The sequence below is a fragment of the Staurois parvus genome, unplaced genomic scaffold (genome assembly GCF_062004578.1).
Source record: "Staurois parvus isolate SC_StPar_1 unplaced genomic scaffold, SC_StPar_1.0 ptg000934l, whole genome shotgun sequence".
NCBI lineage: Eukaryota > Metazoa > Chordata > Amphibia > Anura > Ranidae > Staurois > Staurois parvus.
The window spans coordinates 2,862-147,040 of NW_028318730.1; the positions used below are offsets into that span (position 1 = coordinate 2,862).

General features: G+C 42.8%; 1 protein-coding gene across 2 annotated transcripts; it reads right to left on the bottom strand.

Moving 5' to 3' along the window:
- Positions 1-10,078: 10,078 nt before the first annotated feature.
- On the bottom strand, positions 10,079-109,812 carry SLC26A2 (solute carrier family 26 member 2). Of its 2 annotated transcripts, XM_089656750.1 has the most exons (4): positions 109,677-109,812; positions 100,111-100,310; positions 68,278-68,872; positions 10,079-19,149 (listed from the first exon to the last, which is right to left on the bottom strand). In XM_089656750.1, the coding sequence occupies exons 3-4, from the start codon at positions 68,857-68,859 to the stop codon at positions 17,626-17,628; spliced, it is 2,106 nt and encodes a 701-aa protein (XP_089512876.1). In that variant the 5' UTR covers positions 68,860-68,872; positions 100,111-100,310; positions 109,677-109,812; the 3' UTR covers positions 10,079-17,625. The 2 variants fall into 2 exon arrangements, with proteins under 2 accessions (XP_089512876.1, XP_089512877.1); XM_089656751.1 differs by lacking the exon at positions 100,111-100,310 and having other exon boundaries at positions 109,677-109,771.
- Between the last annotated feature and the right edge of the window lie 34,367 nt (positions 109,813-144,179).

A 144,179-nucleotide genomic window follows, 5' to 3' on the forward strand; every position in this document is an offset into this window, starting at 1 on the left:
AATGATGGTCCATGAGAATTTTGGTTTGTGCCAAAAAATTAGGCCTGTCAAAAGCATGACATTGCTTCTGTGCGGTAAGGAAGCACACCTACAGCCATTGCACCTAATGCAGCTTGATTTAGGCTAAATTTACACATACTGTGGTGACAGGTGTTTACTGCCATGAATAATACTCACCATGCCTCTTATCAAATTCATTGGGGTGTCTATTTTCCAAAAAGGGGTCATTTGGGGGGATGTTTGTACTATTTTAAATATGTGTATATCACCTAACCCCAAAAACCCCTTAAAAAGTCACGCTTTCTCCCCAGAAAGCAACACATATTATAACCTTCTTGAAAAATATATAAACAAATTCAAATAAATGAATATAAAATAAAATCCAAACACTTAAATATCTAAATAAAAAATATATAATATAAAAAATATAAAATATAAAATATATAAAAAATATAAATAAAAAAGTCCAATGCAAAGTGTCCCAAATGTCCCAATATAACCAAAAATAGTGTCAAATAGAAATGGTGTCCAAAAAAATTGTCCAAATATCCAAATTTAATTCATCCAGTCAGAAGAAATTCCCTTCCATCCCGTAATACCTCGAAAAAACAAATTCAAAAGTCTAGTGCATTACCTTAATACATAATATATTCTCTCCGTGCAAACACAAAAACAAAAAAATGTGCAAACACTATATATGTGTATCTCTTCCGTGCACATGTGAATAAACTGTGACCACTCAGTGAAAACTGCAACACTGTGTTCCACCAGCACCAATAGTATTAGATGCTATTACCCTCTGTATCCATATACCAGCATCCAAATGAGATCTTCCAAATGCTCCAATGAAAATATTCCAAGGTCCTCCTCTGCTGCCACTTCCACCAATGTCTCCTCTATACGAGTATATGAGTATAGAGGAGACATTGGTGGAAGTGGCAGCAGAGGAGGACCTTGGAATATTTTCATTGGAGCATTTGGAAGATCTCATTTGGATGCTGGTATATGGATACAGAGGGTAATAGCATCTAATACTATTGGTGCTGGTGGAACACAGTGTTGCAGTTTTCACTGAGTGGTCACAGTTTATTCACATGTGCACGGAAGAGATACACATATATAGTGTTTGCACATTTTTTTGTTTTTGTGTTTGCACGGAGAGAATATATTATGTATTAAGGTAATGCACTAGATTTTTGAATTTGTTTTTTCGAGGTATTACGGGATGGAAGGGAATTTCTTCTGACTGGATGAATTAAATTTGGATATTTGGACAATTTTTTTGGACACCATTTCTATTTGACACTATTTTTGGTTATATTGGGACATTTTGGGACACTTTGCATTGGACTTTTTTATTTATATTTTTTATATATTTTATATTTTATATTTTTTATATTATATATTTTTTATTTAGATATTTAAGTGTTTGGATTTTATTTTATATTCATTTATTTGAATTTGTTTATATATTTTTCAAGAAGGTTATAATATTGATGTTTGTACTATACTGGCTTCTCAGGGCCTTCAAAACTGTGATAGGCAGTAAGGAAGTGACATGAGGAAATATTCCCTTTGAAAGTGTGAAGGTTGTCATTGGATTTTGGGGACCTGTATGTGGCTAGGCTGCCAAAAAGACTCTCACATGTGGTATCCTCAGTGGCAGAATGTGTTTTGGGGTGTTATTCCACATATACCAATGGCAGAAAGTAGAAAATATAATTTATTTTCAAAATTGTCTGTCTTTTTTCATTTATATCACAAAAAATAAAAAACCCAGCGATGATAATATAAAACCAAAAGAAAGCTCTATTTGTGCCTGGTCAGGAAGCGGGGGAAAACCTTCCAGGGCTGAAATGGTTAATGGCACCCATTTAAATGCAAGTAGCAGTAGCGGGTATTGTCAAGCATTTTCTGCCCAACAAAACGTGCACAAAATGCACAAAAATATGTGTACTGCTATCCCCCTGGGGCCACTGATTTTAACTGGTTCTCCCCCATACAGAACAGAGACTACCAGCCACCCAAGCAACATTCCATTCACTCCAGCTTCATTAAACAGTCCAGGGGTTACATTTTTGTGACTTATTGCTGATAGATCTTCAGGAAAAATAACAGGAGATATGTTGGGGCATGGGATTCTCCAAAATGATAAGCAATAGGCTGTGAGAGGACAATCTTCTCCTTAAGCAACTGGGAATATTAGACCGTCTAAAGCCTCACAGCTAGGGACCATAAGGCCTGCACCACTGCACAGCTATTGGTACCCAGTGCAATCTCAGGAACATTGCACAGTACAGGAGGGAACTCTTCCATAAGTTCACAGTTCAGGATACTGGTGGGGGTTGGGAATGTACAGTATCTGAGACCCTATAACAGCAGTCTCAGTCCAAGCTACTTCTGACACTTATAACCTAAAAGCACAAAGTCACCAGGAATCAATTCAGAGTCATTACTCACAAGTCCCAGACAGCTGCCACCTTCCAGCCTCCTGTGGACACAATCCAGTAAGTAAGACAGTTTTCGCTAAGATCTTACAGGACAGCAACACAGTCCACGGGCTGCATCAGGGGCAATTGCCCCAGAGGAACTACCATCTCTTTAGTGCTTCGGACTACTTACTGGGCACAACGCCCCAGAGATTGGCTAGGCCCTGATCAGTATTCAGACTAATTATGTGAAAAACCCTTCCCTAAGCTCTAGACGTTTCTTCTAGAGGCAGGTGGAAGCAAACTCCCAGCCTGTGAAACCCTGGACAGACCAAACCAAACAATCACTATTCCCTTGATTACAGAAGGAAACAAAACCAAAATTTACTTAGCATCCTACACTAGCAGGGTGTTACACATACAACGCCAAATGCATTTAATTAAAACATTGGTAATCAAGCTTCTTTGGCATGTCTGTCATATGACAAGCAGTCTATTCAAGTCAATGGGCTGTCGTTCCAAAAATGTGTGACACAAAACATATCGTGTCACTACAATCATATGTGAACATAGCTTAATTGTTATGGAAACAATTTATAAAAGGAGATTTGAAATGTTAGTATTTACTAATATGACACAGAAACACCTTAAAGTGGAACTACTCTGTGCCTGAGCACCACAAACCAAAAGCGCTATTTAATTTATTTTTAATATTCAAAGCAAACTCACCCATCCATGTCTCCATTTTTTATTTTGCTGAGAAATCACTTTGATAAACACCCCTAGCATTCCTGGCCGTGGCCATCTTGAGTATGGGCAAATGATTCATGTAGCATTTACTTCCTAGAATTTATCTGCCCTTAGCTCATGCATGCAGAGAGAAGAGTATGCTTATCTGCGAACACCCCTCCTCTCCTGAAGACACTGGGGATGTATGATTTAATTAGCCTAGGCATAACTAACAAAATGTAAAAAACATTTTAAAGCAAATAAATATATTATGCCTTCCTTTCTATTGCTAATTTACCTACTAATACTAGCAGCATAAGGATTCAAAATAATCATTGTTGATTGAGAGAGTGAAGTTCCACTTTAAACAAACTCATTGAACTTCTAAACTGCTCATAAACTGATAGACAGTCTTGTCAAATTCTTTGTTTTCTAACAACAGATTTGTTTTCATACAACAATTGCATTTGTCATCGTATTGTAGAAAGGAAATCTAGAAATATAAGTAAATCGGCAAGATTAATACAAGAATTTTATACTAATTCAAGAGTATATTAAAACATATGACTAATCAGAATTTTTGTTTGATTTTATTATTTAAAAATAGTTGACATTTAACGGCGGCCACACACACATTTTTTTATCCGATCTATGTGTGAATAGATCAAAATCTATTATCAAATCTGCAGCAGATCAAATAGCTATACCTTCCCTTAACAAAACATAAATAAACTGAACTAATTGGCCAGAGTAAAATATTAGCGATCATTTTGCATCAATCAGCATATTCATGAATATGATTGTATTTCGATTGATCCGATCAAGAGATTACATGGTGGAAACAGAAATAATTTATCAAGCATAAGAGATGTGTGGCACCACATCCTACTGGTATATAGACCACACACACAAAAAAAAAAAAGGACAAAAAAGGGACTTTACAGTGCCAAACATAACCAGTCTTTATTCAATGACATACTTAAAATTGTAATAAAATTATATAAAAACATTACAAATAGATTTCTGCATGTAAGTACCTCATAAAATGTTAGACCTGCTAGGTCCTCCAGTGCATACATATATATATATATATATATAATCTGAAATATCATACACATAAATATTACGGTATATAATGAACTTTGGAGGACACTATGCAGAATAATAGTCAATAGTCCCCTGAAGAAGCAACTGTATGTCGAAACGCATTGGGTTTTTTTACTATTATTCTGAATAGTGTCCTCCAAAGGTAATCAAGTGCTGTATTATTTATGAGTATGATATTTCAAATTATATATATATATATATATATATATATATATACACACACTAGAGGACCAAGCAGGTCTAACATTTTATAGAATTTTACTAGGGCTTGTGCCTACCTTCTCTAAGGTTATGTTTGGTTTGATTATGTCCTTTTCTTGTCCTTTTTTTGTGTGTGTTTTAGGAAACAGAGATAACTTTTACTATCTTCTCTGAACTATTGATCAAAATCCACTTCCCTGTGTGTGGCATGTCAATCGAATAGTTTGTTGACTATCGATTGATTTTTCCTATGACATGTTAACACATTTTGAACAGCACAGGGAAGCTTTAATACAATAGGGGGCAATGTACTCACACTGTAGCACATCACAAAGCCCATACACATGGTGGTGGATTGCAACTGAAAAATGGTGCATCCCTTATTGGCTGCATTCTGGTGCATTGGCAGCCCTTATATTCTACCACAATGCAGAGTAGCACAGTGAATAATTCATGTTAATGCAAATTTGTTAATGCAGCACTAAAGGGAAAAAGGGTTCAAATATAGTTCTACTGGTAACAAAATATTTGAAATGCTAAATCTATGACTAACAACAATTTTCAGGTACCACATTCCGTAATCTGTATAATAAACAAAGAAAAGGAGAAAGTCTTGGACAATCTAGGCACCAATCAACAACACAGTTGAAATAAAAAAGTTTGGTAGTTTTATTAACAACGTTAAAAAAGATTGTATATATAACACACATATGGACCAATCTACATTTTTTTCTCATCACTTATTGACTGGAGTAGTTGAGTCCCATCTGGCAAAATATCTTCAGATGGAGACTTCAGACCTTGAGACCTCAACGCGTTTCAGCTCTTAAAGAGCCTTTATCAAGAGGAAAAGATATGGTTTGAAACATAAGTGCATATGGATAAATACCACATATACCTTGCATGTAAAAGTATGGTCATTAAAGTCATAAAGGCTATAGGAAAGACCTTGCTGTATTAGTTAATAATCTATGCTTAATGAGTAGGGTTTATGATAATATCATAGTGTTATCATTAGGTTTTTGTGCTTCTCCAGACCATGCCAATGGGTTTACCCTTTATGTACTCCTGGGGACCTTGTTAAGCAGTCAGCCTTTGGTGCATGCAGTACTGTTATTACTACAGATATGTTGGGATCATCTAGGCGATCCAGACAGAACCACATTTTGATACCTGAAATTTGGCAGGTAATTAGTATGATTTTATATATTTCTATTAAATCTTAGAATCCCTGGTCTATTATTGGGGCTTAAATGATCATTATTTTTTTCCTACCAGGCCTTCTGTTTTTTCATGTCATGTTAAGGGGTTCATCCTCCTTGCACTTCACCTGATTCCATTGGAGGGTCTTCATATAGGACATGCATTTCTCTACTGACTGACTACTCTCTGACTTTATGGCCATACATTTATATGCAAGGTTTATCCATATGCACTTATGTTTCAGACCATATCTTTTCCTCCTATGAAGCTGAAAGAGCTGAAGCGCATTGAGGTCTCTAGTCTCCATCTGAATATATTTTGCCAGATGGGACTCAACTAATCCAGTCAATAAGTGATGAGAAAAAAATGTAGATTGGTCCATAAATGTGTTATATATATACAATCTTTTAATGTTGTTAATAAAAATACCAAACTTTTTTATTTCAACTGTGTTGTTGATTGGAGCCTAGAAAATCCCAACCTTTTTCGTTTTCTTTGTTTATTCTACTCATGACAACCCTCTTTTTTTCTCCAATTTTGTTGAAGGTTGCTGTTACCTGCACTCCCCCCTCCCCACTATGATGGACAGCCTAAATAGAAGTGCAAAAGGTAGGAAACAGCAGCAAAGCTTCAACATCAGACAGAGCCAACGCTTTGCTTGTCAGAACTTCATACCTTCACTTTTTTTTCTTTTTAGATGACAGACTCTTGTTAACATATGGTGGCTTGATAGTTTCCTGATGGTCTTTACATTGATTATGGTGTTCAGTAAAACATTCTGAGTAGAAATAGATTTTTGTGCGGATCCGCAGCGGCACCACCCGCACAGATGTGAACCAGGGGTAAAGCAGTAGTAAACCAAAAGCAAACATTTATTATACTTCAGCTTACCAATTCTTAGATGTGATGGCTGTATTAGTTTTCTTTTTTTAAGTTTTCTTTCTTCTATTATCATTTGATGATCCAGCCAGCAAGTCTATTGTTTTTCAAAAGCTCAAGCTTTCCAGCACAACGTATCAGCTTACATGGATAAGACAAACAGTGGCAGGGGTGGTTAAAATGATCAGCTTTTATCTTTTATCCCAAAAGCAAAAAAAAACCTTTTCTGTAACTGATTATAAAATCTGAGCTGAAGTTTGGCTTCAGTTAGTGTTTTTAAATGTGCTAATACATTTAACACTTCCCTCCCTCAGACTGAGAATGTTGCTGTCTGCTCTACCTCCTGTGCTCTATCACCTTGTGTTGTATCTTGTTACAGGATGTGTGTTACTGGCCAGATCACCAGGTGAAAACGGGGGAAAAAGACAAAAGAAAACTGATAAAGCTGGCACATCTAATGACTGGTAAGCTGCAAAATATTCAATTTTTGGTTTTGGGTTTATTACCGCTTGAATATTCGGTGCTAAAAGAAGTCTCTAAAAACACTAAAATGTCATCACAGGGTGTTCAATTAACTCTCAGTAAATACTAGGCTGCTTACTATGTATTTAGAGGGTTTTATTCCTGGGTCTTTCTTGAGGAAACCCAATTTATGGTCTCAGCACCCTTGTTTATGTAATGAATTCATTATGCACTGATGTCATTTGGATGTGCATTAGTTTATTTTTACATTTGACTAATTTTGTTCCAGTAAAAACATCCTTATTGCACTATTAGTAGCTCCTAAATACCCACATGTTGTTAATGTTGCATTTCATAACTTTCTCCCATCCCCCTTCTCTTTCATATGAGATTTTCTCAGGTGATGTGACATTTATTTAGTTGATTTATGTATGACATACTGACTAATTAGATGCTACCTGGGGACAATGTATCTATGTTTATGCAAATACTTTGACTTGCCTGTACCTCTGACCGCATTAAGGTGTCTTTGTTTAATTTCGTTTTCTCAATATCTAGACATTATTTCTTGTCTGTGTCCTTTTTTTTGTAATAAGTGATCCTTCTGTTGCTCTTTTATATTCTATTGTTTAATAAAGACCAATTAAATATAACTTTGTTCTAGTAACTCCTGCAAAAGTTGGAATAAAGTGTGTGCATAATTCAAAAATAGAATACATCAATTTAAAACAGAACTTCATCCTGTAAATACTCTTTTTTCACAGTATTTCTCCACAATTATAGTTTTTTTTTTTCTTAGGGGAGCTATTTCTTGTTTTTGAATTTTTTTCAATAGCCCCACCTCCCACAATTCTGGCCTAGGGAAAAATGAGGTGTCCTGTTCCAGAAGGTTCCTGGGACACTCCATCACATATTCCAGGAGGGTTTGGGAGCCCATACACAGAGCAGTGGGGCTGCGGAGTGTGGAGTTTTGCGTGGAATGTGTCAGATTTGGATTTTTGTTTCTCCACTTTTTTGTGTCATACCAATACAAACAAAAGAAATAAATATGAGAATGCCTAAACATTTGTAATGCAACAATTTTCTGGGCTGAGTGGTGAATTATCTCACAGATATGCAAGGGTGCCAATATTTTTGGCCATGACTACTTCTTAACTCTTACTTAAACAATTGCCTTCTATATTTCTCAATTCTAAAACTCCCTTAGTATGACAAGTAACTGCACTTAAAACAATGGGGGGTGTGTATTCCAACGCACCAAAAGCCACTGAGAGAACAAAAGACCTCACATTTATTAGAATTTTTGTAATAGGATATCAATAAATTTATTGATACCCCCTCATTGTTGTAATTTTTTGCCTGAACTCTCACCTCCAAGGTACTACATATTGTTGAGACAGGAGAGATAGTGACATATCCCTCCCTTGGTCGCTTGATAAACTCCCTTGGCTTTAAGTACCATCTCTATGCTGATCATACACAAATCTATCTTTCTACTCTTGACCTCACCCCTTCAGTCTCCTCTCGCATTACTAACCTACTAAGTGACATACAGTATCAGCATGGATGTCACTCCACTTTCTCAAACTAAATCTTTCCAAAACGGAGCTCATACTATTCCCTCCAGCCCGTGCCCCCTCCCCTGACTGCTCCATCAACATCAATAATATAATCATCAGTCCCTCCCCTCATGCCAGGGTACTAGGTGTAATCCTGGACTCCCATCTGTCCTTTCAGCCCCAAATCCAATCACTGTCCAAATCTTGTAGCCTTCACTTCCGCAACATCTCCAAGATATGCCCATTTTTAACCTCTGAAACTGCTAAGCAACTTATTCACTCCCTTGTTATCTCTCACCTTGACTATTGTAACTCCCTCCTCATTGACCTACCTCATCACAGGCTATCTCCTCTTCAGTCTTCATGAATGCTGCTGCCAGACTCATCCACCTTACTAACCATTTCATATCTGCCATCCCTCTCTGTCAGTTGTTCCACTGGCTCCCCATAGCCCAACAAATAAAAGTTAAAACATTAACAATAACATATAAAGCCATTTATAACTCTGCCCCAAATTACATCACCAATCTTGTCTCCAAATATCACCCAAACCATGCTCCTTCCACAACCTCCTACTCTTTAGCTCCCTTGTATCCTCCTCCAAAGCTCGTCTCCAGGACTTCTCCAGAACCTCCCCCATTCTCTGGGACTCTCTACCCCAGTCTATCTGACTATGGCCTACTCTGCCCACTTTTAGGTGATCTTTGAAAAGCTATCTCTCAGTTCATCCCCACAGTTATTACCTTTTTTACCACCAACCCCTCCCTCTTAGATTGTAAGCTCCAAGGAGTAGGGCCCTCCTAACCCTCTTGTATTGAACTGTATAGTTGCTGTATTGTCTCCCTTTATATTGTAAAGTGCTGAGCAAACTGTTGGCGCTGTATAATATAATCCTGTAATAATAATTATAATAATATATAATATCCACTAGCTCTTGAATGGAAGGTTATTAAAGTTCATGTCCCCCACCGTAATAGTATTAAAATGAACACACACTCATATCCCATTATTTACTAAAATCCTAATAACTGTGAGGTCTTTTGTTCTCCAAGTCACTTTTGGTGCGTGAGAATACCCACCTACATTTCTTGTTTTAAGTGCACCTATGTAACTCCACAGGAGACATGTCAAGCTGGTGTTCTAACGGGTGTACGCTCCCCTCTCTCCTTCCCTGTGGGCCACAGTGGTTTAAGGATTAAAAAAAAATGAATGTGCTCTTAGCTGTTCTCTGTAATTTATCTGTAATTAAATATGATACATATTCACTTTCCTGGAATGTGAAGGAAGTAGCTGCAGCCTTCAGTAGACATAATGTGGCCCACATTAGACAGTGTGACCACCTTAAAGATTTTACCCTTTTAATTCAGCACACTATTGCATCTGAGTTTGACATGCCTGCTTTACAGCATCTAATAAAACTGAAATATTAGCTTTGGATGAATTGACTTTGTAAAGACTTCAGTTCTTTAATATCCCATAATAAAAAGAAATTCATACACCAAAACGATATACATATAACATCTTTTATTCCTTTAAAGGCACGCATGAAATGACAACTGTAATAAAACAAAAATTTATTGCAGTGCTACACATCAAAACAAGTAATTCTGCATGTAACATGTAAGCTATAAGAAAACATATAATTTACAAAACTAAATTTTTTGTCCTAAAAAAATATATAATGATAATATAGCTTGGCTGTTAGTCTGAACAAATGCATCTGAATCTTGCTGTCTAGAGTTATATTTGTGGAAAATATTATTTGTATTGCTATAGTTTATCATGACTGAAATACAATTGACAAGCTCACAGTCACTGACCTAGTTATAAAAAAAAAAACAATACTAAATCAAATTTATCTGTGTTAAATATAGATAGCACAATCAATTTCAGAGGAGCTTTTACATAATAATTTACCATTTCATCAAACTATTTCAATATTGTAGCCTTATACAAATCTATGAATAATATAAAATATTTATTCCATAAAAAGTTTTGTTAAACTTATTAAAACGCTGGTGTCCTGGATGTCACATTGATCCGATGGCTTCCATACTTTCTGAGTTACTGACCCAAAATAATTATGCTATAACACATTCTGCATGCTTTTTATAGGTGAGCAAATCAGAAATTATTGAAGCCAAAGAAAACCAAAGAACTGGTATTTTATAAAAGGAATTCAGCAAAGGCAGCTTATGTATGAATACATGTAAATTCTCAGAGGTACAATTTCTAGTTCTCAGGGACACTGTATAGCAAATTTGTTTATGTAAAGGTTCATATAATCACACTGAATTCAGTCGGCATGTTTGAATTCCACATTAAGGCACTTGCACAAGTAAACCCTTAAAAAAGGAAACATGTTATTTCATATATTTAACTTAGGTACCTGAATCTGTTTTGACATTAGTCTCCTTTCATTCCCTGTGTAGAAGCATTCAGATTAGGAGAGGGAGGGGCAGTACTAGAAGCCAATCAGGCTCTCCTCCACATGTGCTAACAGCAAACATGCAATAGGGAGAGAGAGCAGAATGAGCAGAGGTGATGACTTATCAGGATGCATCCTGGACAGGTCTCCTTGGAGCTAAAGCTCTTCCCCTCCCCTTTGTCATGTATGGTGGTGAATGGCCTCAGGTCAATTTGTCTCCTAATAAGCAACCTTATATTTATATAACCAGGGGCGGACTGACCATTCGAGCACTCGGGCACTGCCCGAGGGCCCGGGGTCAGTAGGGGTCCCATGAGATGCCCCTGGTACCTTTCATTGGCTTTGTCATAGGCTTTTTTGGGTGTGGGTGAGGACACAGGGGCCCCATGATCCCCTATTGCCCGGGGGCCCCATGAGTTGTCAGTCCGCCCCTGATATTAACTATACAGGTATAATCATTATAGCCTGGCCGGCCTCCTGGAAAATGTTCCACATAGGCACCACACATTTGTTTTAAAGTAGACCTTTTTTGAAAATGTTGATTTGAAGCTATATTAACATTCTTACTGGAATTGAAAATAGATAGGCTGAAATACCTACCTTTGTACCTGCAGCTTCAGGATCCTTACAGTGCTGGTCAAAAACTAAAAGTCTAGGTACCTGATCATATGCTTTCTGTTAAAGAGGTGAATTAGAGTTAAAACTGGCTGATACATCCCTTAAGCAGAAATCAAGAGACCACATTCATAGGCCTGCAGACGTAGTCAGCATTGAAGGGCAACTGTAAGTGTTTTCTCCATTAAAGTAAGGTATTTAGCCCTTTTGATCTACTTTTACATTTTTTCTTTTTGTTTTACATTCTCTGTAACCCAAAGTCACCAGATCAGGTTAGTTTTTTGGGTCTAATTTGCCATTTTATGGTCCACATTATGTCACAAGCATTCCATCTCTTCTTGCGGTTTGATTCAGGTCCTGAGCCTGATGAAGTACAGAGAGAAAACGCCACTTTTTCTTGTATTACAATGATTGTACATACTGTTAACTGATGATTTTCCGATACAGAAATGTAATCGCCAAGTACGCTGCTACAGTATGCGTATACAAATCTAAAGCTGGACATACACTGGTAGATTTTTTTTTCATCCGGCCTGCAGAATGAACCAAAAAATAATCTAACCGGTGCCTCCATCTGTGCAATACAGCGCAGATGGATGAACCTCCTGCTGTTCTTATTGTATTCTGGTTGTCAAAATACCCAAATGGCGACTGAATGTTATTGGATGTAGCTGATGTTCGGCCAACAACTTTCAACCTGACTTCTTTGATGGGGTCACCCACTAAGTGAATATATATAGTGTATGGCCAGCTCTTGTGGTCCTTCAGTTCTCAAAACTGCAAGGCTTTGTATCAGTAGCCCTTACAAGTTAACAATTTTACCAAAAAGGGAGTCATTTTTATTTATTCAAGCATTGTTTGATACATTCTGCTTGAAAGAATGTGTGTGTAGATAGAGACTACAGTTTTTATAAATTTAGCATAGCCAATTGGAGATCTGCCTGCTTTCACAATGTAAAGTGTACATGCATGAATTTAATAACAATGTATAGCATTTTAGAATTGGGTATTCAAGGAAAAACATTATCTTGAGTAGAAAGCAATTTAAAGTGAATATGTGCTATGCCCTTGCAGGGCAGGTTGACTCTAATGTTGGTCCCACCAGCTACTTATACTACACCACATTCTCCCCCAACCTCACTGGGTTCGGCTGTGGGGAGTTAACAGAAATGCCCAGTATAGGTATGAAGAGCATGTGACTAACTCTCTTTTCTGTCACATGACATCACTGGTGCATGTTGGTTGGTCACTCAGACAGACACCCATGCTGCCACACAGAGGAGGTGAGACAGTTCTCATTCCTCTGCAAGCTCACTGCTTGAGCTTACAAAGGGCTTACTCTCATTTTCCTGGAAATCAAATGGAGCAGCTAAGGGGGTGAAAAGAAAGGAAATATAACCTGCTGCTGGAGCTGGCAAATTAAACCAAAGTGGGTCATCCCAGTCATCTCTGTCTCTTAGGTAGAAGGGTGATCCCATTTAATTGGAAGAAGCAACAGTCATCTGTAGATATTAGAAAACACTAAGTGCTCATCAGTTGAATATGTATGTTAATTGGTGATTTCTGTCTTGGCTCTGAGATGTATAACCATGGAGTGAGGCATGAGTTCCAAATGGTCATATGTGTCTCATTTAGTTGAACTATAACAGTTCATTAGGACTGGATAATATAGTCCTAAATCTAATGGCAGACTACAAAAATTCTCAAGTCAATTGTTTAAAAAGTTGTTAATTCTCATTTACTAATAAAAAAACCATACAGATTAATTATTTAAATGTACAATGTGCTGAATGAGTTTGATTGTGGCAAGCTATCTACTGTTTGTAGTAGGGTTGCACTAATACCGATATCGGTATTAGTGTCGATACTCTGCATTTGCACGAGTATCGTAGTTGTGCAACTCACCGATACCAAAAACTGATATCTTAAGGTTTGCTTCTTTCAGCTGTCACTGGGATTCCAGCATTCATCGGTTGTTAAGGACTTGGGCCGCCCCATCCTTAACAACCGATAACATTTCAGCTGTCAGCCTCCTCTTCCTTTCCTTTCCTGCCTCCTTCTCCCCTTCCGCCAGGGCCAGCGCCAGTGCCAGAAAAAGGCATCACAGACAGGGTGCTACAATGGGGAGAGGGCCAGTAAAGTCTCCAGATATACCTTGCTGTCACAGTGACTGTGCAAGGCTCCCTGCTGTCACACACCCGGCTGGAGGGTGAGCCAGGTACAAGAAAAAACAAAACCTGGAGAAGGAGGAGGAGGCAGATCCTGTGTGTGGACAACTGATGTGGACAGCAGTGATACCCCCTTCCCTCTAACCTGCATGACCTGCTTCTAGAACTCTGAGCGGGTAATCCATATAGTGTAATGCTGGGACATCACTGTCCACTGATTTACACCAATTAGGGATGGAGATCCCTTCCTGACTCCTGGCGAGAAGTGATCAGCACACTGGATGGGGGGGGGGGTCCTCATAAGATTACACATAGCCTGCACTGCACATATGTCATCAAACAGCACATTTTTACACATCTATGTAACAACTTTCATGTGCCCTGCACTTTGATGCTTCTATATCCTCCTCTGAAAATCCTGGCTCATTCATTACCTTAAAGAAGAATTCCGGAAAAAAAAAATGTTTTCCCATGCAGTGGGGCTGTGCCTGCAATAGGTATTGGTAATTGGTATCGCTGAGTACTTTAAAAAAAGTATTGGTACTCATACTCAGTGTTAAAAATGGTATTGGTTCATCACTAGTTTGTAGTTTATGAATAGGATTTTGTTTCCGTACCTGTAGACATACAAATGATGTTGGGATGGTGTTACACAGTATGAGTAGTCTCTGTATTTATATGTTTAATTAAGAAGTTTACCACCTTTCTATTATCACTTTTTTCACACCATAGAACAGTGTACTGTACATTACGCTAAATTCAGAAAAGTTCACAAACCAGAATAAGGATACCTATTTTGAAAAAGGGACAGTTATTTTAGGATAAACTGGAACTAACCCCTCCTATCATTTACAACCAAGAAAGCTGCCATCTTAAAGCGGAACTATACTCACTTTATCTCTAGGTGTTCCGCAGCTCCCCACCAGCCTCTGTCATCTTTGGCTTAATCAGATTCTTGGTTTTGATCTTCAGCCATGCTCTCCAGTATGGCCACAATGACGTCACTCCCGCACATGCACAGGAGTTCATTCATCTCGCCATCGCCGAAATTTGTACATTGAGCTGTGAGTGCGCAACTCGAGTGTAGCGGACATGTAGGCGAGTTAGTAACTTTTTTGCAGGAGAGACATGTCTCTTCTGCATTAAAAATCCTGCCTGTTTGCCAAATGATTTTTCTAGGTTAAAGTTCCACTTTAACTTTTGCTTGACCTGCAGTTGCCATGATGTAGCACATGTGATCTACTATGACACCAGCCATTTGTTGAATTGACAGTTCAGTTAAAAGCTAGCATAAGCACTCTGGCAACTGTCAGTTACTGTTCAAGGTATGCCTTGAAAGTAACTGTTTTGACAAACAGATAAACCAGTTGGCTTAGTTCAATGATTTTTTTTTTAAATTACAGATGGTTAAAGTAGTTCTAAATCCAAAAAGTTTTTTTACCTTAATGCATTCCCTGCATGAAGGGGAAGAGAGGGGAGAAGAGATCCAGTGCTGTGCATGGTTGCATCTATTCTCCCCTCTATTCCTCTTCACGTAAGGACTCGGCAGCAGTAGGAGCCATTGTCTCCTGCTTCTGTCAATCAAATGCAGTGAGGACGATGCGGGGAGTAGGGCTAAGTGTGTGCATGAAGCACGACTCCATAGACACACACACAGCTTTGGAGCGAGCATGTACGCAAGAGGCTTGCTATGGAGGTACACGAAGAAAGGAGGAGCCAAGATCACTCATGAGGGACCTTAGAATAGGAGGTTGGGGCCACTCTGTGCAACAGCATTGCACAGAGCAAGTGAGTATAACATGTTTATTATTTTAATAAAATACAAATTTTACCTTAAGTAACATTTAAATATACAAGTTCTATCTTTGTATTAAACTTTTTGAATTGAGCCCATCGACTTTTATCCCCATGACATATATAAATAATTTAAATTAATGGAAAATAAAATAAGTGCATATAAAATAATATCTTAACGAATATATACCTTGAACAGTCCTGAGTAAACAGTCATAGCAAAATGGTGATGCATTACTTACGGGAATTTATCAAAATTTGAGTAGCCAGAATATGAAACAGATATTCTTGGCAACCAGTCAGATTCTTTTATTTTTGAGCCTCAACTGAACAAGCTGAAGATTGATGCTGATTGGTTGCCAAGTACATCTCCTGATTCTGTCTGCGTCAGTTTGGTAAATCCCCCCGCTGAATATTTCACCCACACACTGGCATAATATCACAAATTTGTAGTCCAAAACTAGCCACAAAACCATGAAATAACAGGGTTGATCTGCTAAAAGTAAATAGGAATTTTCACTGTGCAAGGGCATTTTCACTTTACAAGAGAATCCTCCCTTAATTTAGTGAATGAGGTGAATCTATGCTGCCTTCCATCATCCAATCCTGTGCAAGCAAACATTTTTTGCAAAGTGAATTTTCATCACAATCCCGTAGTGAACAGCCTATTTGCCTTTAGTAAATGAGCCATTTTTTTAAGTGTTACTAAAGCCAGAACCCTGCATTCACTATATCTGGTCTCCCACAGTACACAGAACATGGAAGTGCAATTATTTTAGTAAATATAAACTGCTAAATACCTTTTCCCATCAGCAGTTAGAGCAGTCTTGTGACTTCTACCAGTGTCCAGCAGAGCACATGTTAAAGCTTGTAGGAGGTGTTTTCATTCTGCCTTAGGAAGATGCAGGACCCCTGACCTCTGTCTGGACAGTGCTGATTGGCTCTATGCTGATCACATGCACTCTACCAAGAAAAAAAAAAACCTCTCTAGCAATACACGCCAAAATGAGCCTCTGCAGTGTGACTCCACATCATATGTCTTATCAGGAGATAAGAGGGGGACACTAGAAGAAAGGGAGGATTAGAGAAGTCAGGATCAAACAGCGTTTTTACACAATGCACAGGATTACCCTCTTAGGCTCCACAGTGAGTATAACAAGCATGCTTTACTGCATATACAGACTGATTTTACTGTTGTGGGTTTAGTAACACTTTAAAGACTAAATAACTAAACAATCTGTAATTTGTTCTCCCAAATGTGCATTAGCTTGTAAATTAATTGACAATAATGCCCATGTCTTGTAAGTGACATACATCCTAAAGGATCAGACAATGCAGAATGCTTGTCATATCAAGGAATGTATGCATAATGTGTTTTAGGTTCTACAGCTATGTCTTTGACCTCATGTGATCCAATGACATGCAATAAATACATTCCTATATGGTTGCTAAGAGTAGTGACTTCTGATTATGTTTTTTTAGTAGGGGTTTCTGGATGTCTGCAAAATGTGTAACAAACATGAGCAGAGGCCTCTAGATGCCTCATCAGTGGTGAAAGCAGGACTTGAAGATCAGAACTCAGGTGCATGTATAAGTCCTTCAACTGCCCACTGAGCGGCTGATCTCCACTGATGTACCATAGCTAAGTATGACAAGGTGCTGTTAAACATACCCAGATGACAAAGAATGAGCTGTAATTATAGTGGAACTCTAGCCAGTTATTGTTTCTTAATTTGTACAATATGAGGTAGGGTATAGCCTCTGTCCCAGTTGTAATTGCTGTCTGTGTTCCACTTTAATTTATATACTGTGAAATTAATTTAAAAAAAAAAGTGGTAGAAAGTCATGGTTGGAATTTCTTTGTTAATTATTTTTGTTGAGAACAGCAATGCTTGTTATTCTTTGTAGAAAAAAAACATATATAACACATCCAGTTTAAATGTGATTGTGCTTTGCCTTAGTTTGTGTGTGTGCTGTATTCACTGCCCACTTTTGTAGTGCATAATTGAACATACAGCACCCCCTGCTGGAACTTTAATGTAGATGTGCAATTAAACAGTAGACCCGTTGACACAAGCATCTATTTGCTCCTGTGCATATAGTGCAAACTGCACAGCCTGATGGATGCTATAAAATACCATGGTACTTTCTTCCTTTTTAAAATAGTCACCATTCCTAAGTGAATTCCTCACAGACATATTGCATTGGGCCAGTAAAACACGAACTCCGATGCCATTATAATCTTTTAAGACCTCTTTCAAGGTAGTTAGACCTGCTGTGTCTATAAACTGAATTGCACTGCAATCAATAACTAGGGAATGCAGGGGCATTTGCTCCTGGTAGAGATGAAAAAAAGTTTCCACCTCAGCAGGGCTGTTTCCCAAAATGTCTTCCTGCTTCTTTAGCTTCTCTTTCTTCTTTGCTGCTTTCTTTTCTGCTGAAGCCACCAAAACCGGGTCCACTCCAACATGTTTATACAGTGTTGATTTAAAAGATTGTTTGTTCACATAATACAAAGGGGCTTCAAATCGAAACACTTGGATACCTTTGGTTTTGTTGAGATCCTTGTAGACAGTCATAGACTCATAAACTTCAGAAGCTTCCACCCTACCTAACAAAGATGATGCAGGTGTTTGAGATCTTACAATGACGCAAATCATAGAAAATGCAATGCCAATCAAAAGTCCAAGCTCAGTGCTAATTACTGCAGATGAAAACATGGTAACGAACCAGATGACCGTGTCCACTTTATTTACTTTCCACATCTTGGGCAAATCTAAAAATTTACCGAGGGCACCTCTTAAATTCACTATGGTTATAACCCCCAAAACGCATTTCTGAAGTGAATAGAAAAGAGGAGCTATTACCAAGAGCACAAGCAGAATAACCAGAGAGGTCATGATTCCTGAGACTTGAGTTTTGCAGCCAGTAGACTCTTTAACTAGTGTTTTTGCAAGGGCAGCACTTGTGGTAAAGCAATGGAAAAATGATGGGATGATATTGCAGAATCCAATAGCATACATTTCCTGATTGGCTTTCACCTCATACCCATGTTTCTTAGCAAACATCTCAGAGAGGGAGACTGTGATTGCAAATCCTATTATTGCAATGGACAAAGCCCCTAATGCAACACTGGGTATAAGGTGCCATTCTGGTGGCTTTGGCATTAGAAATCCAGTAGGGATCTCCCCTGCAATGCTTGAGCCATAGTTTTCTTTTAGATGACCAAAGTGAGAGGCAAGAGTCGCCCCAACAATGACAAAGAGTTCAACAGGGATTGGAGCCTTGAGCCTGGATTTACAGCATTCATTAAGTTCTTTGGTTGGGATTAGAACTAAAAGGCACAAAATGCTAGTAACAAGATCACAAATGTTGGTCAGGTGAATGTTCTGGAAGATATAAATCCAAGTATAGATAGAGGAGCCGATTCCATTGGCACGTGGTATAGTTAAGCCTAAAAGATATTTTACTTGAGATGTAAGGATTGTGAATGATGCACCTGTTGCAAATCCACTAAGCAAAGAATCCGACAGGTACACGGAAACAAATCCCACTTGAAAGATTCCCATTAGTACCTGAAATTTAGAAAAAGGCACATTATTAATAATCAGAATTCAGAGTAATAACAACATTGATGGAGTGTTATTAATATTTATCAGATATAAGCAAAAAACTGCAATCATAATTATGCCATTGAACAGCTTATATTATTGATTTTCTGCCCAACAGTGAATTTCATCTTTGCATATTGACAACATTCATTATAACAGGAAAGTATGACTACTTTGGGCTCTTGGAAGAATAAATGAGCATGGGAGAGCTTTCATTTATGAAACATATGTTTTAGCAGAAAGCTTTTTTTGGGATCCAGGACTTTCAAGTCTTGTTAATAAAATTAAAAAAGAAAGAAAGAAAAACAATGGGAGAAGAAAAATCAGCAGCTTAAAGGAAAAACACAGTGTATTTCTGGTAAGCACATTTTGTGCTATTATTTCACAGGATTCAAAGCTATCAAATCCTGGAAGCTGGGAAAACAGCAGACCAAGCACAGTTTCTGCTAGCTATGCTTAGTCAGAGTACATGGGAGACATTAACCTCCCTAGCGGTCTGATTATGTTCATATTTCTGTGCTCAAAGTGGTACATTTTTTTGCATGAAATTATGTATTTTTTTATTGTAGGCCTGTAAATTTTAGGAATAACTCACTGAAATGTGTCCGAACAAGAGTCTAGTAAACATCCTGGGTATGTTAAAATTTTAAACACGAAATCATAAATTATAATTTAATAAATAATTATAAAAAATAATAATATAATAATAATACATTTAATGAAATAATAGAATCAAACCAAAAACACTGAAATTTGAAATATAGTGCCAAGTTTGCACATCACTGAGCAAAGTCGCAAAATCGTTTTCAGTGTCTGATGATGAATTTCCCCACAAATCATTATCACTCAATTCTGCAAGTGGTTCTCATTTACTATCACTGTTCTCTAGCTGGTCTAAACCCGCTTTTGACCTAAAGCAATGCTTTTTGGACGCCATGGACATTTCTCAGTTTCCAGGCAGAAAGAACAGTAAAAATGCAGGCAGGGCACAGGACAAAGCACTCGGGACAAAATGTGTGTGAAATGCTTTGATACAGTAAATTTTTACTATGTGATTTTAGTGAATTTAGTGAATGTCACTTTTACAACTTTCAAATTTCCCGCCAGTTCCGTCTCCCGTATGTCCCGACGTCGCAGGTAACGGAACCCAGAACACAGATGCCGGCATCCGCCGGAGGACATTGCAGGGGACACTGCAGGAGGGACATCACGGGAGCGCAGGACAAGGTAAGCGAAGAAGAGATCCGGGAGCAGCGCTGCAGGTATTCCCGAGTGTAGCTCGGGGTTACTGCTTGTGGTGCTGAAACTTTACCCCGAGCTACATTTGGGAATACTGCTAGGGAGGTTAAATTGATTCTAAAGGTTGCCTTTTTTTCTAAATAACAAGCATTTCATATTTACCTGCTCTGTGTATTGGTTTTGTGCAGAGCAGCCCCAATCTTCTTTTTTTGGGGGTCCCCCACCAGCAGTCCTAGCTCCTTTTCTCTGCTGAATGCCCCCAATAGAAAGCCTCTTGCTATGGGGGCACTCAAGCAGGGCCAAGCTCCTGTGAATGGACAGCTTGGCCCTGCCCCCGCTCTCTCCCGACTAGGTTACTGGCTGTGATTGGCAGCAGCAGGAGCCAATGGTTCCCACTGTTGTGTGAGCCAATGAGGAGAGAGACACTCCGGAAAGCTGCTGCTCTCATGCAAATCACTGAATCGAGGTGGGGCTCAGGTAAGTAAAAGAGGGGGGTGGAGGGAGCTGCACCCAGAAGGTTTTTTTACCTTAATGCATAGAATGCATTAAGGTATAACAACGTTCTGCCTATAGAACCACTTTAAGGATTTAAGAGACTCTTGGTGTCTCCTTAAAGAAAACCTGTCACCTGTGATATGCTACCACACAGGGGGCTTGTTAACCCTTTTATAATAGCAATGAGGTTGGTAAAAAAAAAAGTTTACAAAAATTAACAATTAAAAGTTAAAAATAGAAGACCCAAAAATTTTTTAAAAGCCACACCCCCCCATGTGAACACAAATGCAGAGTGTACTTTGGGCGCTGCACACAACAAAGTGAGAATTATAATTGCAGGGTGATAATTTATGGTTAACTCTAAATTGATGAGCAATAAAGGTTAAAGTGCTGCCTATGAACAATTTTGAGTATTGTAACTTCAAGCAATCTTGAGATTTAGTATATTATGTACCTACTTACTTGACAAAAATTTAAATTATATTGCGTTTGTGTGCATTAAAATTAATTTTGGTGTATTTTTATTAAAAATATTGATTAAATGAACATTAGCACAAATATTGAACATAAAAAATACAATTGCCATAATCTCATCCTAAGGGTCCTCTGCTTTAAGAAAATATATAAAGGGATATTTATCAAGCATATTAGTGGCATGATTAGTCGCATATCAGACTGTGTTGCCTTCAGCAAACTTTCTGCAACAAGTTTATAGAGCTGTGTATTTGTTTCCTTGGGCAGCGAAGTGCAACTGTGTGCAAAGTTTAAAAACAGATTAATTACTAATAATATCACAAAATTTCACTCCTAACAAATGTATAATTAAGAAGTGGTCAGGGCCAGGTTTAATGCAGTCACAGTTGCAGACTTAAGAGCAGGGGTGTCAACCCTTTGAAGAGCGAGGGCCACTTAAGTGATTTGGTAACCAGTTTGCCACAATGAAATAAAATGGTTCAGAATTTAGATTTTTTTAATTTTGAATAGCATAATGAACATTTTCCTCCTGCATCTGCTGAATGCCTGCGGAGGGAAGAGGAGAAAAAGCTGGCTTTCAGCAGTTGGCCTTTTCAGGGTTAGAAAGTGATTCAACTGCAGATCACTTTTCAGAGCAGTGGCAAGGGCTGTTGCATGTGTATACTCACCTTGCCTGTGTTTCCTCGATTCTCTTTCCTGCATCACACCTGACACTGAGATGAGCAGTGTGGGGACCAGGGGGAGAGGTGAAGTCATTTACTCAGTCATGTGCCAGTTGCAGGGGAGAAGGTTACATACTCCCCCATACCCAGAAGTGCCTACTAGTGTCACTGGCTGTGACAGATGAAGAAGCAGCAAGGAAACATTGGTAAGGTAAGTGTAAGGGGGTAAGGGGAAGCCCTTAAAGAGACACTATCACTTTACCCTCATGGATAAGGTGACCTGCATATAGATATCCCAAAAATACTTTTGCAATAGGTGATATGTTTTTTACATAAAGAAATGAAACCTCTCAAGTATACAAAGTATGTGCCACTGTATCGGATGTGGGTGTGTTATTATGTTTGGAAATTCTTGGAAATTAAATTAAATTGTCATGTGTATACCTCTTATATCCTCTAATCCAGGGGTCTCCAAACTTTCGAAGCAAAGGGCTAGTTTACTGTTCTTCAGGCTTTTGGGGGCCAGACTGTGGCCAACGAGAGTAGAAAGTGTCTCATCATCATTATGCCATCATTGATTGTAATGGGAGAATAGTGCCCCATTCTTGATATTAACCTCCCTGGCGGTATTCCCGAGTGTAGCTCGGGGTAAAGTTTCAGTACCACAAGCAGTAACCCCAAGCTACACTCGGGCTTACCATGCGGCACTGCTCTGCGATCCCTCGATCACTTACCTTCTCCTGCGTTCCCGCAATGTCCCTCCTGCAGTGTCCCTGGCAATGTAATCCGTCAGATGCCGGCATCTGTCTTCTGGGTTCCATCCCCTGCGAGCGTCGGGACGTACGGGGGACGGAACGGCGGGAAATTTGAAAATGACCAAAAGTGACATTCACTAAAATCACTAAAATCACATAGTAAAACATTACTGTACCAAACCATCTCACGTACATTTTGTCCCTACTGCTTTGTCCTGTGCCCTGCCTGCATTTTTACTGTTCTTTCTGCCTGGAAACTGAGAAACGTCCATGGTGTCCAAAAAGCGTCCCTTTAGGTCAAAAGCAGTTTTAGACCAGCTAGAGAACAGCGATAGTAAATTAGAACTACTTGCAGAATTGAGTGATAATGATTCGTGGGGAAATTTGTCATCAGACACTGAAAACGATTTTGTGACTTTGCTCAGTGATGTGCGAACTTGGCGCTATATTTCAAATTTCAGTGTTTTTGGTTTGATTATATTATTGAATTAAATTTATTATTATTATATTATTATTTTTTATGATTATTTATTAAATTATAATTTATGATTTCGTGTTTCAAATTTTATCATACCCGGGATGTTTACTAGACTCTTGTTCAGACAGATTTCAGTGAGTTATTCCTAAAAATTACAGGCCTACAATAAAAAAATACATATTTCCATGCAAAAAAATGTACCGCTTTGAGCACAGAAATACTGACATAATCATACCGCTAGAGAGGTTAATACCATGAATAGTGCCCCATTGATGGTATCAATAGGGGGGAATAGGTCCCCAAGGGCCAGATAAGGGCAAGCAAAGGGCCACATCCGGCCCCCGGGCCGCAATTTGGAGACCACTGCTCTAATCCATTATGTGAACCTCATTTTTTCCCTTGATGTTATGTTATGCCCCTTTTGTGCATAACAAAGTACTGTCTTTGTAACTATTCAAACTGTAGGTTGCCTGGTAATTATTACTACATTAAATCCAGATTGAAATTCTGAAAAACAGCGTAGGTGGACTGTTGGGTTGTTTTGACTAAAATGGTCTAATTAGGAAGTAATTAACACTAAATATGTTTTCCTATTATGTGGGGCAGAGACAAGAGTTGATGAATATTCTCACTAAAACAAACTATCTGTAAATACAAAAAGCATTGCTGAATTAATTAGACATGGGTCCTAAATCTCTAGCCAGCCAATTGCTTTTTTTTTTTTATTATAATCTCTTTCCTGGGGTGGCCTCCTACAATGCTCCTCATAGAAAAGAAGCCATTTCAAAATTCCCAATATTATTGGTGCTTAAATTAATGTTTCATTATAAAAGCTGTAGGCCTTTTTAGATTAAACTAGAAGAGCAATATACATGCAAATAATAGAGAAGTTTTCCCAAAGTATATTGTGCCCCATGGGTTTAAATGGAGTATTCCAGATACAAGATAACTGAGGCCAGAAGCTGCAGCGTTGATTAAATGATTTGCAGGCTATATATAGAATAACAAAGTAACTTAGCCAGATTACAGTATTAGCAATGCAAAACTGTCTTGTTCTTTACTTGATCCTATATGAAACAAGGCTGTCTTGTCTAAAAGTGATCTTCATACAATAGATCAGTCATAAAATAGACAATAAAAACAGCCTAGCTGAATAGATAAACAAAATCTAGATTGTATATTCAGTACTATATATTTGCAATGGAAACTAAAAATAACAATAAAAAAACAAATTGTTTAAATTGCACCTATTGCACAGTAAAATACTGATCATCGCACACTATTTACACAACTAATTAGAAAAAAAAAGTGTGAAAAATAAAACTGGATCAAAAGGGAAGTTTGCTTTTGTTGGGCTTGGTCTGCTCAATGTTTTTGTGCTTAGCACATGAGTCAAATGGTGCTGAGTTTATAGATTTTGTCTGTATGGAGTTTTAGGTTATCATCAGGGCTGGGACAAGGGGTGGACAGGCGGTATGGCTGCCCTGGGGTCCCTTTGAGGTGGGGGAGAGGGTCCCTTTGAGGCGCCACATGGAGAGTTCCTACCTACAAACTGTCAGGAGTAGGGGTTGCAGCTTCACTACTACTCCAGTCAGCTTAGCATTGGAGGAGACAAGCCACATATGGAGAGGGGAAGAGAGTATTGGAGGAGACAGGCCACATCTGGAGAGAAGAGAGCATTGGTGGAGACAAGCCACCTCTGGAGAGGAGAAGGAGCTACTCCCTCCTGCCACTGCAGCTCTTCTGAATCAGGACTGTCAGATCGGGACTGTGCAGTGTTTGTTTACCCGTCCCCATCTCCTCCCAGCAAAGAATGTGGGTAGCGGGTGGGACATCTGTCCCCTCTGGGTACTTGTCAAAACTATTAAGTCCGCTTCCCCTAGGCTCCTCCTGAAGTCTAACGTCAAGATGTCAAGAAGGACATCTGATAGACATCTTCCATGCTGTATCTGAGGTCTGTGTGTTTGTGGAAGGGGAGAGTTGCACTGGGGACATAATGGTGTGGGGGGGGGGGGGGGGATGTAACAAACACTTGTGTGTGCTGGGGATGAAACAATTTGAGCTAGGAATTGGGGATTTGTACTGGGAGAGAGAGATTTGGGGGGATTTGTGGGAGGAGAGGAGTTGTGCTCAGAGGGGCAATTTGAGGGATAGAGGATTTGTGCTAGTAGGCGAGGATTTGAGCTGAGACAGGGGATGGGAGCAAAGATCTGTGTTGAGTTGAGGATTTATGGGGGGGATTTATGGTTTTGTATAAGAAGAGGGGGAATTTTTTTTGGAAGGAGGGGAATTTTGGCTTGCAAAGGTAATTTATGCTTAGGGGGTATCAGTGCAAATTAGTGCTCAGGGAGGGGATTTTTGCTGACACATAATGTTCATACATCTTGGGGGGGGGGGGTTACACCCTTTGGTATCTTTGCACTGGTTATCATTATCATCTGTTTCCTACTGCAGTCCAAAATATACAGCTAGGATAAAAGGCTTAACCTCTTCACGCCAGCCGCACACAAATGTGCGGCCTCCCGTCACCGAGCAGCCGCACATTGGCGTTCTATTAAAAAAGGACATATGTGCCGAAAACGTGCGCCCTGCGCGTTCCCAGCACACATGTCCGGTACTCACGGAAAGGTCCTGGTCTCCTCTTTCTATCAGGACCTTTCCTGATCATGTCACCGCCGTGACGACGTATCCTGGCGGTCACATGACCCCTAAACCCTGCCCCGCCCGTCCCGCCTCCCAGCTTCTGAAACTCTTGAAGGGCCGAGAGGCGCCGGCGTGAAGGGGTTAAATTCAAATATGCCATGGAATCTATAAATGTCCTTGGGACATTAGAATTTAAAGTTTATTGATTTTAACTTTACTTAATACAAATTCTTTCTTGGTGAAAATATTTAAATGAGAGGTGGATGAACAATACAAGTACTGTATGTCAAAAACCTATTTAAATCAATGGACTGTGTGACATTAATTTATTTATTCCAGGTTACATTACTTATATAGTGCCATCAATTTACGTAGCACTTTACATATACAGTATATTATACATTCACATCAGTCCCTGCCCTCAAGGAGCTTACAATCTAAGGTCCATACTGCCAATTTAGACAGGAGCCAATTAACCTACCAGCATACCTTTGGAATATGGGAGAAGACACAGGACGAACATGCAAACTCCAGGCAGGAAGTGCTGTGGTTGGGAATCAAACCAGCGACCCCAAGTGCTGTCAGGTAGAAGTGATAACCACTTAGCCACTGTGCTGTGCTTGGGAGCATCATTACTGTTATAAAATGCTGGATTTCAGTGTCATACTCTGAGGCCCCTTTCACGCAGCTGTTCTGATTAGGTTTGACTTTCAATTTTTTCTGTCCATTTATACCTGCCTACCTCTGATCTGATACAGTCTGCTAAAAAGAAAAAAGAAAGGGATCTATCCCCATCTAGGGGCATTCGATCATAGGACAGTCAGGAGTAAGCAGACAGCAGAATCCTCTGGGCTCTGTCCATGTCTGCTCTGCATAAACTGAGCAGACAAGGACCTGTCATCCACCCGCTCTGCTCTGATCATCAGGACATCAATGGACAGATCCTCTATTAATCCAAACAGAGTCTGTGCTCTTGTTTATATATTTAAAAGGATAGTTGGCCTTTAGTGACTTTTGCCAAAAACATCCCTAAGCATTACTGCACCCTCAGTACAGTAACATTTTTTAAAATAATTCTCACTTTTTCAGCAGCTCATTTCATTGCTCTCCCCTCTCTGTCCTGCAGATGGCAGGATGTACTGAGCTTTTGATGTATTTATGGGGTCATGCATTCAATGTTCAGCATGTAAACAGAGCAGCTGAAGATGCTGTAATGTTTGATGATGTTTTTGGCAAAAGTCAGTAAAGGGTAACTAACCAATTAACGCAAAGTTAAACATATGGTTTAGGGTAATTTTAAAAAATAATCAGAAAATGCATGGGGGAGTGGTACGTGGTATTAGAGCGTGTGATAATATCTCTCTCCCTGTTGCATAGCAAGGAGATTTTGTGGTTCTCTAGCTCCAGTTCCTATGACCTAACCCTAGCTTCAGACCACTTGGCCACTAGCAGCTCTGAATTGTGGGTGCTGATCACTCACTTAGGTCGGGTTAGGGTCCCGGCAAACAGCTGCCAGATACTGGAAGTTCTCCTAGTTACTATATAGTAGAGAGGTATGTTTTTGATGACTTTAATATACCTCTCCAAAATTTATCTAACTGTTTACAGCAAACTAGTCATAAAACTAGACTCCTACGGGAAAGTTGCCACACCCTATAATATTGAGATGTGAACAAAATATGCATGTCATTTATAGTTGTTAGTTCATTGCTATTCTGTTTTGAAAATAAACATATTTAGAAAAAAAGCAGGGTACTGCTGTAAAAAGAAGCACTGACAGGTCTTGTTGGGTTGATATTCCTACACACTGCAATCTGCGAGCTCTTTAGCTTTAGACTTCCAGTTTTACAGAATGCCAGAGACCACTTCCAATAAACTCGCTCCAGCCTCCCTCACATTCTTAATGGCCCATTTCTATGATAGGCTGATTCACTGGCCAATAGTGTTAGGAAAGAAGGGGCAGTCAAATTTCGACACTACCAGAAAGTGTCAGAACTTTGCTCATCAGAATGGGCAGAATTCATTTATTCACAAAGTTACTTTAAGAGTCTAATTTGCATGTGATGCCTGTAATAGAATGCAAAATGTTAGTGTAGAATGAAAGTAAGTGGTTGCAAAGGCTGAAAGTTTTGCATTCTATTCATGAAGGTAAAAAACCTTTGGTGTGCAGCTCCCCCCCCCCCCCCCCAATACATACCTGAACCCTATTTCAATCCAATGATGTGCACAAGAGCAGCATCTCTCCCGGATATCTCCCTTCTCATTGGCTGAGACACAGCGGCGGGTTAAACAGAAGTGGCTCAGGAGCAAGAACGAATGAGTTCCCCCAGAACAAGCAGCTTGATTTGGGGGCATTCAGCAGGAGCAATGGTGGGGGACCTGAGAAAAGGAGGATCAGGGTTGCTGTCTGTGTCCTTCCTCTATTCAAAGAGGCGTAGACTCATGCGGGTGAAACAGAAATGTGCCACTACACAAAGCATTAAATAAGCAGTTTAGCTTTATCCACTAGTTCACAGAAAGAATGTTGTTAAAGGGAAAAGAAAGCAGACAAGGTCAACTATACTAATAAGGAAATGAAAGCTGAATTTAATGTATTCACACGCTTGGAGATTAAGGAGGGGAATCAACTGTGAGATTCCATGGAACTCTGGAGTTCAGCGGTACCTTGAGGAGACACCAATGACAGATTGATCATCTGCTTACACTGGCCATTAATATAAGGGGTAACCTATATGATAACTATGCAAGGAGTCACTTCCACATTGACCATCAATGTAAGGGATCACTTCTAGGATGACCACCAATGTAGAGTGTCCCTTTTATGCTGGCCACCAGTACAAGGGGTCCCCTCTATGCTGACCACCAGTATAAGGGGTCCCCTCTACACTGACCACCAGTGTAAGGGGTCACTTCTACACTGGAAACTAGTGTATATAAAAATGTGTTTATTTTCCTAATTATTAAAGCAGAACTTCACTCTTTCAATCAACATTATTATTTGTAATCCTTACACTGCTAGCATTAGCAAATAGACAGAAAACTATATTATATTTACCGTATTTTTCACTCCATAAGACGCACTTTTTTCCCCCAAAAAAGGGGGGGAAAATGTTAGTGCGTCTTATGGAGCGAATATGGAGCGGCCAGTCCGGTATTTCCACCGCCGCTGTGTCAGAATACCGGGCCGGCCGCTCAGCTCTGCAGCGGGACCTTATGGAGATGACTGCTGACCTTTGGGGAGGTAGGGAGCGGGTACCTGAATTTGACAGGTACCCGCTCTTACTTCCACAGAGTTGTTCTTTGACCTTACCTGTTCCTCTATCCAGCGGCGCGCTGTCTTCCCGGCTTCTGTAGTGTCGGCGCTGGGCTTGACAGCCGGGTGCCAAGTGCGCATTCACTTTTTGTGAATGGTAAGGCGGTACCTGGGACACATGACAGATCCCAGAAGCCACCGGACCAATCACAAAGCACAAGTGCTTCTCACTCATGCGCACTGGGCACCTGGCTGTCATGCCGAGCGCCGACACTACAGAAGCCGGGAAGACAGCGCGCGGCTGGATAGAGGAACAGGTAAGATCAAAGGCAAGATCAAAGATCAAATTCAGGTACCCACCCCCCCCTCCCCAAAGGTCAGCAGTCATCTCCTGTACTGTCCGCAGTCTCTGGTCATCTCCTGTACTGTCTGCAGTCTCTGGTCATCTCCTGTACTGTCCGCAGTCTCTGGTCATCCCTGTGCTGCCCGCAATCTCTGGTCATCCCTGTGCTGTCTGCAGTCTCTGGTCATCTCCTGTACTGTCCGCAGTCTCTGGTCATCCCTGTACTGTCCGCAATCTCTGGTCATCTCCTGTACTGTCCGCAGTCTCTGGTCATCCCTGTGCTGTCCGCAGTCTCTGGTCATCCCTGTGCTGTCCAGAGTCTCTGGTCATCCCTGTGCTGTCCGCAGTCTCTGGTCATCCCTGTGCTGTCCACAGTCTCTGGTCATCTCCTGTACTATGTCTGCAGTCCATTAGTTCAGAATTTTTTTTTTCTGTTTTCTGCCTCTAAAACCTAGGTGCGTCTTATGGTCAGGTGCATCTTATGGAGCGAAAAATACGGTACTTGTTTTAAACTTTTAAAAAAAAAATTCAGTTACTTTCTGGTTTCCATGCCTAGGCAAATGATGCCATACATCCCGGGAGTCTTCAGGAGGGGAGGAGGGGCTTTCTCTGCTAAGGCAGATGGATTGCAGATTCCAAGAAGTAAATTATTCTGCCCTTACTTAACAAGGCTGCAGCCAGAAATGCTAGAGGGGTCTTTTTCAAAGTGATTTCTCAGCAAAATAAAGCATGGAGACATGGATGGATGGGGTTTGCCTTGAATAATAAAAACAAATGAAATAGTGTTTTTGGTGTGTGCTGCTTAGAGATGCAGTGTAGTTCCTCTTTAAGTAACCCCCCACTCTTTAATGTTTTATACAAAACTCTCCACAGCCATGCTACAACATAGTTGCCATGTGCCTGAAAACTGTTTCCAGGGTTCCTCCATGGAAAAACATTGAGTAAGGTTGGTCTATAGTATATTTCTATAAATCAACTATGCAAACATTTTGTATCATTAAACCTGAACTCCAGGAAATTTTATATTTACAGTGGTCTGGCTTGGAACAATATACGTCTATCTATCACATAATTGATGGGCCACTGGGAAAGCTAAAAGTCAGTGTAAAAGATGGTACTACTACAGTTTTGGTCATGATCCTCTGTGTGCTACTTGGATTCTGTGCAAGTAGTTTCCCTCTGCACACAGAACACAGGAACCATAACATTCTACAAATGTGGATGGAAATCAAGACCAGCCTAGAAACCTCTGTGAAGACTGGTTGTAAAACATCTACACAATAAAATAGTAGAGGGGGTAATTGCTGTAGGTGATCTATTAAGGTGGGATCCTGGAAAAAAGGATCACGCTGGTTGCAGGACCAGGTAACTATTGAACAAGCTGAAGTTAGAAGCTGATGGGTTACTGTGCACAGTTGCACCAGATTCTTTGTGCACCAGTTTTAGTAAATCTACCCCTATGAGTTAAATTAAACACTGCCTTGTGAGAAAGCTTAAAAAGGACCTAAATTAATTTTATTTTCTGCTTCAAAGTATACATATCATATAGCTAACGTAAACGTTAGCTTTTGGTGTGAAAATATATCCCTGCATTTCCCCTTATTTTTATCTTCCAAAACACTTTGCAAAAAACAGCAAGCGAACGTTAAGTCTTCACCATCTGGGAACCAAAACTAGTATTCAGTATGTAATGCAGGCCATAGATGGGTCGAAAATCGGCCGATTTTTCGGCCGAAAATAAAATCGGCCGATTTTCGGATCGTTAGTGGGCTATTTGTTCGGCCGTTTTTCGGGATTTTGGCCGGTTTTTTTTTTTGGTAAAGTTGGAAAAATCGGCCGATTTTCACGGCAATAGTGGGCTAATTTTACCGATAAAAAATCTGTGCATGAGCAGTGACCTGCAAGAGGAAGACAAAAAGAAGAAAAAGAAGAAGAGGAAGAGGATGAAGAAGAGGATGAAGAGGATGAAGAAGAAGAAGAAGAAGAGGATGAGGAAGAAGAAGAAGAAGAGGATGAGGATGAAGAAGGAGAAGAAGAAGAGGATGAGGATGAATAATAATAAGAAGAGGATGAAGAAGAAGAAGAAGAAGAGGATGAGGATGAAGAAGAAGAAGAAGAGGATGGGGATGAAGAAGAAGAAGAAGAAGAAGAGGATGAGGATGAAGAAGAAGAAGAGGATGAGGAAGAAGAAGAAGATGAGGATGAAGAAGAAGAAGAAGAAGAGGATGAGGATGATGAAGAAGAAGAGGATGAGGAAGAAGAAGAAGAAGAAGATGAGGATGAAGAAGAAGAAGAAGAAGAGGATGAGGATGATGAAGAAGAAGAGGATGAGGATGAAGAAGAAGAAGAGGATGAGGATGAAGAAGAAGAAGAGGATGAGGATGAAGAAGAAGAAGAAGAGGATGAGGATGAAAAATAATAATAAGAAGAAGTAGGATGAAAATAAGAGGAATTCCAGTCCAGTAAAAAGTGTCTCTGCAGAGAGCTCCGCTATTTCTTTGACAGTTCTCTGACAGTTCCTTGACATTTACAGCGGTTGCAACATTGTATCTATTTGTTTCCGAATAAAAACATCTGTATCCTAAATGGAAACAAATAGATACAATGTTGCAACCGCTGTAAATGTCAAGGAACTGTCAGAGAACTGTCAGAAATAGCAGAGCTCTCTGCAGGGACACTTTTTGCCGGCTCTAGACGGGATGAAAATCGGCCGATTTTTTTTACCATTGATGGTAACGTCGGCCGCTTGAACGACCGATTTTTCGTTTTTTAAAAGAAAAATCTGCTGTTTTTCTCCCCATCTATGGCCTGCATAAGTCAGGAAATTACTCCTTCCATGACAGGCAGGTGTGTCCTTTTGCAATGAAGTCCATTTATAGGAAATCTGTCACACTACAAAACACCTGTGGGGTAAGGCTCTAATGTAAGCTGACAAAGCTCTGCTGGAAGCTGTTACTTTTATGCTTTTTAGTATGCTACAGTATATGATACATATTCAGATTGGAACTATGGCCTGCCAGTGAAGTCCACCTAACACAACTGGTCAACAACCAGCACTGGACACCAATGCTGCACTGCTCCTGAATTCAGAGCAAAGTTGTCACTATGTCTCTGTGAGACACAAATGAAGGAGCATTTGGCTCAGTCAGTAAATTATGTTTTTTGTTTACTTTATGAGGCTTGTTCATCATGTAATGTAGTAACTGGATTTGGTACTTGTTTAGACTGTCATACTGGAACCTTTAGTTGTACTTTAACCATTTCACTTTTCTTCAGACTGGTACCTATAATGGGAGGAAGTCCTGACATTGCAGACAGTGCACTTGCACTGAAGATTGTGAGGTTCCTATTAAACGAATCATCATGACCATTATGGACATCCATATGTAAGCTCTGCAAAAGGGCCAGTTTTTGAGTTCCTACTTGTAATTCTGTGGCAGATGGACAGTAATGATATCCACTGCCATTCCTGATGGAAACTGCTGTCTCTTGAAAGACATGCAACTGGGGTCAACATTTCTCCCACCAACCAGCCAGCAATGCAGAATGCAAAAGTAAGTTAAAGAACAGATGCAATCTTTTTGACCGTGTTTTTGTTACTTACTACTGGAAGTAAAACCACATAAAGAGAGAGTGCATCAGCCTTGTGCAGCACCTTTAGCACCACTTTATTTAAAAAAATACAAGAAAATACTCACAAAAGTGTTAAAATAACAGGCATGTAATCATTCATCACATCCCGTGGACAGGACCTCCTCCCATCTCCATCCTCAAATTGATCAGTGGAAATACCCCTTTAGCAAAATGAAGCAGATGCACATTAGCTGATGTGTTTTGAGGGACACGCCCTCTTCCTTACAGCTAAATTTCAGTTATATCCAGCACTGAAAAATCCTACATAGTTCTTGTTATTTATGGGAAGCTGGTGAGCTGTGTATGCCGTAATGAACCTTGTCTGTACTGTGCTGGAAGATTTCTTTATCAGCTGTAAACAAGATTGAACACTACCTGATCTAACAAAGGGTTAAAGATTTAGAAACTGGACTTCTTGCAATGAGTATGTTAATGTCCTAAGCCTTTCTATTGGGATTCTTACATTGTTCAGAAATGCTTGCAGTGACCCCGGAGCCTTCTAAAGAACATCTAAACCAGAAGAAATATTATTTTAGGTATGCTATGTGAGTGAGAAGACATAAAAAAAATAACGGGCAGCACAGTGGCTAAACGGTTAACACTTCCGCCTGGCAGTACTAGGGTCATTGGTTCAAATCCTAACCACGGCACCACCTGCCTGGAGTTTGCATGTTCTCCCTGTGCCTGCGTGGGTTTCCTCCGGGTACTCTGGTTTCTTACCACACTCCAAAGACATGCTGGTAGGTTAATTGGATCATGTCTAAATTGGCCCTAGTATGTGTATGTATGAATGTGAGTTAGGGACCTTAGATTGTACACCCCTTGAGGGTCAGGGACTGATGTGAATGTCCAATATATATGTAAAGCGCTGCGTAAATTGACAGCGCTATATAAGTACCTGAAATAAATAATGGGGTTTTCTCAAATTTGACCGCCAAAGTGGAAATACACATAAAAATGTAGCTATGGTCAAAATGTAAAATCATATATTCATTTCCACAATAGACTGGTGTATGGCTCTCAGTATTATTAAAGGCAAGTTTCTGCATTTTCTGTCTTGCTTCAGAGATTGTTGGCCTCTCACTTCTTGATTAATAACTTTCTACTGGGAAGCTCCCATATAGCTCCCAGTTTGTTCCCCTGTAACTCAATGAGATCTGAATTTAGTTTTCTCTGCAGTTCAGAAACCTCATTTTAAACCAGTTAGAGACATTCCTTTCTCTACTCTCACTTTCATGGTGCTATTCCTAGTAGCCATCCAAACAGCAATGAAAGCGTCTGAGCTGGCGGCCTTATCTTGCATTAAATTATTTTTGTTTTTGCATAGGAAGAAGGTGGTGTTGAGGCTTAAGGTGATGACATGCCTGAGTCCTGTGTGGTCATAAAAAACATTGAATTTTACTGCTGTGATGTGATCACTTTAATAAACATTTGGACTTTATCTTGAAGATCAATGGTGTGTTGGTGATATATACTTTGACTTATGGTGTTACCAGCCACTAGCTGGTAGTTGCTACACAACCTGTTTACTTCTTGCCTACTCCAGGAATGTGTGCAATGGGAATATTAAAAAAAACAGTTTATATTGCTGTTTCTGGGCAATTTAAAATATTAAAATGATAAAAAATTGTAAATCTGCAAATAGTAATAAAAACACAAAATAATAGTAGTGGGGTGGTAGGAAAATGGTTGGGCAGGGACCAGTCTTTGGCTCTCAACACTATCAAAGGTCAGGTTTCTGCCCTTTCTATCTTGTTTGAGAGACTGTTGCCCTCTCACTCCATGATTAATACTTAACCTGGTTCTCTCTACACTTTTAAAACTACCCTTTGAACCTATTAGACATAATCTTCTCTCTGATCTCACCTACAATGTGGCATTCCTTCTAGCCATCACCTCACCAAGGTGATTGTTAAAGCTGGTGGCTTTGTTTAACTGTCTGGTTTTGCATAGGGTCAAGGTGATGTTGAAGCTTAGGACTTCATTCTTGCTTAACATGGTACCCAATTTCCATTACCATCCCTACCTGTGTGTGCTTGACCAAGGTAGGGTTGGCCTTACAAGGAAAAACAATTAAAATGTAAATAAAATATATGAAAAAAGTTGTAAATGTTTAAAAAAATAAAATGTATAGAAAATAGTGTATATACCTGTCTTAAACAGAACACAACAAAATGACAGTAGATGATCCAGTCTGCCTTTCTGCCTATTAAACCCTGATTTTGGGAAGGTCACGCAGCCTATGGCTATGGGATTTCTCCCCTCCATTTTTTGCTGCCTGTATGCTTTCCCACTAGAGATATATATCTCCAGTGCCCTGACTATAATAAATATATATGATAAAAACAAGAATTGTGGATTGGAATCTGCCACCCTGGGGCTACCCAAGCCAGAAACTTCCCCCAGATTATATGGGAAGGGTTGCAGCACAAGGATCTTGGGCAAAGTGGAGTTTAGATCTCTAGATCTGGTTATAGTGTAGTTTTTTATGCAGCTTCATATAACTGTTGATGCCCACTGCCATATGGAGCTGAACTGTCCATTCACTATACAAGCTCATTTTCTCTCTTCTCATGTGAACCTTGACCCTCACTGCAGTCTACTAGGTACCAACTACAGCCCCATTCTGCTATCAATCAAGAGATTAATGGGGGATTTACTAAAACTGGAGCAGTCAAAATCTTGTGCAGCTGTGCATGATAGCCAATCAGTTTCTAACTTCAGCTTCTTCAAATAATCTTAGGCAGCAAAACCTGGAAGCTGATTGGTTTCACTGCAGAGCTGCACCAGATTTTACACTTTTTTAGTAAATCTGCCCCCAAGTGTTTCAGTGTTTCTTGCAGCAGCATCCAGATGTACTTTTAGAAGGCTCATGGGTGAACCAACTGCGGAAGGCTCTGAAACATGCAAATCAAAGCAAGTCTTTAAGGCACCTTTCACACTGATGGTCTGATCAGGTCCGCCTGTCAGTTTTTCAGGCAGACCCTATAGGATGCTCCATAGCTCTCTATGGAGCGGCGGGTGTCAGATGACAGGACATGTGTCCGCTGACACCCGCCGGTATCCGATCCTGTACGCTAAAAACAGACAGATGGGGATCATTCCGGATTGGATGAGTCAGGTGTAAACGAACAGGTGGTCCGTTTCCTTCCAAACACCCCATAGAAAACGGCAGGCTGTGTCTGTGTCCACTCTGCAGCAGCGGAGTGGACACAGACCTGTCATCGATCTGCTCAACAGGGATCAGCGGAGAGATTCCCCGCTGAGCAAGCAAATAAGCTGACCAGTCTGCCCTGTCTGAAAAGGGCCTAAGAATTAGCACATCAGCAACTCACTGAAAGTGTTTATGTATTTCCTACAGTTTATTTAAACCAATTATTTTTACAATTTACAAGACATGTTCACTGATTTCTTCTCTTGTGATTGCTGATTAGAAATGCTGTAGCATGTATTAGCACCAGGGGGCAGCCAAACCACAGGTAAAAATCCCAGAGACATTACACTGAGGGCAGACAGACAGATATCAGACAGATTTAGGAAAGATCTTAGGTATAAATTATATTTCCATTAACATTAACAGTCTCTCCTTCTGCAAAGATCAGAATTTAATGGGTTTGGAGATTCAAGTGTTTTGTGTATGATATTCGACTAGATAGAAAAATAAAAATACAAAAAATGTGCATTTCACAGAAAATGGATTAATTTAAGAAAGATCTTTCTTATGGACTACCTTTCTTAAGCAAAAAAACAACCGGGTTAAAAATTTGCAAAAGCAATTACCCAAACTTTGAGATCATGTGACAGCATAGCTTGTCGCAAAATAAAAAAAAAGCATACAAAACATTCAATAAATTAGTCATATGCTGGAAATCCCTAACTTCTGGTAGACTGGAACCTGAGGGCCTGTTGAAATTTTTACGCTGAATACCACATAATAAAAGACCTACAAGTAGAGATGAGCAAAGTATTCAAAAATTCGATTCGGCTGATTTGGCGAATTCGCGGAATAAATTCGATTCGAGTCGAATATATTCGCTGCGAATTTAACTTATAAAAAGGGTGTTTCTAGGCTTCAGAGAGCCTTTATATTAGTGCAGAACACTGTACCTTTAATTTAAATGCCCTTGGAGTCTGCTGGGGAAGAGAAATAACACTGTCAGTCAGTATGACATGCAGATGAGTGCCGTCGATCTTAGAATCACCGCACACTTCACTCATTTGGGCAGTCACGGGGCCAAAACCAGAGTGTGGAGCCACAGTGTGGCGGTGGAGGCAGCAGCAATGGGAGGCCATACAGCACCCTATGACAAAATGGAACCCACCAGCAGTGTGAGGAGACCTGAAAGTGGCACATGGCAGAGTGTGGCGAGGGAGACAGCAGCAATGGGAGGCCATACAGGGACCCATGAGACACTCTGGACCTGGCAGCAGCATGAGGAGGCGGAACGGGGGCCCATGGCAGATTACGGGCCTGGCAGCAGCAATGGGAGGCCCGTAATCTGCCAGCACCCTATGACAAAATGGAACCCACCAGCAGTGTGAGGAGACATGAAAGTGGCACATGGCACAGTGTGGCGATGGAGACAGCAGCAATGGGAGGCCGTACAGGGACCCATGAGACACTCTGGACCTGGCAGCAGCATGAGGAGGCGGTACGGGGGCCCATGGCAGATTACGGGCCTGGCAGCAGCATGAGGAGGCGGTACGGGGGCCCATGGCAGATTACGGGCCTGGCAGCAGCAATGGGAGGCCCGTAATCTGCCAGCACCCTATGACAAAATGGTACCCACCAGCAGTGTGAGGAGACCTGAAAGTGGCACATGGCACAGTGTGGCGATGGAGACAGCAGCAATGGGAGGCCGTACAGGGACCCATGAGACACTCTGGACCTGGCAGCAGCATGAGGAGGCGGTACGGGGGCCCATGGCAGATTACGGGCCTGGCAGCAGCAATGGGAGGCCCGTAATCTGCCAGCACCGTATGACAAAATGGAACCCACCAGCAGTGTGAGGAGACCTGAAAGTGGCACATGGCACAGTGTGGCGATGGAGACAGCAGCAATGGGAGGCCGTACAGGGACCCATGAGACACTCTGGACCTGGCAGCAGCATGAGGAGGCGGTACGGGGGCCCATGGCAGATTACGGGCCTGGCAGCAGCATGAGGAGGCGGTACGGGGGCACATGGCAGATTACGGGCCTGGCAGCAGCAATGGGAGGCCCGTAATCTGCCAGCACCCTATGACAAAATGGAACCCACCAGCAGTGTGAGGAGACCTGAAAGTGGCACATGGCACAGTGTGGCGCTGGAGACAGCAGCAATGGGAGGCCGTACAGGGACCCATGACAGATTACGGGCCTGGCAGCAGCATGAGGAGGCGGTACAGGGGCCCATGGCAGATTACGGGCCTGGCAGCAGCAATGGGAGGCCCGTAATCTGCCAGCACCCTATGACAAAATGGAACCCACCAGCAGTGTGAGGAGACCTGAAAGTGGCACATGGCACAGTGTTGCGATGGAGACAGCAGCAATGGGAGGCCGTACAGGGACCCATGAGACACTCTGGACCTGGCAGAAGCATGAGGAGGCGGTACGGGGGCCCATGGCAGATTACGGGCCTGGCAGCAGCAATGGGAGGCCCGTAATCTGCCAGCACCCTATGACAAAATGGAACCCACCAGCAGTGTGAGGAGACCTGAAAGTGGCACATGGCACAGTGTGGCGATGGAGACAGCAGCAATGGGAGGCCGTACAGGGACCCATGAGACACTCTGGACCTGGCAGCAGCATGAGGAGGCGGTACGGGGGCCCATGGCAGATTACGGGCCTGGCAGCAGCAATGGGAGGCCCGTAATCTGCCAGCACCCTATGACAAAATGGAACCCACCAGCAGTGTGAGGAGACCTGAAAGTGGCACATGGCACAGTGTGGCGATGGAGACAGCAGCAATGGGAGGCCGTACAGGGACCCATGAGACACTCTGGACCTGGCAGCAGCATGAGGAGGCGGTACGGGGGCCCATGGCAGATTACGGGCCTGGCAGCAGCATGAGGAGGCGGTACGAGGGCCCATGGCAGATTACGGGCCTGGCAGCAGCAATGGGAGGCCCATAATCTGCCAGCACCCTATGACAAAATGGAACCCACCAGCAGTGTGAGGAGACCTGAAAGTGGCACATGGCACAGTGTGGCGATGGAGACAGCAGCAATGGGAGGCCGTACAGGGACCCATGACAGATTACGGGCCTTGCAGCAGCATGAGGAGGCGGTACAGGGGCCCATGGCAGATTACGGGCCTGGCAGCAGCAATGGGAGGCCCGTAATCTGCCAGCACCCTATGACAAAATGGAACCCACCAGCAGTGTGAGGAGACCTGAAAGTGGCACATGGCACAGTGTTGCGATGGAGACAGCAGCAATGGGAGGCCGTACAGGGACCCATGAGACACTCTGGACCTGGCAGCAGCATGAGGAGGCGGTACGGGGGCCCATGGCAGATTACGGGCCTGGCAGCAGCAATGGGAGGCCCGTAATCTGCCAGCACCCTATGACAAAATGGAACCCACCAGCAGTGTGAGGAGACCTGAAAGTGGCACATGGCACAGTGTGGCGATGGAGACAGCAGCAATGGGAGGCCGTACAGGGACCCATGAGACACTCTGGACCTGGCAGCAGCATGAGGAGGCGGTACGGGGGCCCATGGCAGATTACGGGCCTGGCAGCAGCAATGGGAGGCCCGTAATCTGCCAGCACCCTATGACAAAATGGAACCCACCAGCAGTGTGAGGAGACCTGAAAGTGGCACATGGCAGAGTGTGGCGATGGAGACAGCAGCAATGGGAGGCCGTACAGGGAACCATGAGAGACTCTGGACCTGGCAGCAGCATGAGGAGGTGGTACGGGGGCCCATGGCAGATTACGGGCCTGGCAGCAGCAATGGGAGGCCCGTAATCTGCCAGCACCCTATGACAAAATGGAACCCACCAGCAGTGTGAGGAGACCTGAAAGTGGCACATGGCACAGTGTGGCGATGGAGACAGCAGCAATGGGAGGCCGTACAGGGACCCATGAGACACTCTGGACCTGGCAGCAGCATGAGGAGGCGGTACGGGGGCCCATGGCAGATTACGGGCCTGGCAGCAGCAATGGGAGGCCCGTAATCTGCCAGCACCCTATGACAAAATGGAACCCACCAGCAGTGTGAGGAGACCTGAAAGTGGCACATGGCACAGTGTGGCGATGGAGACAGCAGCAATGGGAGGCCGTACAGGGACCCATGAGACACTCTGGACCTGGCAGCAGCATGAGGAGGCGGTACGGGGGCCCATGGCAGATTACGGGCCTGGCAGCAGCAATGGGAGGCCCGTAATCTGCCAGTACCCTATGACAAAATGGAACCCACCAGCAGTGTGAGGAGACCTGAAAGTGGCACATGGCACAGTGTGGCGATGGAGACAGCAGCAATGGGAGGCCGTACAGGGACACATGAGACACTCTGGACCTGGCAGCAGCATGAGGAGGCGGTACGGGGGCCCATGGCAGATTACGGGCCTGGCAGCAGCAATGGGAGGCCCGTAATCTGCCAGCACCCTATGACAAAATGGAACCCACCAGCAGTGTGAGGAGACCTGAAAGTGGCACATGGCAGAGTGTGGCGATGGAGACAGCAGCAATGGCAGGCCGTACAGGGACCCATGAGACACTCTGGACCTGGCAGCAGCATGAGGAGGCGGTACAGGGGCCCATGGTAGATTACGGGCCTGGCAGCAGCAATGGGAGGCCCGTAATCTGCCAGCACCCTATGACAAAATGGAACCCACCAGCAGTGTGAGGAGACCTGAAAGTGGCACATGGCACAGTGTTGCGATGGAGACAGCAGCAATGGGAGGCCGTACAGGGACCCATGAGACACTCTGGACCTGGCAGCAGCATGAGGAGGCGGTACGGGGGCCCATGGCAGATTACGGGCCTGGCAGCAGCAATGGGAGGCCCGTAATCTGCCAGCACCCTATGACAAAATGGAACCCACCAGCAGTATGAGGAGACCTGAAAGTGGCACATGGCACAGTGTGGCGATGGAGACAGCAGCAATGGGAGGCCGTACAGGGACCCATGAGACACTCTGGACCTGGCAGCAGCATGAGGAGGCGGTACGGGGGCCCATGGCAGATTACGGGCCTGGCAGCAGCAATGGGAGGCCCGTAATCTGCCAGCACCCTATGACAAAATGGAACCCACCAGCAGTGTGAGGAGACCTGAAAGTGGCACATGGCACAGTGTTGCGATGGAGACAGCAGCAATGGGAGGCCGTACAGGGACACATGAGACACTCTGGACCTGGCAGCAGCATGAGGAGGCGGTACGGGGGCCCATGGCAGATTACGGGCCTGGCAGCAGCAATGGGAGGCCCGTAATCTGCCAGCACCCTATGACAAAATGGAACCCACCAGCAGTGTGAGGAGACCTGAAAGTGGCACATGGCACAGTGTGGCGATGGAGACAGCAGCAATGGGAGGCCGTAAAGGGACACATGAGACACTCTGGACCTGGCAGCAGCATGAGGAGGCGGTACGGGGGCCCATGGCAGATTACGGGCCTGGCAGCAGCAATGGGAGGCCCGTAATCTGCCAGCACCCTATGACAAAATGGAACCCACCAGCAGTGTGAGGAGACCTGAAAGTGGCACATGGCAGAGTGTGGCGATGGAGACAGCAGCAATGGGAGGCCGTTCAGGGACACATGAGACACTCTGGACCTGGCAGCAGCATGAGGAGGCGGTACGGGGGCCCATGGTAGATTACGGGCCTGGCAGCAGCAATGGGAGGCCCGTAATCTGCCAGCACCCTATGACAAAATGGAACCCACCAGCAGTGTGAGGAGACCTGAAAGTGGCACATGGCACAGTGTTGCGATGGAGACAGCAGCAATGGGAGGCCGTACAGGGACCCATGAGACACTCTGGACCTGGCAGCAGCATGAGGAGGCGGTACGGGGGCCCATGGCAGATTACGAGCCTGGCAGCAGCATGAGGAGTCGGTACGGGGGCCCATGGCAGATTACGGGCCTGGCAGCAGCAATGGGAGGCCCGTAATCTGCCAGCACCCTATGACAAAATGGAACACACCAGCAGTGTGAGGAGACCTGAAAGTGGCACATGGCACCGTGTGGTGATGGAGACAGCAGCAATGGGAGGCCGTACAGGGACCCATGACAGATTACGGGCCTGGCAGCAGCATGAGGAGGCGGTACAGGGGCCCATGGCAGATTACGGGCCTGGCAGCAGCAATGGGAGGCCCGTAATCTGCCAGCACCCTATGACAAAATGGAACCCACCAGCAGTGTGAGGAGACCTGAAAGTGGCACATGGCACAGTGTGGCGATGGAGACAGCAGCAATGGGAGGCCGTAAAGGGACACATGAGACACTCTGGACCTGGCAGCAGCATGAGGAGGCGGTACGGGGGCCCATGGCAGATTACGGGCCTGGCAGCAGCAATGGGAGGCCCGTAATCTGCCAGCACCCTATGACAAAATGGAACCCACCAGCAGTGTGAGGAGACCTGAAAGTGGCACATGGCAGAGTGTGGCGATGGAGACAGCAGCAATGGGAGGCCGTTCAGGGACACATGAGACACTCTGGACCTGGCAGCAGCATGAGGAGGCGGTACGGGGGCCCATGGTAGATTACGGGCCTGGCAGCAGCAATGGGAGGCCCGTAATCTGCCAGCACCCTATGACAAAATGGAACCCACCAGCAGTGTGAGGAGACCTGAAAGTGGCACATGGCACAGTGTTGCGATGGAGACAGCAGCAATGGGAGGCCGTACAGGGACCCATGAGACACTCTGGACCTGGCAGCAGCATGAGGAGGCGGTACGGGGGCCCATGGCAGATTACGAGCCTGGCAGCAGCATGAGGAGTCGGTACGGGGGCCCATGGCAGATTACGGGCCTGGCAGCAGCAATGGGAGGCCCGTAATCTGCCAGCACCCTATGACAAAATGGAACACACCAGCAGTGTGAGGAGACCTGAAAGTGGCACATGGCACCGTGTGGTGATGGAGACAGCAGCAATGGGAGGCCGTACAGGGACCCATGACAGATTACGGGCCTGGCAGCAGCATGAGGAGGCGGTACAGGGGCCCATGGCAGATTACGGGCCTGGCAGCAGCAATGGGAGGCCCGTAATCTGCCAGCACCCTATGACAAAATGGAACCCACCAGCAGTGTGAGGAGACCTGAAAGTGGCACATGGCACAGTGTGGCGATGGAGACAGCAGCAATGGGAGGCCGTACAGGGACCCATGAGACACTCTGGACCTGGCAGCAGCAAGAGGAGGCGGTACAGGGGCCCATGGCAGAGTGGCGAAGCGTAAGCAGCTTAAATTGAAGGCCATACAGAGGCCTATGTTAAAAATAATAACATGTTTGGGGCATGATTCATGGCGGATTTAGTCAGTTGTGTCAGGAACTGGTGGTTTGAAATCCAGACTAATCCACGCCTGATTCATTTTCACAAACGTGAGTCTCTCCACACTTTGGGTGGACAGTCGTGTCCTCCGCGGAGTTACAATACCTCCTGCCGCACTAAACACGCGCTCCGATGCCACGCTACTGGCCGGGCATGACAGCCTTTCAAGGGCAAATTCAGCTAGTTGGGGCCAAAGGTCAAGTTTCGTTGCCCAGTAGTCAAGGGGATTGTCTACCTCGGTTGGCAGGGTGCTGTCCAAGTAGGCCCAAGCCTGTTGTTTGAGGTCCTGCTCCAGGTCCACCTGATTCTGCTGCTGCTGCGGCTGGTTAGTAGTTTCCTCACTGCGCTGGTGAAGAAAGCTACTCATCATCGACTGCAGACTGAGGCAGCCGCTGCTGGTGGAGCTGCCACTGCTCCTACCACCCCACCCCTCCCCTGCTGCCATGGCAGCGGAACGCGAGCGCACAGGGCCCACAGTGTCTGAGGATGGACGTTGGCGCAGAAAGGCAGAGACCAACTGACTACATAGGTGGTTTTTATAGTACGTTATTTTGGCCTCCCTCTCAGCAGGTGTGAAAAAGGCCACCATTTTTGAACGGTAGCGAGGGTCCAACAAGGTGGACAGCCAAAAGTCATCCCTCTGTCTGATGGTTATTATTCGGCTGTCGCTACGCAAGCAACCGAGCATGCTATGGGCCATTTGTGCCAAAGAATGCGAGGGACTCCCTGCCTCCATCTCCACAGCATACTGCCACGGTGCGTCTGGGTCCTCTGTCTCCTCCTCCTCCTCTACCAGATGCTCCTGCTCCTCCACTCCTGTCCGCTGAGTGGAAAAACCACCCATTTCACTCAATAATTCCTGAGCACCAATGTCCTCCTCTACCTCCTCCTCTTCTTCCTGTCCTGCCCCCACAGGGGTCATGTGGCGTTGAGATCTGTGCGCCACGTCTACCGCACCCTGACCAGCCATTGTTAACAGCATTTGTTCCAGGACGTGCAACAGAGGAATGACGTCGTTCATCCCATAGTCCTGCCGACTCACGAATAGCGTGGCCTCCTCAAAGGGCCTGAGCAAGCGGCAGGTGTCACGCATGAGCTGCCAATGGCTGACATCTAAGTTACACAGGGGAGTACCTTTATCCGCTTGTAACATCAGGAAATCGGTGATGGCCTTTCGCTGTTCGTAAAGGCGGTTAACATATGTAGGGTTGAATTCCACCTTGTTGCAACGTCACAGCATGAGGAGTCGGTACGGGGGCCCATGGCAGATTACGGGCCTGGCAGCAGCAATGGGAGGCCCGTAATCTGCCAGCACCCTATGACAAAATGGAACCCACCAGCAGTGTGAGGAGACCTGAAAGTGGCACATGGCACAGTGTGGCGATGGAGACAGCAGCAATGGGAGGCCGTACAGGGACTCATGACAGATTACGGGCCTGGCAGCAGCATGAGGAGGCGGTACAGGGGCCCATGACAGATTACGGGCCTGGCAGCAGCAATGGGAGGCCCGTAATCTGCCAGCACCCTATGACAAAATGGAACCCACCAGCAGTGTGAGGAGACCTGAAAGTGGCACATGGCAGAGTGTGGCGATGGAGACAGCAGCAATGGGAGGCCGTACAGGGACCCATGACACACTCTGGACCTGGCAGCAGCATGAGGAGGCGGTACGGGGGCCCATGGCAGATTACGGGCCTGGCAGCAGCAATGGGAGGCCCGTAATCTGCCAGCACCCTATGACAAAATGGAACCCACCAGCAGTGTGAGGAGACCTGAAAGTGGCACATGGCAGAGTGTGGCGATGGAGACAGCAGCAATGGGAGGCCGTATAGGGACCCATGACACACTCTGGACCTGGCAGCAGCATGAGGAGGCGGTACGGGGGCCCATGGCAGATTACGGGCCTGGCAGCAGCAATGGGAGGCCCGTAATCTGCCAGCACCCTATGACAAAATGGAACCCACCAGCAGTGTGAGGAGACCTGAAAGTGGCACATGGCACAGTGTGGCGATGGAGACAGCAGCAATGGGAGGCCATACAGGGACCCATGAGACACTCTGGACCTGGCAGCAGCATGAGGAGGCGGTACGGGGGCCCATGGCAGATTACGGGCCTGGCAGCAGCAATGGGAGGCCCGTAATCTGCCAGCACCCTATGACAAAATGGAACCCACCAGCAGTGTGAGGAGACCTGAAAGTGGCACATGGCACAGTGTGGCGATGGAGACAGCAGCAATGGGAGGCCGTACAGGGACCCATGAGACACTCTGGACCTGACAGCAGCATGAAGAGGCGGTACGGGGGCCCATGGCAGATTACGGGCCTGGCAGCAGCAATGGGAGGCCCGTAATCTGCCAGCACCCTATGACAAAATGGAACCCACCAGCAGTGTGAGGAGACCTGAAAGTGGCACATGGCAGAGTGTGGCGATGGAGACAGCAGTAATGGGAGGCCGTACAGGGACCCATGAGAGACTCTGGACCTGGCAGCAGCATGAGGAGGCGGTACAGGGGCCCATGACAGATTACGGGCCTGGCAGCAGCATGAGGAGTCGGTACGGGGGCCCATGGCAGATTACGGGTCTGGCAGCAGCAATGGGAGGCCCGTAATCTGCCAGCACCCTATGACAAAATGGAACCCACCAGCAGTGTGAGGAGACCTGAAAGTGGCACATGGCACAGTGTGGCGATGGAGACAGCAGCAATGGGAGGCCGTACAGGGACCCATGAGACACTCTGGACCTGGCAGCAGCATGAGGAGGCGGTACGGGGGCCCATGGCAGATTACGGGCCTGGCAGCAGCAATGGGAGGCCCGTAATCTGCCAGCACCCTATGACAAAATGGAACCCACCAGCAGTGTGAGGAGACCTGAAAGTGGCACATGGCAGAGTGTGGCGATGGAGACAGCAGCAATGGGAGGCCGTACAGGGACCCATGAGACACTCTGAACCTGGCAGCAGCATGAGGAGGCGGTACGGGGGCCCATGGCAGATTACGGGCCTGGCAGCAGCAATGGGAGGCCCGTAATCTGCCAGCACCCTATGACAAAATGGAACCCACCAGCAGTGTGAGGAGACCTGAAAGTGGCACATGGCAGAGTGTGGCGATGGAGACAGCAGCAATGGGAGGCCGTACAGGGACCCATGAGACACTCTGGACCTGGCAGCAGCATGAGGAGGCGGTACGGGGGCCCATGGCAGATTACGGGCCTGGCAGCAGCAATGGGAGGCCCGTAATCTGCCAGCACCCTATGACAAAATGGAACCCACCAGCAGTGTGAGGAGACCTGAAAGTGGCACATGGCACAGTGTGGCGATGGAGACAGCAGCAATGGGAGGACGTACAGGGACCCATGAGACACTTTGGACCTGGCAGCAGCATGAGGAGGCGGTACGGGGGCCCATGGCAGATTACGGGCCTGGCAGCAGCAATGGGAGGCCCGTAATCTGCCAGCACCCTATGACAAAATGGAACCCACCAGCAGTGTGAGGAGACCTGAAAGTGGCACATGGCAGAGTGTGGCGATGGAGACATGGGCCCCCTGGCCACGCTTGACTTTCTGGCCACATAGTCGACATACGGCTACGTTTACTTCCTCGGGCGGCTTGACGAAAAATTGCCATACCGCCGAGTAGGAAACTTTGCCCCCGCTACTTCTCACTGGCTGACTCCTACTTCCTCCGTGCACACCGGCACCACTACTGGCCGTGGTGGTAGGCTGCAGTGGAGCTGGTGCTCTACTCCGTGGCCGTTTGCCTCCACTGACACTGCTGCGACCCTGCTGCCTCCTGGGCAACCCACCGACTGTTTTGCTCGCTGCCAAGCTGGCACCCTCTTCTCCTGATGATGTGGAAGCAATAGCCTGATGACGACGAGGCTGCCAAGTGCGATCAGCCTCATCATCATCAATTAGGGTCTCCGCCTCACTACTAGCCCCCTCGGCTGCGTGTGGGTTAGGAGACAGACCTGTCTCTAGACCGGCTACCGAGCCACTCTCCTCGCCACTACTTCTTCACCTGGCTGCTGAAGAGGCGGATGTCTCCCCCCGTTCCTGACCACCCTCTGTTAGCTCTTACTCACTGTACAGTGGGGCTGAGCCCACAGCATGCGATACTTCGCTTGGTGAGGGAACACCAAAGGACAGAGGCAGGTAGAGGACACGTGATTTCAGTGGGCTTGCTCCCGGGCCATGCCAACTAACGGTTGTGTCTGACGTACCCACCGACCGTTGGCTGTAGGTGTCAGAGGTGACCTGGGAAGAGGAAGACGACCGAGCCAACCAATCGATGACGGCAGGGTTGTCGGTGGAGACACGACCGCTGGATGACACCGGGAGCACTGGCCTCTGGCTGCGACTAGTGCTGCCTCGACCCCTTCCTCTGCTGCCACGTCTGCTCGCTCCTGAAACATTGCCTCCTCTGCCACTCCTCTGCGTGTTGTCTGACATACTCTTTAATTCAACGATTCTGTGTCCCTGAGTAATGATTCTGTGTCCCTCAGTAACAATTCTGTGTCTGTCCCTGAGTAACAATTCTGTGTCCCTCAGTAACAATTCTGTGTCCCTCAGTAACAATTCTGTGTCTGTCCCTGAGTAACAATTCTGTGTCCCTCAGTAACAATTCTGTGTCCCTCAGTAACAATTCTGTGTCTGTCCCTGAGTAACAATTCTGTGTCCCTGAGTAACAGTTCTGTGTCCCTGAGTAACAATTCTGTGTCCCTCAGTAACAGTTCTGTGTCCCTGAGTAACAGTTCTGTGTCCCTGAGTAACAATTCTGTGTCCCTCAGTAACAATTCTGTGTCCCTCAGTAACAATTCTGTGTCCCTCAGTAACAATTCTGTGTCTGTCCCTGAGTAACAATTCTGTGTCCCTCAGTAACAATTCTGTGTCCCTCAGTAACAATTCTGTGTCTGTCCCTGAGTAACAATTCTGTGTCCCTCAGTAACAATTCTGTGTCCCTCAGTAACAATTGTGTGTCTGTCCCTGAGTAACAATTCTGTGTCCCTGAGTAACAGTTCTGTGTCCCTGAGTAACAATTCTGTGTCAATGAGTAACAATTCTGTGTCCCTCAGTAACAATTCTGTGTCCCTCAGTAACAATTCTGTGTCTGTCCCTGAGTAACAATTCTGTGTCCCTCAGTAACAATTCTGTGTCCCTCAGTAACAATTCTGTGTCCCTCAGTAACAATTCTGTGTCTGTCCCTGAGTAACAATTCTGTGTCCCCGAGTAACAGTTCTGTGTCCCTGAGTAACAATTCTGTGTCCCTGAGTAACAATTCTGTGTCCCTGAGTAACAATTCTGTGTCCCTCAGTAACAATTCTGTGTCCCTCAGTAACAATTCTGTGTCTGTCCCTGAGTAACAATTCTGTGTCCCTCAGTAACAATTCTGTGTCCCTCAGTAACAATTTTGTGTCTGTCCCTGAGTAACAATTCTGTGTCCCTCAGTAACAATTCTGTGTCCCTCAGTAACAATTCTGTGTCTGTCCCTGAGTAACAATTCTGTGTCCCTGAGTAACAGTTCTGTGTCCCTGAGTAACAATTCTGTGTCCCTCAGTAACAATTCTGTGTCTGTCCCTGAGTAACAATTCTGTGTCCCTCAGTAACAATTCTGTGTCTGTCCCTGAGTAACAATTCTGTGTCCCTCAGTAACAATTCTGTGTCCCTCAGTAACAATTCTGTGTCTGTCCCTGAGTAACAATTCTGTGTCCCTGAGTAACAGTTCTGTGTCCCTGAGTAACAATTCTGTGTCCCTGAGTAACAATTCTGTGTCCCTCAGTAACAATTCTGTGTCCCTCAGTAACAATTCTGTGTCTGTCCCTGAGTAACAATTCTGTGTCCCTCAGTAACAATTCTGTGTCCCTCAGTAACAATTCTGTGTCTGTCCCTGAGTAACAATTCTGTGTCCCTGAGTAACAGTTCTGTGTCCCTGAGTAACAATTCTGTGTCCCTGAGTAACAATTCTGTGTCCCTCAGTAACAATTCTGTGTCCCTCAGTAACAATTCTGTGTCCCTCAGTAACAATTCTGTGTCTGTCCCTGAGTAACAATTCTGTGTCCCTCAGTAACAATTCTGTGTCCCTCAGTAACAATTCTATGTCTGTCCCTGAGTAACAATTCTGTGTCCCTCAGTAACAATTCTGTGTCCCTCAGTAACAATTCTGTGTCTGTCCCTGAGTAACAATTCTGTGTCCCTGAGTAACAGTTCTGTGTCCCTGAGTAACAATTCTGTGTCCCTCAGTAACAATTCTGTGTCCCTCAGTAACAATTCTGTGTCTGTCCCTGAGTAACAATTCTGTGTCCCTCAGTAACAATTCTGTGTCCCTCAGTAACAAGTCTGTGTCCCTCAGTAACAATTCTGTGTCTGTCCCTGAGTAACAATTCTGTGTCCCTCAGTAACAATTCTGTGTCTGTCCCTGAGTAACAATTCTGTGTCCCTGAGTAACAGTTCTGTGTCCCTGAGTAACAATTCTGTGTCCCTGAGTAACAGTTCTGTGTCCCTGAGTAACAATTCTGTGTCCCTGAGTAACAATTCTGTGTCCCTCAGTAACAATTCTGTGTCCCTCAGTAACAATTCTGTGTCTGTCCCTGAGTAACAATTCTGTGTCCCTCAGTAACAATTGTGTCCCTCAGTAACAATTCTGTGTCTGTCCCTGAGTAACAATTCTGTGTCCCTGAGTAACAGTTCTGTGTCCCTGAGTAACAGTTCTGTGTCTGTCCCTGAGTAACAATTCTGTGTCCCTCAGTAACAATTCTGTGTCCCTCAGTAACAATTCTGTGTTTGTCCCTGAGAAATAAGTCTGTGTCCCTGAGTAACAGTTCTGTGTCCCTGAGTAACAGTTCTGTGTCCATGAGTAACAGTTCTGTGTCCCTGTGTAACAATTCTGTGTCCCTCAGTAACAATTCTGTGTCCCTCAGTAACAATTCTGTGCCCTCAGTAACAATTCTTTGTCTGTCCCTGAGTAACAATTCTGTGTCCCTCAGTAACAATTCTGTGTCCCTCAGTAACAATTCTGTGTCTGTCCCTGAGTAACAATTCTGTGTCCCTGAGTAACAATTCTGTGTCCCTCAGTAACAATTCTGTGTCCCTGAGTAACAATTCTGTGTCTGTCCCTGAGTAACAATTCTGTGTCCCTGAGTAACAGTTCTGTGTCCCTGAGTAACAATTCTGTGTCCCTCAGTAACAATTCTGTGTCTGTCCCTGAGTAACAATTCTGTGTCCCTCAGTAACAATTCTGTGTTCCTCAGTAACAATTCTGTGTCCCTCAGTAACAATTCTGTGTCTGTCCCTGAGTAACAATTCTGTGTCCCTCAGTAACAATTCTGTGTCCCTCAGTAACAATTCTGTGTCCCTCAGTAACAATTCTGTGTCTGTCCCTGAGTAACAATTCTGTGTCCCTGAGTAACAGTTCTGTGTCCCTGAGTAACAATTCTGTGTCCCTGAGTAACAATTCTGTGTCCCTCAGTAACAATTCTGTGTCCCTCAGTAACAATTCTGTGTCCCTTAGTAACAATTCTGTGTCTGTCCCTGAGTAACAATTCTGTGTCCCTCAGTAACAATTCTGTGTCCCTCAGTAACAATTCTGTGTCTGTCCCTGAGTAACAATTCTGTGTCCCTGAGTAACAGTTCTGTGTCCCTGAGTAAAAATTCTGTGTCCCTGAGTAACAGTTCTGTGTCCCTGAGTAACAATTCTGTGTCCCTGAGTAACAATTCTGTGTCCCTCAGTAACAATTCTGTGTCCCTCAGTAACAATTCTGTGTCTGTCCCTGAGTAACAATTCTGTGTCCCTCAGTAACAATTCTGTGTCCCTCAGTAACAATTCTGTGTCTGTCCCTGAGTAACAATTCTGTGTCCCTGAGTAACAGTTCTGTGTCCCTGAGTAACAATTCTGTGTCCCTGAGTAACAATTCTGTGTCCCTCAGTAACAATTCTGTGTCCCTCAGTAACAATTCTGTGTCTGTCCCTGAGTAACAATTCTGTGTCCCTGAGTAACAATTCTGTGTCTGTCCCTGAGTAACAATTCTGTGTCCCTGAGTAATAGTTCTGTGTCCCTGAGTAACAATTCTGTGTCCCTGAGTAACAGTTCTGTGTCCCTGAGTAACAATTCTGTGTCCCTCAGTAACAATTCTGTGTCTGTCCCTGAGTAACAATTCTGTGTCCCTCAGTAACAATTCTGTGTCCCTCAGTAACAATTCTGTGTCTGTCCCTGAGTAACAATTCTGTGTCCTTGAGTAACAGTTCTGTGTCCCTGAGTAACAATTCTGTGTCCCTGAGTAAAAGTTCTGTGTCCCAGAGTAACAATTCTGTGTCCCTGAGTAACAATTCTGTGTCCCTGAGTAACAATTCTGTGTCCCTCAGTAACAATTCTGTGTCCCTCAGTAACAATTCTGTGTCTGTCCCTCAGTAACAATTCTGTGTCCCTCAGTAACAATTCTGTGTCCCTCAGTAACAATTCTGTGTCCCTCAGTAACAATTCTGTGTTTGTCCCTGAGAAATAATTCTGTGTCCCTGAGTAACAGTTCTGTGTCCCTGAGTAACAGTTCTGTGTCCATGAGTAACAGTTCTGTGTCCCTGAGTAACAATTCTGTGTCCCTCAGTAACAATTCTGTGTCCCTCAGTAACAATTTTGTGTCTGTCCCTGAGTAACAATTCTGTGTCCCTCAGTAACAATTCTGTGTCCCTCAGTAACAATTCTGTGTCTGTCCCTGAGTAACAATTCTGTGTCCCTGAGTAACAGTTCTGTGTCCCTGAGTAACAATTCTGTGTCCCTCAGTAACAATTCTGTGTCTGTCCCTGAGTAACAATTCTGTGTCCCTCAGTAACAATTCTGTGTCCCTCAGTAACAATTCTGTGTCTGTCCCTGAGTAACAATTCTGTGTCCCTCAGTAACAATTCTGTGTCCCTCAGTAACAATTCTGTGTCTGTCCCTGAGTAACAATTCTGTGTCCCTGAGTAACAGTTCTGTGTCCCTGAGTAACAATTCTGTGTCCCTGAGTAACAATTCTGTGTCCCTCAGTAACAATTCTGTGTCCCTCAGTAACAATTCTGTGTCTGTCCCTGAGTAACAATTCTGTGTCCCTCAGTAACAATTCTGTGTCCCTCAGTAACAATTCTGTGTCTGTCCCTGAGTAACAATTCTGTGTCCCTGAGTAACAGTTCTGTGTCCCTGAGTAACAATTCTGTGTCCCTGAGTAACAATTCTGTGTCCCTCAGTAACAATTCTGTGTCCCTCAGTAACAATTCTGTGTCCCTCAGTAACAATTCTGTGTCTGTCCCTGAGTAACAATTCTGTGTCCCTCAGTAACAATTCTGTGTCCCTCAGTAACAATTCTATGTCTGTCCCTGAGTAACAATTCTGTGTCCCTCAGTAACAATTCTGTGTCCCTCAGTAACAATTCTGTGTCTGTCCCTGAGTAACAATTCTGTGTCCCTGAGTAACAGTTCTGTGTCCCTGAGTAACAATTCTGTGTCCCTCAGTAACAATTCTGTGTCCCTCAGTAACAATTCTGTGTCTGTCCCTGAGTAACAATTCTGTGTCCCTCAGTAACAATTCTGTGTCCCTCAGTAACAAGTCTGTGTCCCTCAGTAACAATTCTGTGTCTGTCCCTGAGTAACAATTCTGTGTCCCTCAGTAACAATTCTGTGTCTGTCCCTGAGTAACAATTCTGTGTCCCTGAGTAACAGTTCTGTGTCCCTGAGTAACAATTCTGTGTCCCTGAGTAACAGTTCTGTGTCCCTGAGTAACAATTCTGTGTCCCTGAGTAACAATTCTGTGTCCCTCAGTAACAATTCTGTGTCCCTCAGTAACAATTCTGTGTCTGTCCCTGAGTAACAATTCTGTGTCCCTCAGTAACAATTGTGTCCCTCAGTAACAATTCTGTGTCTGTCCCTGAGTAACAATTCTGTGTCCCTGAGTAACAGTTCTGTGTCCCTGAGTAACAGTTCTGTGTCTGTCCCTGAGTAACAATTCTGTGTCCCTCAGTAACAATTCTGTGTCCCTCAGTAACAATTCTGTGTTTGTCCCTGAGAAATAAGTCTGTGTCCCTGAGTAACAGTTCTGTGTCCCTGAGTAACAGTTCTGTGTCCATGAGTAACAGTTCTGTGTCCCTGTGTAACAATTCTGTGTCCCTCAGTAACAATTCTGTGTCCCTCAGTAACAATTCTGTGCCCTCAGTAACAATTCTTTGTCTGTCCCTGAGTAACAATTCTGTGTCCCTCAGTAACAATTCTGTGTCCCTCAGTAACAATTCTGTGTCTGTCCCTGAGTAACAATTCTGTGTCCCTGAGTAACAATTCTGTGTCCCTCAGTAACAATTCTGTGTCCCTGAGTAACAATTCTGTGTCTGTCCCTGAGTAACAATTCTGTGTCCCTGAGTAACAGTTCTGTGTCCCTGAGTAACAATTCTGTGTCCCTCAGTAACAATTCTGTGTCTGTCCCTGAGTAACAATTCTGTGTCCCTCAGTAACAATTCTGTGTTCCTCAGTAACAATTCTGTGTCCCTCAGTAACAATTCTGTGTCTGTCCCTGAGTAACAATTCTGTGTCCCTCAGTAACAATTCTGTGTCCCTCAGTAACAATTCTGTGTCCCTCAGTAACAATTCTGTGTCTGTCCCTGAGTAACAATTCTGTGTCCCTGAGTAACAGTTCTGTGTCCCTGAGTAACAATTCTGTGTCCCTGAGTAACAATTCTGTGTCCCTCAGTAACAATTCTGTGTCCCTCAGTAACAATTCTGTGTCCCTTAGTAACAATTCTGTGTCTGTCCCTGAGTAACAATTCTGTGTCCCTCAGTAACAATTCTGTGTCCCTCAGTAACAATTCTGTGTCTGTCCCTGAGTAACAATTCTGTGTCCCTGAGTAACAGTTCTGTGTCCCTGAGTAAAAATTCTGTGTCCCTGAGTAACAGTTCTGTGTCCCTGAGTAACAATTCTGTGTCCCTGAGTAACAATTCTGTGTCCCTCAGTAACAATTCTGTGTCCCTCAGTAACAATTCTGTGTCTGTCCCTGAGTAACAATTCTGTGTCCCTCAGTAACAATTCTGTGTCCCTCAGTAACAATTCTGTGTCTGTCCCTGAGTAACAATTCTGTGTCCCTGAGTAACAGTTCTGTGTCCCTGAGTAACAATTCTGTGTCCCTGAGTAACAATTCTGTGTCCCTCAGTAACAATTCTGTGTCCCTCAGTAACAATTCTGTGTCTGTCCCTGAGTAACAATTCTGTGTCCCTGAGTAACAATTCTGTGTCTGTCCCTGAGTAACAATTCTGTGTCCCTGAGTAATAGTTCTGTGTCCCTGAGTAACAATTCTGTGTCCCTGAGTAACAGTTCTGTGTCCCTGAGTAACAATTCTGTGTCCCTCAGTAACAATTCTGTGTCTGTCCCTGAGTAACAATTCTGTGTCCCTCAGTAACAATTCTGTGTCCCTCAGTAACAATTCTGTGTCTGTCCCTGAGTAACAATTCTGTGTCCTTGAGTAACAGTTCTGTGTCCCTGAGTAACAATTCTGTGTCCCTGAGTAAAAGTTCTGTGTCCCAGAGTAACAATTCTGTGTCCCTGAGTAACAATTCTGTGTCCCTGAGTAACAATTCTGTGTCCCTCAGTAACAATTCTGTGTCCCTCAGTAACAATTCTGTGTCTGTCCCTCAGTAACAATTCTGTGTCCCTCAGTAACAATTCTGTGTCCCTCAGTAACAATTCTGTGTCCCTCAGTAACAATTCTGTGTTTGTCCCTGAGAAATAATTCTGTGTCCCTGAGTAACAGTTCTGTGTCCCTGAGTAACAGTTCTGTGTCCATGAGTAACAGTTCTGTGTCCCTGAGTAACAATTCTGTGTCCCTGAGTAACAATTCTGTGTCCCTCAGTAACAATTCTGTGTCTATCCCTGAGTAACAATTCTGTGTCCCTGAGTAACAGTTCTGTGTCCCTGAGTAACAATTCTGTGTCCCTCAGTAACAATTCTGTGTCCCTCAGTAACAATTCTGTGTCTGTCCCTGAGTAACAATTCTGTGTCCCTCAGTAACAATTCTGTGTTCCTCAGTAACAATTCTGTGTCCCTCAGTAACAATTCTGTGTCTATCCCTGAGTAACAATTCTGTGTCCCTCAGTAACAATTCTGTGTCCCTCAGTAACAATTCTGTGTCCCTCAGTAACAATTCTGTGTCTGTCCCTGAGTAACAATTCTGTGTCCCTCAGTAACAATTCTGTGTCCCTCAGTAACAATTCTGTGTCCCTTAGTAACAATTCTGTGTCTGTCCCTGAGTAACAATTCTGTGTCCCTCAGTAACAATTCTGTGTCCCTCAGTAACAATTCTGTGTCTGTCCCTGAGTAACAATTCTGTGTCCCTGAGTAATAGTTCTGTGTCCCTGAGTAACAATTCTGTGTCCCTGAGTAACAGTTCTGTGTCCCTGAGTAACAATTCTGTGTCCCTCAGTAACAATTCTGTGTCCCTCAGTAACAATTCTGTGTCTATCCCTGAGTAACAATTCTGTGTCCCTCAGTAACAATTCTGTGTCCCTTAGTAACAATTCTGTGTCTGTCCCTGAGTAACAATTCTGTGTCCCTGAGTAACAATTCTGTGTCCCTGAGTAACAGTTCTGTGTCCCTGAGTAACAATTCTGTGTCCCTGAGTAACAATTCTGTGTCCCTCAGTAACAATTCTGTGTCTGTCCCTGAGTAACAATTCTGTGTCCCTCAGTAACAATTCTGTGTCCCTCAGTAACAATTCTGTGTCTGTCCCTGAGTAACAATTCTGTGTCCCTCAGTAACAATTCTGTGTCCCTCAGTAACAATTCTGTGTCCCTTAGTAACAATTCTGTGTCTGTCCCTGAGTAACAATTCTGTGTCCCTCAGTAACAATTCTGTGTCCCTCAGTAACAATTCTGTGTCTGTCCCTGAGTAACAATTCTGTGTCCCTGAGTAATAGTTCTGTGTCCCTGAGTAACAATTCTGTGTCCCTGAGTAACAGTTCTGTGTCCCTGAGTAACAATTCTGTGTCCCTCAGTAACAATTCTGTGTCCCTCAGTAACAATTCTGTGTCTATCCCTGAGTAACAATTCTGTGTCCCTCAGTAACAATTCTGTGTCCCTTAGTAACAATTCTGTGTCTGTCCCTGAGTAACAATTCTGTGTCCCTGAGTAACAATTCTGTGTCCCTGAGTAACAGTTCTGTGTCCCTGAGTAACAATTCTGTGTCCCTGAGTAACAATTCTGTGTCCCTCAGTAACAATTCTGTGTCCCTCAGTAACAATTCTGTGTCTATCCCTGAGTAACAATTCTGTGTCCCTCAGTAACAATTCTGTGTCCCTCAGTAACAATTCTGTGTCCCTCAGTAACAATTCTGTGTCTGTCCCTGAGTAACAATTCTGTGTCCCTCAGTAACAATTCTGTGTCCCTCAGTAACAATTCTGTGTCCCTTAGTAACAATTCTGTGTCTGTCCCTGAGTAACAATTCTGTGTCCCTCAGTAACAATTCTGTGTCCCTCAGTAACAATTCTGTGTCTGTCCCTGAGTAACAATTCTGTGTCCCTGAGTAATAGTTCTGTGTCCCTGAGTAACAATTCTGTGTCCCTGAGTAACAGTTCTGTGTCCCTGAGTAACAATTCTGTGTCCCTCAGTAACAATTCTGTGTCCCTCAGTAACAATTCTGTGTCTATCCCTGAGTAACAATTATGTGTCCCTCAGTAACAATTCTGTGTCCCTTAGTAACAATTCTGTGTCTGTCCCTGAGTAACAATTCTGTGTCCCTGAGTAACAATTCTGTGTCCCTGAGTAACAGTTCTGTGTCCCTGAGTAACAATTCTGTGTCCCTGAGTAACAATTCTGTGTCCCTCAGTAACAATTCTGTGTCTGTCCCTGAGTAACAATTCTGTGTCCCTCAGTAACAATTCTGTGTCCCTCAGTAACAATTCTGTGTCTGTCCCTGAGTAACAATTCTGTGTCCCTGAGTAACAATTCTGTGTCCCTCAGTAACAATTCTGTGTCCCTCAGTAACAATTCTGTGTCTGTCCCTGAGTAACAATTCTGTGTCCCTCAGTAACAATTCTGTGTCCCTCAGTAACAATTTTGTGTCTGTCCCTGAGTAACAATTCTGTGTCCCTCAGTAACAATTCTGTGTCCCTCAGTAACAATTCTGTGTCTGTCCCTGAGTAACAATTCTGTGTCCCTGAGTAACAGTTCTGTGTCCCTGAGTAACAATTCTGTGTCCCTCAGTAACAATTCTGTGTCTGTCCCTGAGTAACAATTCTGTGTCCCTCAGTAACAATTCTGTGTCCCTCAGTAACAATTCTGTGTCCCTCAGTAACAATTCTGTGTCTGTCCCTGAGTAACAATTCTGTGTCCCTCAGTAACAATTCTGTGTCCCTCAGTAACAATTCTGTGTCTGTCCCTGAGTAACAATTCTGTGTCCCTCAGTAACAATTCTGTGTCCCTTAGTAACAATTCTGTGTCTGTCCCTGAGTAACAATTCTGTGTCCCTGAGTAACAGTTCTGTGTCCCTGAGTAACAATTCTGTGTCCCTGAGTAACAGTTCTGTGTCCCTGAGTAACAATTCTGTGTCCCTGAGTAACAATTCTGTGTCCCTCAGTAACAATTCTGTGTCTGTCCCTGAGTAACAATTCTGTGTCCCTCAGTAACAATTCTGTGTCCCTCAGTAACAATTCTGTGTCTGTCCCTGAGTAACAATTCTGTGTCCCTGAGTAACAATTCTGTGTCCCTCAGTAACAATTCTGTGTCCCTCAGTAACAATTCTGTGTCTGTCCCTGAGTAACAATTCTGTGTCCCTCAGTAACACTTCTGTGTCCCTCAGTAACAATTTTGTGTCTGTCCCTGAGTAACAATTCTGTGTCCCTCAGTAACAATTCTGTGTCCCTCAGTAACAATTCTGTGTCTGTCCCTGAGTAACAATTCTGTGTCCCTGAGTAACAGTTCTGTGTCCCTCAGTAACAATTCTGTGTCCCTCAGTAACAATTCTGTGTCTGTCCCTGAGTAACAATTCTGTGTCCCTCAGTAACAATTCTGTGTCCCTCAGTAACAATTCTGTGTCTGTCCCTGAGTAACAATTCTGTGTCCCTCAGTAACAATTCTGTGTCCCTCAGTAACAATTCTGTGTCTGTCCCTGAGTAACAATTCTGTGTCCCTGAGTAACAGTTCTGTGTCCCTGAGTAACAATTCTGTGTCCCTGAGTAACAATTCTGTGTCCCTCAGTAACAATTCTGTGTCCCTCAGTAACAATTCTGTGTCTGTCCCTGAGTAACAATTCTGTGTCCCTCAGTAACAATTCTGTGTCTGTCCCTGAGTAACAATTCTGTGTCCCTGAGTAATAGTTCTGTGTCCCTGAGTAACAATTCTGTGTCCCTGAGTAACAGTTCTGTGTCCCTGAGTAACAATTCTGTGTCCCTCAGTAACAATTCTGTGTCCCTCAGTAACAATTCTGTGTCTGTCCCTGAGTAACAATTCTGTGTCCCTCAGTAACAATTCTGTGTCCCTCAGTAACAATTCTGTGTCTGTCCCTGAGTAACAATTCTGTGTCCCTGAGTAACAGTTCTGTGTCCCTGAGTAACAATTCTGTGTCCCTGAGTAAAAGTTCTGTGTCCCTGAGTAACAATTCTGTGTCCCTGAGTAACAATTCTGTGTCCCTGAGTAACAATTCTGTGTCCCTCAGTAACAATTCTGTGTCCCTCAGTAACAATTCTGTGTCTGTCCCTCAGTAACAATTCTGTGTCCCTCAGTAACAATTCTGTGTCCCTCAGTAACAATTCTGTGTCCCTCAGTAACAATTCTGTGTTTGTCCCTGAGAAATAATTCTGTGTCCCTGAGTAACAGTTCTGTGTCCCTGAGTAACAGTTCTGTGTCCATGAGTAACAGTTCTGTGTCCCTGAGTAACAATTCTGTGTCCCTGAGTAACAATTCTGTGTCCCTCAGTAACAATTCTGTGTCCCTCAGTAACAATTCTGTGTCTATCCCTGAGTAACAATTCTGTGTCCCTGAGTAACAGTTCTGTGTCCCTGAGTAACAATTCTGTGTCCCTCAGTAACAATTCTGTGTCTGTCCCTGAGTAACAATTCTGTGTCCCTCAGTAACAATTCTGTGTTCCTCAGTAACAATTCTGTGTCCCTCAGTAACAATTCTGTGTCTATCCCTGAGTAACAATTCTGTGTCCCTCAGTAACAATTCTGTGTCCCTCAGTAACAATTCTGTGTCCCTCAGTAACAATTCTGTGTCTGTCCCTGAGTAACAATTCTGTGTCCCTCAGTAACAATTCTGTGTCCCTCAGTAACAATTCTGTGTCCCTTAGTAACAATTCTGTGTCTGTCCCTGAGTAACAATTCTGTGTCCCTCAGTAACAATTCTGTGTCCCTCAGTAACAATTCTGTGTCTGTCCCTGAGTAACAATTCTGTGTCCCTGAGTAATAGTTCTGTGTCCCTGAGTAACAATTCTGTGTCCCTGAGTAACAGTTCTGTGTCCCTGAGTAACAATTCTGTGTCCCTCAGTAACAATTCTGTGTCCCTCAGTAACAATTCTGTGTCTATCCCTGAGTAACAATTCTGTGTCCCTCAGTAACAATTCTGTGTCCCTTAGTAACAATTCTGTGTCTGTCCCTGAGTAACAATTCTGTGTCCCTGAGTAACAGTTCTGTGTCCCTGAGTAACAATTCTGTGTCCCTGAGTAACAGTTCTGTGTCCCTGAGTAACAATTCTGTGTCCCTGAGTAACAATTCTGTGTCCCTCAGTAACAATTCTGTGTCTGTCCCTGAGTAACAATTCTGTGTCCCTCAGTAACAATTCTGTGTCCCTCAGTAACAATTCTGTGTCTGTCCCTGAGTAACAATTCTGTGTCCCTGAGTAACAATTCTGTGTCCCTCAGTAACAATTCTGTGTCCCTCAGTAACAATTCTGTGTCTGTCCCTGAGTAACAATTCTGTGTCCCTCAGTAACAATTCTGTGTCCCTCAGTAACAATTTTGTGTCTGTCCCTGAGTAACAATTCTGTGTCCCTCAGTAACAATTCTGTGTCCCTCAGTAACAATTCTGTGTCTGTCCCTGAGTAACAATTCTGTGTCCCTGAGTAACAGTTCTGTGTCCCTGAGTAACAATTCTGTGTCCCTCAGTAACAATTCTGTGTCTGTCCCTGAGTAACAATTCTGTGTCCCTCAGTAACAATTCTGTGTCCCTCAGTAACAATTCTGTGTCTGTCCCTGAGTAACAATTCTGTGTCCCTCAGTAACAATTCTGTGTCCCTCAGTAACAATTCTGTGTCTGTCCCTGAGTAACAATTCTGTGTCCCTGAGTAACAGTTCTGTGTCCCTGAGTAACAATTCTGTGTCCCTGAGTAACAATTCTGTGTCCCTCAGTAACAATTCTGTGTCCCTCAGTAACAATTCTGTGTCCCTCAGTAACAATTCTATGTCTGTCCCTGAGTAACAATTCTGTGTCCCTCAGTAACAATTCTGTGTCCCTCAGTAACAATTCTGTGTCTGTCCCTGAGTAACAATTCTGTGTCCCTGAGTAACAGTTCTGTGTCCCTGAGTAACAGTTCTGTGTCCCTGAGTAACAATTCTGTGTCCCTCAGTAACAATTCTGTGTCCCTCAGTAACAATTCTGTGTCTGTCCCTGAGTAACAATTCTGTGTCCCTCAGTAACAATTCTGTGTCCCTCAGTAACAATTCTGTGTCCCTCAGTAACAATTCTGTGTCTGTCCCTGAGTAACAATTCTGTGTCCCTCAGTAACAATTCTGTGTCTGTCCCTGAGTAACAATTCTGTGTCCCTGAGTAACAGTTCTGTGTCCCTGAGTAACAATTCTGTGTCCCTGAGTAACAGTTCTGTGTCCCTGAGTAACAATTCTGTGTCCCTGAGTAACAATTCTGTGTCCCTCAGTAACAATTCTGTGTCCCTCAGTAACAATTCTGTGTCTGTCCCTGAGTAACAATTCTGTGTCCCTCAGTAACAATTGTGTCCCTCAGTAACAATTCTGTGTCTGTCCCTGAGTAACAATTCTGTGTCCCTGAGTAACAGTTCTGTGTCCCTGAGTAACAGTTCTGTGTCTGTCCCTGAGTAACAATTCTGTGTCCCTCAGTAACAATTCTGTGTCCCTCAGTAACAATTCTGTGTTTGTCCCTGAGAAATAATTCTGTGTCCCTGAGTAACAGTTCTGTGTCCCTGAGTAACAGTTCTGTGTCCATGAGTAACAGTTCTGTGTCCCTGTGTAACAATTCTGTGTCCCTCAGTAACAATTCTGTGTCCCTCAGTAACAATTCTGTGTCCCTCAGTAACAATTCTGTGTCCCTCAGTAACAATTCTTTGTCTGTCCCTGAGTAACAATTCTGTGTCCCTCAGTAACAATTCTGTGTCTGTCCCTGAGTAACAATTCTGTGTCCCTGAGTAACAATTCTGTGTCCCTCAGTAACAATTCTGTGTCCCTGAGTAACAATTCTGTGTCTGTCCCTGAGTAACAATTCTGTGTCCCTGAGTAACAGTTCTGTGTCCCTGAGTAACAGTTCTGTGTCCCTGAGTAACAATTCTGTGTCCCTCAGTAACAATTCTGTGTCCCTCAGTAACAATTCTGTGTCTGTCCCTGAGTAACAATTCTGTGTCCCTCAGTAACAATTCTGTGTTCCTCAGTAACAATTCTGTGTCCCTCAGTAACAATTCTGTGTCTGTCCCTCAGTAACAATTCTGTGTCCCTCAGTAACAATTCTGTGTCCCTCAGTAACAATTCTGTGTCCCTCAGTAACAATTCTGTGTCTGTCCCTGAGTAACAATTCTGTGTCCCTGAGTAACAGTTCTGTGTCCCTGAGTAACAATTCTGTGTCCCTGAGTAACAATTCTGTGTCCCTCAGTAACAATTCTGTGTCCCTCAGTAACAATTCTGTGTCCCTTAGTAACAATTCTGTGTCTGTCCCTGAGTAACAATTCTGTGTCCCTCAGTAACAATTCTGTGTCCCTTAGTAACAATTCTGTGTCTGTCCCTGAGTAACAATTCTGTGTCCCTCAGTAACAATTCTGTGTCTGTCCCTGAGTAACAATTCTGTGTCCCTGAGTAACAGTTCTGTGTCCCTGAGTAAAAATTCTGTGTCCCTGAGTAACAGTTCTGTGTCCCTGAGTAACAATTCTGTGTCCCTGAGTAACAATTCTGTGTCCCTCAGTAACAATTCTGTGTCCCTCAGTAACAATTCTGTGTCTGTCCCTGAGTAACAATTCTGTGTCCCTCAGTAACAATTCTGTGTCCCTCAGTAACAATTCTGTGTCTGTCCCTGAGTAACAATTCTGTGTCCCTGAGTAACAGTTCTGTGTCCCTGAGAAACAATTCTGTGTCCCTGAGTAACAATTCTGTGTCCCTCAGTAACAATTCTGTGTCCCTCAGTAACAATTCTGTGTCTGTCCCTGAGTAACAATTCTGTGTCCCTGAGTAACAATTCTGTGTCTGTCCCTGAGTAACAATTCTGTGTCCCTGAGTAATAGTTCTGTGTCCCTGAGTAACAATTCTGTGTCCCTGAGTAACAGTTCTGTGTCCCTGAGTAACAATTCTGTGTCCCTCAGTAACAATTCTGTGTCCCTCAGTAACAATTCTGTGTCTGTCCCTGAGTAACAATTCTGTGTCCCTCAGTAACAATTCTGTGTCCCTCAGTAACAATTCTGTGTCTGTCCCTCAGTAACAATTCTGTGTCCCTGAGTAACAGTTCTGTGTCCCTGAGTAACAATTCTGTGTCCCTGAGTAAAAGTTCTGTGTCCCTGAGTAACAATTCTGTGTCCCTGAGTAACAATTCTGTGTCCCTCAGTAACAATTCTGTGTCCCTCAGTAACAATTCTGTGTCTGTCCCTGAGTAACAATTCTGTGTCCCTCAGTAACAATTCTGTGTCCCTCAGTAACAATTCTGTGTCCCTCAGTAACAATTCTGTGTTTGTCCCTGAGAAATAATTCTGTGTCCCTGAGTAACAGTTCTGTGTCCCTGAGTAACAGTTCTGTGTCCATGAGTAACAGTTCTGTGTCCCTGAGTAACAATTCTGTGTCCCTGAGTAACAATTCTGTGTCCCTCAGTAACAATTCTGTGTCTGTCCCTGAGTAACAATTCTGTGTCCCTCAGTAACAATTCTGTGTCTGTCCCTGAGTAACAATTCTGTGTCCCTGAGTAACAGTTCTGTGTCCCTGAGTAACAATTCTGTGTCCCTCAGTAACAATTCTGTGTCCCTCAGTAACAATTCTGTGTCCCTCAGTAACAATTCTGTGTCTGTCCCTGAGTAACAATTCTGTGTCCCTCAGTAACAATTCTGTGTTCCTCAGTAACAATTCTGTGTCCCTCAGTAACAATTCTGTGTCTGTCGCTGAGTAACAATTCTGTGTCCCTCAGTAACAATTCTGTGTCCCTCAGTAACAATTCTGTGTCCCTCAGTAACAATTCTGTGTCTGTCCCTGAGTAACAATTCTGTGTCCCTCAGTAACAATTCTGTGTCCCTCAGTAACAATTCTGTGTCCCTTAGTAACAATTCTGTGTCTGTCCCTGAGTAACAATTCTGTGTCCCTCAGTAACAATTCTGTGTCCCTCAGTAACAATTCTGTGTCTGTCCCTGAGTAACAATTCTGTGTCCCTGAGTAATAGTTCTGTGTCCCTGAGTAACAATTCTGTGTCCCTGAGTAACAGTTCTGTGTCCCTGAGTAACAATTCTGTGTCCCTGAGTAACAATTCTGTGTCCCTCAGTAACAATTCTGTGTCTATCCCTGAGTAACAATTCTGTGTCCCTCAGTAACAATTCTGTGTCCCTCAGTAACAATTCTGTGTCTGTCCCTGAGTAACAATTCTGTGTCCCTGAGTAACAGTTCTGTGTCCCTGAGTAACAATTCTGTGTCCCTGAGTAACAGTTCTGTGTCCCTGAGTAACAATTCTGTGTCCCTGAGTAACAATTCTGTGTCCCTCAGTAACAATTCTGTGTCTCTCCCTGAGTAACAATTCTGTGTCCCTCAGTAACAATTCTGTGTCTGTCCCTGAGTAACAATTCTGTGTCCCTGAGTAACAGTTCTGTGTCCCTGAGTAACAATTCTGTGTCCCTGAGTAACAATTCTGTGTCCCTGAGTAACAATTCTGTGTCCCTCAGTAACAATTCTGTGTCCCTCAGTAACAATTCTGTGTCTGTCCCTGAGTAACAATTCTGTGTCCCTCAGTAACAATTCTGTGTCCCTGAGTAACAATTCTGTGTCCCTCAGTAACAATTCTGTGTCCCTCAGTAACAATTCTGTGTCCCTCAGTAACAATTCTGTGTCTGTCCCTCAGTAACAATTCTGTGTCCCTCAGTAACAGTTCTGTGTCCCTCAGTAACAATTCTGTGTCCCTCAGTAACAATTCTGTGTCTGTCCCTGAGTAACAATTCTGTGTCCCTGAGTAACAGTTCTGTGTCCCTGAGTAACAATTCTGTGTCCCTTAATAACAATTCTGTGTCCCTGAGTAACAGTTCTGTGTCCCTGAGTAACAATTCTGTGTCCCTGAATAACAATTCTGTGTCCCTGAGTAACAATTCTGTGTCCCTCAGTAACAATTCTGTGTCCCTCAGTAACAATTCTGTGTCCCTCAGTAACAATTCTGTGTCTGTCCCTGAGTAACAATTCTGTGTCCCTGAGTAACAGTTCTGTGTCCCTGAGTAACAATTCTGTGTCCCTGAGTAACAGTTCTGTGTCCCTGAGTAACAATTCTGTGTCCCTGAGTAACAATTCTGTGTACCCTGAGTAACAATTCTGTGTCCCTCAGTAACAATTCTGTGTCCCTCAGTAACAATTCTGTGTCTGTCCCTGAGTAACAATTCTGTGTCCCTGAGTAACAGTTCTGTGTCCCTGAGTAACAATTCTGTGTCCCTGAGTAACAATTCTGTGTCCCTAAAGTCTCTTTGGCCCTAACTCTGTCCCTAATACAGAGAGGTCTGTCTCTGTTGAATGACCGGAGGCTAATGGAGAATTCTAAGATGGGCGCAATTTATAGCTCGACCATTACACAGTGCTGGCTGGCTGGCTGCTGATTGGCTAATGCGATCACATGTCATGAATGAATGCATTATGGGTCAGCGCGCCTTGTCTGCGCGCCTTCCCAGAGATCCCCGCTCCGTCGCCACACATGTCGCCGCCATTTTTGGAAAATTTCGATTCGCGCATCCAATGTCTGCTAATTTTTGGATTCGGCGCGAATCGAATTTTTCCTAATCTTCGAAACGAATTCCACTTCGCCAAGTTTGAATCGCTCATCTCTACCTACAAGTTATAAAGTATGGTTTCAGGGTGTTAACAATATATACAAGAAGCATGTCTGTTATTGCTTGTTATAGAAACCCGTTCCATATTGATGTAGGCAAGAGACTCTGGACACATACTGCTTCGTTCTATGGTACATGGCAGTGCATGTGCCCAGGGACGGACTGACAACTCATGGGGCTCCTGGGCAATAGGGGATCATGGGGCCCCTTTGTCCTCACCCACACCCAAAAAAGCCTATGAAAAAGCCAATGAAAGGTACCAGGGGCTCCTCATGGGGCCCCCTACTGACCCTGGGCCCTCGGGCAGTGCCCTAGTGCTGGAATGGTCAGTCCGCCCCTGCATGTGCCAGGCAGCAGGGAAGAAATGTAGGGCTGTGTGTGATCCTCACTGAAGCAAGGCCTAAGATGGCTGCTTACCATATGTCTGCATTTGGGACTTTACTTAAAGTAGTTCTAAAGCATAAATATTTTTTAACTCAATGCATTCCCTGCGTTTAAGTATAAAAAATGTAGGTATGAGTATCACCTCCTTACCCTCTTTTTACTTACCCCTCACTTGGTCCAGCACTGTGCCGGTCTGTAGTGGCTCTCTCCTCTATCCCTGTTCTCACAGGCTTTGTGAGGCAGCGGGAGTTAAATCCTGTGACAAAGGATGGTGCTGAGCAACACTGGCTGTGTCTATGGATGCAGGCAGCACAGCTTGGGGTCAAGCCTGCAGGTGTGCCACAATAGGAATCGGCTTCTGAGAAGAGGAAGAGCTAGGTGCACCCCAGAAGATCAGGGCTGCTCTGTGCAATTCTGTTGCACATAGCAGGTAAGTATATCATGCTTATTATTTAAAAAAATAAATCACTTTAAAGTTTACTTTTTTTTAATAAAATCCAGCTCCCCTATGTACTAATACACCGTTAATGTACCTCCGTTGCAAACAAATACACGCTCTCTGATCTGGAGAGCAAGGCCTTATCTTAGCTTATGGTAAATTTCTTAGAAAGCTTTTTCAATTCTTGGAATGTAGACAGAGGACAGAGGAGCCAGTAGGACCCCGGAAGTAGATTACCAACTGATCTCATTAGCACACACATTTGCCTGGCTACTCCAGCATCTCTACAGATGGGCTCAGGCCGAGTGATTGGATAGATGCTGTGTTCTCCTATTACATAGTTTTGGTAAATTAAAGGAGATTGTACAGAGATTATACAGTCAGATAGTATAGCGTATGGCCACCCTTTATACACCTAAAATGACCAAGTTGTGCTTTCAGTGTAATTAATTGGTAAAGGCACATCAAACACAGAAACAAGCACACGTTTTGCAACATGAAAAAAGGGGTGACAAAGCAGTAAAAAATGTGCAACACGCTTCACGCCAAAAGTGTCCCATGAGCTACTTTGCCACGTGCAGAGTAGCCCATTGAAATCAATGGTCTGCCCTACATGTGTCACTGGAAAAACGAGCAAAAAAACATGCACTCCCTCTACCCTAGGTGTGAATGGAACCTGAATGTGAAATTGGTGCGTTTACACATGAGGTTCTATTCACATCTGTGTGTTTATGAATGCATGGAAATATGCACAGAAAATGAGTGCTTTGCCATGCGTTTCAGAAACACGCTGCAAATGTGCCATTACATGTTAAAGGCACCCCGAGTGCAGCGAACACACCAAAAACTGCAGTAACGCACCATGCTCCGCTCCAAAAAAAGTTCTGGAGCATTTCTGGGGCGATTGTTGCATGTAGCGCAGCCCGTTCAAGTGAATGGGCTGCCCTATGTGTGACAAGTGGAAACGCTCCAAAACGCCCAAAAAAACACATGCAGGAATGTGAGTCTTCACTACGCGGAGATATGAATGGGGCCTAACAACTCCTCTGTCCACTCCTTCCTATGTACTTGTATAAAGATGGCCATACACTATGCAATTTGATTGTACAATCTCTGTACAATTTTCTTTAGATTTACCAGAACTATGGAACAGGAGAACACACCTGAACAATCCATTCAATCTGTATCAAATCAGACAGGCCCTTGTACTACATAGCTGATGGGAGGAAGGTAGTATTGTAATGAAGGAGGCATGGTCCAGAGTGGTGAACCCACCCTATCACACCCTCTTCTGTGATATAACAAGGTGAAGGCTTCTAGGAAGTGGCCTACAGATAGTGAATGCTGAGAGACTATCGACAGGAAATGATGCTATCTTAAAATCCGATCAAAATCCCACAGAAACTGACAAAAAATTAAATGTCCTGTGGATGAGTTACGTGAGAGAAAAGCGCATTGGGATGGCTGGGCCAGAAATGGCACTGGAAAACGCTTCTATGTATTATGAAAAGTAAAATTCTGTCCGAAAAGGTGAACTTATCCTTTAAGCTACACTTATCCTACAAACCATTTTTGCTTTGGGGAAATAAAAACATTTTCCTTCCCATGCCTTACCTGATAGACTCCAGCCATAAATGTTACTGTAGCTCCTACTCTAATCGCATAACAGCTTTTATCACATGTCATCGTTGAAGTCTGATTGATATTAAGTGTCTCATTTCCTACTTCAAGTTTGTCATACCCTGCGACTTGCAATTCCCGATCCACAACTTCACCCACCATCAAACACAGTACTCCAAATATTCCAACGTGAACATGTTTAGAGGTTCCCATCAAGAAATAAATAATGCAGGCAAAGAATGAGGTGTAAAGGCCATAGATGGGCTCCTGATTAGCCAGAAGAGAATAGGCAATAGATTGCGGAACCAGCAGAATGCCCACTATCAGTCCAGACATGGCATCTCCCAGTAGGTATTCTTTTAGTTTGTATTTGGGCAGCCATTTCAGCACAGGCAGGAAACTGAAGAGAGTGTCTTTGGCTTCATCGGGTGTACAGCTACATGTCTGCTTAATCTTTTTGGCTACATGTTTTTGTAAAGGAATTGTTTTCTTCTCCTTTTCTTCCAGGAGTATAGACCCCGGAGGATGTGGGCTTCTGTGAATGGCTTGGATGTTGTCATTGACTTCACTATTCATCTTGAATTATATCCTAAAATGGTAAAATAAGCCATGAATTACTATAAAACTAGAAATGATATCCTGCAAATGCTCAGTAATAGTCATATAGACAGCATACAGTATAGACTGCAAACAGCATATAATATGCTCTATAATATAATTTAATGTTTCCTTGCTTTCCATGCTTTATGTGCTTGATGCTTATTACAGTAATTACTGTCAGACAGATGAACTTTATTTAATCTACTTCCTTCCTATCTCCAGCCAGCAGGAAATATTATGGATGAAGCCACATACTGATCTTCTGTAGCCAAAGAAACCTTAATAAATAATCCTACTCTGCCAAATGAGATATAATCTGTGCATTTAGCTAGAGAAAGTTAAGCACCCAGCACAAATCATCCCTTCTCCGTGACAATTTTAAGGACATTCCCCAGAATGGGGCAAATGTACCAAAGGCTTGTGAAAAGAACTTCTGCCCTACCATGCTTGAAGCGTTGAAAAACATCTTCATCTGTGATTAGGACAGATCATAATATTCACATTTCTTTTCACAATTGTGCATTATTCTGCAGTAAAACATTTGTATTTAGCTAGAGCAGGCATGTCCAAAGTCCGGCCCGCGGGCCATTTACGGCCCAGGGTCGGTTTAATACGGCCTTCCAACAGCCCTCCCTGCTCTGTGTAATGTGGCCCTCCCATGGTCCTCCCTTCTATGGCAGACAGTCTTCTGCTTGAGAGCAGAGGGCAGTGCGCATGCCTGACTGTGGCGCGTTCTCCCTGGTCTGTGTAAATGCGGCTGTCGCACGGCCCTCCCTTCTGTGGCAGACAGTCTTCTGCTTGAGAGCAGTGCGCATGCGTGACTGCGCCGCGCTGGGAGCGACAGAGGGCGGTGACATCAGGGCTGGGCTTCCAGCGTGAAGTGTGTTTCTCTTCCCCTCCCGGCTGCCGAGCAGAGACTTCAGCTCCAGCTACCTTTTTCACCCTTCACATTAGTGCAGGTAAGTTTTTTTTAAAATTTATTTTCAATACATTGTGAAAACTCAGCTGTCAGTTGATCTTAATGTTATGAAATGAAAAGTATGTCGTTTGCAATTGACTTGGCATAAAATAATTTATTTGCATTTAATTGTAATGGTTCAAAGAATGTTCGGAAAAATGTTCGGCCCTCCACCATGTTCACTTCATCCAACCTGGCCCTCTTTGAAAAAAGTTTAGACACCCCTGAGCTAGAGGAAATTCAGCACCCGTAAAAATCACCCATTCTCTGTGACAATTTTAAGGACATTCCCCAGAATGGGGCAAATATACCCAAAGGTTTGTGAAAAGAACTTCAGCTCTTTCATACTTGAAGCGTTGAAAAACATCTTCATCTGTGATTAGGATAGATCATAATATTCACATTTCTTTTCACAATTGTGCATTATCCTGCAGTAAAACATTTGTATTTGATGGTCTTTGTTATTATTCTGAATGTCAATAATGAAGCAAACTTCATGAAGCAAAGCTAAAATGATATTCCAGACATGGATCTCCACTGTGTAAATGAAAAAGTATTATGAACAATGTTGGCAATCATGACATGACATATGAATGAGATCCAATTTGTTGGAAATGTTATGTTTCTCTTTTTTATATGTAGGTTCAACATCACTAAGTCAGCATTGAGGGATCATCTGATAAAAGCTATACAATCCGTGACAAATTTTCCCTGCTTTTTTTGTTTATATTTTGGCAGACTTGTCACTTTCAGTGTATCTGATATGACAGAGGAGCAAGTGAGGGGACTTCCACACTTCCTGTCTTTTGGAAATGGGTCAAAACCACTCTGCTTCCTCTCACTCTGATAATATGTCGCACATAACATCAAGTAAGGGAGAATCTTTCCACTTCCCGTCTATTTAACAGGTAAAGGAAATAGGCATAAGTTTCCCTACTTTCTATTTAACAACATGTCAAACAAAACAGAAAGAATGGGGAAAACTCTCTCAACAAGGGCGCAGACGGCAATAATTTAGCAAAATCGGTTTGGAATAGGACTTTTAAGGCACAGATATCAATACACAAATTATAAACATCATACAAATTTTATTCAACAAACCTCTTTAAAATCATATAAAAACAAGATAAGCCTACAGCATCTAGTATTCCCAGGTGGCCTCCCATCCAAGTACTAACCAACTGTCCCAACCTGATCAGCCTCCAAGATCAGGCGCATTCAGGGTGATGTGGCCAATCTTGTCTGATCTTGAATGCTAATCAGGGTTGGGTCTGTTTGTACTTAGATGGGAGACTACATGGGAATACCAGGTGCTGTAGGCTTATCTTGTTTTATGTGGTTTTAATGAGATTTCTTGAATAATATTTGTATGATTATCATAATTTTTGTGTTGCTATATGTGCCTTAAAAATCCCATTCCAAACCGATTTTGCTAAATGCTTCCAATTGAAGACGTGACACGGTTTATCTTGGGGGTCAAAATATTCAATGCAATTATACACAGACAGCAATATTAACAGATTTTCCAGAAGAGTAAAAAATGTTTAGATCACCTGTTTGCATTTTATTGTTGTGCCACCATGAGGGAAATTTCTCCCCAGTTCTTGTCCCTCAGAACAGGAAGAAAAATCATTTCTATTGGTAAGCAGAGCATTTTAAAATAGCTCTAACCCTATCCACTGTATTTAAAACTAAAAAAAGCAAATACTTTGAGGGGAATTGCATTTTAGCCTGGGTTCAGACATATGCGGTGCAGTATATTGCATGTGATTTGCACAGAAACCGCACCGTATTTCTGTGCAAATCACATGCGAATTGTGTGCGGTGCAATTGGAGCCCTACATTTTGTATGGCTCTAATCGCACCGCATCCACACCAAAACCACACCCCGAAATTGGTCCACAAAATGCGGTGCAATGTGCAGAATCAGATCGCATAGGTGTGAATACTCATGCAATCCGATTCTAGTGCGGACCAAAAAAAGGGTCCTGCACGGACCCTTTTTTTTGGTCCGCACTAGAATCGGATCGCATGGGTATCCACACCTATGCGATCTGATTCTACACATTGCACTGCATTTTGTGGACCAATTTCAGGGTGTTGTTAACTTAACATACACACCCGCAGCAGTTCGCATGAACAGAGTGCGATTGTGATGCGGTGCGGAATTCGCACAAAAACGCTTCGTATTCCACACAGCATCAGTGTGAACCCAGGCTTAATGTGAAAGAAGAATCTCCCAATTCCTTCATTCTTTTAAGAAACACTTTTCATTCATGTATTGTTAGCTTTTTACTGTGTAGAAATCTTAGTTACCATTGATAAGCAAGGACAAACAATCATTTTATCAAGTGAAATGTCTAATGCAAGAGATTAGACTGTGGCGTTAAGCTCTACTGAGCTAAAACAATGAATTGGTATAATAAACTTTGTAAAAGCTCTTTTGTTTTGTCACACATTTATGCATGTTTGTTTTCACGCTCTAAAATGATGTAATCATTTTCAACTTATTGCTATATTGCTTTTAAACATTGAATATTTACAAAAGCGAAGTGTGTTTCAGGGTTTAACCACTTGCTCTCCTGAGGATTTAGCCCCCTTCCTGACAAAGCCATTTTTTGCATTACGGCGCTGTATTACTTTAGCTGACAATTGTACAGTTATACAACACTGCATCCAAATGAAATGTACGTCCTTTTTTTTCCCACAAATTGAGTTTTCTTTGGAGGAATTTGATCGCATGTACGTCTTAAATCTTTTGCGCTATAGGAAAAAAAAAGACCAACAATTTTGAGAAAAAAACAGTATTTTTGACTCTTTGCTATTAAACATGTTAAAAAATTTTAAAAATCAAACTTCGGCATCAATTTAGGCCAAAATGTATTCTGCTACATGTCTTTGCTATAAAAAAATTCCCAATACGTGTAAATTAATTGGTTTACGTGAAAGTAATAGTGTTTACAATATATACTGAGATTTTTTTATTTTTACTAGTAATGGCGGCGATCAGCGAATTATAGCGAATTATATACATTCTGACACTTGGGAGAACTGACTTGGTGTCACTGACATTCCCAGTGACACCAATACACTGATCAGTGCTAATAAAAAGCACTGACACTGTACTAATGGCACTGGGCAGGAAGGGGTAAACATGTGAGACAATCAAAGGGATAATTGTGTGCTGTTTTACTATGGGGGCTGTGTGTGTTTCACTGTAAACACACTGCTTTGTATGGCTCTGCTAACTGACACTGGGGGAACTAACTGCCATTAAAATTACCAGTCACATTAATAAAGTGATTAGTGATAATACTATACACTGTCACTGTACTTATGACACTGGGTGGGAAGGGGTTAACATCTAGGGCGCTCAAGGGGTTAAATGTGTGCCTAACAATGATTTCTATGTGTAAAGTGTGCTGCTTTTTACTAATGATCTCTTAGTTTTTCATCCCTGCTTTGCAGAGATTAGAAACAGAGAGATCATTCCCTCTGTAGAGAGTTCTGTGTTGATTGTCAACACAGATCACTGGGCTGTGATTTTACACAGCCAATCAACAGGTCTCGGCCATGATGAATTGGCCAGGAATTGCTGACAGGCTGCCGCTGTGTACAATCATGTGCACCCCCTCAAAAAGTGATCCAAAATACCAGTGTACAGTACAGGGCACACAGCGTTTATCCAACCCTTGTGTATTATGCTTAAATATAATATCTATGCTTAATCAGTTCCGCACTGCCCTATAGCAGAAATACTGCTACAGGGTGGCACGGGTACGCAAAATCACATATATAGTTCCAGGTAGGGGCACCCTGCCCGCACCGCTATTCGCAGCCTTGGCTGTCAATAATTGGGTCCCGGCCGGGGATCTCCGACAGGGGAGGGACCTGTATGTAAACAAAACAGTTCTCTCCCCTGTCAGCTCCAGCACACTGCTTTGTATGGCTCTGCATAGCAGAGCCATACAAAGCAGTGTGCTTACAGTAAAACACAGACACTGCCCAAATAGTGAAACAGCACACAGTTAACCCTTTGATTGCCCCACATGTTAACCTATTTATTAACATATTTATAGCACAAAAAGTTAAAAACGCACTGGCGATCACATCCCATCGAATGAAAGCTCCAATTACGGGGGAAAAAAGACGTAAATTTAATTTGGGTGCAGCATTGCATGACCGCACAATTGTCAGGCTACGTTCACACTAGCCTTGTTTACAAGTGGCAGACAGGCGTTTGGGAAGCGCTTTTACTGCTTCCCAAACGCCTGTGAAAATTCTGCACATTGCAGTACATGGTGCTGTTCATACGGGAGCATTAGCGTCACGTTGCGTCGCAGCAAAACGGAAGCCTCTAGTCGAGTCAGGAGGAGTTGAAGCCTCCTATTCAAGTCTATGGTGCTGCTGCGCCTGGCGGGCGTTTGCAGTGCGGTTGTGACGCGGTTGCGGGGCATTTGCGGAGCGTTAACACCATTCAAACTTCATTAAAGGCGTTTGTGGGGCGTTTTTAACGCTTTGAAAATGCCTAGCAACTGCCGCTAAACCGCGCATGCGTTGTTTGAGGAGAGTTTGCGGAGCATTAAAAAACGCCGGACCAACGCTTGTCAAACACTATAGGGGCGTTTGACAAGAGTTGGAAAAACAGTCAAGTGTGAATGAGCCCTCAAAGTAACACAGCGCCGTATGACAAAAAATGGTCTGGTCAGGTAGGGGGATAAATCCTCTGGAGTGCAAGTGGTTAAAATATTTACAGCTGCCGAGAATACCACATCATATCCAAGTAACCTGATTGGTAATAAATGAAATCTAGGAAGTCAGCAACAACAAATAATAGCTAGGAAATAATCCATCATAAGCAAAACATTGGCACACAGCTCTAACTAGAACACAATTGTAATTGTCAATAAAGCACCTAATCCCATGAATCACTTGAATTATTATTATTAAATGTTAAACACAACCCAAAATGTAAATATCTTTTTTGGGTGGGTATGTGTCATTCAAAACATCCACCAGAATCCAGCAGATTATTATGAAGAACTATTAGAAGTATTATGTATAACCAAGTTTTTTATTATTATTATTATTTCAGTGTTTTTTTCCAAAAGATATGTTTGGATAAATAGTATCATCACACTTTTATTATAGCAGTCACAGTGGACCATTCATGGTGAATTTGTTAAATCCACATTAAAACACAGTTTCCTTGTTCTTGCCTCACACACAGCACAAGTTACCTGCAGTGAACTCTCACCACATGCCAAGGCCTGAAAAGAGAAAAATCTACCAGTATCCCTAATTGCATGTGTTAGGGGAGGGAAATAATCTGTCAATATTTGCTAATATCGATAACCATTGTTCAAGGCCACTTGTGACAGATACATGTGTGCACACAAAGCACACAGACAAATACTTTGAAGTAGAACATTAAAGTATAACTCCATTCAAAACTTTTTATTTTATTAGATAGTGTTGGAGGGACATTTGTCATCAACAATCATTTTTTTGCTGCAAGATTATGACTGCTGAGGAGCGTAGGCTTAACGCCAGAAACCCATATCGACCAATAACCTTGCCCTGTAAACGACATTCAGATAGATTAGGTTGGAAAGGGCAAGGCAACAGCTTTATTTAAATTTCCAACATAAATAATGAACCAGTGCCAGTCACAGTTGTACCGTGAGCACTCTTGAACCTTAACTTGACCTAGTCTAAAAGGCCTGTCGTTACCATAAGTCCCAGACATACATTGGATTGATCAAACTTCCACTCAAGCCAATCAAAAGAAACATTTAGCACTGGCAAGGTCAAAACCATCGAGGAAGCTGTGACAACTGACCTGAACAAAAACAATGAGGCAGGCGGGCAACTTTTCTTAACAGCTTTCCGACCACCCAAAGCAGATATACTGCTACAGGGTGGAATGGGGGCGCAAAATCACGTATATATATGATTTTGCATTTCTGGGCAGGGGGCACGTGCAAGCTGCACACACACTACCTGTGCTGCCATTCATGTGCTCGGCTGTCAATCACCGGCTTCCAACTGGTGATTACTAACTGTCACCTGGTGATCACCGAGTATTACCGTCGGGGGAGAGACCTGTATGTAAACAATACAGTTCTCTACCCTGTCAGCTTCTGCACACTGTTTTGTATGGTTCTGCATAGGAGAGCCATACAAAGCAGTGTGCTTACAGTGGAAAGCACACACATGGCCTCATAGTAAAACACACACAGCACACAGTTGACACTTTGATCGCCCCAGATGTTAACCCCTTCCTGCCCAGTGCCATTAGTACAGTGTCAGTGCTTTTTATACATACGTGATTTTGTATTTACGAGTAGGGGGCGTGCGAGGGGCACGCCTGCTCTACCCGCGCCGGCGTTTGCGGCTGCGGCTGTCAACCACTGGGTCTCGGCCAGTGCTTACTCGCCGGCGCCCAGTGATTCATGAGCATCTCCGATAGGGAGAACTATATGTAAACAATACAGTTCTTCTCACTGTCAGCTCGTGCACACTGCTTTGGATGGCTGTGCACATCGAAAAGCAGTGAGTGATTTTGTGCACCTGTGCCGCCCTGTAGAAGTACTTCTGCTATAGGGTGGGCAAGAAGCCATTAAAGTGTTACTAAACCCGCAACAGTAAAATCAGTCTGTATATGCAATAAATCTTTCTTGTTATACTCACTGTGGAGCCTAAGAGATTAATCCTCTGCATTGTGTAAAACTGCTGTTTGATCCGGACTTCTCTGATCCTCCCTTTCTTCTAGTGTCCTCCAGTTATCTACCGATAAGACATATACATGTGGAGTCCCTCTGCACATGCTCAGTTTAGTGTATATTGCTAGAGAGGTTTTTTTTTTTTTCTTGGGTGAGTGCATGTGATCAGCACAGGGCCAATCATCACTGTTCAGGCAGAGATCAGGGGTTCTGCATTCGCCTAGAGCAAAATAAAACCTCCTACAAGCTTTAACCAGTGCTTGGCTGGACACTGATAGAAGTCACAAGACTGCTCTAACTGCTGGTGAGAAAAGGTATTTAGCAGTTTATATTTACTAAAATAATTGCATTTCCATGTTGTGTGTACTGTGGGGGACCAGATATAGTGAATGTGGGGTCCGGGGTTTAGTAACACTGTAACTTGTCTTGCACCAGCCCCATACATTATTTTGTAGGTGAAATGAGAACTATACTCACAGCATAGACTTTCATTTTACAACATCAACATTGTAATAGCAATACAAATAATAGTTATTTTGACAATCCAATATATGCTTACTTGAAAAATCTTCTTTCATGTTGTGTGTGTGTTTCCTGTTTGTTGGCCTCTCTTTCCACAACTTCCTGGATTCCCTGCATGCTTTGCACCTTCTCCTCTGCTGTATACTTTAAAATTCTAAGGACTACATATCCCATGGTACCTTGCTGCCTGCAAGCTCTGATTCCTGTATTGAATCCGCCGCCTCAGCACCTCTGTAGTTCAGAAGGCAGATTCTGTGAAATTTGTGACAAAGCAGTGCCTACTAACAGGGCATAGTGAATATGTGTCACAGAACTTAAGGTGTTAGTTCACTTATACAAGAAACCCACCTATGCAGATAAGGGGTGTCTGTGAATAATAACAAGCTGTGTCTCTGACTAAATTTGAATAATGTTATTGGTGTAGGCCATTTATGTACCTCCTTTATGTACCTGACTGGAATACCCCCAGGACGCTGCTAGGACATTGGTAAGTAAGGCCTACTCATTACTGCTCACCTCCACCATCACAGGAGGGAGCTCTTTCTCTGAATCACACGCTCTCTCTCTCCCCTGATGCAGTAGCTCTGAGCTTAGCACCTGAGAGCTCACTCCTGTGATGGTGGTGATGAACAGTAATAACTAGGCCTCACCTAGCAACGCCCTGGAAGTTTTCCAGTCAGGCTTCAGAAGGTATGTAAATGGCCTACACCTATAGCAAGGGCCTTATTCAATTTTAGTCAGAGTTGCACAGTTTGTTTTGATCTACGCACACCCCTTATCTGCATAGGCAGCTTTTTGGTAAAGGTTAACTATCCCTTTAAGGAAGTAAATGTGTGGGGATGTTTACAAAATAACTTTACAAACTTCAAGGTTGTCCAGAGTAATAGGAGTGGGCTGGAAATAACTGAAATACAATGTTGAAATGAAGATATGATTTTACATTTTGACAATAGATATGTTTAGAAAATTTAGAATGTGAGCTTCTTTTGGGGAACAGGGGCTATACTCTGTAAATGTTGCAATACATAAATAAAGGAAATGTAGGCAAATACTTAAATTTGAATTTCATTCCAATGATATATAGCTAGACTCTGTAACATCTAAAGGAGCGAAACAAAAACGAGAAGCGCACAAACCTTGCGCATTACCTCAGTAAACAAAAATTTATTAATAAGAAAGGTACTCACAAACAGCGAATAAAATCAGGCATGTAAGTCCTCACAGGGACCTGGAATCCTGGAAGGATTTGAGGCCATGGGGAAGGGCCGAGATAAAACAAAACTATGCAGCTCTAGAAGGTTCTGGGGAGAGAGCGTGATACCAGAGGAGAGAAAAGACGTGTGGACCTAGAGTTCTGAGTTTGTGGGACCCTCCTACCCTTCCAGCAAGGCCTATCCCTCTGAACTGGGAGTCTCCGATAACTCCAGGTGGAACCACCAGTCATTTGGGAAATCTCCCGTTAGACACCTTAGACCCACATTCTGCCAGTCACCCCAGACAAATATTCAACCGGACATTTTAGTCAAGTCTCTTGCCAGACACCTCAGACCAGCATTCTGCCAGTCACCTTAGACAACAGAGCTTTGGCCGGTCACTTCAGACATTCAGCCAGTCAACTCAAACATCACCAGCCTCAACTTTGGATATCCTTATCTCACCTATCCTAGTTTCACCTGCTAAACAAAAAAGTTATTTACAAATTGAAGCTTTCGCCATCTTGAAGTCTTCGCCATCAGTATACCACCTGGAAAGGGCCCCAACTAAGCTAGCAAAAGTAATCATTCTTTCTTGCCTTATCATACTGATATTTGTCTCACCATTTATAATGTTGGGGTTTGCTCTATTTCTAACAACAAAGCCCTGCAAAAAAATTTTGGGCTTATGAGGACCATCTTGAAGTCTAAAGGACAGCCTAGCCTCATTTTAATCACAATTTTTATTTTTTTGCTGCCTTGGCTATACTCTTGGTAGTCTTGTCGTAGCTCAAATAACTTTGATATGTGGTGAAATCTGTACCCAGACACCTTTAGGGTTACTCTCCAAAGTCAAGATTGTTATATGACAAAATTGTATTGTAGCTGTGTGTTATCCACCTCCACCCAGTACCTCACTCACTGCTCATGAGATTGCAAATCATTTCAAAAACAAGATTGACGCAATTTGTAGGGGCATCGCCACTGCACAGACATCCATCCCACTTAGCATAGCTTATACTAAACCTCCCTCAACACTTTCCTCTTTTGACCTTGCTACTCCTGAAGAGGTCACTAAGGTTTTCTCAGAAGCCCGTCTCACTATCTGCCCCCTGGATCCTGTCCCCTCACAACTACTCTGGTCACCCTCTTCTTCCATCCTATGCTCCCTTACTCACATCTTCAATCTTTCCCTCTCTACTGATGCCTTCCCCTCCCCTCTAAAGCATGCACACATCACTCCCATACTTAAAAAGCCCTCTCTAGACCCCACCAACATGAACAACTTAAGACCCATCTCCCTGCTGCCATTTACCTCTAAACTCCTAGAACGTTTAGTCTACAGTCGCCTGAGCTCCCACCTCACCGACAACAACCTTCTTGACCCTTTACAGTCTGGCTTTCGCTCACTCCACTCCACTGCAACTGCCCTACTAAAACTCACTAATGATCTACTAACAGCTAAAACCAATGGCCACTACTCCATACTCTTACTATTTGACCTCTCTGCGGCTTTTGATACGTTTGACCATCCCCTCCTCCTCAAAAAACTCCACTCTCTTGGCCTCAGAGACTCTGCTCTCTCCTGGTTCTCCTCCTACCTATCGCAGTGCTCCTTCAGAGTTACCTATAACTCTGCCTCCTCCTCTTCACTCCCTCTTTCTGTAGGGGTCCCTCAAGGTTCTTCTCCATCTACACCTCCTCCCTTGGTCACTTGATAAACTCCCATGGCTTTAAGTACCATCTCTATGCTGATGACACACAAATCTATCTTTCTACCCCTCACCTCACCCCTTCAGTCTCCTCTTGCATCACTAACCTACTAAGCAACATATCGGCATGGATGTCATTCCACTTCCTCAAACTGAATCTTTCCAAAACTGAGCTCTTAGTATTCCCCCCAGCCCATGCCCCCTTCCCTGACTTCTCCATCAAGATCAATAACACAATCATCATTCCCTCCCCTCATGCCAGGGTACTAGGTGTAATCCTAGACTCCCATCTGTCCTTTCACCCCCAAATCCAATCACTGTCCAAATCTTGTAGACTTCATCTCCACAACATCTCCAAGATACGCCCGTCCCTAACCTTGAAAACCACTAAGCAACTTATTCACCCCCTTGTTATATCTCGCCTTGACTATTGTAACTCCCTCCTCAATGGCCTACCGAATCGCAGGCTATCCCCTCTTCAGTCTATCATGAATGCTGCTGCCAGACTTATCCATCTTACTAACCGTTCTTTATCTGCCACCCCTTCTGCCAATCCCTCCACTGGCTTCCCATTGCCCAACAGATAAAATTCAAAACATTAACAATAAGGTATAAAGCCATTTATAACTCTGCCCCAAATTACATCAACGATCTTGTCTCTAAATATCACCCAAACTGTACTCTCCACTCCTCACAAGACCTCTTGCTCTCTAGCTCCCTTGTTTCCTCCTCCCATGCTCGTCTCCAGGACTTTTCCAGAGCTTCCCCCATCCTCTGGAACTTTCTAGCCCAATTTATCAGACTATCGCCTACTCTGCTCACTTTTAGGCGATCTCTGAAAACCTATCTCTTCAGGGAAGCCTATCCTGCCCTCAGCTAATAATGGAATCTTCTACTCTTCCAACCAGTCCATCCCCCAGTTACTACCTTTTATACCACTAGCCCCTCCCTCCTAGATTGTAAGCTCCAAGGAGCAGGGCCCTCCTTTCCCTCTTGCATTGAACTGTTTTGTTGCTGTATTGTCTCCTGTTATATTGTAAAGCGCTGAGCAAACTGTTGGCGCTATATAAATCCTGTATAATAGTAATATGTTATAAGTTAATTGGTGCAAACCTGTACATTTATATGATTATTGAGCAAAGTTGAATTCATAGTACACTCTGGGGGTTATTTACTAAACCTGCAGAGTGCAAAATATAGTGCAACTCTGCACAGAATCCAACCAGCTTCCACGTTTTATTGTCAAAGCTTAATTGAACAAGCTGAAGTTAGAAGCTGATTTACTACCATACACAGCTGTACCAGATTTTGAACTCTTCAGTTTTAGAAAATCTCACCCTCTAGGTCAGTTTAACCTGGTGTGGTTTATTTTGTCATGAAGGGAGGTGGGGAGTCAGAGTGATAAAGTACTCCACCACTTAAGCTCAGGAAAGGAAATCAAGCTTCAGAGGGATTACCAAATTAGTGGCTCCTGTGGGGGTGCACTACAGATAAATAAAACTTGCTCATTGCCTCTAGAATGGTAATTCTAGTGCCCTTCTTTTAACATATTCATTTCTCATTTTTTTTGTCAAAGCTTCAGTTTATTCTTCAACACTTCCTTCTTTCAATCAATAATTAAAGTTTTTGGGGCCTTCAAGGTTCTCTAATGTTATTTCTTCTTCTAGGCATATGGTGCTTTAAGGAAAAGAATGAGGGCAATGAAAAATTGCTAGTGATAGTTGCTAGTTGACAGTGTCAGTCTTGGTATTTCCTTTTAGACTGTTTAGACTATTGAGCAAGATAATTTAGACCATAAATATACTGTATCTGAAATATGTTATGCACAATCAACGGCAGATCTTTCTGAGTGTCACTAACGTTTACTTCTGTATATTCTGGTAGCCAGACTTTGCTTTCAGGATGCTTTACCAATGCACAAATGGCGTTTCCTGTAGTTTTTGTGACAACAAAGAAGGCCAGTTTTGTGGATGTTGAACAGCTAGCATTGCAAAATAAAGAAGCTAACTACCTTTCATGTGGCATTTTACTGAAACCTGAAAAATGCTGATAAAATGGACTTTTTTTTAGTTACTTACAAAGTGACAGAGGTTTGTACTGGCTCACCCCACCTTCCCCAAAGTCACGTATACTCACCTTCCTTGTCTTTTTTTTCTGTTCTAACCCTAAGTAAACTCTGTGTCAGGTTCTGTTGGAGACTACACAGGATTGCTGAAGGATCCTCCTCTTCAAGTACTGAGCTTGGGCCTAGCAATCGACCATTAGGCCTAAGCACTGTATAATGAGACACGGTTACATGCCCCCTGCCCCCGCATGGAAACACCGGGTATTTTTATGGAGGTTTAGATAGAGGTAAGGAGGGTTTTTTCAAAAGTCGCCAATGGAGGCCTACGTGCTTCTCACAGAACAGGTCTTATTTAATGTCAACCTCTCATTAGAGAAACATGGCAGATACCCTTGTTAATATCTCCTTCTGAAATTGTTAGTTGCTTGGCATAAACAGGTTTTCAAATAATGGTGTCTGACTTTCTCTCAAACCTTTCAAATTAGTATACGTGTTTTATAAAGTGACACAAATTACCAAAGCCAGAGGATCCATGCAACAGGCACAAAGAAGGTGCTCGGCAATGGTACTCCCTATATTTTTCTCAGAAGAGGTTTACTATAAAAAACATTATATATGAAGACTAAGTAATCCCTCTATATTTCTTACTTTGCAAAATGTATACAAAATATGGTTTCATAAAATGAAACAGGACTAAAATGGTATCTTTCAAGACAGACCCCACATTTATGAGACAAAAATATAATTTTGATATAAATATTAATAATAATAATAATAATAATAATTTTAGTACTAGTGAAAGTGAGTGGGGTCAATTATTACTGCTACTGACTACCAACCAAAGAGGTACCATAAACTCACCACCTATGCTGGGTTTATTTTTGCTCCGAATGAGAATGATGTTACTGCCAATGACACTGGCAATGGAGCTTATTTTACTCCCACTTCAGTGCCATATTTTCTCTAAAGTACAGCAAAGAAATAAGGCAAAGGTCCCACACCATAAGCCATATGCTATGAAGTGACACCCACTTTACTGACCATGCCCACTAGCAGTAGGGAGGCGATGCACTATGCATACCACATTTTTCTTCACGTTCCATTCTAGGTGTTCCTCCTATTTTTTTTTTACTATCTACATAGCATACATGTTTCCAGGTATATAATAACATTCATATATTTATGAGAATATCCAAAATATTATATACATCATATCATCCTGCATTTGGGGAAGACCCCCCTTACAGACATCAATGGCATCATGCAGTATTCTTGTTCTATTCTGAAACATTTATGTACTCATTGTAATTTGTATACTATTTAAGTAGTATCATTGGGTATAAATCTCCTAAAAGCCTTGTATGTACATGAGAACAGCAATATACAGTATGTTCATTACACATGCAGTTCAATTTCCTCTATTTAGTGCTGGACAATGACTACTTTTCCCTCTCCCAGTGTAAGTCTAGACAGACTGAGACAATACAGTCATTGTTTATACCTGTTATTTAGCAAGCTTGGTGACTGCACTGTTTTGTCAAGTGAGAGTTACAAAAGGGAACAATATATGAAATACAAGAATGAAATTCTGTAATAGCAAGCATGTTGAAAAAGGACAAATGTGATAGTATTCTGAAGTTAATCATTACAACAAAAATTAATTTGTACTCATTGGAAAATGCATGTTTCCCTTTAAAAAGATACAGGAGGACAACGTTTTTTAAAAGTCTCCTTCCCCACCCATTTACCCATTAATAAACACCTTCCTTTTGCTCTCCATCAATTTGTTCCTCTGCTGAAATGCCAACTAAGTCCTAACCCCATGTAATCTCAATGAAGGAAGGTGTAAAGTGAAGATAAGCATAAGTAGGTAAAGGGAATGGTCTTTTAGGCAGGCCATAGATGGGTCGAAAACCGTCCGTTTTAAAAAAAAAAAAAAAAAAGAGAAATCGGTCGTTCAATCAGCCGATGTTACCACCAACGGTAAAAAAATCGTCCGATTTTCGTCCTGTCTACGGCCGGCATTTTTACTTCTGTCCCTTGCAGAGAGCTCTGCTATTATATTTTACATGAAAAAGTCTTGTGGTTGCAACAATGTATCCATTTGTATCCATTTCGGATACAGATGTTGTTATTCAGATACAAATAGATACATTGTTGCAGCCGCAAGACTTTTCATATAAAATATAATAGTGGACTGGGATTCTTATTCTTCTTCTTTTTCTTCTTCTTTTTCTTCTTTTTCTTCTTCTTCTTTTTCTTCTTCTTGCAGGTCACGGCTCATGTGCAGATTTTTTATTGGTAAAACGATCGGCTGATTTGCCCATCATTGCCGGGAAAATCGGCCGATTGTCAAAATCGGCCATGATTTTTCCAAGTTGACCGATAAAAAAAATGTGCCAAAACCCCGAAAAATGGCCGCCCAATTAACCCACTGATTTTTTTTTTTCGGCCGAAAAACCGGACGATTTCGACCCGTCTATGGCCTGCATAAGAGTCTGTGTCACTTTGCCCTCACTGGGAAACCTGGCAGGATCACCCCATTCCCAAACGTTTGGGTTTATCATGGGTCTACTGGCGTGCATCAGAAAAGTATGTAGGTAAACATAGTGGGGTTCTAGAGGTAGTAAATAAAAAAGTTTAACCGCTTCCCAACCTCCCTATAGCAGAAATACTGCTACAGGGTGGCACAGGTGCGTCAAATCACATTTATTATTATACAGTATTTATAAAGCACCAATATACATGATTTTGCACTTCCGGGTACGGGGCGTGCAAGCCACACGCACGCCCTACCCGTGTCGATATTTGCGGCCGCGGCTGTCAATTACCGGACCCCAGCCGGTAATTACTTGCCGGTGCACTGTGATTTTCGACAACCACCGACAGGAAGGAGGACTGTTTTGTTTACTAACAGTCCTACTCCCTGTCAGCTCGGACACAGCGCTCTGGATGGCTGTGCACAGTACAGCCATCCAGAGCAGTGTGATTACAGTGAAACACACACACACCACCCCCTAGTAAAACACTCCCTGCACATAGTTAACCCATTGATCATCCCTGATGTTAACCCCTTCCTGCCCAGTGCCATTAGTACAGTGGCAGTGCTTTTTTTAGCACTGATCATTGTATTGGTGTCACTGGGGATGTCAGTGACACCAAGTCAGTTCCCCCCAGTGTCAGAATGTCTGCCACAGTCTCGCTATAAATTGCTGATCGCAATCATTAGTAAAAATTAAGAACAAAAAAATCCCAGTATATTGTAAACGCTATAACTTTCACGTAAACCATTTAATTTACAAGTATTGGTATTTTTTATAGCAAAGACGTGTAACAAAATACATTTTGGCGTAAATTTATGATGAAATTAGATTTTTAAATTTTTTTTACTGAACATGTTTAACCGCTTGCCGCCCTGCCACTGTGTATATACGTGTGCAGGGCGGCAGTGGAGCGCAAAAGCACGTTTTAAAACGTGCTCCGCGCTCCCGACACATTCGCGGGTAGGGGGCGTGCGCGCGCGCTCCCGCCGACCCGCGGGTGACACGATTGGATCCAGGAGGGATCAATCATTAGATTTCAGCCAGTGATTTCTGGCTGAAATCACATGATCGGTCCCTGTCCTATCCTGTCCTGTGTTGACATTTACACAGGGCAGGATATGATGTAATTCTTCTCTGCCTGGACACATTCCGTTCCAGACAGAGAAGAAGACATCCAAACAGTGAGTAAAACACTACATACTGACAGTTTGAACACTCTAAGTCAAATTTAACCCCCTGATCGCCCCCCCCCCAGTTAACCCCTTCACTGCCCTGTCACCAGTGTCACTGATCGGTGAAGCGATTTTTACTGATCAGTGTCGCTGGCGACTTCCGATAGAGTTAGCGCCCCTCCCAGATAGCGCCAGTTTGCCCGCTAATACACCAGTAGTCCCGTCTAACTCCTTGATCGCCCCCCCCAGTTAACCCCTTCACTGCCCTGTCACCAGTGTCACTGGTCAGTGAACCAATTTTTACTGATCACTGTATCAGTGTCGCTGGCGACTTCCGATAGTGTTAGCGCCCCTCCCAGATAGCGCCAGATTGCCCGCCAGTACACCAGTAATCCCGTTTAACCCCTTGATCGCCCCCCCCCAGTTAACCCCTTCACTGCCCTGTCACCAGTGTCACTGATCAGTGAACCAATTTTTACTGATCACTGTATCAGTGTCACTGGCAACTTCCGATAGTGTTAGCGCCCCTCCCAGATAGCGCCAGATTGCCCGCTAGTACACCAGTAATCCCATTTAACCCCTTGATCCCCCCCCCCCAGTTAACCCCTTCACTGCCCTGTCACCAGTGTCACTGATCAGTGAACCAATTTTTACTGATCACTGTATCAGTGTCGCTAGCGACTTCCGATAGTGTTAGCGCCCCTCCCAGATAGCGCCAGTTTGCCTGCGAGTACACCAGTAATCCCGTTTAACCCCTTGATCGCCCCCCCCCAGTTAACCCCTTCACTGCCCTGTCACCAGTGTCACTGATCAGTGAACCAAATTTTTACTGATCACTGTATCAGTGTCGCTGGCGACTTCCGATAGTGTTAGCGCCCCTCCCAGATAGCGCCAGATTGCCCGCTAGTACACCAGTAATCCCATTTAACCCCTTAATCCCCCCCCAGTTAACCCCTTCACTGCCCTGTCACCAGTGTCACTGATCAGTGAACCAATTTTTACTGATCACTGTATCAGTGTCGCTGGCGACTTCCGATAGTGTTAGCGCCCCTCCCAGATAGCGCCAGATTGCCTGCTAATACACCAATAATCCCGCCTAACCCCTTGATCGCCCCCCCCCCCCGAGTTGACCCCTTCACTGCCCTGTCACCAGTGTCATTGATCAGTGAACAGATTTTTACTGATCACTGTATCAGTGTCGCTGGCGACTTCCGATAGTGTTAGCGCCCCTCCCAGATAGCGCCAGTTTGCCCGCTAGTGCACCAGAAATCCCATTTAACCCCTTAATTGCCCCCCTCCCCCCCCCCCAGTTAACCCCTTCACTGCCCTGTCACCAGTGTCATTGATTACAGTGAACAGATTTTTACTGATCACTGTATTAGTGTCATTGGTGACTTCCGATAGTGTTAGCGCCCCTCCTAGATAGCGCCAGTTTGCCCGCTAGTGCACCAGAAATCCCATTTAACCCCTTGATTGCCCCCCTCCACCCCCCCAGTTAACCCCTTCACTGCCCTGTCACCAGTGTCATTGATTACAGTGAACAGATTTTTACTGATCACTGTATTAGTGTCACTGGTGACTTCCGATAGTGTTAGCGCCCCTCCTAGATAGTGCCAGTTTGCCCGCTAATGCACGGGATTTTTTTTACCAAAAACATGTAGCAGAATACATTTTGGCTTAAATTTATGACTAACTTTGAGTTTACGATATATTTTTTTATAGCTGAAAGTAGAAACTATTGTTTATTTTCAAAATTTTCGTAATTTTTGATTATAGCGCAAAAAATAAAAAGCGCACAGGTAATCAAATACCACCAAAAGAAATCTCTATTTGTGTGAAAAAAAGGAAGTAAATTTCGTTTGGGTACAGCATTGCATGACCGCGCAATTATCATTTGAATTAGTGCAGCGCTGTATAGCAAAAAAAGGCATAAATTACAGTATCTATACCATAGTTTGTAGATGCTATAACTTTCACACAAAGCAATCAATATACACTTATTGGGATTTTTTTTACCAAAAACATGTAGCAGAATACATTTTGGCTTAAATTTATGACTAACTTTGAGTTTACGATATATTTTTTATAGCTGAAAGTAGAAAATATTGTTTTTTTTCAAAATTTTCGTGTTTTTTTTGTTTATAGCGCAAAAAATAAAAAGCGCACAGGTGATCAAATACCACCAAAAGAAAGCTCTATTTGTGTGAAAAAAAGGACGTAAATTTAATTTGGGTACAGCATTGCATGACCGCGCTGTATAGCAAAAAAAGGCATAAATTACAGTATCTATACCATAGTTTGTAGACGCTATAACTTTCACACAAAGCAATTAATATACACTTATTGGGATGTTTTTTACCAGAAACATGTAGCAGAATACATTTTGGCTTAAATTTATGACTAACTTTGAGTTTACGATATATTTTTTATAGCTGAAAGTAGAAAATATTGGGTTTTTTTCAAAATTTTCGTGGTTTTTTTGTTTATAGCGCAAAAAATAAAAAGCGCACAGGTGATCAAATACCACCAAAAGAAAGCTCTATTTGTGTGAAAAAAAGGACGTAAATTTCGTTTGGGTACAGCATTGCATGACCGCGCAATTATCATTTGAATTAGTGCAGCTCCAAACAGCAAAAAAAGGCCTGGTCATTAAGGGGGGTAAATCCTCTGGGGCTCAAGTGGTTAATAGCAAAAAGTCAAAAATATTGTTTTTTCTCAAAATTGTTGTCTTTTTTTTATAGCGCAAAAAATAAAAAAACGCACAGGCGATCAAATACCACCAAAAGAAAGGTCAATTCGTGGGAAAAAAAAGGATGTAAATTTAATTTGGATGCAGAATTACACAACTGCGCAATTTTCAGTTAAATTAACACAGCGCCGTAACGCAAAAAATTGCTTGGTCAAGAAGGGGGGTAAATCCACAGGAGGGCAAGTGGTTAATCTGCACTTCTTTGTTGTGTACACAGGTTTGTTTTAATAGTTTCACAAGCAGAAGTCATTGATGAGTAGATGTTCAAACCAAATCTAGCAGTTTCAGTATTCGTAAGTTGACTTAGCACTAACTTTGATTTGCTACAGGGTCCCAGGTCCCATACAGGGTGTTAGAGTGGTAATAAACCCAAAAGCAAACAGGTATTATATTGATAGTGATCCGGCCAGTATGTCTTTTATGTTTTAACAGAACTTCCCCATCACAGCTGCTGGTCTCATTCCAGTCTCTGGATAGAGACCAAACCAGATTTGAGCCAGCCAAGCCTGCAGTCTCATGCTTGTGATAGCGTGTTTAATACATGCTCAAGCTCCCTGTCTGTCTGTCTGTCTGTCCTGCTCTGCTGTTTAGATTCCCCTCTTTATGGCCTCAGATTGAATATTGACTGCTCTCTGAACTCTGCCTGCCTTTTGACTACGAATTGGACTCTGACTACTTGGAACCTTGCCTACCTTGTACCTGGACTGTCATTGAACTATTCTGCCTGTATGCCAACCGCAAGCACCTATTTACTGTGCTCAGTTCCTGCCTGCCCGGCGTGGTGGCCAGCCATTATAGCATTGTGTATAAGACCTGGGGACAACTGAATACTGGTAGGCCTGCTTGCCTTATGGGAAGGGGGTTGCTATAGGTGAAGAACACAGAAGCCAGCTATAGTGTCTGACCACCTGCGTTAGGGGTAAGCGTGACAAGAACATCATTCTGCAAAATGTATCTGTTAAAAGTGTTGAGGCAAACCATTTACCACAGACAGGGGTGCTTACCATGATCAGCTATAAATTAATTAATGTAAAAGCTTTATCCCAAAAAGAAAAAAACTGTTGCTGTAACTGTTTGTGTAACTGCAGTGTGAGCTGGCGTTTGGCTTCAATTTGTTAGTGTATCTTAACCTGTCAGTCCATCTAAGAGTACCCTCCCCGCAGAATAACTGCCTTTCTGGGCAGACAATGGCAGCAAGCGATGATCAGTGTGTTCTGGCGGGGGTAGTCGCCCCCCCCCCCCCCCCCGACTTATTGTAACTGTAAAATAGTGCAGTCAACCAAACTGTATCATAACATAAGTATGTGCAACACGAATCCAGCCAGGAACAGGGAAGCTACAATGTGCTTTTTACTTATGCTGATTTATCGGTGGATGATTTTATATCACTTAGATGGATACATTTTTTTTGAACCTTTGATGGACACATACATTTTTTTATACTTGTCTTTTGCATTAATATTTATGTTTCATATATATATCACATGTTTGTGATGGTGAATACTGTGTTGCACATATTGATCTGTTGATACAGTTTGGTTGATTGCACTACTTGAGCGGATAGGTGCTCAATTTAACCTAAATTTGCCAGGAATTTGCATATATTCCTCACAAGTCACCTTTAGTTCTACTTTAGTGCATTATCTGCATTAAGATAAAAAAAATGTTCTGTGCCCTGCTGAATCCCCCCTCCCCCTTATATTTACCTGAACCCAATCTCGATCCAGCGCTGTGAATGAGAGCAGAGGCTCTCTCCACTCTCTCCCTCCGCATATTGCATATTGATAGCCATTGGCTCCTGCTGCTGTCAATCGAATTCTGTGATACAGGAGCAGGGGTAGGGCAAAGCCCCACTGTCTGTCAATGGACACAGGCTGTGGGGCTCGAGAGTGAGCCCACATGAGTACCCCCTAGCAATCAGCTTTCTAGGGGGGTACTTAGAAGGAGGGAGGAGTGCCAGCGGGGGACCCCAAAAGGCGAGGATAGGGGCTGCTCTTTGCAAAACCATTACAAAAAGCAACTAAGTATAAAATGTTTGTTATTTTAAAAAAAAGGTTTAAGGTGGTTGTAAAGGCTCAAGGTGTTTTACTTTCATGGATTCTATGGATGAAGGTAAAAAATCTTCTGTGTGCAGCAGTGCCCCCAGCCCCCTCAATACTTACCTGAGTCTCATAGTGATCCAGCGATGTGAACAACAGCCTCGGCTGTCCCGGGTTTTTGCCTCCTTATTGGCTGAGACAGCAAGTGGGAGCCGTTAGCTCCCGCTGCTGTCAATCACAACCAGTCAGCCAATGAGGAGAGGGAGGAGGTGGGTCCAAGCTGTGGATCCATTTATGAATGAATACATGAAGCAGCGGGTGCCCCCATAGCAGGCTGCTTGCTATGGGGGCATCCAACAGACAGGAGTAGCCAGGAGAGCCTGCGGGGACCCAAGAAGAGGAGGATCCAGGCTGCTCTGTGTAAAACTGCTACACACAGCAGGTAAGTATAGACATGTTTGTTATTTTACAAACAAAATGAAACCTTAGAATCGCTTTAATATCATTTTAAATAACCAAACACAATATCCCACACATTTCATGCTTTCTCCAGTAATGTCTGTCACATTTTTAGTCTGGAATACTGCACACTATTGTATAACTTTCTCTGTAGAGGAAACCCTTTATTTATAGGACCATAATTCACACAAAGCTTTACAACTTACATATGAAACTGCTCATCCTATAACTTGGTTAAAAGTCTAGTAAGCAAAGTCATTAGGCTAAGAACCTGACCACATACCATGACTAATGTTAATATGAGATCAGGTACAGTATGTCAGAGAAAAGGATGTTATCTTCATAGACACACTTCAGGGTGGAGTTCATTTTTCTCAAAACTGTTACACTGATAGAGAAAATGTAGAAAACAAGGTTCAGACAACATGTAGCACCATCATGCAGCTACCAGAACTATTGTTATGTAAAATGGAACATTGGAATAAATTGAAATAATTGCAATTGCAACTGTATCTTGTTGCATGCTGGACTAAGACCCCGGTCACACTGGATGCGAATTGGCATGTGATTTGCATGCCATGCGACTTGCAAATCGCATGCCAAATAGCAGCCTATTGTCTGCAATTAGCGCGGTCATATCAGTGTGGTTCGGACTTGTTCGAAGCCATATTGATTTCTAAACTAGTACATGCACTACTTTTGGTGCGATTTGCATAGACATCTATATCAGATGTCTTGCAAATCACTCCTGAAATCGGCATTTGTTATCTGGCTTTGAAATTGTGTGACTTCACTGTAAGTCGCACGATTTCAAAGTAGGGTTTGATTTGACAAAGGATCAGTCCACCCAAAACTTATGTTTCCATTAAACTAACTTACAGTTACTTATATTTGTCTCTGTATGTAGGATCTTTGTACTTGGATTTCTGGGTTTAAAGGACAAGTTCACCTTTTGACAGAAAATAATACATGCACATTTTTTTGCAGGCAAAAAAATGTGCATTTATTATTTTTGTTGTAGGATCCTGGAAAGCACTGCACCAGCAATCAGCAGATCACTGGTACCATGCAGGTCTCCTGCAGACCTGTCAGAGATATACAGGGAAGCAGATACACTGATAGGAGGAATCAATGAACTACCATGGCCCTCCACAGCACCATGATAGTTCATTGCGAACTACAAGCCAACATCCGCAAAAAATGTCGGTACTTGTAGTTCATTCATTCGCAGAACTCTATGAATGAATGACACCGTTGTGTGGGTGAAGGACCGCATAACTGCACTGTTTTTAAAAAGTGACATTTAGCACAGGGAACTTCACCGTGAACTGCTGTCACGGGGGAAGAGGGGAATTGGCCAGCAGCTGCTGCATTGGGAACATGTTACATGTACCACCCTAAAAACGGGTGGAACATGTAACATGTTCCCAAAGGTGAAATTATCCTTTAAACACCTACTGTGGCCAGAATAATTAATCCCCGCACAGGGATATAAAACTCAATTACATGGCAGGCCAAATCAGCATCACTTACCGCTCCAAGTTGGATGGTAAGATGGTGCTCGTAAGAGGCTGGGGTAGAGCTGGGAAGCAGAAAGTGCAAGTTCTAGAGGAGGACCAGAAGTGGGCTGGAGTCAGCTGCCAGAGTCTGCTGAATTCTGAGACAAGGGGAGGCGGAGACGAGGGGGTATTGCCGATACACAGAGAAGATCTGGTGGAGAAGTTCTGTCCTGCTCTCTGCTGCTGACTGCTGAGACAAGGTGGGGGTGGAGACGAGGGGTACTGCAGCTGCAGGAGAGGTGCGAGGGCCTCCTGAAATGGCCTAGTGGGCCGGATTTGGCCCACAGGCCTTGTGTTTGACACATGTGCTATAGAGAATACAATGGATCTGTTGCAACCAGAAAGTTAAGCATGGACACCCAAAACTCCCAGGTGGACAGGAAAAGAGTTAGAAATCATGGCCAGGTTTGACCAAATAAATTTAATGAATTAAAAACAAATGACTAGCTGCATGAATGTATCATTTATACCTGCCTTCAGTCCAGTTCTAATATATTATCATACATACTGTATATCCAAAATTGGAACCTAGGTTTAGATGTATGCTGAGGGCCAAAATGCCCAATGACTGTTAATAATCCTTCCCTTCTCTCTGACCCCCATTGTCTCAGTTCTACTACTGCATACTCCAAAACCTAAAACAAACAGAAATTCCATCACACAGAGTAAGACCCCTTGAAGGTGTAGAGATCTCAACTCCAGAGGGCCCTAGAAGCATAGGAAGCAAATGGGTGACTCAACTTCCTCCCAACCATCACCAAATAACCAGTCACTTTTGGATGGAACAAGCTTATGAGTTTGATAATCACCTCTTGTTTTGCCATTCCACTGCTCTAATGTAGGTAGTTCAGAATTTTGGATGTTGGAATAAGACCCTGATCAACTCCCATCTACTCAAAGTGCATGTGCTTATGTCCCATCATCCCTCCACCTCTCATGATAATGATGAAATGGAATTATAGAGCTAGACAGAATTTATTACACAAGCTTTTAGGTAGTAGATCTAAAAATATCTCAGCACGTAAGACGCCGCTGTCTTTATGTTAAAGAATATGTAAACCCAACATTTCAAATTCCTGATTTGTGCCTGCTGTACCATGTACTTGTATGAAAAAGTACCCTGTTATATTTGTATTGCTTCCGTTATGTGAAATCCCGTGTTCCTGCCTGAACCCACAGCACAGCCAGATCAGCTTGCTGCTGTTTCTCTGTCTCCAGCTCTTATGCAGCTGAGAACAGAGGGAATGCGATCACTTATAAAAAATGGGGGAAAAAAGGGATTTATGTTTTATTATACTGTATGTATACACAAATGTTTTACCTTTCATTTATATTTTAAACTAAATGAGTTATTTTATATGGTGAGGGATTACAATCACTTTAAGGCTAATGCCTGGTGCTGTCTCTGCCCGGGAGCAGCATGATGTACATTTCAGAGCATCACACTGCTTAATTTTTTTTTTTGTCTTAACTTAATTGCTGTGCGGTGACATGCGGTGCCACCAAGTGCACTGCGGAAAAATGCAGACATGCTGAATTTTACCCCAGCTCACCACACCACACATCCCACTGGCATTGCGGTGTGAATGAGCCACCTAGAAAACAATTGTTTTTTATGACCAGGGCGGAAAAAAGCAGCTCACCACAGATAGTGAGAACAAGCCCTAAAAAGGGTTTCCGCTTTCTTTAACATACTATAAACCCTTCTTCCTACTATTTAGTAAAACAACCCTTTTAGCCCCAAACAGTTCTGCTGCCTAAGCCCGCCATAGATGGATCAAATCTCAGCCAGTTTGCATGGACCAGCCGAGATTCAATTCATATATGGGCAGGCTTTTTGTAGAGAAGTCAATCCATCGATCATCTTCAGTGCATCCAACCTGTCAGATTTTTTTTCTTGCGATCATTACTGGTGACTACAAAGGCCAGCAGTGATCATTATGTTCTGCCAGCAGGGAAGGCACTCCACCAGCAGAACACAATTGCGTTCTGGGAGGGATCCTCGGGATCCGCCCCCCCCATCAACATTGACTGTGATGAGGAAATCAAGTGAGTTTCTTTCCTGCGACCTGTGGTGGAAGGAAAGAAAATCGCATCAACTATGGCTTGCCTTACATGCTGCTCACAAGAGAGCTGCCAAAAGCAGGCATAACTATAGCATTTGTGTTTTCCTAATGCCTCACCTTTTCATTCAGACTCCACCCATTTTGCCATCAACAATATAAATGTAAAAGGAGATTCCTGTGTGTTACATGATCTTCTAGGAACTTTGACTTGTACATACAAAGAAAAAGTAAACAAAATTAAAACAGGTTGCATTTTGGCGCTGCACCATTACTTTACTGTCCCTGACAAGGGTCATGTATACCTTACAGTAAATGCTGACAGTATTTCTCAGTAAAATAGCAAAGGGATGTATGATTTCAAATACTGGGTGCCTCGGTTACTACAAAAGTTCAAATTTTTTGAGCGAAAGTATTAAGCTATTAATGGGCATGTCAATAATTTACTTGAAAAAGTCTCACTAAACTTTTTACATTTGTATTCAAAGTGAAACTTATCTCTCAGTCAACACTGACCAATTTTAATCCATATGCTGCTAGCATTAGTACAGTAAATAGATAGAAAGCTATATTATACTTAATTATTTTAAAACTATTTTTTTTTATATTTCTTCAGTTACTTCCTGGTGTCCAGGCCTAGGCCAATGATCCTCTAAGACTAAGCCCGGAGGCCAGAGCAAAACTCGTCAGTGGGCATAGCTTATGAGTACTTAGGCCGAAGCCACTTTTCACTATCTTATAGCCTGGCTGAGCTAAGGGCAGATGGATTTACTCAAAATGGCAACAGCCAGAAATGCTAGGGGGTGTGTCTAAAAGTGACTTCTCAGCAAAATAAACCTTGGAAACATGGATGAGTGGATGAGTTTGTGTTGAATAATTAAAAGGAATGAAATTGTGTTTTTGGTACTCATATGCAGTGTAGTTTCACTTTAACCCTTCACTAGACCAAGTGTAGCATTTAGTTCCAATCAATTCTTTAAGGCCATTGCTAAGCAAGATGGTCAGACAATTTTCCCTAAACAACAAATAAAGGAGCGCTCCCAACCCTGTAGAAGTCAATAGAGTCACAAGCCCTGGAACAGTTAAAATCGAAATTCACTTTAATGATGGGTTAAAAAGCATGACATGTAGGAGTGCCCAGATTGATACATCACCAAGCCAGTGGAGAGGAGAAACACATATTCTCAGAAGCTGGAGGATGACACATGATCCTGTACCCAACAGTAGGTTGCTCAGTCCATGAGCCTCAGGACAGTGGGAATGGTGTGTGGATGACAGCCGCTGGGATCACTAAGATGGCGCGTTCGCCGGAAGTCACGTGTCCGAGATCCAGTTGTTGTGTCATACACCTGGCGATAGTCTGCCCACACAAGGGCAAACTGGAAGCCTAGGGGAGCACTCAAACCATGTCAAACCAAAGGAGAGAAGCCGGTCATCATGATAACATATTTCAGGGGCTTTCCCCTTCCTCGGATCATTCAGATAATCTTACAACGCTGCTAAACAAAGGTAAGATTTGTGTGTTGCAGCTCTAGTCTCTAGCAGAAGGGACCATTCTGGAGACCAGCACTGTTTGATTTCTCTATGGCTGTCTATAAACACACACAGACTCGGTACTGTTAATCACACAGCCCTGCAAACCTGGTAGATATTTCACTTTTATGAATGAACAATCATGGTTCTGGGGTGATGCAGCATATCTATATTTGTGCACAGTACATAACACCTGGGGTGTGAACAGAACACACAGAAAACTATTGTTTTCTATGTGCTGCTGCAGTAACTGCCATTGATCCAGTATGGAGAAATGTCAGTCACCCCACATAGTGAGCTGTGTCTGCTTGTTCCACAGTGGGATGAGAAACTGTAGCAGGAGGTTTGACAGCAGGTTGGCAGGTTTCAGCATTCTTACAGCTGATTCACAAGTCTGTAGCTTGTCAGTCAGCATCTGGTCCTACCTAGTCCTGCACGCTGCTTCTGGATTGATAGCACTACTTCTGTGCTAAACCCTCCCACTGTGATCTGCAGTGAGTGGGAGGGAAGGAGGATTTGGATCAGGCAGGAAATGTGTACCACATAATATCTGGGTTTGGTACTTTCATACAGGAGCCTTTAGTTGTACTTTAAAGTGGTTGTAAAGGCTGAAGGTTTTTTACCTTCATGCATTCTATTCGTGAAGGAAAAAAACCTTCTGTTTGTCGTCCCCTCCCCCCACTCGATCCAGCGATGTGCACGGGAGTGTCAGCTGTCCCAGGTCTCTCTCTCCTCATTGGCTGGGACGCAGCAGCGGCAGCCATTGGCTCCCACTGTTGCAATCACAGCCAATGAGGAGAGAGCTGGGGGCGGAGCCATGACACACCTCTGTGTGCTATGGACACATACAGCGGGGCTCAGGAGCGAGCATTCACCAGTGCCCCTACAGCAAGCAGCTTGCTATTGAGGGCACTGGTCAAGGGAGAGGAACCAGGAGCACCGGGGGGAACCCAAGAAGAAGAGAATCGGGGCTGCTCTGTGCAAATCCATTGCACAGAGCAGGTAAGTATAACATGTTTGTTATTTTTTTTTAAATTAAGCTTTATTATCACTTTAACTCCTGAGTTCTTACTATTGAGCCCAATGAATTCTTATCAGTGCCTTTTCATCTACTGTGTGCTCACACTATACTCTGGTGCACTTACTTATCTTGGCCTTCTGTAGAGCCAGCTACAGTCAAGGGTAATCCATGATCCATTAAAAATATACAGTAGATGAAAATTAATTTTAATCTAGAACAAAAAAAGTGGCTCTGCGAAATTAAATTTCAGTAATAATTATTTATTACAATCATCATGTTCACACAGGTATGAAAAGTGTTTGGGTCCTATTGCAGTATTATCATCTGTATGTTGTCAATAAGAATAGCTCTTGATTAGCAAGAAGAAATTAATTTACCGCTAGCAGACTATGAGGATATATAAAATTACAGTGCTATAACAGCTGTAGAGCAGGAAACCAGAGCTGTGTAAATGACTCCTTGATCCTTCTCTTTAAGGCCAGAATCTAGTTTGATTGCCATGTATGTAATTTCAGTTCTGTTTTTCATCAAATAATCTTTCTGTTTGTATTGGTCAGTTTAAGTTACACTGTTTAATAGTTGAACACACATTTACCATACCAAAGAAGGACAAGCTTTTAATTTTAGCAATAAAGATGAACTCGTGTTCACTTTAAAAATCCAATCATGTTTTTGCATCATTGGCAATTCAAAGTGAACACTTTTGCCTTATTTAAGAATGTTCACTCTGTGTTGTCTACTTCTTTAGTGTCTTTGTTTTAACCGCTTCCCGTATGCCCTATAACAGAAATAATGCTACAGGGCAGCACGGGTGCTCAAAATAGTATATATAAATGATTTTGTATTTCCGGGTAGGGGGCGCCGCCATTCGCGGCCATGGCTGTCAATCACCGGGTCCCGACCGGTAATTACTCGCCTGGTGATTTTCAAAGATTTCCGACGGGGAGGAGGACTATTTTGTTTACTAACAGTTCTCCTCCCTGTCAGCTCGGGCACACTGCTTTGGATGGCTGTGCACAGCCATCCAGAGCAGTGTGATTACAGTGAATCACTAACACATGGCCCCCTAGTAAAACACACCCTGCACACAGTTAACCCTTTGATCACCCCTAATGTTAACCCCTTCCTGCCCAATGCCATTAGTACAGTGTCAGTGCTTTTTTTTAGCACTGATCACTGTCTTGGTGTCACTGGGGATGTCAGTGACACCAAATCAGTTTCCCCAAGTGTCAGAATATCTGCAGAAGTCCCGCTATAAGTCGCTGATCGCTGGCATTACTAGTAAAAATAAAAAAATCTCAGTTTATATACCGCCATTTGTAAACACTATAACTTTCACATAAACCAATTACTTTACATGTATTGGGATTTTGTGTAGCACAGACATGTCGTAGAATACATTTTGGTGTAAATTTATGACAAAATATAATTTTTTTTAAATTTTTTTACTGGACATGTTTAACAGCAAAAGGTCAAAAATATTGTATTTTCCTCAAAATTGTCAGTCTTTTTTAGTGCAAAAAATTAAAAACGCTCAGGGGTTCAAATACCACTGAAAGAAAGCTCAATTCGTGGGAAAAAAAAGGACGTAAATTTAATTTGGGTGCACGTTGCATTACCGGGCAATTGTCAGTTAAAGTCAAGCAGCGCCGTGACGCAAAAAATGTCCTGGTCAAGAAGGGGGGTAAATCCTCAGGAGGGCAAGTGGTTAAAGTACAGCTCATGCAGCAGAAGTATGCATCCTTCCTTGGGAAAGTGCATATTTTTCAACTACATCTTCAGTTTCCTAGGAACTGTGATTCCTAGTGAGCTCTAATAAGCAAATGTCAAGATTTTCGGTAGAAGAAAAATATTGGTTCATCCTGTCTATTACAATCTCCTGTACATTGTTCAAGGTGATGGCCAGGTGCAGTGTCCTATTGAAAATTTGCAGGAGGAGTATCCTAGCTCTCAACGTTTGTAGAGAAAGTTACAATTTGCATATCAGAGCTCATCACAATTTAGGGTTCCAAAGGAAACTAAAGACACTGTCCAGAATTATGGTAACTGGTATGGTAGTAGTCTGGTTTAGCTCCTGAAACGTAATAACTGGTAGGCCAGTTGCGGTGCTAAAGATGCAAGGGCCCCAGTGTGATTGATGGCCCTCGATAACTCCTACACTCTAGGGTTGATTTACTAAAAGCAAAGAGACTGCTCACTTTGTAAGGGAATTTTCTCCAGAGCTTAGTAAATGAGGTGAAGCTCAGCTGACCTCCACCATCCAATCATGTTGAAGTAAAATGCTGTTTTTTTTTTAAATTTTTCTTGCATGTGATTCAGTATTCTTTGCAAGGTGGAATTTCACCACATTCACTAAGTTCTGGGAAAATCTCATTTGTAAAGTGAACAGCCTATTTGCGTTTAGTAAATAAACCCCTCTAGCTCATTTATTTATGTCAGGTACTTATATATAGCGCCATCAATTTACACAGCGCTTTACACATTTATATTGTACATTCACATCAGTCCATAACCCTCAAGGGGCATACAATCTAAGGCCCCTAACTCACATTCATACATACACATACTAGGGCCAATTTAGACAGGATCCAATTGACCTACCAGCATGACTTTGGAGTGTGGGAGGAAACCGGAGTACCCGGAGGAAACCCACGCAGGCACAGGGAGAACATGCAAACTCCAGGCAGGTGGTGCTGAGGCTGGGAATCAAACCAACAACCCTAGTACTGCCAAGCAGAAGTGCTAACCATTTAGCCACTGTGCTGCCCATGTCTTATTGTCCTTTCAAAAGAGGGAAGTAAAATACAAGCAGTTGAGAAACTTGTCAAAATAGTAAAGAGGTGATCGGTGAAACAGAAAAGCTAAACAAGGAAGTAGTACAGTGAGGTATGTGAACACTGATTGATATGATTACCTATAACTGCTAAATAATAGCCACTTATAACTCTCGGGGATTGAAGACAGGAGATCTTGGTGGTCCTATGTGGTCTCACGCCATAAGCTACGGTTCTTTCTTCTTGCCCTTACGTCCCGTATTAACATAGGAGCCAACAAAAAGGAAAACAGCCCATGGAGGGGAGCCAGGTATCAGACATACCCGAAAGCGTCAGATACCTGCAGAAAACATCAATAATGGTGGAGAATGATAAGTATGCTTTGTTGCACTTAATAAAAGGGTCAGTTCCAGACCAACCACCTGTACTGGACATTCAAGTCTTCAACCTTTATGTTGGGTTTTTCTTATTTTACATTGAAAGACAACAGCAGAAATAATAAGGATCATACTACAACAGGAGCAGACTGATTTGGGTTGATTTACAAAGGCAAATAGGCTGTTCAATTTGCAAGCGCAGTTGCACCCAGCAAGGGCATTTACTCCAAAGCTTAGTAAATGAGATGAAGCTTCACTTTGCAAAGAATACCCAATCACATGCAAGGAAAATTAAAAAACAGCATTTTTACTTGCACTTGACTGGATCATGAAAGTCAACAGAGCTTACCTTAATTACTAATCTCTGGAGCAACTGCCCTTGCAGAATGCAACTACACTTGCAAAACACACAGTCTATTTGCCTTCAGTAAACCAACCCTACTGACAGAAAGGAGTGGACCCTCTTTCTGGGGAGGAGAGCTCATTGAGCACCACATTCCTACTGAACAAATCCTGAGGCTGGGTTCACACTTGTAAGGTGTGGTATATTGCATGTGATTCGCACAGGAACCGCACCACATTCCTGTGCAAATCACATGCGAATTGTGTGCGGTGCGATCGGAGTCATGCGTTTTGTATGGCTCTAATCGCACCGCACCAAAAAGGTGCACGACCCTTTTTTTGGTCCGCACTAGAATCAGATCGCATGGGTATTTTGGGGTATTGTTAAATTAACATACACACCCGCAGCGGTTTGCATGAACGGGGTGCGATTGTGATGCGGTGCAGAATTCGAACAGAAAAAACACTGAGAATTCAGCACCGCATCAGTGTGAATCTGGGCTAATGAACAAAATAAAAGTTTAGGGCCAACTAATTCTTTACCAATCACACAATTGTTGTTCAAAAATGTACAAGCCATCTAACTAGAAAAAGGTGTTCGACAATATTTTTTTAAATAATTTCAAATGATGGTCTCTGTATCATGTTACTGTTCTTAGATTTACACAAGACAAATATTTGTGAAATGATATCAAACTCCCTCTGTTTAGTAAATAACTTACAAATAAGGTAAGTTGCTTGAAAAAACAATAATTGCATGACTCCTGCTACCCAATTCCTTTGAAAACAAGACCGAAGCTCCGTGCCTGCTGTTTTTGTTTTCAATTTCTTGATGGACTAAAGTGTGACCGTACATAAATAGTCAGAAGAGGACTAATATGCCAAAATGGAAGAGTCACAGTCCCAGATTAGTTTTTAAGGCCCCTTTCACACGGGGCGGACTTCGCCAAGTGGATCCGCCTGCTCAGTGGGGGATCTGTACGCTGATCCACACTGAGCAGGCGGATGACAGGTCCCTGTCCATTCCACTTGTGCAGAGTGGACATGGACAAAGCCTGCTGTTCTCTATGGGGTGGTCGGATGTAAACGGATTGTCTGTCTGTTTACATTGTCTGTAATCCAATCCTCTAGATGGATGGGAAACGGATCCCCATCTGTCTGTTTTTAGCAGATCAGATGCAGACGGGTGTAATTGGACACATGTCCAATTACACACATGTCCGTTTACACATGTCCATTTACGTCCACCTCCCAGTAGAGAGCAATGGGTGGTCCAATCAGGTCCACCTGAAAAACAGACAGGCGGACCCAATCGGTCCGCCTGTGGGAAAGGGGTCTAACAGAATGGATAATAATCAGAAAGAAACTGTTTGGATACACATTACAATCTGACCATACAATTACTACACAACCAACTTTAGATCTACCAAAACTATGTAATGAGTACCTACCTAAACTATCCAATCCACTTGTATCCAATCAGGCAGATCCATGGACTACATACCTGTTGTCAGATCTAAGGCCCCGTTCATATCTGGCGATTTGGGATTGCATTGATTCTTCTTGCAAACCCAAAGCCTGTGGCATTCGCAGCACAATGCGCTGCATGCATTTGGGGGGCATTATCTTTCGATGGCAACCCAAAAATGATGTGATTCTGCTCCAATTGTTGCACAACAGGATTGCATGGTAATCGTAACAAACCGCACCTTTACAAATCGTATGAAACTTGATGCCCAAAAAGAAGCAGGAGCTTCTTTTCAGGTGACAAGAGCGCATAGGTCAGCCCATTCAAGTGAGTGGGCTGCCCTATGCAGTTTGTAGAATTGTATGAAAATCGCAAGTCAAAATCGTGTAGCGGGAACGCTCATGATAATGTGAACGGCGCCTTAGATTGTACAATCACGTATTATGATTTTGACTTGCAACTTACCAAACAGGTGCGAAGTTAGAAACAATAATGCAAAACAGGTTCAAGGTGGCAAAAAGTATAAATACAAAATAATAATAATTTGTGCAGTGCCAAAAGAAGATGGTGATTAATTTCTAAGATTGTATTAACAGCAGCGCAACACACTTTTCTTTTCCCTAAAAAGTATACATACACTGCAGAATAATGAAAGCTGCACAAACATATGAAAGCTGCACAAATATGGACTCTTAACAGCAATGTGACTCCATCAGGGTAACGTGTTTGTATAGCATAGACTCCATAACAACAGAGAATCACTACTTCAGTAAAACATTTCAAAACGCAAACATCTACTTGCAATTATTCTCATAAACAGTGTCACTCACAGTGCAATCCAGGGTAGCTCTGGTAACACAAGTGAACATCTTGAGGGATCCGAAGCCTGAGGATGAAGCACACCCCACCAGGGCTGGAACAAGGGGTGGGCAGGAGGAGCGGTTGCCCTGGGCACTGTGGTATCGTGAGGTTGGGGGGCACCAGAAGGAGGTTGGGGAGAGGGGATTTGTGTTGAGAGGGGGAATTTGTGGGGTGGCAGGGAGTGAGAACTAAAATAAGGAAAAACCTCCTGCGCTTCAATGGATAATGTCTAACCTAAGCTGCTCACACCCTCCTTTTATACCAAAAAGTAACACAAATAAATAAATGGTGTAGCACTAATAAATACTAGTGCATATAAATCAATATATATAAAATGGAACAAATCACACATAAACAAGTGAAAATAATCACAAACCTTTGTATGTTTGTGATTATTTTCACTTGTTTATGTGTGATTTGTTCCATTTTTTATATATTGATTTATATGCACTAGTATTTATTAGCGCTACACCATTTATTTATTTATTAGGGAGTGAGAACTGTTCTATGAGGGGGAATTTGGGGAATTGTGTTAGGAGTGGTGATTTGGGGGAATTTGTGTTGGGAGGGGGATGGAGGAAGAAGATTTGTGCTAGGAGGGGGGATCTGGTTTGAGATATAAACGTTATATGGTGGGTGAGGATATTTGTGTTAGGAGGTAATTTTTATGGAGGTAGTTTTTTTTGGGGGGGATTTGTGCTAGTAGGGATGATTGGGGGGGTATTTGTGCTAGGAGAGGAAATGTGTGTGTGTGTGTGGGGGGGGGGGGGGTTGTGCTAGGATGGGGGATTGGGGGAGGGGATTTTGTGCTGGGAGGGGGGATTTAAAGTGGAGGAGAGTGGAGCTTGTGCTCAGAGGGGAAATTTAAGGGGTAGAGGATTTGTGCTAGAAGGGGAAATTATTTGTGGAGTGGAGTTGTGCTGGGGGCATATGGGGAGTGAGAGGATTTGAGCTGGGTGGGATGGTGGAGGCAAAGATCTGGGCTTGGAGGGGAGATTCCAGCAGGGGGCAAATTTGCACTGAGAGGAGAAGGAATTTAAGCTTGGGGGGTAAGCATGCAGATTAGTTCTCAATTTTTTTTTTTTATTTTTTTTTGGGGGGGGGGTTTGCTGACACATAATGCTCATACATCTTGGGGGGGCAATTTGGCAGGTCTAGATGACTTTGTCCCGATACTGCACTCCACTAATCTGGTAGCAATTGGAGAAGGACCCCTTACAGCAGCTGGGCCTTTTGGAGAAAATGAGTGCTCTTTGGCTCTTGCCCTCCCGCACAGCTCTACTGACAGTGGAGGGCCTCTCTCCTGGCTGCAGATCACTTACCCACCTGCCTCACCAGGTGTTAAATCTCTGAGATACTGAGAGAGGAAAGCAGGAAAACTTAAGCTTCCCTGGGCATTTCCAGGAACCCAATGAGATGTTGCAAAAAGATTTAAACGAGCCTGCACCTGGTTCTGAGCAAATGTTGGGAAGCTGAAGCAGGTGGGGGCCCCTCTGTTATAGTGCATGGAGAAGTTAGTTTTGTAAAACATCCATTACAGAAATAACACTAAGCAGTAGGTAAGTAGCTGATGAAATTGCACATTCTATTCTAATCACCGCACGCTACCTAGAAAAAAACAATGGACTGGATGTCACTGAACTCTGATGGCCAGATGTCACTGCTTGCAAAAAAAAAATGAAATAAAGTTGCTGAATCACCATTACCAGCCAAAATTTAGTATACACCACTCTAATATTTAGTCCACAAACAATATATACAAACATATACATATTACAAACCCGCATTCTGCATATAAAATCCTAACATTTATACCATAGACATTACATACATTCCTGCCAGAGGAAAGGACATGAATTCCTTTTACTACATGTGACAGCTACAGCATGAACAAAAAAGGAAGCAGGGAGTGCAGAGTGCATGTGATGGCTGCTTGTTCTATCATCATGTCACATAGTCTAGGTTAAATATACAGCTCCATAATACAGGGTAGTCTGGGAACTTTCCATAGCTTCTTTTTAAAGTTGATTTCATTCTTTACGTTTATATGAAGATTTCTGAGCAGTTGCAGCTGAAGATCAAATCAGAAGAAATGCTATACTGTATTCATACTGGGTACTGATATTAGCATATTTGGCTCAGCCGCTGGCATCTACCTAAAGCTGGCCATACATGGATCAAAATTCAGCCGGTTCAGCACGGCAAATTTCAATCCATGTACGGGCATTGAGGCTGTACAGAAGTCGATCTACCAATTGATACAATCTCCCGGTCTGGTTTTTCCTACTTAATCAGCGCTGCAGGCTACAGCCTGAAACGCTGATCATTGTATTCTGACAGTGGGGAGTCTCCTCACAGGCCAGAATACAATAGTTCAGCAGGGAGGGTTCACCCATCCACCTAGAGTATGTGGATGGGGGGACCAAGTCAGTTTTTCAGGCAGCCGATAGATGAGTCGGTTTTATTTGTTCAAAGCACTAGTTGAACGAATAAATCGGACTCGTATACATGGTTTGAGGCTGAAAAAATGCACAAGAGTACACATTTGTACTCAGATATATATGGTGATGCTTTCATGCACACATTGGTGTATTTAGGTTTTGTGCTGCCCTAGGCAACACAAAAATTGTCCGCCCCCACAGACATGGCAATAGAGCGAAAGACACTCATCTTCATCTCCGGACATCCCCAGGAATGAGAGTCAGGCTCTACATACACCATTAAACAGCCCACAGCCTCTTTCAGATCCCACTTGGTTCCTATGGAGCACGTGTCCCTTCTTTCATCCCTTCTTCTGGGGGAAGGTGCTGCCCCCCTGAAAAATGCTGCCCTGGGATAATAATATAAATAATATACACTAGTAAAAAGATGGTCATATGGAAACATAATAACTATAGAGATCTCCTTCGCTATGATATTCTAAAAGTGAGCTCCCAAATTAAACACCCTGATGTTAAAGTATAAAAAGGCAACATTTTTTTCTAGATTTGGATAGAGTGGTTAGAACCCCTAATTGCTGTCTGCAGGGCTGTGGATAATGGGGTACCATCAGTCCTCCTGTACGGGACCCAGGCCAGCAGGGGGGCCCAGGCAGCTGGGTAAATCAGATGTGCGTAGGGAGGATTATCAGCACAGTGGGAGTGCAATTACTGGAGCCGATCCCCTGTATGGTTCTCTCTGCAGCAGCTGAAGACTGACATCTTCTCCTCTCACTCCCACTGGTGTTCAGCTGCTGCAGAGAGAATCATACAGGGGATCGGTTCCAGTAATTGCACTCCCACTGTGCTGATCATCCTCCCTACACACATCTGATTTACCCAGCTGCCTGGGCCCCCCTGCTGGCCTGGGTCCCATATGGTTCTCTCTGCAGCAGCTGAAGACTAGCATCATCTCCTCTCCCTCCTGCTGGCATTCAGCTACTGCAGAGAGAACCATACAGGGTATCAATTTCAGTAATTGCCCCTCTGTTACACCCATCATCCTCCCTGTGCACCATACGGTTCCACATGTTGTCCAGGCCCCTCTGTGTATGCCCCCACCACCCCAGTGCTCCTGTGCTCCCTCCTTTCCCTCCCACCGGTAACTGCAAGCACACAATAGTATCCTTCAGGATGATGAACACAATAAGTAATAAGTACCGATCGCTCAATGTGTTCATTCATAACTGAAGCATAGTAAACTGTGGCTTTTTTTGGAGGGGGGGGCCTGTCTGGTTTGCTGTATGGGGCCCTGTGGTTTTCAAACAGCAGCCCTGGCTGTCTGTGTCACTGTTAGGGAGATTCACTCTTTATAATTGTCCTGATCACCAGTGCCACAAGGAATGAAAATGAGAGTGAATTCATAATTTTTCAATTTTGTACTGAAACAGGAATAGAGGGGAAATCTTCCAATGGGAGTACTAGTTCCTGTGACATCTTTCTAAGAGGGGATATCCCTCACATCAAAAAGATATTATTTCACTTGTCTACAGGACAGGTAGTACAGTGAAATCTCTCTAATGAGACAAAGATGATGACGAAGAAAAAATAAAGACAGTGGGTTTAACCTTCCCCTACTCTATTCAAAATGAATAAAAAAAAACATTTTGGATTTAGATATATTTAATAATAATAACCTATATTTTAATAATTTGAATGATCTGCATAATTTAGGACCAGTCTGCACTACCTGCACAGTAACAGCTGCATTCTTAATGTAACCAGCAGTGCCTTGCACTTTTAAAACATGGGGCACTGTTTACTTTTTTTAGGCCCCATTCGCACTTGGTGATTTGTAAACGCGGGCGGAATTGTCACAATCTGCCCGTGATTCCAAATCAAAACGCACGACACGCATTTTGGTGCCTTTCATTGTAAATGGCAACCCAAACGTGGTGCGATTTTGCTGCGATTGTCCTGAGACAGCATAGAGCCTCAATCGCAAAAAAATTACCTATGCATGACATACTGAATCACATTAAAATCACATACACAAAGTCACGAACGAGAACAAACTTTTTAACGAAATGTTACAGTGTAACATTTCATTTACTTCAGCTGTGGTGCACAGAAATGCAGACAGTAAAATGCAGACATGTTGCAGATTTCTGTACTGTAGCTAGCCTGAAGTCTGCATTTAATTTATTAAACCTTAAGGGCCGGTTCACACTATAGAAACTCAGTCCAGATGCGTTCCGGATGCATTTTAGCATGGGGTGTTTGACACATTTTCGGCGCGTTCTGGTGGTTTTTGATGCGTTTGACGCGTTCCAGTGCATTTTTATGCACTTCAGTTAATTTTTTTCCCCCCTCTTTTTTTCTTCAATTTAAATAGGGACATGTGCGTTCCAGTGCGTTTTTGGTGCGTTTATGATGCGTTTTACCGTGTTCCAGTACAGTTCTGTGCAGGAAAAATGCAGCCTGTTCTACTTATTTTTCTGCAACCGGAACGCACTGGAACTGCAAGCACTGATGTGAACTATGACATTGATAACCATATGACCTGCTTTCTATGCATTTTGGACGCAGAAAAAAAGCAACTGAAATGCATGTAGTGTGAACTGGCCCTAAAGCAAAAATGTAATAAGCCAGCCATAGATGGTTTGAATCTCGGTTGGTTCAGCAGGGACCAGCCGAGATTTGATCCATATATGGGTAGGCTAATTGCACCCAAGTTGATCCATTGACTGATTTAGGTATACCCAGGGGTGGACTGACATTTTCATGGGGGCCCCCTACTGACCCCAGCCCTTGGGCAGTGCTCGAGTGTTCAAATGGTCAGTCCGCCCCTGGGTACACCCAGTCTGTCAGATTTTTAGCATGTGATTATTGCCAGCACTCCACCCCTGTGAAGGCTACATTAGTTCTTGCCCTGGGGTGCCTCCACTCTCGGTGGAGGAGCAATGGAGACACCTTTGGACAGCAGCATTGTCATTATGTGAAGACATAATGTGCAGCCCATTGTTTTCAATGTGCCTGTACACACAAGTGCATAAACATGCATGGTGTATAGATTAATTAAAAAAATACAGAAATCGGAGTTGCCAGTCACTATTTTACGTGCATGTGCTTGGAAAATGGTAATTTAAAGAGCTTAAAATTCTATTCTAAGAGTTAGAATTTACTGTACTTGTGTACACTCATACGTGCAAATATGCTCACAAATATGCATATATATGTGCAAGATAAACACACAAAATTTTGGCTAGGAATACTGCTGTTCAAACATCAGTACCGTGAGCAAGTACCCTATAGGCAGTGGCAGCAAACAGTTTTTTGGTTTCGATTCTTTTGGGATAAAGGTTTTCCATAAATGAAAAAAGCTGCCCTTTGTAAGTGCCCCAGTCAATGGTAATTACTTTGTCTCATTCCTCTAACTGTTACTTTGAATTGACAGCTTTTTCATTTAAAGTTGAAAAACAACAGACTTACTGGCTGGATCACCAGGTAAAAATAAAAGAGAAAAAGCCTAAAAATAGAAAACCAATGCAACCATCACATCGAAGAATAGGTGCGCTGCAATACAATACCTTTTGTTTCTGGGTTTGGATACACTTTATGTATGAACTGGGCACATAGAAAACAATTGCAGAGCTCAGCTTTATTGTAGTGTGAATGAGCTCTTACATTAGTAGTATTAGTAACAATATGACACTATCAGACTTAAATGACAGACATCAAGAGTGGTATAATGAGAATCACATGCCTTATTATAAACAAGCTGCCAATAGTAACTGTGAAATGTATAAATGACACGTGTAATGGCAAAGATCGTGTGTGATGAAAGTTCCTCTATGAGAAGAATGGTGAATGGGCGAGTGTATGAGCTGTCAAAGTGATCGGTGTGCAGTGGTCGTGCAGCTGAGCTGTCATTTAGCAGAGTCTAGCCCCGCCCCCTCCCTGCCAGCTCCAGGCAGCCCCATGTCTGCGATCAGAGACCAGCGATCTATGGTATGGAGATCAGGCTGCCAGAGAGTTTGTCAAGTCAACTTTTCCTCAGCCTGGCATCTGTGCAGAGCAGACAAGTGCTGAACTGAATATCATCTGGTCCTCCCCTCCAGCAGGAGTTGCTGGAAGTTGTATGCCCAGCAATCAATGACAAGTCCCAGACAGGACAGAGCCTGTCCCCTCCACTCAGACTATGACCCCCCTCCCTGCAGTGATCAGCCCCTGCTACTCACCGGGCTCCCCGCTCTGGGCACAGTGATCAGAGCGGGCTGCCAGGGCCCTGGGTAGGAGCGAGCAGCTGTCATAAGGCCGGCCAGGAGGCGGAGAGCCGATCAACAAGTGATGATGATGAGAACTAACTACTCCCACTCTGGGAGGGAGGTGTACACTATGGGCTCATACACAGCACCCTCTGTATGGGGACATACACAATGCTCTGTCTGCTGCAACACCAGCCTGCCCAGCTGCTGGACACATACACAATTCACATTGATACTGACAGCTCTCCTATACTCACAACGTCCAACACACTCAGCAAACTTTGTACAAGGAATCAAAAGGTTAAGAAAAGAGTTTATTCACTGCAAATTGAAGACTAAGAGCACACTGGAGATCACTTGGACTTCTGTAATGTTAAAGTAGTATTTTGCACCCCCAATCAAAAAAAAAAAAAAAAAATATATATATATATATATAAACTATATTTCCAGAAGTATTCGGACGCCATTCCAAATAATTGGATTCAGGTGTTCCAATCACCTCCAGGGCCGCAGGAAGTGGTGTATTTAGGTTTCGTGTTGCCTTGGGCAACACAGAAATTGGCTCCCCCCATTGACCAACAACAGCCCAGTCCCCCCCACCTGAGAAAGCCTTCCATTACCACCGCTCCTCATACACTGGCAACCCCACCCAGATAAGAGATAAGACACTCACGTTCGTAGCTCCAGACATCCCCAGGAACAAGAGTCAGGCTCTGCATACAGCCTCTCTCAGATCCCACCTGGTCCCTGTGCTGTGTGTGTCCCTTCTTCCTTTCCTTCTTTCGGGGGATAGCTCAGACCCCCTGAAAAATGCTGCTGCCCCCCTGAAAAATGCCGTCCTAGGCAAATGCCTTGTTTGTCTTGTGGTAAATACACCTCTGGCCACAGGTATATAAAATCAAGCACCTAGGCATGCAGACTGATTCTACAAACATATGTGAAAGAATAGATCGCTCTCAGGAGCTCAGTGAATTCAAGCGTTGCTACCTGTGCAACAAGTCCATCTGTGAAATTTCCTCGCTACTATATATTCCACTGTCAACTGTTAGTGGTATTATAACAAAGTGGAAGCAACTGGGAACAACAGCAACTCGGCCATGAAGTGGTAGGCCATGTAAAATGACAGAGGGGTCAGCGCATGCTGAATCATATGGTGCGCAGAAGTCGCCAACTGTCTGCAGAGTCAATAGCTAAAGACCTCCAAACTTTGTGTGGCCTTCAGGATGCACAACAACAGTGCATAGAGAGCTTTATTAAATGGATGTCCATGGCAGAGCAGCTGCATCCAAGCTTTACATCAGTAAGTGCAATGCAAACTGTCGGATGCAGTGGTGTAAAGCACGCCGCCACGCAGTGGAGATGTATTTTCTGGAGTAACGAATTCCGCTTCTCTGGCAATCCAATGGACGTGTCTAGGTTTGGCGGTTGCCAGAATAGTACTTGCCTGACTGCATTGTGCCAAGTGTAAAGTTTGGTGGAGGGGGGATTATGGTGTGGGGTTATTTTTCAGGGGTTGGCCTTGGCCCCTTAGTTCCACTGAAGGGAACTCTTAAGGTGTCAGCATGCCAATTTTGGACAATATCATGCTCCAAACGTTGTGAGAACAGTTTGGAGACGGCCCCTTCCTATTCCAATATGACTGCTCACCAGTGCACAAAGCAAGGTCCATAAAGACATGGATGAGCAAGTTTGGGTTGGAGGAACTTGACTGGCCTGCACAGAGTCCTGACCTCAACCCAATAGAACACCTTTGGGATGAATTAGGGCCCAGACTGTGAGTCAGGCCTTCTTGTCTGACATCAGTGCCTGACTTCACAAATGCGCTTCTGGAAGAATGGTCAAACAGTCCCATAGACCAGGGGTGTCAAACTGGTGGCCCTCCAGCTGTTGTGAATCCACAAGTCCCATCATGCCTCTGCCTTTGAGTCATGCTTGTAACTGTTAATCTTGGAATGCCTCATGGGACTTGTAGTTTCACAACAGCTGGAGGGCTGCCAGTTTGACACCCGTGCCATAGACACACTCCAAAACCTTGTGGACAGCCTTCCCAGAGTTGAAACTGTTATAGCTGCAAAGGGTGGGCCAACTCAATATTGACCCCTACAGACTAAGACTGGGATGCCATTAAAGTTCATGTGCGTGTAAAGGCAGGCGTCCCAATACCTTTGGCAATATAGTGTATATAAATATACAGTGTAATGCAGCACATAAATCCTCACCCCCTCCCCTTTTTTCTGAACTTTTGGGGTTGGGGGGGACAGGTACCTGGTTTTGACAGGTACCCACTTTCACTTCTGGTCGACTCGCCTAGGTGATTCCACTGGAAGCTGCCTAATTACTCAACCAATGCAGTGGTCTGGAGATTTGAAATTCCCGCTCTTCTCCTTTTTTCTGCAGGGATTCCGAAATAGATCAAAGCAATTCTTTGTGCAGGTTCTGACCACTCAGAATCGCTCTGATCCATCCTGAAAGCCTTGCAGAAAGAAGGGGGAGAAAAGCGGGAATTTCAAATCAGCGAACCACTGCACCGGCTGCATGGGCACTGACAGCTCATCGCCCACAGAGGTAAGTATAGTGGGAACTAGAGGGATAGGAAGGCTGTAGGGTGTTAGTTCACCTTTTCATTTGTGGGAACTTACACTTTAAATGCTTGTTTATGTCTAGGGTAGCAGAAAGAGCAGTTTTATCTACCTGATCCCCCACTCTGCCACTTGCAGGTACTCTTCTCCACTGTCCCACAAGCTGGCTTGTGGACTTTCCTTCAGCGTCCTCACTTTCAATGCATAGCTATGGGCTCTGCATCGTATTTGATGACTTCATAGGACTTTTAACCAGTAGCGTGCAGGGGAGAAGAGGTAGCCTGCAACAGCAGAGGATCAGGTAAGTAAAACTGCTTATATGGTATCCTAGACTTAAAGGAGCATTTGACTCTTGCAGTGCTGGGGAGAATCTTTGCACTAGCCAATGAAAATGGCCAAAGACTATCACCTGGAAGGAACCGAGGAGAAGATTCTAATGATGGCAAGGCACGTCTTGTGGACTGTGGACCGTTGGAGATGAGGAAACTATAGTGACTGTAATCTACCAAATATTTTATTTATTTAAGAAATGCTCAGCAAAGAAGAAAGAAAGCTGCTGCTGCTTACTCTTTTGTAGGTACATGCTCTAAATAGTCATCCTTATCCTTTCACTAGCTGGTGAGCTATCGATCAGGTACAAGTACTATATGTTAGATGTTTGTTTCAGGTCAGTGACCTAGTGAGTAGTAAAGCAAGGTTAGAGACAGCAGATCCCCTGCCTAAAAACTGATAGATTTAATAACCTATAACCTTATTTAAATACTGAATTCTCATCATCCCCTTAAAACCAACCTCAGAAAAGAAAAGAAGCCTGTACTAAGAGTAATTAAAAGTAGGCTGTCATCATTAATATTGCTGGACATTTGGAATATTACTTCAGGTGTTCTTGTATTTTCAGAGGCATTGTCCTAGGAAAAAAAGTATGCAGATCAGGAATTACAACTCTCCGGCTTTACCTGCTTTTTGTGGTTCCTTTTTGTTTTCTTTTGTAAGAGGTTAGGGTTACAAGGAATGCATTTCACATCAACTGAGCAATGCAGGTTCAGAGGTTCAGATAGGTAGTTATAGTATACTTTAATGATTGGAAATCAAAGAACGTAGGGTAACACATTGTTAGAGCACATTCTGGGGTTTATTTACTAAAGCTGGACAGTGCAAAATTTGGCTCACTTCGGCATAGGAACCAGCTTCCGTTTTGGAACTAGAAGTGACACGCATTGTTTGAGAGTGTGGATCGGCAGCGGTAAGAGCGTTGTGCGGTCTTCCCTCTCTGACATTACCTTCACTGCATTTAAAGAGATATATCTTTGGGCTTGTCTTGAATTGTGTTCTTGTAAGTGAGTTTCTTTAAGCAGAGATTAAAAGGTTTTAAAAGATACTACACTATGTTGGGTCTCTATTTCCTCTCTTTCGCTTGAAATGGAGAATCACCTCCAAGAATTATAGGTCTGGAGTGTTGGAGCCATTCTGGGGAAATTATTCTGGAAAGTCTGATACTGAGGCTATTGATTTGAAGTGTTGGAATCACTCTGGATATAGTCGATGCATATGAGCAATTATCCTGATCTGGAGAAATATATGTTTATACAAAAGCACATTTTGCCAACCATGAGAGTGGGAGGCAAATAAAGCTGGTGAGTGCACACCTAAAGGGGAGCACAGCACAAGTTTGGGAATTTTTCACAGTCACGTGGTGATTTTATTTTAAATAATTCAATTCACATGGTGGATTCAATGAGGACTTTTTTTGATGGACTTTTTGTTTATTTATTTTTTATTATATAATGTTTTATTATATAACTTATTTTTCATGATTTACAGAGCGCTGCATATATTTTGGGATTTTCAAAATATAACTTTGGTCACATTTTTTATTTTTAGAAGAAAGTAGCAGCTTTATATGTTTTATTTGTTCACATATTTATTTATTTATATTTAATTTTACAATTGGGAGCGCGGTTTATGCTCAGAGAGTGGATTATACATACATGGTATTTGCACCGTATGTATATATCTTCCACTTGAGGATATACAGTTTGAGAGATAGTACTAAAGCTTGCCCATCAGTTTGTTTCCTTACAATTCTCTTGGGTGGTGAGACAGCCCAGTGTTGGTTTAAAGTGGTTGTAAACCTCAGAAATGAACAATCCTTATCTCTCTGTAATGTGTACTTGTCTCTATCCAGAGCACTATGTGTTATTTCTGACTGCTGCCTCGTTCCTCTGCTATCTGTATGAGTCATTTCTGACATATTTTCCTGACATCAAAAAAACAATGGTGATAGGGGAGAGACCTCCAGCAGATTGACAGCCTTATCTGTGTTCCTGTGTGCTGTGTGAAAGGGGGTGTGTCCCTTCCCTCCAATCAACTCTCAGAGCTCTCCTCACTGAGCTCTGTAGAGTGTAAATTCAGCTAACCACCCCTTTTTTTTGAAAGCTCAGAAAAGCTTTATAAATTCTGGACTTTGACCACCTGTAGAGAAGAGAATGCTGCAGATAAATCGGTACAACTTATGTAGGAGGATTTGTTTCAGCTTTGTGTATCACCTGAGGCCACGTTTTTAGCTTCCTCATGGATGGATGGTTTGGAGTCTGTGACCCCCAGCTAGCCACCAAATTGTCCCGTATTATTTGCTACTAAGATTTTTTTTATAGTCACTTTAAGTCTTGTTCAGCCAGTAGTGTTGGGCATGATGTTCGAGTCGAACATAAGTTTGACTCAAACATCGGCCGTTTGTGTATTCGGTGAACACGAATATTAAGGGTTTCGATTGGCTGTTTGGCTGCCGCACCCCACAATGCACTGCGCCCTGACAGTGCATTGTGATTGACCAAAGCAATGCTCCTGACCACAGGTCAGGTGCAATGCTTTGGCCAATCACATCACATGATGACGTCACAGTATTTAGGAACTGTCATGCTGGCTCAGCTTTCAGACAACGGGAGCCAGCATTAAGAGCGGAGTGTTTTCTTCTTTTTTTTTCTGTTTTCAGGTAGGTGGCGGTGGCTGGCACGATGGATCTACTTCGTGGGACATTTTTTTTATTTGTATTTCTAATAAAGGACTTTTTTTGTGTGAATGAGTAGCAGTACCATGTTCCCCATACTCATTCACATAGGGGGGGGGACCGAGATCTGGGGACCCCCTTGTTAAAGGAGGCTTCCAGATTCTGATAAGCCCCCCGCCTGCAGACTCCCAAAACCACTGGTCACGGTTGTGGGGAAGAGGCCTTTTTCCATATCAATATGGGGACAAGGCACTTTGAGGGGGAGCCCCCCTGCCCCAAAGCACCCCCCCATGTTGAGGGCATGTGGCTTGGTATGGTTCAGGATGGGGTGGCGCACACCAGGCTGTATGTTCAGGCAAGGGTCTGGTATGGATTTTGGGGGGTACCCCACACCATTTTATTTTTTAATTTTGGCATGGGGTCTCTCCTCAAAATCCATACCAGACCCAAAGGGCGTGGTATGGATGGCGGGGGGGATCCCACATGTTTTTTTTAAATTGATGGGCAATGCTGACAATTCTTCTTACATTTAGCTGTCAGCGGGGAGCCCCCTGCTGTTTGTTTTCACTACTAAAATACCACATGACTTAATAATATAACTCATGCGGTATTGTAGTAGCTGTGCAGTATCTTACTGAATACTCAGATGCGGTAAGATACCGCTTAGTGAATTGTCCCCTCTGTTTGAAGTTCACGGTGAAACTTTTGTTAGACTCGAATGTTCGACTGCGAACCGAACAGGGGGGTTTTTGACCCATCACTATCAGCCAGTGTAACTAGGAGCATCAGTCCTTTTGCTGCCTTTCAATTTGTGACCCTTCAGGGTAAAACTCCATCAAAGTCTCACATAGATTAGTGCCCTTCTGCCTTTTTACGTTACTACAAGCTGAAAATGACATCAGTCTTGTAGAGTGCTTCTCTATGGGAGCCAGTACCTATGCACAGTCACTTCAATGGAATTAGAGCTGTTTTTAATAAATAAAAGGTACAAAAAGCTTACCAATGGTTGTGCATTATGTGTAAGAATGTGTATGATTTGCTATTTTCTGTTTAGCGTAATGATCCTACTTTTCATAAGTACATGCTTTTAGTAGTATATTACGGTACCCTTCTGTTCATATATTGGATTGTTCTTTTTTTCACAAGCCAAACCAAGTTAATTCAGCTTAGCAGAACTCAGAGTTCAATGTTAAGGACAAGTATAAGTGAGCATTAATTTAGATAAATGGGGATTTCACATAGTGGTTTTGTGGCCCCAAGCTAGAGACTTCATTCAAGCTTTTGCATGTGTTTAATTCATGCACCAGCAAGTGCTTTTGACATTCTTTTTAATTTTTTTATGTGCATGCTTTGTGCATTCTTTCTACCTTTTAACTTCTTCTGGCTAGATGACAACAGATCTAAATGGCATGTAAGGAAATGTTATCTCCAACTCTCTGAGGTTTGTTACTCTTATGTGAATGAGAAGGACCACAGAATTCCATGTGGACCAACACACCTGTCTCCAACTTATAAAAGTGCACCCATCACACAACAGAAACATCCCTCCAATTTGTTATGATGTTTCAGCATAAGAAGATATCATGTTTTTTGTTGATTTTATTTAACTACTTCTGCTTTAAAGCTATTTCTTTTTATTTTTTGTTAAAATCTGTATTTTTGGATTTATATAAAACACCAGAATATTATATGTTTTGCGAAAGCAGATGTAGCCATGTAGAATAAAAGGATGGTAGTTGAAATTTTGTATGCTATGCACAATGTTTGCACATCTGTTTATCAAATCTATGAATTTCAGTGCAGACAAACACAATATAATATTCATTTTTTTGTACAAAAAAAAAGATGAAGTTGTGTAAATAGATACCAATTGTGACAGGTCTCAAAACTGCATGTGCCTGCAAAATGGAAAAAAATTACAATACCCAACAATATTAGTAGGTGATGCTTTAAATGCCTTTACAGCTCATGAGTTTAGAGTTAACTCTAAATGAGCTACAATTATTTCTCTGATTCCAGTGTTCGTGACAATACCTACCATGTTGGGTGCAATTTACATACGCGCCCAATGCATGCATTTGTGTTCATATGTGTAAGAGTGGCTATGGGGGTGCTTTTCCTTTTTTAAAAAAAAATTTTTATATTTAATTTTCTTTTACTTCTTTATTTTGTTTTGTTGTGTATTTGTTATTGCTATCACATAAGTCTAACAACTCCCTATTTGATAGATTTGGCAAGATATGGTGATGTCAGGGCTCTGTTTGACCCTTAGGGGTTTATTTTCTAAAGCTGGAGAGTCCAAAATCAGACTCCCTTCTGCATAGAAACCAATCAGCTTCCAGGTTTCATTGCCAAAGCTTCATTGAACAAGCTGAGGTTAGAAGCTGATTGGTTTCTATGCAGAAGGGAGTCTGATTTTGGACTCTCCAGATTTAGTAAATAAACCCCTTAATGTCTTCCCTGTTCTTCATTGTAGTCAAGAATCTAACAGCTCTGAACCAGAAGTGCTCTGAGCTCCACGTTTCCCATTCACAGTTTAGTAGAGATCAGGTAACTGATGTTTCTTGATCTCCACCTGCACACCGACCTGACATTCATTTTTGTATCTCTGGGCTCCCAGGAGGAGCTAGAGAGCCCGGAGATCAACAGGAGTGCCATCATCACAGTTATGTAAAAGTGATCAGGCGGCTCCATAGCCACCTGGATCATTTTTATAGTAAAGTCCAGAACCTGCAAATAAATATGGAAACAAGCTCATCGATAGCATTGGCAAGTAACAGGCCCTCTTTATGGAGTTGTCAGTGGTCTGTTTGACTCCTAGGGGTTTATTTACTAAAGCTGGAGAGTGCAAAATCAGACTCACTTCTACACAGAAACCAATCATCTTCCAGGTTGTGTTGCCAAAGCTTAATTGAACAAGCTGAGGTTAGAAGCTGATTGGTTTGTATGCAGAAGGGAGTCTGATTTTGGACTCTCCAGCTTTAGTAAATAAACCCCCTAACGTCTTCCCTGTTCTCCACTGTAGCCAAGAATCTAACAGCTCTGAACCAGAAGTGCTCTGAGCTCCATGATTCCAGTTCACAGTTCTGTAGAGGAGATCAAGGAACAGATGTTCCCTGATCTCCACCTGCACATCAACCTGACAGTCATGTGTGTGGTCCTGGGCTCCCAGGAGGATCTAGAGAGCCCAGAGAACCACAGGAGTACCATCATCACAGTTATGTAAAGGGATCAGGTGGCTCCATAGCTGCCTGAATCATTTTTACAGTAAAGTCCAGAACCTGTGGATAAAAGCTGAAACAAGCTCATTGCAGCTACTGCAGCTGTGAGCTTGTTTAAATCTGTTCACTCTTTGGACATACCAGACACATATGAAGAGGCAAACTAATTAAAATGTTTTATGAATGTTTATAAGTCTATTACTTGATCTTTTATTTGATCTATTTAAAAAAATTGTTTAAAACCCTTCTTTGTAGAAATAACATTTAATGCAGTGTTCTCCTGTGGCATTCTTCTCAGGATATGCTTTTTTAAAGAAAATGTAAACCCAACATGTCCTATTCCTCATATGTGTCTGCTGTGGGATGCACTTGTATGGAAAAGTATCATGTTCTCTTTGTATTGCTTCTTTTGTGTGAAAACCATGATGTTCCTGCCAACCCCTCTGCTATCCTATTAAAACGGACCACACTAAGCTTACAAGTACACCGTGGTCAGTTCTCAAACTGTACTGAGAACTCAGCCTCCTCTCCTCCAATGATCAGACTTGTGCTTACACGCTCCTCCTGCACAGCTATTCAGTGGGAAGTGGGGGAGGGGGGGGGTGTCCTCACTTATGTAACTTCCGCTCCCCACCCACTGCTTTTCAGAGTTGAGAGATACTGTGTAAATTCTGCACTTTTTATGTAGGGGAAAAACCGCTATAAACATGTAAAACGTATGTAGGAGGATTTGTTTCATCTCTGTGTATCACCTGAGGCCGGTCACTTCACCAGGTATATGTCAGTGTTTACTGCCACTTTAAATAAAAACATAAATGATGTAATATTAGAAAAACTTCAATAATTTGTGCCTCTTATATCTGCCTGGAGTTCAGCTTTAAGATAACTGTATAAAGAGAGACATGGCAAACAAGCTGAAAAGTAGTTGAAGCGGAGTTCCACCCAAAAGGGTAAGTTCCTCTTTAAAGATTGGTCCCCCGATCCCCATTAAGGATTGCCACTTTTGAGGAGGGGGGGGAACGGGTACCCGAATTTGACAGGTACCCGCTCCCACTTTGATCGCCTAGGCGATCGGATGCAGAAGTTGTCGTCCTACCCTCCCTCCCCGAAGTCTTGTGGGACACGTGACAGGTCCCAGAAGATGATGGGGCCATTCAGGAAGCGCAGCGCTACTCGCGCCTGCTCAGTGGGCACCCGGCCGTGAAGCCGCAAGCTGCCCACATTGAAGATGCCGGCACCTGGAATACAGGACGGCTGGTGAAACAGGCTGCGGCGGGGGCAACGCGGGATCGTGGGACAGATGAGTGGCTGTTTTTTAAAAGTCAGCAGCTACGGTTGTTGTAGCTGCTGACTTATTTTTTTACAGAGTGAGTGGAACTCCGCTTTAAGGTTTATACACACTTTAAATCTATGGGTAAATCTATGACAGCTGCATTTGCCTTACATAAGACTTGCATATCTGTTCATTTCAATTGGCCTTAGCTGTGCATTTATATTCATTTAAAATGTAGCATGCAAGACGTTGTATTAAATGCTGTGTTTTTACACTGTAATATATTTTGTCAGTCATGTGAGTTTTATGGACGTTAACCATGTGAATGAGGCAGAAATCAGGATACAGTGTGAGCAGCATGCTCATAAAAAATGTTTTGTCAGCTATATGCAGGACTGATCCTGCATCCTCCCATTACTGAACATCTACTTCATAAAGCAGGCATGTCCAAAGTCCGGCCCGCGGGCCATTTATGGCCCGGGGGTCGGTTTAATACGGCCCTCCAACAGCCCTCCCTGCTCTGTGTAATGTGGCCCTCCCACGGCCCTCCCTTCTATGGCAGACAGTCTTCTGCTTGAGAGCAGAGGGCAGTGCGCATGCCTGACTGCAGCGCGTTCTCCCTGGTCTGTGTAAATGCGGCTGTCGCACGGCCCTCCCTTCTGTAGCAGACAGTCTTCTGCTTGAGAGCAGTGTGCATGCGTGACTGCGCCTCGCTGGGAGCGACAGAGGGCGGTGATGTCAGTGCCGGGCTTCCAGCGTGAAGTGTGTTTCTCTTCCCCTCCCGGCTGCCGAGCAGAGACTTCAGCTCCAGCTACCTTTTTCACCCTTCACATTAGTGCAGGTAAGTTTTTTTAAAATTTATTTTCAATACATTGTGAAAACTCAGCTGTCAGTTGATCTTAATGTTATGAAATGAAAAGTATGTCGTTTGCATTTAACTTGGCATAAAATAATTTATTTGCATTTAATTGTAATGGTTCAAAGAATGTTCGGAAAAATGTTCGGCCCTCCACCGTGTTCACTTCATCCAATCTGGCCCTCTTTGAAAAAAGTTTGGACACCCCTGTCATAAAGGTTCTGTGGCTAATATATTTACTCAGCGCCTTACATGCATTTTACCGGCCACGTAGATGGTTATTTTCATATGTGTCAGTGATTAACTAGATAAGAGAGCAACCTTGCCTATATGAGTACCTTAAAGATAATCTGACATGTTCCTGCTGCTGTTTGAATAAAGCACATTTATTACAGCTGGAAGTGTGTTGATTCATGTTAATTTCTGACCGGCTAATTCATACTTAAAGTGCAATGCAAGCTCTGTTTATAATTTCCTGGTCCCTTCCCCCTGTAGACATTGCCTGATGATAGAATACACAAAATATACCTGTAAAGAAAAAAGTTAAAAGTTATACCCACCTTACCCTGGTCTTCCGTATAGCTGAGCATAACATCAACATCCTTCTAGGAAGAATCCTGGGGAATGCAGAGCAACCCAAATCTTGCAAGAAGACATTCTTGTCCATTAGAAGAGCATCTTCCCACAAGATATGAGCTGCCCCGTATTTCCCAGGATCTTGTAGGCGTAAGGTCACACTCATACTAAGATGGCATTAAGGCTCAGTTCACATATAGGCAATTTGGAATCGTGGGCACAATGGTGGGCAGAATTCAACCTGAATGGCACTCCTTAAATGTGGTGCAATTGTCACTCGACAAAATGAGCGAGAAGTGCAGCATAACGCGTGTGTAAAATCACACTTGGCTCAGGGCCTAAAGTTGCTCAGGAGCTTCTTTGTTGAGATGAACGCAACCCATTCAAGTTGGCCATTGACGGGGCCTAGGTAAGAATATAATTTCACTTTTTTCTTTAGGTATGTTTTGGACATACTATCATCAGACAATCTTTATAAGGGGAGGTGGCCTGGACAAGTTATGCCTGGTCCAGCATCTTCTTTCCACTTGTGAACCCCTATTGGTCTGGATGGGTGACCTCACTGACCAACAGGCAGGCTTGAGAAATAGATTGTGAGCTCTCTGGATCTGCTGATCATTTTGATATGCAGTTTTTACTCATGGTAACCTCTGCTTAAAGATGTTTATTATATGCTTAGTTTGATATTTTTATGACAAGTTGGCTTTAACACAAGTGAAAAATGAGGTAGATTCTTGCTCCCAGACTAATTCCTACCTGTCTTTATTTATATATGTGTTTTGCAATTTGATGAAGTTGAGTGTTCAAGAAAAAAAAGTTTATGGATAGTCTGAAACATTATTTTGTGGATAAAGTTGGGTTTTTTTTTATGCTTGTTCATTCCCTGTGTAATGTTAACATAAAGAATGAAGGACCAAACACAACTTTTATTAACTAGAGTCAGCCACACCTCCTCCATGCAGTGCTGATTAGCCAGACTGATCTGTCCTAACCCAGCATACAATGGCTTTCTGTTCTTCTAGCGTTCTCCTGGTAGCTATTACCATGGTAACCATGATTTAAACCGAAGCATGCTAACTCTTTCAGGCCATGTGCCAAGGAAAAATGAATTATATTGCACAATTGGAAAATCCTGATTTACTATAGTATGGCTTTTTCCTACAGCACTTAATTTAAATGATCAGCGTTGATTGGTTGTGAGTTACTGCACGTGACACTTATGCTTGACTAAGCCTTTATTAGTTAGAATAAAGAGCCAATTATCTGTTTTCATGGGGCACTCTTCATGTTCCTTGATAAATGAGAGATTGTTCCATTTTTGTTATAAATGGAGCAGACACAAAGAATCAGGAACTATGCATCCCAACTTGGGAAACCAGGAAATCACCAACAAAGATATGTTTTGTTACTGACACAACTGTTTATGTAGTCAAAAGCTCTAGCTATTCAATTTAACTTGATACTAGTAGCTGATAGTGCTCAACCAAGAAGTGTATTCCAAGCACCAGAAATGAATATGTGAGGGTATAAAATCTATAGAGCAAACATGGATATAGTGGCCAAAATAATATGTATGGTTAATCTGATGTACCTCCTCTCAAGGGTTCAGTTAGGTGTTGGTTGTTCCATCAAGACTTGGGATGGGCTGGATAGATCAATCACAACTTTGGATTCTCCTAGCTCAGCCCTGTGTCTAAACACAGTAGTAAAGCAAGACCCTAGTTATTCTGGACCAGATGTGTAGTATGGCCTGCTTTTGTAAGCAATAACAAGTAACAGGTACAGTTTACAGAACAGACATGTTAAAGGATGTTAAAGTGTACTTTCAGACAAAATATACTAACCCAACCTCCCTAGTCCTCCAGAGTTAAACTACACAAAACCTGCTTCCCCAGCTCCTAACTTACCTCCATGTTATGGATTTGCTTTCTGCCTCTCCAATACAAATCACCTTTTCAACTAGCCATGCCTGTGCAATGAACCCTCAAAGATATGTATATGGTCACATTCAAAGCAAAGCCTGAAAAGAGTCTATCAACCCCCTATGCTTACCTATTCAGTGACTCTCTTCTCCACAGCTGTCACTGAAATGATTATTGTCTGCTACCCAAAGTAGCGATGGTGTCACTTTCCAGGTTGTGGGACAGACTTGGGCTTGGCAGGTAGCCACTAATCCTGACAATCTCCAAGGGGAGGAGGTCAAGTGCACCATTTCTAGAATTAGCAGTTATTTTGGATCGCTGTGAAGGAGGAAGGGGTATCTCTTTAAGGCAGCCATCAGAGACTACTGCCCTACTATGTGATAGCAATGCATTTAAGTATAAACAAAGTTAAAAAAATAAAGTAACTCCCCACTCTCACATACACACGAATAAGGCATGTGGTGGGTGTGCCTACATATGGAAACAACAATTGTGCTACACATGCTACATATCGCCAAGAACATCCATTTCTAGGGCCATCATTCATGCTTAAATAGCCACACAAAAATAACCTTTAAAAAAACAAAACATTGGCTTCAGTTCCTGATAGTTCCACAGGTGATACACAGTAATTTTGCCCTACCACTGACTCCCTAGAAAGTTGTGCACTCAAAATCCTTAAAAAATTAACTCCAACCTTTTGCAACAATACGTTCTCACATTTTGTGTCTGGAGGCACAGTGACATCAGAATCCAGAACAAGGTAAATATTTTTTTATTTTTGGTCATGACGTTTATTTTATATCTTTATTTTTGTATTTTTTTTTGTAAAATAGTATTTAGGAAGTAGGGGTTGTAAGAAGGTGGAAGACAAAAAAGAAGACAAGCTATAAAGACAAAAAACCCTAACAATAACCATAATGCCACCCTAATTTACCCCTTGTCTATCCCTAATTGTAGGGTCTCCCGTTGACACAAAAGAGTTTTAGAAATATCTTTAGCATGAACAATCTTTTGTAGATGAATGAAGAATAGTCTTGAAACTGTCCTTAGGAAATTCGTAGACAATAAACACCAGTTGTTTACAAACCATCTCCCTAAACCAATGCAATAAATAGGAAACAAAATAGTTATAAAAAGAAGGTGGAAAAAAAAATGCAAAATTTTGGGTTCAAGGAAAAAAAGAGTACTATTAGGGCATACTTTTTTTTTTTTAAAGAAATGAAAAATATTTTAATACTTTAATACTGTGGAGCAAAAGTATACATTATATTGCTGTCTGTTAATCAGAGAAACAGCAGAGGGAGGCAAAGATAGAGATAAAGCTATATATTTATTTTACCACTTGCCACATGAACTTTCCAGCAAATCAGAGTGCTTTGTCGAAAGGAAGTGCTCAAACAAAAACTCTGATACCAAAGTTGGTCATAAAGAGACTGGTAGAGGGGACACAGCGGGCAAGTGAGACAGCACTAGGGTATAGATTTGCTGTGTATGGTCATTAGGGTTTGATCTCTCGTGAGGAATGATAGTCTTTGTATTGTAAGTAAAAATACCAATATGCACTTGTACCTTAATAAACCTTGTTTGTAAAATTCACTGTTACATTTACACAATAGGACATATTTGTGTATTTTCAAATGCAGATTTATTTTTCTCATATCACTGCAAAGCTAGCAAGCAGGGTCTGTCTGATTAGAAATAGAGGTTTTGCAGTCTCTGTTAACATGAACTACACACAATAATCCTGGATGTTCGCCAGAATTAAATATTGGGGGTGAAATAAAAGGGTTTTTTTTAACCTGAAATACTGTATAATCTAGTTTGGTAATGCTAATGTGTCTTGATTTGAATCAGTTGTCAGATGTATTAAAAGTTGCGTTTTATTGAGGCATTTGGTTTGTCAGCAATATTTTGATAACATGTGCCCTTATCCATGCACTGTACCAGAAATGGTATTTGGCATTTTCGGATTATTTTATAGGGCTAGTGTACAGAAATATTGTTGTCAAATACAGGCTTTTAAATTTGAACGCTAACACATGCGTTTGAATGCAAAAGGCTCTGTGTCCTTATTAATCTGCAAAGCAAATGCATCTCCAATATCACAGACAAAAAGGGTCTAATTCAGTTTGAACTGTACTATATGTAAATAGGATTTTGCTGACTTTGCTGATTTTTGACTTGAGCTACAAACATGTTAAATGCAGGTAAACAACACCCACCCTTATATTTTATTTAGGAGGTTGATGTAAAAATGTATTAATTTAGAGATTATTATGGTAATGTATATTAACATGGTTGTCATACAAAGGGCACTAATTTTCCACAGTATACACTGCTTTTAATACTATATAACCAGCACACTTTATAATTAAAATATCAAGATATAATGAATTAGAATAACCAGAACCTGGTTGTATCTGAAATGAAAAACAAATAATATTTCAGCTCTCTAACTTGTTAATGAGCAATATTTTCATTAAAATCACAAACAGGAGAGTACTAATTATAGAGAGAAGTCATAAAGAAGATTAAGTGAGTCACCTAATCTGTGGCTCATCGTCTTATAGGTTCATCTTATAGGTATTATCATTCTGTAGGATGCATGAATTGCTTTTAAAACTACACATTACATTTCATATAGCCTGCTGAAATATGTTCACTGCCGTCACTGACACTTGAGAGCTAACGGTTTTTTAAATCATTATTGTGACAGCTGGGCTTCCTATTGAATATCTGATTTCAGTTGGTTTTCTTCTGTTAGTGCATTTACTTTTTTATCAAGGTCAAAACCATTTTCTGAGTTCCTTGTTTTCAGTCTGTTGTGCAATAGAGATACTAAGCTGCAGTTTCCAAATCTCTATTCATGAACTACAATCAGGTCTGACAGGTCAAGAGGCTTTAATTAACATCAAGAGAATGAAATTAGTTGTGTGGGCTGAAAGTATAACAAACTGTGTTTCAGAATAGGTAGATTATTGTACTACTTTACCAAGTAAGTCAATCAAAATATTATATGTATTTAAGTGTTCTTGCATGGCAAGACCACTTACTGTTATCTCACATATATATTCTTATTAAGTGTTCTTGCATGGCAAGACCACTTACAGTTATCTCACATAGATATTCTTATTATTATAGCCAAATTTACCAAATTTTAAACTACAACCGTTTGAAGATGGCAACCGCCAGTGAAGTGAGCAAGTTGGAGCAGTTTGTTTTTAACCGCTCTTCTCTGCCCTTGCTGTAGAGTGAGTTGCCATAGGAAATCAGGTGTGTGAGCAGGCAGCAGAGTGACAAGCCACTCCACCCAGTTACTCCACCCACTCCAGTTGTAGGCTACTGGTGGAGGCAAGAACACTTCACACAATTTCCCAAGAAATTGTAGCTTTTCTAGTTCTTATTATTATAGCCAAATTTACCACCCTAACTCCTCCCACAGTTTTTACACTACATAGACAGTAATATACCAAAACGTGCGGATTGTTCCCGATCGGTGTGCTATTACTTTGTGAAACGTTTTGCCAAATAGTTCACAAAGTATCGCCGTTTTTGTGTTGAAATTGGTCCCATAGGAATGAATGGCGCAATGTTCAAAACTAGAGTGGGAGCTGACAAAAGCTAGAGTGTGAGATGAAAAATCAGGACATGATTTCTAAACTGCCACCACTCCCTCATTTTCAAGCCCACCTCCACAAATATTATATCAAAATGTTCAGTTATCCCTGCTGCCACTATGCTAAGCCATAGTCCTGATAGTTTTCACAATATGACCATTTGTTTGAAACTCATGCCACCCATTGACATTCATTGAAACTCCACTCTAGACACCTGAAATTTGAAGGGCAATTTCTAAACTGCGACTGTGCCTTCATTTTTAATATTTCAGAGACATACTATGCATTAAAATGTAGGTCTGGGTCTTGTGATTCTCACAATTTATTGTTTTAAAACTACAACTGTTTGAAGATGGCAACCGCCAGTGAAGTGAGCAAGTTGGAGCAGTTTGTTTTTAACCGCTCCTCTGCCCTTGCTGTAGAGTGAGTTGCCATAGGAACCCAGGTGTGTGAGCAGGCAGCAGAGTGACAAAAGCTATGCCGCCCCCTCCAGTTGCAGACTACTGGTGGAGGCAAGAACACTTCACACAATTTCCCCAGAAATTGTAGCTTTTCTAGTTATAATTGTTTTTCTACAAACGGAATTTACATTTAATGTCTACATTTTCATTTAAATCTACATTTTTTTATAGAGTAGATGAAACAGTCCACCTTTTCCCCTGCACTCCTTACATTAATGACCTGGAAGCATTGACATCTTCAGATTAGTGGCAGTCATATCTTTTGTGCAGATTGTGTAGATTCACAAGGGCCCTCTGGTAATTAGGGGCCCATTTAAACTAGATGAGGGTCAGATGGGTGCTGGGACCCCCTCCTACTTTTATGTAGACCTGGACATGGCTCACTTCTTTGGACCAGTTGTTCTTTCCATAAAAATTATTTTGTACAGGTGCAGTAGTTGAATGGAGGGTCCAAAAAAGTTTTTGCACTGCAGTCCAGAGCAACTGTACAGAGATTTTCTTACTCAAATCAGATTGTTATTGGATACAGCACATTGAACTCCGTGAGTCCCATCTTTCCTCTTTACCTGGCTTTGCTAAATTGTGGGTGCAATTATATTTTAAAGAGAAGATCTAAATTACTAACCTATCTAAGGAATAACTGTAGCTTACTGGGGTCTGCAGGAAAGGAAGGCTGTCTTGGACAGTACACATAGAAGTAAAAAAAATTCAGAATTTTTGGTCCGAACTGGGAAACCCTTTTAAATAGACCTCCTGTACTCACAAAAGAAAAGATAACAGGAGATGAGTTATTTAAGTGGATAATATCAATGTGTGGTCCCAAAATATGAGCTGAACATTCCAGTTTGATCCAATTTTGGAACGTGTGATCAGTTTATGCATCTCTCCAGATTATTTTTTAGAAATAATTCTGCCACTACGTACAGCTCACTGACTGCCCGCCGTTACATACTGCTCACTGACTGCACTGCTGTTTGGTACTGCTCACTGACTACCCTATCACTACGCACCGCTCATTGACTGCCCTTTCGCTATGTACTGCTCACTGACTGCCCTACAGCTATGAACTGCTCACTGGCCACCCTGTCAATATGTACTGCTCAATGACCACCCTTCCACTACAGACTGCTCACTGACTTCCCTGTCACTACTAATCACTGACTGCTCTACTACTATATAGTTCTTTATGCTTTAATCTTGTGTGATGGGTGACCCAGACAACTGGGAGAGAATGTTTTATTTTCAAGTCAATTGTAAAATGCTCTTTTGAGTACATTTGAAGTCGGAGAATTGGATAGAGGGTTTTGTTTCACTTGTAGCCAATTGGTGAGTTGACAAAAATTGGGTGCCTTACCTGTAGGCAGGTTTCCTGCTGTAGGTATCTAGTTAAGACTGTCCTAGCCCAGAAGGAGTTATTGCATTTTCCAGTTCTTTTTGGGCTCTGCCCCTCTCTCTGTGCTGTAAATAAAAGGTGGAAGGGCTCTGCAGTTATAAATTTGCTGCATAGGAAGAAGACACAGGCAAGACACTGAATGTAATCTGCAGCTATTACATGGAGAGTCCGGGAGCGCTCTCTCTGAGTCTTTGGAAAAAGTCTAAAAGGGGAACTGCCTGCCACCATGTAGAGGGATTGCTAGGACTTTCAGTACTCTGTAAAGTTTGGTAACTAGGACATGCTGTCTGAGGTGAAGCATGGTACTTGTGCCAGGCGAGGCATACTCTGGTAGCAAAGAGGTTGTGTCTGGGTTTCCCTCCCCTAGTGGTTCATTCCCCATAGCAATTGGAGGCCCTTGTCTTGCCGCCAGGTACGGGAGAGTAAGAAGACAAAGTGCTCATATGAGGTCCTCGCTAGGTGCATGGTGGGACCACATTCTGTCACTGGGAGTGAGGTGATGGAGATGCGCTGTACAGGTGGAGTGAGCATAGACTCAGCGTGTCCCTCCTAAATGCAACAGTTACAGTCAAGGAGTGCATAGACATGTGGCTGGAGTGCTAACTGGAGTCCAGTTTATTCACTTAATGCACACAGTGTACAGCCATCTCTAAGCTGGAGGACCACCTTATGGTTGATTTTCCGTGAAAGCAGTCCTCACCTTGTCCCGGGGCATTGAGGAGCATGACAGAGCAAAGGTACCCCATTTGAAGGGCGAGTGACCCTGTCCATGGTGCCTAGGAAAGCACAGAAGAACCCACACCAGGAATAGGCCTCTTATGTCACCCTACACTTGGTGCTCAACTAGGGAACATGGAGGAAGGCCCACCTACCTACCCTCTACCAGGCCCACATAACTGTTGCTGATCGTTACCCTCACATGCTGTACATGACATAAGAGTCATGTCTTTCTGGTAAGCCTTGAGTCATGGCTATTTGGTGGCAGAGATCCTCTTTTGGCATGGTAATACACACTTGGACTTATTTCACACATATTTCAGTATGAACTATATTATAGGCTTTTTTGAGTTTGGGCAAGGACACAGGGTCCCCATGATCCCCTATTGCCCGGGGGCCCTATGAGTTGTCAGTCCGCCCCAGCTCCTGACCCCTGTTTGTTACTCATGTCTGACCCCTGCACTGCAATACCCACATATAACCTCTGTACTCTGAATGACACCCACTCCTGACCCCTGCACTCTGTTTGATATTCACTCCTGACCCCTTTAAAGCGCACTCTTGATCCCTTTATGCATATAATGTATGTACCCCTTAACCATGTGCTGTATGACTCTCCACTCCAGACTCCTACATTATGTACAGTGGGGATCGAAAGTTTGGGCACCCCAGCTAAAAATTTGTATTAATGTGCATAAAGAAGCCAAGGAAAGATGGAAAAATCTCCAAAAGGCATCAAATTACAGATTAGACATTCTTATAATATGTCAACAAAAGTTAGATTTTATTTCCATCATTTCCACTTTCAAAATAACAGAAAACAAAAAAATGGCGTCTGCAAAAGTTTGGGCACCCTGCAGAGTTAATATCTTGTACTGCCCCCTTTGGCAAGTATCACAGCTTGTAAACGCTTTTTGTAGCCAGCCAAGAGTCTTTCAATTCTTGTTTGAGGTATCTTTGCCCATTCTTCCTTACAAAAGTCTTCCAGTTCTTTGAGATTTCTGGGCTGTCTGTCACGCACTGCTCTTTTAAGGTCTATCCATAGATTTTCAATTATGTTGAGGTCAGGAGATTGTGAAGGCCATGGCAAAACCTTCAGTTTACGCCTCTTGATGTAATCCCCCGTGGATTTCGAGGTGTGTTTAGGATCATTATCCATTTGTAGAAGCCATCCTCTCTTTAACGTCAGCTTTTTCACAGATGGCATCAAGTTACCATCCAAAATTTGCTGAAATTTGATTGAATCCATTTTTCCTTCTACTCGTGAGATGTTCCCTGTGCCACTGGCTGCAACACAACCCCAAAGCATGATTGATCCAACCCCATGCTTAACAGTTGGACAGAGGTTCTTTTCATTAAATTCTGTGCTCCTTCTTCTCCAAACGTACCTTTGCTCATTCCGGCCAAAAATTTCAATTTTAACCTCATCGGTCCACAGAACTTGTTTCCAAAATGCATCAGGCTTGTCTATATGTTCATTTGCAAAGTTTAAACGATGATTTTTGTGGTGAGGACGTAGAAGAGGTTTTCTTCTGATGACTCTTCCATGAAGACCATATTTGTACAAGTATCTCTTTATAGTGGAATAGTGTACCACAACTCCAGTGTCTGCCAGATCTTTCTGGAGGGATCGTGCAGTCAAACGTGGGTTTTGAATTGTTTTTCTCACAATCCTGCGAGCTGTTCTGTCTGATATTTTTCTTGGTCTTCCAGATCTTGCTTTAACTTCCACTGTTCCTGATGACTGCCATTTCTTAATTACATTCCGAACAGAGGATATTAACATCTGAAAATGCTTTGCTATCTTCTTATAGCCTTCTCCAGCTTTGTGAGCGTCAACTATTTTCAGTTTCAGTTTTCTAGACAACAGCTTAGAAGAACCCATGGTGCTGATTGTTGGGGCAAGGTCAGATGAGTCTGGGCATTTAAAACCTTTGAGATTGACATCACCTGGTCTTCCCAGATGATGATTGAGAACAATCCATGACACTGGCAGGTCTCAGCTTGGCAAAGGGGGCAGTGCATGCTATAAATTCTGCAGGGTGCCCAAACTTTTGCAGACGCCATTTTTTTGTTTTCTGTTATTTTGAAAGTGTAAATGATGGAAATAAAATCTAACTTTTGTTGACATATTATAAGAATGTCTACTCTGTAATTTGATGCCTTTTGGAGATTTTTCCATCTTTCCTTGGCTTCTTTATGCACATTAATACAAATTTTTAGCTGGGGTGCCCAAACTTTCGATCCCCACTGTATGCTTGACCACTGCGCTGATACCCACTCCTGTTCCCTGTTCTCTATGCAATACCATGTCCTGACCCCTGCACTCTGTGTTCTACACACTCCTGACCTCTGGAATTTGTACATTATGCACTTCTGACCCCTACACTCTGTAAAACTTGCTACTAATCTCTGAACTCTGTGGGATAGCTAGTACTGACCCCTGTAGTCTATGCAATATACATTCCTGACCCCTGTATTCTCTGCATTATGTAGTTTTGACCTCTGTACACTGTGCAATACGCACTCCTGAGCCCTGCAATCTGTGCTTTTTGCACTACTGAGCCCTGCACACAATGTGTTCTAGACAATTTGTAAAACAGTAGCTGTTAGTCACAAAAATGTATCATCCTTTAGTATTTTGACTAAACCAATAAAAGCTGAAGTCTGATCGGCTGTTACGTGTAATGTGTATGTACAGAGAATCAAGTTTTTAATTTTTCATATCCAGACAGGTATCTTTACTATTCATCATTGATACTACTCAGTAGAGATGAGCGAATTTCTCAAAAATTCGATTCGGCTGATTCGGCGAATTCCAGTGTGAAATTAGATTCGATGCGAATTTCTTCGCTACGAAGATGACTTATAAAAAGGGTTTCTAGGCTTCAGAGAGCCTTTAAATTAGTGCAGAACACTGTACCTTTAATTTAAATGCCCTTGGAGATGAGGAAGGAGAAGGAGAAGGAGAAGGATGAGAAGAAGGAGAAGAAGAAGGATGAGAAGAAGGAGAAGGAGAAGGATGAGAAGAAGGAGAAGGAGAAGGATGAGAAGAAGGAGAAGGATGAGAAGAAGGAGAAGGATGAGAAGAAGGAGAAGGATGAGGAGAAGGAGAAGGAGAAGGATGAGAAGAAGGAGAAGGAGAAGGATGAGAAGAAGGAGAAGGATGAGAAGAGGGAGAAGGAGAAGGATGAGAAGAAGGAGAAGGATGAGAAGAAGGAGAAGGAGAAGGATGAGAAGAAGGAGAAGGATGAGAAGATGGAGAAGGAGAAGGATGAGAAGATGGAGAAGGAGAAGGATGAGAAGAAGGAGAAGGAGAAGGATGAGAAGAAGGAGAAGGAGAAGGATGAGAAGAAGGAGAAGGAGAAGGATGAGAAGAAGGAGAAGGAGAAGGATGAGAAGAAGGAGAAGGAGAAGGATGAGGAGAAGGAGAAGGATGAGAAGAAGGAGAAGGATGAGAAGAAGGAGAAGGATGAGAAGAAGGAGAAGGAGAAGGATGAGAAGAAGGAGAAGGAGAAGGATGAGAAGATGGAGAAGGAGAAGGATGAGAAGAAGGAGAAGGAGAAGGATGAGAAGAAGGAGAAGGAGAAGGATGAGAAGAAGGAGAAGGATGAGAAGAAGGAGAAGGAGAAGGATGAGGAGAAGGAGAAGGATGAGAAGAAGGAGAAGGAGAAGGATGAGAAGAAGGAGAAGGATGAGAAGAAGGAGAAGGATGAGGAGAAGGAGAAGGATGAGAAGACGGAGAAGGATGAGAAGAAGGAGAAGGAGAAGGATGAGAAGAAGGAGAAGGAGAAGGATGAGAAGAAGGAGAAGGATGAGAAGAAGGAGAAGGAGAAGGATGAGGAGAAGGAGAAGGATGAGAAGAAGGAGAAGGATGAGAAGAAGGAGAAGGATGAGAAGAAGGAGAAGGATGAGAAGAAGGAGAAGGATGAGAAGAAGGAGAAGGAGAAGGATGAGAAGAAGGAGAAGGAGAAGGATGAGAAGAAGGAGAAGGATGAGAAGAAGGAGAAGGATGAGAAGAAGGAGAAGGATGAGAAGAAGGAGAAGGATGAGAAGAAGGAGAAGGAGAAGGATGAGAAGAAGGAGAAGGAGAAGGATGAGAAGAAGGAGAAGGAGAAGGATGAGAAGAAGGAGAAGGATGAGAGGAAGGAGAAGGATGAGAAGATGGAGAAGGAGAAGGATGAGAAGATGGAGAAGGAGAAGGATGAGAAGAAGGAGAAGGATGAGAAGAAGGAGAAGGAGAAGGATGAGAAGAAGGAGAAGAAGGAGAAGGAGAAGGATGAGAAGAAGGAGAAGGAGAAGGATGAGAAGAAGGAGAAGGAGAAGGATGAGAAGATGGAGAAGGAGAAGGATGAGAAGAAGGAGAAGGAGAAGGATGAGAAGAAGGAGAAGGAGAAGGATGAGAAGAAGGAGAAGGATGAGAAGGAGAAGGATGAGAAGAAGGAGAAGGATGAGAAGAAGGAGAAGGAGAAGGATGAGAAGAAGGAGAAGGATGAGAAGAAGGAGAAGGATGAGAAGAAGGAGACGGAGAAGGATGAGAAGAAGGAGAAGGATGAGAAGAAGGAGAAGGATGAGAATAAGGAGAAGGAGAAGCAGAAGGAGAAGGATGAGAAGAAGGAAAAGGAGAAGGATGAGAAGATGGAGAAGGAGAAGGATGAGAAGAAGGAAAAGGATGAGAAGAAGGAGAAGGAGAAGGATGAGAAGAAGGAGAAGGATGAGAAGAAGGAGAAGGATGAGAAGAAGGATGAGAAGAAGGATGAGAAGAAGGAGAAGGATGAGAAGAAGGACAGTTCTGTGACAGTTTCTGTCTATTTCTGACAGTTCTGGGACATTCACTCCATACAGCGGTTTCAACCGCTGTATGGAGGGAATGTCATAGAACTGTCAGAAATAGACTATTTATGACAGTTCTGGGACATTCCTTCCATACAGCGGTTGAAACATTGTATCTATTTGTTTCCATAAATGGATCCATTTATGGAAACAAATAGATACAATGTTTCAACCGCTGTATGGAAGGACAGTCCCAGAACTGTCATTAATAGTCTATTTCTGACAGTTCTATGACATTCCCTCCATACAGCGGTTGAAACCGCTGTATGGAGTGATTGTCCCAGAACTGTCAGAAATAGACTATTTATGACAGTTCTGGGACATTCACTCCATACAGCTGTTTCAACCGCTGTATGGAGGGAATGTCATAGAACTGTCAGAAATAGACTATTAATGACAGTTCTGGGACATTCCTTCCATACAGCGGTTGAAACATTGTATCTATTTGTTTCCATAAATGGATCCATTTATGGAAACAAATAGATACAATGTTTCAACCGCTGTATGGAAGGACAGTCCCAGAACTGTCATTAATAGTCTATTTCTGACAGTTCTATGACATTCCCTCCATACAGCGGTTGAAACCGCTGTATGGAGTGAATGTCCCAGAACTGTCAGAAATAGTCTATTTCTGACAGTTCTGGGACATTCCCTCCATACAGCGGTTTCCGGCAAAAAGTGTATGTGCAGAGTTCCTCTCTTCTGCAGATACACTTAGAGGAGCTCTGCAGATACACTTAGAGGAGCTCTGCACATACACTTTTTGCCGGCTTGGAATTATTCTTATTTTCATCCTAGTTCTTCTTCTTCTTCTTCTTCATCCTCATCCTCTTCTTCTTCTTCTGAGGATGAGGATGAGGATGAAGAAGAGGAAGAAGAAGAAGAAGTAGGATGAAAATAAGATTAATTCCAAGCCGGCAAAAACTGTATGTGCAGAGCTCCTCTAAGTGTATCTGCAGAGCTCCTCTAAGTGTATCTGCAGAATAGAGGAACTCTGCACATACACTTTTTGCCGGCTTGCAATTTTTCTTATTTTCATCCTACTTCTTCTTCTTCTTCTTCTTTTTCTTCTTCTTCTTCATCCTCTTCTTCTTCTTCTGAGGATGAGGATGAGGATGAAGAAGAAGAAGAAGAAGAAGTAGGATGAAAATAAGATTAATTCCAAACAGGCAAAAAGTGTATGTGCAGAGCTCCTCTAAGTGTATCTGCAGAATAGAGGAACTCTGCACATACACTTTTTGCCGGCTTGGAATTATTCTTCTTTTCATCCTACTTCTTCTTCTTCTTCTTCATCCTCATCCTCAGAAGAAGAGGATGAGGATGAGGATGAAGAAGAAGAAGAAGAAGTAGGATGAAAAGAAGAATAATTCCAAGCCGGCAAAAAGTGTATGTGCAGAGTTCCTCTATTTCTGACAGTTCTCTCACAGCTTCTTCACATGTACAGCGGTTGAAACATCTGTATCCTAAATGTAAACTAATAGATACAATGTTTCAACCGCTAAACATGTGTTCCTTCTGTCAGAGAACTGTCAGAAATAGCGGAGCTCACTGCAGGGACACTTTTGCCGGCTGATCGGGAAATGTTCGATTCGCGCACCCGAAGTAGGCAAAATTTCGGATTCGACGAATATTTCCTGAAATTCGACTCGAATTCCAGTTCGCCTGGTTCGATTCGCTCATCTCTACTACTCAGCATTACTACTTTACTACTAGAAACTATGGGGGTTATTTACTAAAACTGGAGGGTGAAAAATCTGGTGCATTGAAACCTATTAGCTTCCAGGTTTTATTGCCAAAGCTTAATCAAATAAGCAGAAGTTAGAAGTTAATTGGCTATCATCCACAGCTGCACCAGAATCTGAGTGCACTGGTTTTAGTAAATCCTCTCCATAGGTATAATGAATTACTGCTATTCAGTGGCTTCTTGGCCAGCAGAATGAGACTGTTTAAAACCAAAATATTTGAAACCAGAGTGAGCAGTTTATAATAGAACTAAATATAAACACAATAAACTAAACACCTCTGTAAGAAATCTTTCTTTGATCTCCTGGGCAGCATGGTACCTCCAGGACAGTGGCACTGAATACTTCCAGCTTCACTACCCTGAGAGTAACCTGGTTTCTCGCACTACTGATCTTTAATTTTGAGACATATTCCCTTTATATGTTGTTAATTCTGTTTTCTGATTGTAGTACACTGAATACTATATATTAGTTACTTGAAATGAACGTTATATGTGTTCTGGCAACAGCACAAATCTGAATGTTTATGGCTCTGTAAAGGCCAATTCACACTAGAATGCAGTGCAAGAAACATTGGGTTCTGTGAGCGTTTCCCACGCTGTGTTCAGAATACACTGCAGTTGCGATCTGCAGCGGGTGTCAGTGTTAAAGTGGTTGTAAAGGCTGAAGGTTTTTGACCTTCATGCATTCTAAACATTAAGGTGAAAAACCTTCTCTGTGCAGAAGTCCCCCCCCCCCATAATACTCACCTAAGCCCCCTTTCGATCTCCCTGGACTCCTTCTCTTCATTGGCTGAGACAGCAGTGGGAGCCATTGGCTCCCACTGCTATCAATCACAGTCAGTGAACCAATAAGGAGAGGGGGCGAGACCAAGCTACATGTGTGAATGGACACACTGAGCAGTGGGTGCCCCCATAGCAAGCTGCTTGCTGTGGGGGCACCCGACTGGAGGGAGTGGTCAGGAGAGCCTGCGGGGGACCCGAGAAGAGGAGGATCTGGGCTGCTCTGTACAAAACCACTGCACATGTTTGTTATTTTTAGAAAAAAAAATATAAGCCTTTAGTATCGCTTTTAGTTAATGACAGCCCAAACACAGGTCGCAAGGACAGTGAATGCATGCATGCACAGGTGCAGAAATACCATGCAATTGGGTTGCTCTGCATTTTCTAAAGCAGTGCATAATGTTGATGCAGTCCAATGCAATTCAGCCTATTTAAAATGTATGGCCTAAAATCAGTAATATTTCAGAGGGCTATGCCACACTTGTAAGTAAATGTCACATATTTAATGCTTTAATTAAATACATATTATCATGAATTTTAGAAAAAAATGTAAAACAACTAACCTGGCTTTGAAGAGTAGCTACAACTAACAGCTACATTGTAAAACAGTAGGGGTCTTTACATGGTGGAAAGAATGAAACAAATGTTTTCTCAGGTTAAAGGATAAGTTCACTTTTTTACAAAAAATAATAAATACTCATTTTTTAGCAAGTAAAAAAATGTGCATTTATTATTTTTGGCTGCAGGAGCCTGTAAAGCTTTGCACCAGCAATCAGCAGATCGCTGATGCCATGCAGGTCTCCTGCAGACCTGTCAGTATATCTGCTTGACCGTACAGGACGGCACCACAGCGCCATGATTGTTCATTGACAATGACAAACCGACAGCCTCAAAGGCTGTAGTTCATTCATTCACGGAACACGATGAATGAATGACACGGTCAGGTGGAGCCTTGCATGGCCATGTTTTTTTTAAATTGTGACAGCTAATAGGGAGGAGACGTTTCCCCGCTAGCTGTCACAATGGGGAGCAGGGGGAGGTCTGTTCGTAACATGGTACATGTTACACCCTGAATATGGGTGTAACATGTTACAAAAGGTGAACTTATTTTTTAAGATTAACAGTGTGCAGTCGGTTACAAATCAAGGGGCATATTTCTAAAGCAGTGAATGTGACATTCACCAAACACTCATTGCAGGCGAATCAGTTACTATAATTTACAACAAATGCACAAGGGAGAGCAGATTTACTGAAGTAGTTGAGAAGTAGTTAACATTAACTTCAATTATCTAATAATGTGAAAAACAAATGCCTGTGCTTGTCATCTGCACATGGTTAGGTATTTAAATTGAACACCACCACAACAGCTGCTGATTGCTGAATAGCACATCCACTGTTTTCTAACTATTCGTTTTTGAAGGAACAGGCTATGAAAAGAGACCCAATGTACATTGTAATAAAAGTGCATCCTTATATATATTGTTTTTTTTTTTTTGTATATATATATATATATACACACATATATAGTATATACAGTATGTATAAACACACACTTTCACATACAGTCATATGAAAGAGTAAGAACAGCCCTTGGAAACTGTTGACATTTTCAACATATTTGAACAGGCAAACAGTAGATCTTGATTTAAACAAAGCCTACAGATATAAGTGTTATATTTGAATATGAACACAAGGAACAGAAACAGGATACGAAAAGGAACCCAACATACATTTGTAATAAAAGTGCATCCTTTTCCTTCATTGAACCCTAGTATATACATACAGTGTGTGTATATACAGTATATATTACATGCTGTAAATACACATAAAAAAAAGTTTCCTTTATATATATATATATATATATATATATATATATATATTATATACTGTATGATATAAACACCCACACAGTCTTATGAACGAGGAAGTACATCCCTTGGAAATTGTTGACACTTTAACATAGGTTGAACTATTTGAACAGGAAAACAGTAGATCTTGATTTGAACAGTGCCAAGTGTTATACTTGAATAAGAACACAGAGAAAAAAAACGCCTTTTCCATCATTTATTCAACAAAAATATTCGATGTAATAAAGTATATACACAAAACACAAAGTATGCACACTATGTAATGGAGATGAACAAAGGAAGTCATGTTTAGTCCCACCAAGACGAAAAACAAATCCTTCACCAGTATTAAACCCAAAAGCAAACATTTATTAGATTGCAGCTTACCAATTCTTACATGTGATGGCTGCATTCGTTTTTTGTTTTTTTTTCTTTTCTTTTCTTCAGTTTCACCTTTTGATCTGACCTTGTGATTTTTTTCAACAGAAAAAAGTTCTCCCACAGATGTAGCAGTTGGAAGGTTGAGGCAAACCATTTAACCCTGTCATGTGTGTTTACAAGGATCAGCTTTTATTAATTTGTGTAATACCTTTATCTCAAAAAGAAAAAAATGTTTCTGTATTAGCTTAAAAAGTGTTAGCTGGAGTTCAGCTTCAATTTGTTAAGTGTATCTAAATCTGCAAGCAGGGGCGGACTGACAACTCATGGAGCCCCCGGGCAATAGGGGATCATGGGGCCCCTGTGTCCTTGCCCAAACTCAAAAAAGCCCATGAAAAAGGTACCAGGGGCATCTCATGGGGCCCCCAACTGACCCCGAGCCCTCGGGCAGTGCCAGAGTTTCCAAATGGTCAGTCCGCCCCTGTCTGCAAGTGCATCCCATCTGCAACACTCCCATCCCTCCATATTAACAGTGCTGCTGCCATTGTGCTCCTTCACCCAGAGTGGAGGCACTCTAATACAAGAGGTGTCTTACTGACCAGATTGCCAAGTGAGAACACTAAAAAGAGAATTTTTTTTTTTAAATAGACTTTTGTTTTCTACACTGTTCTCTTCTAGCAGCGAGAAAAAGATACAATGCATCTGTTTTTTCCATTGAAGAGGAGAAAACAACACAGGGAAGGCTGTGCAGTTATTGATCACTGTGATAACCAATCAGAAGCTATCACATTGATCACAGATGTTTTGAAACCGGGCCTCCCAATCTTTAGTATGAGATCTGAAGCTCTTGGAAAAAGCTTAAGCCGGCAATACATGGTTCGAATTCCAAAATAATTTTCTTTCGAAAATCTTTTCTAAGAATTTTCATTTGAATTTCACACCATTAGTGGGCCACAGAAATGGCTGATTTTCATATGACCATCGAATTTGAGTGACAGGGCATGTTGGAAATATTTTGAAAAATGAACAATTTTCAAATCAATGATGGGAGGAGTGTACAAGAAATATAAACGAAAAAGAAATTAGCGTGAGCTTTGACCTGGAAAGAAAAGAAAATTCTTGTCCACGAAAATTCTCTTCTGTAGTAACATGAGGTGAAATTGAAGGCTTGATTGGATGAATTTCTAAATCAATGGTGGCACCATCGGTGTCAGGAGCCGCCGCGACGTGCGGCTCGGCGCAGGCGCAGTGTGCCGGTTCACACTGGTGTACTGGCACTAGGTCCTGGCCGGCCGCGGCAGAGACGGAACTCGCGCATGCCCACTCGGAGCCGCGGGTGCGCCCCTGACACCAATGACAGCGCAGGGCGCGGTATTTAAATCCGCCCTGTGCTGACATGAATTGCCGTTTGGTCTCTCTGTGTTCCTGATCCTGTGTACTCGTTATTCTGATTGTTGCTGACCCGGATTGTCCCTGACTGTGCTTTATTCTCCTGCTCTGACCCCTGGCTCGTCTGACCTCTTTCCTGGATGCCCCCTATTGGATCTGATCTCCTGTTACTGACCTGGCATATGACCCGACAATTCTCTGCCCGCTGCCTTGTACCGCGCTTCTCCCACGGCTACCGACTCGGCTTGTCTGACCACGCTCCTGCTCATCGATCCATCCATCCACCTTTCTCTGGCACATCCGCCTCTTCACATCAGGCTCTCACCCTGCAGATACCTCTGGCGGATCCCTCTTCCGCAAAGTGAAAAAAACAAGAAGCGCACCAACCTTGCGCATTACCTCAGTAACCAAAATGTATTAGTAAAAGAATGGTACTCACAAACAGCGAATAAAAACAGGCATGTAAGTCCTCCAAGGGACTTCAGAAACAGGAGGCCAGCGCGAATCCCATCATGGGGGTAGACACTCAGTACAGCTGACACGTTTCGAAGGATGTACCTTCTTCCTCAGAGGTGGTGGTGGATCCCTCTACCACGGGTAGGTGTACTCGGGGGCCGCGACCTGGTCTCGGTCTGCTCCAAGTCCATCCCCACCATCAGGGGCCCTGGTGAACAAGCATCCCGGGACTTAGACTCCGCGCTCTGGGGAATCCTAACCGGTGGGTTGCTAGAGGTACCGCCAGGCGGTTCCTTACAATTGGATTGCAAAATGCACACAATTTCTCATTTTCTAAAGAAAATTTGTTTGGAATTTGACCCATGTATGGCCTGCATTAGTCTCTGTGCTGGGAGCATGTTGTGCAGCGCCCTCTCAACACAAACACAGTGGTGCATATATGCGGTCCCATGGAAAAAGACCCACTTCCATGAGGTCTCGTATATGCTTACAATCATTGGGAAAGTATTAAAGCTGAACTTGAGTAAAAAAAAATCCTTGTAGTGAACCAGTCTTCTTTACCAAAAGGCGTAAAGCATGGCTTTTCAAGAGGGGTAAGGTTAATTGGTCAGGTAGGAGAGAGTTAAAGGACAACTTGGGACCCTGTAGCCCTCCTGAATGCTTACAGTAGAAAATATTCCTTTTTTTTTGCATTTTTTAGCATGTTTGATTCCAATCCAATAAGGATTCAGGCTGATGTCAAAATCACCCACACTCCCACACTGGCTTGAAGCGCTACAGAATCTCGCTATCTAGCAAAAGATTGGCTACAGAGCAAATGTATCACTGGTTTGGCCAAGAAGGAAGCAAGAGCATAAAAGAAGCAACATATTCCCTCATGTAAAATGGATTTTAGTCTTAGGAGACCTCAGTCTACATTAAGTAAGAAATCTTTTCATAACCACTAAAAACAATTGGTCAGAGAGAGCAATTGTTATTATCTAGAAATATAGTCATTTATAACTAAAGCACTTTGTTTGGAAAACAAGGTAATTGCTGTTTTAATGTTCAGTTAGGGTTTCTTTTGAAAACTCAATAAAATCTCATTTAAATAATTGTATTAAATATTTGTAAACTCATTACTCAACTAAGAGGACCTTGCTAGTCTGACATTGACCTTAAAGTGTTACTAAACCCTCAACAGTAAAATCAGTCTGTATATGCAGTAAAGTATGCTTGTTATACGTACTGTAGAACCTAAGAGGTTAATCTTTTTCATTGTGTAAAAAGGCTGCTTGATCCTGACTTCTTTGATCCTCCCCTTCTTCCAGTGTCACCCTCTTATCCCCTGATAAGACATCTCATGTGGAGTCACTCTGCACATGCTCAGTTTGGTGTGTATTGCTAGAGAGGTTTTTTTTTTTCTTGGGAGAGTGCATGTGATCTGCACAGGGCCAATCAGCACTGTCCAGACAGAGGTCAGGGGTTCTGCATCCACCTAGAACAAAATGAAAACTCCTCCTACAAGCTTTAACATGTGCTCTGCTGAACACTGATAGAAGTCACAAGCAGGGCCGCTGTTAGAAACTATGGGGCCCCGTACAGCCAACCTGACAGGGCCCCACCCTCCAAAAAACCACAGTTTACTATGCTTCAGTTGTAAATAAACACAGCGAGTGCTCGGTATCAGTCACTCATTGTGTTCATTCAGGAAAGGAAGGGGCTGGTAAATGTAACAAATTTACTGGACCCTTCCCCCACTCTCCATCCTGAAGGATCCTATTGTGTGCTTGCAGCTTCTGGTGGAGAGGAGAGGAGGGAAGCCAGCAGCACTGCAGGGGTGGGGGCACACAGGGGGGCCTGGGTAGCAAGGGAAACTGACTTACTGGAACTGATCTCCTGTATGGCTCTCTCTGCAGCAGCTAAAAGCCAGCAAAGGGAGGCGAGTAGAAGCCAGATTTCAGCTGCTGCACAGAGAGCCATACAGGGGATCGGTTCCAGTAACTGCCCCCCGCTGTGCTGATCACCCTCCCTGCCCACTTTCGATTCACCCAGCTGCTTGGGCCCCCTTGCTGTCCTGGGCCCCATACAGGAGGACTGGTGGTACCCCCTTATCTACAGCCCTGGTCACAAGACTGCTCTAACTGCTGATGAGATAAAATATTTAGCAATTTATATTTCCTAAAATAATTGCACTTCCGTGTTCTGTGTAATGTGGTAGACCAGATATAGTGAATGCAGGGTCCGGGGTTTAGTAACACTCTAACTACTCTTAGTCCTCCTTATTGCCTTTAACAACATGCCTTTTTTACCTTGATCTTGGCCCTTAATAAGCTAAATTTATCTTAATGAAAGTAGTCTTTTTTGGTAGCTTTGAAGGCTACTCCTCACCTATTTCATATTTACATGTAAAGCAAACCTCTCACCTGGTATGAATAAACCTGTGTTAAAGTGTTCATAGTTATAAGAAGATCATTGCTTGGCCTGTCAAGTTATTATTTTACTGTGAAATAGTAACATGCCTACAAGCAACCTACTACTATTACAGAGATCCCCTGGTCTACCAGCCTTTGGAAAGAATCAAACATGTTCTATCTTACTGGATAATTGCTGTTGCTCACCAAGGTAAGGCCACAACAAGGGTGTCTTCTCAGCATATCAATACAAACTCTTGACTAATATAAGTAGATCATCAATTTTAATTCCAGTTACTTTAATGGTAAAACGCCCTTGATGCATTTTTATAAACACTGTAAATTACTTCCCACAGCAACTATTTTTATGGTTTCTTTAGTGGGAGGAAACCCCAAATGCATTTATATGAAGTTTGTGACACAAAGTGGTGAAAGAGCAAACGAGCATGTGAGCTGCTATTGCTATACAGAGCAAATTGGAAAGTTCACTCAACATATCTCTGTATTTTAGTTCTCTGTAATCCAGTGCATTGAGTTTTTCGTATGTGAGATTAGTCCATCTGGCAAAATTTTAGATCTCCTTGCATTATCACCCTGAATTTTAAAAACTTTTTTCCTTATAAATGTCAGTTTTGCTGTAGTAGGTTGTATACACCCCAAAGGATGCCCTTTCACTGGCATGATCAGAGATTCCCTCAGGCATCTTAATTAAAGGAATTTTTCTTTTTTTTTTTAATTTAATTTTATCGATTTTTGTCACCAAAATGACATAACAGTACATAGTAGTGCGTAATACACAACAATAGTCAGTCTACATTCAAAATGCTAACTTTGAAACATGTAGGCAAGCCAGCTAATCGCAAACAAGAAAAGGGGGTTTATAGGCAGGATAGTGAGAGTGGAGCGATTGTAGGTGGTAAAATAGTAGGCAGTGGTAGGTTTCAAGGAATTTTTAATTTTGAATGTTTCACTTTATCACTGCTCCTGCCAAACAGAATTTTTTTAAATTTAGTACATGTTCCCCAGGGCAG

What these genes read in the sequence shown, in the direction of transcription:
- SLC26A2 (XM_089656750.1), bottom strand. Translation starts at nt 68,859, where the DNA reads ATGAATAGTGAAGTCAATGACAACATCCAAGCCATTCACAGAAGCCCA. An exon ending in TTATGGCTGGAGTCTATCAG is followed by an intron (nt 19,150 to 68,277) that starts GTAAGGCATGGG and finishes TCTAAATTTCAG; the next exon opens with GTACTAATGGGAATCTTTCA.